The sequence below is a fragment of the Callospermophilus lateralis genome, chromosome 1 (genome assembly GCF_048772815.1).
Source record: "Callospermophilus lateralis isolate mCalLat2 chromosome 1, mCalLat2.hap1, whole genome shotgun sequence".
In the NCBI taxonomy this organism is placed as follows: Eukaryota; Metazoa; Chordata; class Mammalia; order Rodentia; family Sciuridae; genus Callospermophilus; species Callospermophilus lateralis.
This window is the reverse complement of record NC_135305.1, coordinates 16,989,206-17,115,357: the sequence shown is the minus strand read 5'-3', so window position 1 is coordinate 17,115,357 and position 126,152 is coordinate 16,989,206. Positions and strand designations below refer to the sequence as shown.

General features: G+C 44.3%; 1 protein-coding gene across 1 annotated transcript; it reads right to left on the bottom strand.

The window, feature by feature from the left end:
* Positions 1–8,613: 8,613 nt before the first annotated feature.
* Positions 8,614–118,348, bottom strand: Creb3l2 (cAMP responsive element binding protein 3 like 2). Its single transcript, XM_076832807.2, has 12 exons — positions 117,893–118,348; positions 55,967–56,189; positions 41,815–41,990; positions 40,157–40,244; positions 36,593–36,777; positions 34,650–34,796; positions 33,824–33,882; positions 32,454–32,522; positions 18,480–18,579; positions 18,060–18,186; positions 15,810–16,023; positions 8,614–13,900 (listed from the first exon to the last, which is right to left on the bottom strand). Exons 1-12 carry the CDS (start codon positions 117,992–117,994, stop codon positions 13,825–13,827), a joined length of 1,566 nt encoding a protein of 521 aa, XP_076688922.1. The 5' UTR covers positions 117,995–118,348; the 3' UTR covers positions 8,614–13,824.
* Between the last annotated feature and the right edge of the window lie 7,804 nt (positions 118,349–126,152).

The window sequence follows — 126,152 nt, the reverse complement described above, 5'->3', positions numbered from 1 at the left end:
GCCTTCACCAATCCAGCAGGATTGTGGCTCAGCGGTAGAGCGCTCGCCTAGCATGCATGAGGCCCTGGGTTCAATCCTCAGCACCACACAAAAATAAAATAAAGGTTTAAAAAAAAAAATCCTCTTAAAAAAAAAAAAAGTAGTCAGAACTCCAAACGATTTGGTAGAAGGAAAGGGGAAGAGGCAATATTTGAGAAGATAGTGGAAGATAATTTCAAAAAAAAAATCAAGAACATGAACCGATCCTTACATAAAAGAAACACAATGAATCTCAAGTGAGGTTAATAAACATATCATTGAACTTGTTATTAGCCCAAGAAAAGATGCCAAAATAGCCAGAAGGAAAAAAGCCAGATTATCCTCAGATAATCAAGTCATACAAAAACTGATTTTTCAACAGGAAAATCAGAACACTGAGGACAGTGGTATCAAAACAAACTGTCAACCTAAAATTATATACCCAGCAAAACTACAAACTAAGAATTAGAATAAAATGCAATCACAGAAAAACTAAAGCTTTGTGGGTTTCATCTTGCTTGTGTTTCAGTGCTGGGGATCAAACCGTGGGTCTTCTGCATGCCAGGCAAGCACTCCACTACTAAGCAATGTCTGCAGCCTGACAAATCAAAGCTTGGAACCAGATCCTCCAGTTAACCCTTCCCTGTATGACACTTAGTATGTTAAAATTGTTATGCAGCCTCCAGAGCTGCAGTTCTTTCTTCGCCTGCAAGTTTAACATTTTTTATGCCTTACCACCTTTTGAAATGTGTGAGACAGTCAGGCAGCTGAGAAGGCTGTAACATTTTTCTGACCCTGGGTAATACCATAAGTTTCCTTGCCTTTCTGTTCCACAACAATGCTGTCCACTATGCATTTCAAAACTCAGTCAATATCTCATAATTCACAAACTTACCTGCTTTTCTATCTTTTTCATCATTCACTATAGATGTTATTCTAACACTTTCTAGAGTGGCCTCACATACAGACTGGCATTTCCTCTTCCTTTTTTCTCTCTGTGCACTGCATTCTTGATTCACTGGCATTGAACTCAGGGCCAACAGCACCATAATTCAGGTTAAAATTGTTTAAAATTTTGTCAAAAGTTCTAACTCTGAATTGTTAATAATGTCTATTTGTTTAGACATAAAGAGCTACTTCACCCTTGTCTGTGCCAAAACTCAAGAACCTCTAGAGCAATGCAAAAAAAAAAAAAAAAAAAAAAAAAACAAACCATTGGAGACCAAAGAAGGAAGCATATCCAAGGGAAAAGAAGTTTGAGCAGGGAAAAGAGATTCCCTGACTGTTGATCCTCAGTGTCAGCCCCAAATGGTTGCCTTAGTTTATACTCCCACCTGCAACGTGTGTTTCCCAGTATGCACACCAGTACTTGTTTTTATTGGATGTTTATTTTTGCTAGTTTGATGGAATAAAATGACACCTTGTGGTTGTTATTGTTTGCAATACAAAGAATTCTTTTTATTCTTTTGAAACATGTGGTTTTTTTTTCACTCTTCAACGCATGTTTAACTTAACTAAAATTAGTATACTACTCTCCTCCTGAACAACATAAGGACTTCAGAATGCCATAATTTTGAGCCTCTTTTCTATCTTTGTGCAATTTCATCCAGTATTTTAGTTGTAGAGTGGATCCTCATTAGTCACAGGTACCTGATTTACTATCTTGCCTACGCATTAAAATGTATTTGCAACAGTTTAAAACCCCAGAATTGGGCAATGATGAGGTGAGAAAAAGAACTGAGTCATCTTAAATATTCTTGGAGGTTCTCTGAGCAGGTAAATAAAGCAGAACACACACAGTTAAAGCCACCAGAGACAAAAGTAGGCAGCAGTGAGGCACAGGACCAGAACAGAAGGATGAGGTAAGCTGCACACTGAATGACTCTCCTGCCCACTCTGATTCCAGAATATCAGCATACAATTACATTCCCTCATTGGTATTTTTGCTTTTATTCTGTGAAATTCCATTCCACCCTTTCCCATTTCATTTTGCTTCTCTTTTTAAAATTGCTGGTCAAAACATACTACTTGATTTTTCCACCTTTGGCTCTGTTTGAAAAATACTAAAGGAAAATGAACATCCTGACTTACCCAGACACACAAACAGAAGACAACAAATCACTGTAATCATTAATGCACTTTGATGCATGCAAATGGGAATGGACAGCACTATCCACTCAGATCTTTGAGGATGGCTGGCAATATAAAAAAGAGAGGCCAAAACAAACCAAGAAACACAATTAAAACAAAGCAGGAACCAGAAAATAAGTCTTAAAATATTATCATTAACAGAAGATATTACTTCTAAAACCAGCACAGAATGCAATGAGCAAGAAAAAAATTATAGAACTTTGACATAAAAAAATGAGTTGCAAAATTTTAGTGGAAGAAGTGGGAAGTAGAAGAAATTAAAATTTATAAAAGAAAATGGATAGATGGAAATCAGTAAAAAAATTATTTAAAAATTAAGAGTTCCATCCCACAATTACAATAATTCAGGAGTGGAAATTAATCAGATAAGCTATTCAAAAATATTCTCAGAACTTAAGGACATGATTGTTCAGAAGAAAAGATTTAATACATTAAACAAAAGGTCATCATTTGGGGGCAATAAATACAGAGGGAAAAAAGAATCTGTGGGACTGGGGATGTGGCTCAATGGTAGAACATTTGCCTGGAATGCATGAGGCCCTGGGTTCAAACCTCAGCACCACCAAAAAAAAATCAGAAATTAAAATAACATTGGATGTTTCAACAATAGCACTGAAAGCTAGAAAATGATAGAATAATTCCTTAAAAATTCTGAGGGAAGATTTTTTCCCAGGTGATTTTTCTCAGCTATGTTAAAAAAGTAGATTCTGTTATGATGAGACTTGTAAGAATCAAGCAATTTACCCTCAATCCCCCTTCTTAGGCCCACTAGAGTGTGAGCTCCAAGAAAAGAAGGGAATAAACCAAGAAAAAAGAGGCTTGTGGTCCAGAAAACAGGATTTCCAAGAGGGCAAAATGGGAAAGGGTTTTCCCAGCACCATGGTGAAGAGCACTCCTGGGATGATGCTGTAAAACAGAACAGAAGAGGAGGTGAGTAATTAGAGGTTTTTCAGAGGAGTGTATTAAAAAAAAAAAAAAAAAAAGACAGATTAACCCATTCATTTGAATATTGAGAACATAATATTTTTGGCAGTAAAACTGATGAAGCAGCTGGTATATATTTAGGGCGTTGTCTATGTTAATATCATAAATGAGTACACATAATAAATAATCATAATTATCTCTCTCTATTAAATATTATATGTAGGTATACAACCCCCACACAGAGATGAACCAAATAATAAAATGAGGCAATTACTAATCCAAGGAAGGAGGACAATTGATAAGGAAATAGTTGAAAATGGAGAAAATGATGCTAAGTGACATTCACCAAACTCAGAAACTCAGAGGTCAAATGTTTCCTCTCATATGTGGAAATGAGGGTAAAATAAAAGAAAGGAGGAGGGAAGGATAAGATTACATAAGGAACCAATCAAATGTAAATTAACGATGAGTGAAAGGAAGTCTAGTAGAGGAAGGAGAAGGGGGGAGGATGGGAGGGAAAAGGGGAGGGAACAGGGGGGATCTTGAACTGAAATGGACTTCCATATATATGTGAGTTTGTCAGGATGAACCCACTACTATATATAACCATAAAGCTCTATTAAAAAAGAAATTTATAAAAGGAAAGAACCCTAATCCTGAAGTGACTCAGCAGAAAACAACCTCTAATGTAAACACTCTGATAGGAAAAACAAGGAGAGACATGTGTGAGTTAGTCAGCCTTTTCACTGTTGTGATTAAAAGACCTGACAAGAACGACTTTAGAGGAGGAAAAGTTTATTTGAGGGGCTCACAGTTTCAGAGATCTTAGTCCACGGAAGGCTGGCTCCAGTCCTGGGGCTCAAGGTGAAACAGGACAACATGGCGGAAGACTGTGGTGGAGGGAAGAAGCTCACATGATGATCAGGAAGCAGAGAGAGACTCCACTTTCCAGATACAAATCATATACCCCAAAGACGCACCCCCAGGACCCACCTCCTCCAGCCTCACCCCACCTGCCTTTAATTACCACTCAGTTAATCCCTATCAGGGGAGTAATTCACCGATTGGGTTAAGGCTCTCGTAACCCAATCATTTCCCCTCTAAACTTCTGGCACTGCCTCTCACGTGAACACTTGGGAGACACCGCACATCCAAACCAGAACAGTGTGCATTAGAAATTTTACAATTCTCCTACATCATAAGAAGCTAATGCTAGATTTCAAAATTGATTATCAAGTATTTGCAGCATAAGTACATTATTCAGATGTATGAGAAGAAATTGAAATTGGTTACTTCCAAGATGTAGAAACTGTGAATGGAAAGAGAACAATGGGCCACCACATTTCAACAAAAGCTTATTAGTACTCTAACTTTTCAAAGCTACGTATGATGTCACTGCAATAATGTTTTTTTTTTTTTTTAATTGAATTGCAGGAAAATTTCACCAGAGGTTTGAGCAGCATTCTCCCGAGCTCCTTCCCTTCCCTGGCTGTGCTCTTCCCAGCTTGACTAGATTCTTGGAAGTCCCTCCCATGTCTCCTCACATCTCTGGACAAGTACTGCCCTTGGAATCCTACCTCATGGGATTATTTTTGTGATACTTCAAATACCACCTCAACTGTATTTTCTTTTCTGCATCCATATGCGTTTAAACTACCACGAACCATGAGGAAAAGCTGCGAGTCAGAGCATGTAAACTCTCAGGTGACTGCGACAAGAAAGGAACACTATGGGGACTGAGGGCACCTTTTCTGTCCCAGAGGCTCTAAGTGTAGGTGGCTCCACATTTACAATCTGTCTTTTCAGGGAAGTTTTTTCGTTGTTGTTTGTTTTCCCTTTGAACCAGCTCAGGCTTGTGGAAGCTTCTAGACCCACTAGGAAATGAACTTACCATCTGTTTTGCAGAGGAGCTGGGAAGGCCATTAGTTGTGAAGGCTCTGGCTGCCCAGTTCCCAGATACTTCTCATTTAAGAAACATTCAACATTTTGAAACAGGCTTCTCAGAGAACAGCACGGCAGCCTCTCTGGCAGCTCTCATGGTATTCCTCGGTGGGTATTTTTGTCCCTTCATCTAAAAACAACAGCAGAGAGGGAGGAGGAGAACACATGCCCTCCTCCCCGGGCCAGAACTCTGCTTTAAAATTGCCGAGAGATGGAGCCACAGCTGGTGCCCGTTGGGAGATGACATCAACTCATGCCACCTGCCTGTGACCATCCAGTGATGAGGGACCAAGGGCAATCATCCTCTCCAATGGTGGAACCAAGTATTGCTGGAAATCACTTCCTTCTTTTTCCCTTTCAAGAGAGATGACTTTGGGAGTGTCCCCAATCCTGCACTGCAACCAAGACACTAAGAAAAAAATGCAAGGCAATGGCATCTTGGATATATGTAATTCCACTGAAGGCTCATGGGACAAGGACAGCTAGAGTGTCCCCTGCCCAGATGAAGCATGGCTTATGGAAATGGTGCTAGGAGGGACATCAGAGCAGCTGGTTTGTGGTTCTTCCCTGCACTTACTTACCACGTAACCAAATGTGGAGGTGGACATGTCTCTATGGGCCCTATATCCTGAGCTGAGCATCAGGGACAATGATGATTGTCCCACCCTCCTTTTGATGATTAACAGGTGCATAAGGGGACATGAGAAAGAGCTCCGGGTAGAGCACCAGGTCTTATGCAAATGAGATCATTCAGATTTTTTAAAAATACTTTTTAGTTGTCAATGGATCTTTTATTTATTTATATGCAGTGTTGAGGATTGAACCCAGGGTCTCACACATGCCAGGTAAGCACCCTGCCACTGAGTCACAACTCCAGCTCCCTCACTCAGATATTTTTACTACAATTTTTTTAGATTAATGAAGATTTATCTCCAAGAGCAAAAACAGACCTCCGGCTGCAAGAATTTGGACTATCATGAAAAGAGAGTCAACTGATGTGCAGATGCCTCTACAACTCACAGCCTGCCTTCCCCCCTGCCCGGGATTCCTATTTCCTGTCCCTTGGTAAAACTAACCACCCTCTGCACCTCCTAGTTCACCACCTATTTTTTCCTTTATTGTAACCTCCAAAGAGTCAGCCACCATAAAGTCCAGAAGCTGTGAATCCAGGTGACAGAGGGTCCAGGGAAGTATCAGAATGAGTGAACCAGCCTAGGTGTGGGTGAACATACCCACCCAGAGATGGCCTGCTTCTCAAGTTCTACTCAGCTCCTGAAGTTGCTGTCACTCAAAGAGTTTAAGACAGAAATCTGGTATCTTATTTTTCTTAAATATTTGAATCTTGAAAGATTAACCAATGATTTTAAAATGTTTGAAACAGCCCAGGGTTAAACCATAAACAACTGTGTATGAGCTGAGGGTTTTCAACCTCTGATGTAGGCTAACTCCTTTATCTCTATGGGTAAAAATCTTTAAGCTCCAGCTATATCCTATATCCAGCATAGGATATAGTTCAGACTACAGACTTAAAGAAGACTAGACTCACACCTTTCATCTGTACCTAGTTTCCTATATGACCTTGGTGGATTTATGACTTTTTCTGAACCAGTTTCTGCAGCTGTGAAAGGGGGCAATTATATATCCTCCATAAAATTTTTGGAGAAATTAAGAACACAGATAATATACAAAGACCCCCTGGTGCAGAACAGATACTCAGTAAGCATCTCCTTCCCCCAAGGCCAGCAAGTTAATCGTACAACTAGTTCAAGAGGCCACAGGTGTCCATCTCCTGGGTCCCACTCAGATCCCACACCCTGCATGTCAGTGTTTCCCTGCTTCTGTTGCCTCAATTGCAGAAAAGTCGAGCATGGTCTGTGCTGGAACCTAAGCACAGGATTAGGAATTTAGACACCTGATTTCTTTTCCCAGCAACAAGCGCACAGTTCCCCATAGGTCTCACTTCTCTTCTCTGGAACAGAAGTGACAACCAGCATGAATTGTACAATAAATGTGTGTTACGCAATCTAAGTCACAACAGACCCATGTGTGAAGCACCAGATGCCCGAGAGTCTGGGATCTGCCTCTAATGTGACATATTAATGCCCAAGGAATGTGTTTTAGAATGTAGGTTTTATTATAGTTCAGGTTTGGTGAGGCCAACAGATTGGGAGACAACTTCCATTGCAAAGAGAACTTGTTACTCATGATTTCCAAGATGAGGGTCAGTTTACCTTACACGGAGTCACATGGAGGAGTCCCAGAGTCAGCTAGCAAGCAGACAGAGAGAGGGCAAAATGTGGGCAAAAGCTTTTATTGTGGTTTATCCAAGAACAAGCAAGGCAAGATAAGCAGGTTTAGAATTGGCTAATTTGAGTAATTTCATCAAGGTCTGGGATATAGGGACTGTGTCCACTTGTGTTGGTACCTGGCTCTGGGGTGATTAGAGCAGGGTATAGTGGCCCAGAGCATCAGAAGTGTGTAAGAGCCCATAACGGAGGTGGTTGGGGTGTGGCCTCTGTGTGGTTGGTTTGTGGATGAAAGGCCTGCTCACAGGCCAGGAACTGGGAGCAAAGGGCAGGCCCTCCAGGCCCAGGAAGGCGCTAGATGTTAAAGCATTAGCAATATAGTAAATAAAAAGGTACGATTAACACCCAGTGTTCTTAAATCCATGTTTATTCCCTCCACCCCCAACTGGGAAGATCATGTCCAGCAAGGGGCTTCCATAACAGGCTCTTCTGCAGGGATATACCACACATGTAGGAATAGAAGAGAAGGTCAAGTTGCTCAGAGGGAAAGGCCATGGGCATTAATACACCCCCAAGACCAAAGAAGCCTAGGAATGCTGCAAAGAGGTAAGGGGAAGTCTTCTCCCCCACCTCCAGGTGGACATGGTCCGTACCCTTGGATTTTAACATCCTGGAGCCCTCGCTCTGAGATTAAACGAAGCCCCTACTTTCTCTGAGTAGAGAAAATTACATTGGGATCCAGAGAGTGCAATGGAGTGACGATTATTCTGCTCGAGTGCACTGACCTTTATCAACTATTTCATCCGAGTTTTTGGAGCATGAACGTGTGTTAGGCCTCCTCCTCAACGGTTCACGTGAAGAAGGAGCATTCCTTTCTGGCTGAGTTCAAAGTCTCATTCTCAGGCATCCAGAGACCAGGAAAGCAAAATCAAAGCCAGAGACCTTTGAGTCTAGTTAGGGGACAGTTGGAGGAGGCAACGCAAATAGCAGTAAGGCTAGTGAAATCTCTGGAGAAAATGATTTCTCTTCCTGTCACTGACTGAAAAAAAAAATTACATTTCTTGGCTTGGATGTAGCACTACATAATATACAAATTGCTAGTTTGAGCTGCTGCTTTCACTTTGTCTACATAATCAGGAGAGATTGGTTAGACGTACATACATAAGTCCATGTTTTGGAAAAGGGCAAAATGCTTTTAAAACCACATTACCAGGATTTTAAAGACTGGACAACATTTTACTATTTAAGAAAAATATTTATTTGCAAGAAATGGAAATACAAATGCATTACAATTTCAATTTATTTTTTTCAAACTAAATACAAAGCTTTTTAAAAAATTTTTTGATATTTACTTAGTAGAATAGGGAATAAAAGACCATAAAAATAATGCAACAGGACCGATAATAGACTTACAATGTGTTTAGACTTAAACACTGCTGATCTATATAACCTGCTACAAGAGAGAGGAAAGCCTGCTGTGAGAACAGACATTAAAGCTCACTGATGATGACAGCCCAGGGTCTGCTCACCATTGTTCAAAAAGGGTCACTCACAGTTTGCAGAGAGTGCTGGTGTTTTCCATAGACTCATAAAGCACTTTATCTAAAAGAGAGATTTTCTAAGCAGTGTAGACCACGAGTGCAAAAAGTTCATTTTTCCACGCAGCTGGTGAGCGAGGGATGAGAGCAGAGAAATAGAGCTGAAACCCCTGGGTTCCCTTTTCCCAAATGCAAAGGCTGCTAGCTGGAACTCACAGAGGATGGGATGTGAAAGAGAGGAGACAGACATCTGGAGCACACTCTGCAGGAGAGGGAGAGCTGAGCAGGCGCAGCAGGGCCACCACATTGGCAGAAACTCTTCCCTGCCACAGCCTGAAACATCGACAGTGCCCTCCAAAAGGAATGTGCTCAACTTACTCCATCTCACTGGGTTCTCTCCCACCTCACCGTGATTAACTAGTTGCCTTTGTTTTCTGTATCTATAAAAGATGCAAACTTATTTAGCACAACATCCAACACCTCAGCCAACAACCACCAAATATTATTTCCCTCCACTATGGAAACCACACCACAACAAACAAAACATTCCTGAATTTTGTTGCCCCAAATAATAAAACTCCTAGGCTTTCTCTCTCTCTCTCTGGTGAGTTCTGACCCTCTGACCACAGAAGCATGGAGCATTAATCCTCAGATGGACCAGGTTCCTCTGCACTCAGAAAATGCTTTGCTGTGAGGATTTATAATATCTTTAATCTTGGCTGTCCATTTATTTTGATGTGATTGCACCTCTATAAAATGGATTTTCCTGATGGATATAACCCTATTTCTTTCTCCTGATGGGTGAACCTAAAAACAGTGGCTTACTTTTAGGAAACCATTTTTGAGCTTCTGGAAAAAGTTATTTTCCCCACATTCACTTCAATCTCATAAGTCTACATGTAACATCTCCCGGGACAAGGGGTTCCTGTCGTCCTGGGCTCATACATAAGGCACATTTAAGGCACAAGTAAGTATCAAAGATAAGGGAGGTGTGTGTGTGTGTGTGTGTGTGTGTGTGTGTGTGTGTGTGTGTGAGAGAGACACACAGAGGGAAAAAGAGACAGAGGGACACCTAGCACTTGAATAGCTACTGATTAAATAAAGCTTCTTCGGTCTCTCTTATGCCCCAACATTCCCTGCGGCGTCAGGCAGCACTCTTAGCAAACTGAAGTCTGAGGGGTAGCTGAATAAATGGATGAATGATTGATCTGGAATCCATCTCTGGCTCCTTCTCAGTCCCCGTCTCACAGCCCGCTCCTCTCTCCTGTCCTCTCAGGCAGGCTCAGCCTATCACATGTGCAAATTGTCTCAGCTGAAAACCTTCAATTGGGAGGTCCCTCACTCTGGGACTCTTCTGTGGCAAATGGCTTCCTAGGTCCTTCCAGTCCTGCAAGCAGGAATGCCAAGGTCTCTCATCCAGGTTTCTCAAAGATTAGGTTCAACAGAAGCAAAATAGTGACCTGCGGTGGACAAAGGGGGCGGACGAAGCCTGTCTCCCTCCTCCAGGTCCCCATTTTGGCCAGGTGGCAGGGATAGACACTCCTCACATGGGGAGGGGGTGTCTCCATTTCTGGGTGGTGCTCACATGCACACCTCAGATGACGTGTGTGTTCAGAGGAGCTGGCCCAGAGGGGCCTCTGATTCTGCTCTTCTGCTTTTGCTTGGTGTCTGAACAGGGAAAGGAGGGGACATGAAATGCTGAAAAAGAATTTTAATAAAGCACGTGTGACAAAACTACTGGACACTGACTCAGTGCCCAAATAGAGAAGCAGCAAGTCAACACCCCTGCTCCATATAAGGCTCAGACCACCTTTTGGTATCCAACCTGAACCTAGAGATTAATAAGGAAAAAAATCTGAATTTATTATAGTTGACTTGTTAAATAAGTTGAACTGGCAGCTGCTTTCCCAGTCTATAAACTAGATCTGCAAATCAAAATTATTTATGTTACCCAAAGGTTATCTAATCTTGCCTGCATTGATATCAAATCCCACCCCCATCTCTTGCTGACCTGGAGCAACTTAGTTCAGCTGTCAAGACTTTTCTAGAACGCTCTTTCTGTGAGCGAGACTCCAGTGTCCTAACACTTCCCAGAAATTCTTTCTTAAAGCTGGGGCTGAGCCTTTTCATTTGCAATGTCCATTTCTAAGTGCAAAGTTGAGAGCTGTAGAAAGAACCACACGGGGTGGGGTGGGGGGCCTGGGTCACTCACTTCTCATCCAGTAAAAAATTACTTGTTCTCTTGAGTCTTTGCAGGATATTTCTTTCACTCATGTAATCAATGAAAGAGAAGAGGGAAAACCTGTTTACATGATGGAAAATACAATGAGATTTATTGTTATGGTTTCTGGTTGCTCTAACAGTCTCAGATTTGTCAAAACTAAAGTTCAGGTGCCAATGTCTGCCACTATTTGAAATCCTTGGAGCTAACCACAAATTATTGACTGATTTATGGGCCTACTTGCTTGCTATGGAAAACAAATCCACTAATATTCTGAGCTCAACCCTTGAACAGGACTTGTGCAAAAATCCATTAAGCATTTGGAACCAATTTGGTGTGATCCCACTCTTCTGTGTCCTTTCAACCCCATTCTGACCTCCTGAAGGGACCACCGTTTAGTTCGCCCAAGCCAACCGTGGTGGACAGAGGCTTTCTCACACAAGCAGCAAGGCTGGCTCTTGGAAGCCTCTTTAAGAGGCCATTTGAACTCTCTGGTTGATGTCCCCTGTTCTGGAAAGACAGTTTCCCACAGCAAAAGCCCTGTTGTTTGGAGAGAGCAATGTCCAGCAAGGATAGACAGGGAGAAAATAAAATCCTCAAAGCACTAAGGGCTACAAGTTTCCTTCCTCTTCTTGCTTCTATTCAGAAGAGTGGGGTTTTCTACCCTGGCTACCTATAAACCCCCTCGGGTTCAGATGCAGCACATATCATATGCGCTGGCCCATATCTCTCTTCTGCCCTTACATTTGAGTACCTTTCTCAGCACCTAATAAGCACTCTAATAAGAGTTAATTCTGTGATTTTGCTGTTAGGGCCCAAAGGTGTCCCTACATGTGATAAGTAAGTACCTGGCATTTAAAGAAAGGGATGGTGTGTGTTGTGGCCTGTGGTTTCCAGGCACCAGCCAGGCCCTAAGAGGGTGGAGCCAAGGAAGGCAGAAGTAGAAGTCGCTAGCTGCCCCTCCTCCTCACAGCCCAGATGTCTGAACCAGCAGCCAGCACCCTAGAGGGACAGCCAGCACCCTACAGACAGCAGGGCCACTATGCAGCTCTGACACACTATGAGGTAAGCCCAGCTAACTCCCATCACAAACCTCTGCTCACAGCAGGGAGACAGAGGGGTCACTCTCCTTGGTGACCCCAAGTGGACCCAGGCAGAGAAAGCAGAGAGCTGTTTATGGAATATGATGGCAGATGCCGATGACGCCACATCCTACATCTGATATGTAATGGGAGGCCCAAGTGGACATGATCCCTCTTAGGTACAGGCTCCATTGGCCATGTAGATAATGAGAGTGAGAGAGACCGAGGGAGAGGGAGAGGGAGAGGGAGGGCAGCCAGCGATAAAGGCCCTCAGCGGCTACTAAAACTAAAGCACACAATGCAAGCACATTTCCTGCACAAAATCTTTTACAAGCTGGGGGCGGGGGAAGAACATCAAAATATTTAAAGGGAGTCTTCTACCTTGTACAATAGAAAGGCAATTTCCATTTCTTATATGTATGAAAGAGAAAAAAAAATTTTAAACTACAAAAGTTACTTTTAATCATTAAAAAATAATAATAAAAGTGGGTTGGGGCTTAGGTTATATCTCTTTGGGTGAGCTGCGAAGTAGCCAAACCTGACCATAAAAGATAAGAATGTGCACACCAGACACCATCCGCCCCCACCCTCAGCTGAGGTGGCTAAGGGAGGGCAAAGTGGGACTGAGGGAGGGGGAGGCAGGTGTGGAGGGCAGGAGCAGGGTCCTCGGAAATGCCTGCCGTGGGGGCAGGGCTTCCCTTCTCAGGTGTGGGAACCGGAGATAGCATTTGGCCACAGGGCCACATTCCTTCTGAGTTCATCCAACAGGGGGACACACATTATTCCTCCATAGTCATTATTTTACAGACCTCCAATTTAAAAGAAAAAAGGAAGCAAATAAAACATCATATTGAAAATGGGGATCCCAGTGCCCTCTTAGGTCTGAAGGCCCACAGAAGATATTGCTAGCTTCGAGGGAGGCCCTGAATCTCTTCAGCATGGTTGCCAGTGGGAAGCCTTGGCAAGCTAATAAATACTATTTACAAACGGGGAGGAGAAGCTGGGAAGGCAGAACTATGGGGGAGGGAGAGAGGCTGTGGGGAGGTTCTACAAGCAATGGGGTGGGCAGGTTTGCCTGGAGGAGAAAAGCCTGATGCCTCAGGCATTGCACTTGCGGCCTGAGAATATGATGGGGGCCCTAGTCTGCCTGCACCAGAGTGGGGGGCAGTCCAGCAGGGCTCCAAGGGCAGAGTGGAGAGAGGGTACTGTCAGGATGCCCAGGAGCTCCCAGGGCTGATGGGGCTTTCACACTGGAGGCCCAGGTGTGAGCAAGGGAGGACAAGAGTCAGTGCTTTCCAAATCCCAACAGGCCTCATGCTGTTTTTGGGGCTAGAGTCTGGGTCTCAACTGAAACCGTCATCTCTTTTTGGGTGGGGCGGGGGTCACACCTTACAGGGGCGAATCAGGCAGTATCTTTTTGGCACTAAAGGTGGAAACAAGCCTGCTTGTCCCACCCCCACCCCACCCCTGAAACAATTTCCTATGGCAGTAAGAGAAATGGAGGAGAGATGCCAGCTCCCTCGGGCTCGGGAGCAGCAGGGCAAGAAGACGGAAAACCCAGGCTGGTCTCCCATCCCAACCATTAATGCCTATCCATGTCTCCATCATGACCCAGCGGCACAGAGGGAACCTTGTGAAGGTGGAGTGGGGATAGAGAAGCAGAGTTAGGGGAAGCAGGGTGGGTGGGGGTGGAGGCGGCCTCATTAGAAGGTGGTGTTCACTCTTCTGTCGAGTTCTACAACTTTTAGTGTTTCGTTCCCCTCCAGTTGAGTGCTGACCCTGTAAAGGCATCAAAAGAAAAAATATTATTTGCCACTACCTTTAACTACAAATCCCATGCTTCGCAGTGTCACATGATCCCTGGGGGGAAGGGGGGAGGACACCCAGGCTTATCTTTTTCACTCCCTAGTTAATTCTCTGCTCTCAATGTCCCCTGCTATCCACTTATCCACATTCCTACCTTTATCCCCACCCAAGACCAGGCATCCCAGCCCAGAGGATAAGCATGGTGGCTGTACACTGGTTATTATAAATTGCTTTAGATGACTGTATTTACTAAGGATATTGAGCCCTGTGCTAAATTTTGGGAAGGAGAAATAAAAGGATAATGGCTAATTCCTGGTCTTGAAGACCTAATAATCCAGATAAGGATTTTTTAAAGTGCCTTAATTTGAAACAATACTAAAACAGAAAATAAAGATATTATCAAATTATGTAACAGCCTAGAAGTCTCTAGGCATTCGGATGGGAGCTAAGAAGGCTTCACTATCCAGGAGATACCACAAAACAAGGGGAATTTGAATGGGACTTTCAAAGGCTTAGTAAAGAGGAGAGAAGGCTTGATGTCCTCTCTTTTGGAGTTATGAGCCAAATAATCCAGTAGCTCTATCCAACAGAGCTTCAGGGTGGCTCCGGATTTTCTCTACAATGGAAATAAAGATAATGTCTTACCTCTTCAGGTAGTTAAAGGGATTTATATGACAGCACACTTGTAATGTGCTTGACACATTCGGCACTAATAAATGTTAAATGTACATGTATAATGATACATATAAAATATTTGTAATTGTGAACCTTCCCTCAATGGGTCTAGGGAAGAAGGCTGAAGAATGTGAAATGCAATCTTTCCCACTGATACCGTAACAGCCTGAGTGCTGGGAAGCCCAGGAGCAGAGCTCAGCTGAATCACCAACTATACTACCCAGGTATGCTGATGGGCATGCCCAGGTACCTCCCCCAGGAACAATATCTGTGGTCCTATCAGCCTTTATGTTTTCAAAAGGATGTTTTCCCCATAACTATCTAAGAGGAACAACTCAGGGAGAATCAGAGCCCAATACAAGGTATTTGCAATATGGGAAAATATACACACACAGGGCCTCTAAACACTTATTATTTCCAATGTAAATATGTAATTATAAGTTTATATAAGTTGAACATCCCTAAACCAAAAATCCAAATTCTGAATGCTCCATGATCTAAAACTTTCAGGGCCAAAAGGATGCCACAAGTGGAAAATCCCTCACCTGACCTCATGTGAAAGGTTGTAGTCAACACTATAGTGCAGGCAGCACTACAAATATTGTATAAAATTACCCTTGGGTTATGTGTCTACAATATATGTGAAACAGATGAATTTCACCTTTAGACTTGGGTTCCAGCAGCAAGATATCTCATTAAGCATATGCAAATATATTCCAAAATAAAAAATAATTCTCAATTCAAAGCATGTCTAGCCCCAAGCATTGCAGGTAAATCATACTGAATCCACAGTTATAGTTAATACATCTGAATTGACACAGAAACTATAAATGTATATTGATATACAACAAAACATTTATTTTCCCTCTGGTTGGAAGGAAGCTAGAGAACAGTCTGAGGGATTGCATAGCCAACACTGCTGTTATGCAGCTTTGAGGGGGATTCAGACCTTCCCTCACTCTGGTGCCACTACTACCTGCTCCCAACTGATGCTGGGGACATCAGGGAGTTCCACTGGGCCTTTTCCCCGCTCTGGGAAACCACTGCTGAGAGGCAGACACTCCCTACTGCCAGTGGTCATGGAAACAGGTGCAGGAGAGCCAAGGAACCACCCCAGGTCTCTAGGAGAGTCCTTAGCCCCCTGACAGGTGGCTCCCCCGACCCCATCCTCAGCACACCATGGGGCTAGAGCCGTCCTAGGACTCACAGGTGCTGCTGCAGCTCCAACAGCACAGACTTCTCCAGGCCGCTCTCATTCGAGATAATGAAATGGGGGAGATCCACATCTGGCAGGGACTCCAGCCCTGAGGCCCTGAGCAGGGAGGATCTTTCCCAGCCCCCAAGCTCCCCAGGCGAGGCTGGACTGGAGGACTCCTCCAGGGGAGATTGTTCCTCATAGATCAGCAGGTTCCTGGATCTCACTAAGGACAGAGAAAAACAATAAGGTGTTAAAAAAAAATAAAACTGGAGTCCTACACATTTCCTCCCTCCCAATGCCCAGGGCCAGTGGCAGATGAAAATTGATGTGCTGTTCTTGTCCAAGACTTAGGATGCCAACTGGATTCGGCTTTCTATAAAGGCTTCAGGGCTTCAGAGTTTGTGCACTGAAAAATTATACCAATTATACAGTGCTGGAAGAACAATAGAAAACAAACACAAAGCCACTACCACCCCCAGTGCTTTGAAAATAAAACTCCCCTCCTTACCCACCCATGACTATCGAGGGAAAACATTCACGCAAGTAGGAGTCAAATACTTGGAGATGTCCAGACTCAGCTAAAACAAGCAGCGTCCCCATTGAGCAGGTCTTGTAGGGAGGGAAGACAGATAGGCATTTTCATCAAGAATATGGGGAGAGGATATGAAGCCAAAGCCATAAACCAGAGGCTGCAGACAATATCCTTTGTTTTATGGGACAGCCACATAGCTAGATGGCTCTGCAGCAATTTTCCTCGACATAGAAACTATGCTCCCATTGGCTCCCAAAATTTTAAGAAATATTCCTTTGGGGAAAACAAACTTCCCAATAGGTCACTAAACTCATTTGGAAAGGCTCGTGCTTCTGTCCTATACCTCGAAGAGATACACCTATCTGGTAATTACCACAAATATTTTTTAATTTTATTTATTTTAATTTGTTATATATGACAGCAGAATGCAATTCAATTCACATTACACAAATAGGGCACAATTTTTCATGTATCTGGTTGTACAAAAAGTAGAGTCACACAATTCGTGTTTTCATACATGTACTTAGGGTAATGAGGTCTGTCTCATTCCACTGTCTTTCCTACCCTCATGCTCCCTCCCATTCCCTCCCACCCCTTTGCCCTATCTAAAGTTCATTTAGTGCCCCCATGCTGCCCCACCATCTCCATAATGAATCACATCCTTAGAGAAAACATTCAGCATTTGGTTCTTTGGGATTGGCTTACTTCACTTAGCATGATATTCTCCAACCCCATCCATTTACTGCAAATGCCATGATTTTATTTTCTTTTATTGCTGAGTAATATTCCATTGTGTATACATACCACATTTTCTTTATCCATTCATCTACTGAAGGATATCTAGTTGGTTCCATAGTTTAGCTATTATGAACTGAGCTGCTATAAACATATATCATGGGCACGCCCAGGTACTTCCTGTAGAATGCTGTTTTTAAGTCCTTGGGTATAAACCAAGGAGTGGGATAGCTGGGTCAAATGGTGGTTCCATTCCCAGTTTTTCAAGGAATCTCCATACTGCTTTCCATATTGGCTGAACCAATTTGCAGTCCCACCAGCAGTGTATGAGTGTGCCTTTTCCCCCCAAATTGTCCCTATACCAAATTCAGTACCTTCTAACTGCATACTTGTTTTTACTAGCACAGGTATGCATTCATATATGTGTTTCTTACTCATTATCCCTTTATCTCCTGCATATTTACAAGAGTTCATGGATTTATATCCTCTTATCTAACACCTGAGCTCCACAATCTGTAAATCTTGGGCATAATACTTGGAAAAGCAGACTGATTCTTCAACTTTGCTTCACAAACTCTGACTATGATAACATGTAATTCCACTCAGTGGAGGCAGAATCACAGGAGTTCTCTTAAAATGTCAGAGAAAGCTTACTTTGCCCCCTCTCAAAGTCCACATCCTACTCTCTCATCAGAACTCAAGAAGAGGATGCTAGAACACATCAAGGAACACAGTCTGGAGCAGCATTTTGCACGCTGAACTTTCCCAAGCTTTAGAGAATTTCCAGTGCTGCCTGCGCCCAGTGGGTGAGGGGCACAAGGGGAACCAGCACTCTGAGCCCCAGAGCCCCCTGTGTGCAAATGGAGAAGTTCCACTTTTAGTACCTCTTTTTAAAAATTGGAGTTTACATAAGGTTCCTTTCAAAAAGCTGAGAAATCCAGTTCCACAGAAGCAAAATAAGATACTTCCCAAGTGGCTGAGTGCTATCTTACCAACGGAGGCTGTGTACGGCTCTGGCATGGAATGCTGGCTGGGCAGCGCCATCTTGGTGGCAGAAGGATAGGGTCCATAGCCCTGAAAGAAGCTGCCAAACGCAACAGCAAAGCACAACACAACGACCTGGAAGGGGAAGAGAGAACACAGTAGCTGTCGATTTCAGACTCCACAGAGCAAACCTGTAGATCTGTAATGCCTGGGACAGTAGGAAGATGGACTGTCCTCTCCATCAAGGGGCAGTCTGCCAAACTATACCCTCAGGTCACATTGCTGTAATGACATGCAGAGGAACATGCTTGGAGCAGGCTTCAAGGTCTCTCCAGCTGCATAGCACTTGGCCTTGACAAGGTGGGAGACACTGGGGACAGAGCACGGGGCCAGGGGTCGTTCCTGCACTGTCCCTTTGGGAAACTCACCATGAGGCAGGTGCCAGTCTGCGTTCCAGCTAACTTGCATGTCCGAGAAACCTTGCCCATCACCAGAGTCTGAAGCTTCTGGAGCTGCTGAAGAAGAGTTCTGCCAATGGCAACAAACAAGAGCCAGGAAGGGACGTGAGAGATGAGAGATGAATTTTGGTGGCCCCTCCACCCAGGTTCCAGGGAAGTTGCTGCAGCCTTGGGTCTATATTTAACCAGAGTTCTGAGGGACAGATTCTTCTGGGAGAAGATATGGATGCCAGTACCTGCTAGCACCACTGTCCCAGAACTTGCTGGAGCTCAGAACCAACCTCAACACCTTAACCACTTGTTCCGTTCTGAACAAGAGAAAGCCCTCAAGTGATCCCTGCTAAGATGTGACTTGCTTGCCAGATGCTGAGAACAAAGGAAAGCGAACACTGCTGTTGGATGGTCACTATGGTTTCAATGTTTGTCGCCCACCCCCACTGCCCACTGCAAAAAAATTATATGGCAAATATGGGCACGAGGGTGGAGCCCTCGAGCAGGATTACTGCCTCTATGAGGGATGGACAGACTGGCATTCTTCCCTTGGCACCACGTGTGGACACAACTAGAAGACAGCTTTTAGAACCAGGAAGCCCATCCTCACCAGAAACCAAGTCAGCACCTTGACCTGGGTTTCCAGCCTCCAGGGCTGTGAGCAATAAATATCTGTGTTTATAAGCCGCTCAGCTTCTAGTGTGTTCACAGCGCTTTAATGGCCTAGTGCGGCGGTGATTTCGAGGAGCACCCTCTTCACTGAGAGATAAGAAACACTGATGAAAACATAAGAAAGGAGAACAGCTAGAGAGGACAAGGACCAGCAGAGAAAACCAGAAGGGCTGGCCTGAGGTGGCGCCTGTGACTTAAAATGGTCACAGTGTCGCTGAGCAGCAGGCATCCGGATGGCATACTGAAGGGGAAAGAGAAGGATGAAAACCAGGAAGGTCAGGGAGGCAAAGGGCCTTTGCACCTCAGACCTGAAGTGGTTCTCAAAGGCTCACAGCAGCTCCACACTAGAAACGAAGCCAAAATACCAAAGAGCAGAGCGGCCTGCTCAGCCAGACCCCCAGGCTCAGAACCAGGGATCTGAGAAATCAGCCTCCAATACACACTCCTCTTCCTCCTGGGAAAGGCAGAACGGGGGCAGAGAAATAAAAAGCGGACAACTGCACATTCCCTCAAAGAGGTCTGGGGATGAGAGAGCAGTCTGTGCTCCAGGTTGTGTGACATCGGGACTCAGAAAGAGCAGATGGCGAAACTCTCTGCAAATCCTGAACACGACAAGGCACAGACAGGGAGCTGAGTGCACACCCTTCTGAATTAGACGATCTGTGTGAATTCTGCATGAGAGTAAGGAAAGAGCTGAAGCCCCTCCTCGCCCTCGTCACTTTCCCCAACTCCATGCACATAGCAAAGCGGAAACATTTTTATATGCAGATGTGTTTTCTTGAGTCTTGAAGATTTTCAGAAAATTCATGCAGTGATGTAATGTTGGAGCCACACAATTTCCCTGGAAAACATCAGCAAACCACTTGTTTGCAAAATTCTGGGCTTTCATAGCCACCTTGCTTCTCATCTCAGTCTATCATCTGAAGAGCTTTCAGGTGCTGGACATACAAGCAAGGTTTTCCATGGTCTACAACTTCTCCCATTAAGCAAATCCAGGGCAGGCTGGCCAAGAATGGTTTTGCTTCAGCAATTTAAATGGATAATGGAAGAAAGAATTTGAGGAGCATATGTATCTGAAGTTTTCTGAACTCAAAAAGCCCTGTGTGGCTTGGAGCAGTGGCACATGCCTGTAAATACCAGCAGCTCGGGAGGCTGAGACAGGAGAATTGCGAGTTCAAAGCCAGTTTCAGTGCTAAGAAACTCAGGGAGACCCTGTCTCTAAATAAAATACAAAATAGGGCTGGGGATGTGCTTCAGTGGTTGAGTGTCACTGAGTTCAATCCCCAATATCCCTCCCACCCAAAAAGCCTGTGTGATCCTACATGCACATTACAAAGCAGAAGTAATGTGTAATTTTAATAAGTCAAGGAAAATCATTCATCCCATTAAGTGATATCATTAATTTAACTTCTATTTAATGTGGAGGTCTTTTTTTTTAACTAAATCATGCAATTGTACTTTTTTTGTTTCTGGTTATGTAAAAGTACAATCAGTTTAGACGTGATTTATGTTTATATATATTCTTTAAAAGCATTCTGCATGTTGAGAAATACTGACACATGATTATTTTAAATTGCACTTAAAGGGTTGGGTATCTAGCAAGATGGCAGAATGGTTCCCTACCATGTGTAAGGCTCTGAGCTTGATTCCCAACAGTGCAAAAAATAAATTAAAATTAAGCAAATTCCACTTAGAGAAAAAGTTTATAACTAAGTGATCCTTTGCTGCGGCATCTTTTTTCCCTCATCAAACCTCTTCTCTCTTCTCGCAGGCCTTCCCCAGAATACCTCCCTTGTGGCCATCAGCACAGCTGCCTTTTCAAAACCACGAGCTGAGTAATCCACTGCCCAGCCGCTTCCTGAGCGAGCATTCATTCTCACAGAGCTGAGATTCTGCTGGTCACAGCACATGTTGGATTAGCTACCACCTATAAAGCCAGCCCCGAAGTCCCTGTTAGGTTCTCCTGGCTGGTGTTTCTGGATATTTGCAGGCAGATGTACTAGTGAGCCCTCGGACAAGACCACATAGCCCAAACCCCTTCCTCTTGGATGCTGGCTACCTTCTATGATACCAATTTATAAGGTCATCGCTGCCTGCTGAACTACAGCAAAGACCCCCGCCTCCCTGGTCTTCTTGAGTGATGCCTGACACTTTTGCTGGGCACCTCAGCTGTGCCCTGGGCACTCCTGGTGCCTGTGTGCTGGTTGGCACTGAGGTGCTGAGGCTTAGTGGAGCACTGTGCGGGGGTGGGTGAGTTCTCTCCTTCCGGCCTTCTGTGACATAGACCTTTCCAGACGGAAACAGAGCCCCAATACTTCTGCTCCAGAATCTTACGGTGTTTTGAAAGTAAAACTACCATTTCTATTTTTGACCAATGTCCCTCTTGACTGGCAAACACTCCTCGCTTCCTCTTTGCCCATCCCTTGCTCCTTGTCAGGTCTTAAGAGTGTGAATAGCTAAGAAAACAAATCTCACACAGGGCTCTGAATCTGTCCTCCCCTCTGATTTCTGGTTGGGAAGAGTCTTGTAGGAGGCACCCTGGTCCTTCCTAAAACAGACATCCAGCAGGCAGATCCACCTAAAGCCCACAGATAGAAAGCTAAGGTTCAAGGTGGTCCCACCCAGTTACAGGTGCAAAATGCTACAAGTTTGGAAGAAGGACCATTGAAGTCTGGCTGGAGGAAGTGGGAAGCTCTGTGCTTACCAACTGTAGGGCCCTTCACTTGACATTCATACTGCATCCGTTCCAAACTCAAAGATGATTATCTGCTGAATCCACTGCAGATGAAAATGGTTGTTCAACGATCCCTGATTTCTAACAGTTTATAATTCAGCTCTTTAAGATGAGCAAACATGCCGTTTAAAATGCATATTTTTATAGTCTGGAATTTTGGTGGAAGGCCATAGGGATGGGTTCTGTGCTGTGTGCTGCTGTCCCCTGCTCAGTGGGTGAAGGTAGGTAAAAATAAACTTAGTGGCTATCCTCATATGGTCTGAGGATAGAAATGACAACCCAGCAAAGGAACCAAGAATTGGCAGATTTTAATCAGAGCAAAGTGGATTAACTCATCCAACTCAGACAGCTACATAGGTTCCTAGGATCCAATAAACTTTGGGAAATTCGTATACACTCATACCAAACAACAAAAACCACCCTGATTTTCATCCTAAGAAAATAACAGTGACTGGGTCTAGGAATTGCTTATAGGAATTGCTTATACTAAAATACTAAGTAGTTGTCTTAAATTCATATAAACTAGTAAGTAGAAGATTAAAATGTTGAGAATAGTCTGACCCCACTGCTTGAGTACTTCCTAATATGGTAGAGCACAATGCCTAATCAGTCACCTAATAAAATCAACTATGATACACTGCTTAGTTAAGCAGATTTTTCTTAAATTCAATCACAGTAACATCATATTGACAACAGCCCAATGAAGAGATTTGTCCATCACTGGACATGAAAATGTTATTAAAAAGGACCAAGCCACACAGAGGGGACAACCACAATAAAACCCAGGCCAATGGCAATGAAGTGCACACTAGCAAAAACTTCAGTGATAACAGCACAAATAAAAACCACAAAGGCAAATAAACATTCTGTGGTACACTGTTAGATGTAACCAAAGATAAAATGCAGGTGAAAAAAAATCTAAGGTATTCCTCACCCTGCTTTAGGTCCCAGGAAGTCCCAGGAAATCAAGGCTTTATTTAGACAATGGAAAAGATAGGACCTGTCCCTTTATCAGAAACCCAACAAGTAGATGGCATGGCTTTAGGATTGCTCAACGGTACATACAGAGCAGAAGAGGAAGGTGGGCTCTGAAAGGAGGGAGACGTGAGCATACGCCTCAGAACTACAGGTAGAGTTTCAGTAGGTGCCTCTCATCCAGTTATGTAGTCCTGAGACGATGCAGCTAATCAAAGATAATTTCCTTGACCACATCAGCTAATAGGACAATGGGAGAATCACCCCTCCTGGAGCACTCTGGGTTTGCTGAACTCCTTTGAAAAGCACTTGCTGTCTCTGTTCACAGAGGACAGATGAAGCATGTCCTTTTTACTGGAAAGCCTGTGTGACCTTTTAACTGATATGCTGATCTGCACTGATGTGGTACTTTCTCTGGTGCCACCAGGACAGATGCCTGTTGCACTGAGGACTTGGATGACAGCTGCTACCCTGATTACCGAAGGGCTGGGTGGAGAAAAGGCAGCCTTCAGATGAAATGGAAAAATTATTTTAACACTAAAGCTATAAAAAGTCACCCATAGGGCAGACCCAATGGTGCCTTCAAAGCTCAATATAAACTTCCCCTTTCTTTTTGTTTTTTAAATCATCAGTGATCGTGGCTAATTATGGCTTAATGAATTCTTGGGCTTCTGGGAGCAAGGTCTTAATTTAGAGAAAGGAATACTCTTAGCATACATTTATCTGGGCCAACAGATTTTTCACGACTTGTTAAACTGGAGTGTCCAACACTTGATTGGAAATGTGGATTTTGTCCTATGGCGAGATGTAAAAATAAACTTAGTGGCTATCCTCATATAGTTCCTTCCAAAAGAGCAGTCGAAAGCAGCTGGCAGACTTGCCCAAAATAAAGCATCCCCTGTATTTTGTGAGGCATATCAGAGGAAATTGGGCAAAATATTTAAAAGTACCCAAGAGTGCGAGACACAATCTTACAATAACCGGGAAACGAATCAGCAGCCTCATGTGTTATCTTTGTATTTGATTTAATTTGTTTCCTTCTATTTCCTTTATTTACAAGAGAGAGCAAAAGACAGTGAGAATAACCATACAGTTATTGCAGGTGGGACTTTGGACACTCAGGTATCTAATTTCCCACTGGAGTCAGAACTCGGACCCAGGAAGAAGAATGAACTGGTGGTTCCCAATTACTCGCTGTGTTGGGAGCTTCCACCTGCGCTTCTCTGCAGACACACTTCCCATCAATCTTGGAACACATCTTACTTAGGAATGGAATTCAATGGGCAATGGCGTGTGTGCACATACATGTGTATCTAAAACACTCTCTGGGTTAATCAGCCCCCTTCAGAGATGAAGAAAATTTATCACATCCTTCTGGGAGCACCTAGAACAGTAATTTCCAAATTCCCAATTATGAACCACTACTGAGTGGCAAAATTACTTGGGTTGTGACTTGTGTATCTTTTTAATGAAATGGAACTAAACAGGATACACAGAATCAGAGGACATCGTAGGCAGTATGTAAATATTAATTGGTGAAATATACACATTAATTAACTGTGCAATTATGTATTTATATGTTAGTCACATGTATATATCTCTATATAATGTTAGTTATATCATTAGTTGGCTATATGATGTGTATGTGTGTTCGTATGGTGTGACTGGTATGTTATTATATGAAACGTAAAATTATTACATAATCAAAAAACTCTTGTCATTAATCTAGAGTACATGCACATGCACAAAATATACCAGTGAATCTCAGGTGGCCTCAGGATGGGATAAAGCATGATGTCCTTCTGAGGCAAAATCCAACCATAATCCCCTTCCTGGCCCAGCCTCGTCATGGAGAGCTAGTGTCCAGCAAGTTCAAGGGCTGGAGGGAGTGTCCAAAAGCTGAAACATCTATACCAAGGGGGAGGAGGAGGAGGGATGTGATGTTGGCAAGTAGCCGTCTACACATTCCGTGAAGATACTTAAGGACAATCAAGAGCTATCTCAAAACCTCCGAACACTAAGTGTGACATAATAAAAGACAACTATAGAAGCTAAAACTCCTGAACTTTGAATTAATGCCTATTTGTATAACCATCTCTGGCTTAAATTTGACGAGTGTTCATGAGGTTCTGGCCAAAATTAAAGAGAAAAAAAAAACAGAATACAAAACGTCTCTTTTTTCTATCCGAGTGATTTCTACATTATGGGAAGTTTTTTTTTTCCCCAGGGACCAGAAAGCATTTCTTTTCTTTTCTTTTCTTTTCTTTTTTTTATGTTTTTACATTTTTATTGGTGCATTATAATTATATATAGTAGTGAGATTCATTATGCCAAATGCATACATGTATGTTTGTTAATTTTTGATAATGACAAAAGCTAAGCCTTAATAATTGGTTTGAACTTAAACATGCTTCAATTTATGTAGCCAATCAATTTCCAACATTCAAGTGAACATCAGAAGACAACTGTGACATTAGTTTGATGCTGGAACCCTACATTTCCATGAAATCATAGAACATGCATAAATGACACTGGCCATATTTAGAAGCTACAGTAGTTTAGTTTTGTTGTTTTATTTCCCCCATCAGAAAGAAAATCCAGACACCAGTTCCAAATTACGTATTACTCCTGGGCCAGGAACATAAAAAAATAGATTCTAGAATATCTCCTGGTTGGTGGAATTTCTAACTTTACACTAAATTACACTAAAATGTCCCTCTAATTCCTCTGGGGAACTTGGTTTAGTCCCCAACAGCTCTGAAGTTTGAAATATTTCCACTTGAGAAGAAAAAGAATACTCTCCGCACAACAAGAACTTGGAGACAGTGAAGAAATGAAAAGTGAATTCGACCAAGATAAAAGTCTGTAGAAAAATAACTCGGGCCGTTCATCTGACTGTGTGGCTTCTCTGTGAGTGGCAGGGAGCTACCGTGAGTCTAAAGGAAGTGCAAAGATCTCACATACAGAAGAAGGCAAGAGCGTGACCAGTGCAAAGAAACAAGCTGTGCAGACCAACTGCCCGGGAGGGCCAGGGGGCAGTGGGAGCCCAGACTTGGCTGGAGAGACCGTATCCAGGAATCTCATAGTGATCTTAAAGAATTAAGAAATGGGGTGTTGGGGAGAACTCTAGCTACAAGGAAGGTCAAAGAACAAAATCAAGAAATTCTTAATTCTGATCACAATATAGATGGCTGCCAAGACCGGCATGTTCCGCCTTCTGTGGAGTCTAGGGAAAGAGAAGAGCAGAAGCCACAGGCCACACATCCTGAGGCTCCTCCTCACCCAGCTCCACGCCAGGCCAACTGTCCATGAGGCGTTCTCAGCATCTGCTGCTCGCAGCACAGGAGCTGTTCTGCTGGGGATGGCCGGACCAGAGGCCCTGTCTTATATGGGCCAGTTCTCAGGAATGATTATCAAGACGGTAACCTGGAGAAAAGAAGTACTGTTTCCTCTGGGCACAAAGGCAGGCTTATTTAGTACTTGCTATAAAAGCAGGAGATTCTCCAAGCTCAGGCCACAAACCCATTGAGAGCACAGCACCCACCTGGATCTCCCCTAGAACTCAAGGGCAAGGAGAAAAGAGGCAAATACGCTGGTGCTCACACTGCCTCCTGCGCTGGGTGACACGGCCCTTTGTCTTGGAATCAGGAATCTCATGACTTCTATAAGTAAGGTCAAACTGAATCCCAGACCTGACACGCTGGGGAGGATTTCATGGGTGCACCTGCCTAAGTTCAAATTCCATGCACAGCCTCCACAAAGAACTGTTTATGGCCACGCCACTGGCCTCAGGGGTACCCACTGGTCACCTGGTTTGTTCTTCAAAGAGCAGACTCAGAGTACAAAACCACACAGACCCTGGAAATGGGTAGAGGCCCTTTGGTCAGAGAATTCTAGGACCCCAGCTACCAGGCCATGGTCTAGAAGAGGCAGGACAGAGTTCTGGTAGATACATCCCTTTGTCCTGCTGACTGCTCATCCCAGGGAGAAGGAATGGGTGGAAGATAGCCAGAGCAGGGCTCTCTAAAACACTGGACCCCCACGCAGGGGCTCTCTTGTCCAGATCTAAAACTGGTCCCATCTGGATGAAGAAAGAGAGGCCCAGCAGCAGGAGAAAACAAGGCAAGAACCTGGTTAAAAGTTAAGTAGTTGAGTCCTGTACCCTACTCCACTCCTAAATGTTTGGATGGTGTTAACCTCACAGGACCTCAGCCTCTCCTCCTATAAAATAAAGTGATCAGCGGTTAAAAAAGATGATATCTAAAGTGTATTTCTAAGCCCCTATGCTCCCATAGATTACAGCTAGAGGAGAGGGATGGTAGCTCACAGTCCTATGGAAGGATAAGAATAAAATGAGTCCAGATGGAGCAAACCGAGCCACACGCACACCTAAAACCGATGTGCTGGGTAGGAAATGTGCATCACTTATGTGGAAGAAGAGAATGTAAGCAGAAGTGAGAGTATGCGTCAAGAAGGAGAGAAGGTGGGGCCATCCAGAGAGCTAGCAGGTCAGAGAGAACAAGGACAAGCTTAGGGAAGCAGAGAGGATTCTCTAGCAGACACACATGGGCACCGCCTGGTAAGTGAAAATGTATTTCCTGATGAGCGCAGGAAGAAGAGCCCTGGGGAAACCATCTCACTTCCATCTCACACATTTCTTGATGGCGTGCAATTAGTGAATCGTCTCAGCAAAGAAAGTGCCAAGGTGCTTCCACAGCATGTCAGCTCTGCCCCAAGAGGCTCCTGGAGAAGGGTGAAGAGAGTGTCCTTCTCTCTTGGCTGACCCTGCCCCCTTTCAGTGTCCTGGGCTCAGATAAAAGGGTCTTTCCCCCTGGAAACCAACCCCAAGCTAGGAGGTTACTGCTTAGTTCAGTTTAAACAAAAAGATTCACAAGTGATTTATAATCCAAGCACTAAGGTTCATCTGGAGAGATGGAAAAGTCCCTGTAGCCTAAAACCAGGAAAATGTAATAAAGAATCCTTTTCCTTCCATTTGGTTAATGATGAGACACATGCGCATTCTCCTGCCACGTCATGCCTCACCGTGAGAGGTGGCGCAATGGCACCAGGGTCTCCCACTCACTTCTGGTGGCCCAGGATCCTGTCCATGTATTGCAGTTATTTCTACCTCTGTCCTGCTGCCTCCAGACGATAATAATGAAAGAAGCATCAACAGGAGTATAAACACAGCTGTGCATTCAGTCAGCCCAGCCCTGGGCTTAGGTCAAGCACTGGATCACTCACAAGGTATAATGTGACTAAGTCTTCTCTTACCATGTGCCCCAAATGGCAGCTCCCTGCATTCAACCTGGGGCAGGGGATTGCTGGGGCTTGCACTGTAGTCATTTTGGCTAATTTGAAGTCCTCTGAGCAAGGGAAGGTCCTGGGTGGGGAACAGGAGCAGGCGGCACTGTAGGTCATGGGCCCCGTTTCAACAGCAGCTCTGCTTTTGTTTATTTGCCTCTCAAGTTGAAATACACTAAAACCCACTGGTCTTAGACATCACGGCCCTAGCAGCTCCCTCATAAAATTATCTGTGAAAGGATTACGGGGAGGAATTGATTGTCAGCCACAACCGCCACACAAAGGCTGTTCACCAGGAGAAAATTTGAAGAGGAAGAAAAGTGAGGAGAACACACAGGGCCACTGGTGGGAACCATGACAGAGGCTCACAGCTGTCAAGGGACATGGTGACAAGTATTCCCAGATAGAGAAAGATAAATACTGCACCATGTCACTTATGTGTAGAACATTTTTTTAAAAGTCAAACCCAGAAAGAGGAGAGCGGCACGGTGGCTGCCAGGGGCCAGGAGGTCAGTGAGAGGGGATGCTGGTCACCGTGTAGAGACTTCCGTTTATAGAATGGGCAAGTTCTGGGGACCTGACATTCAGCAGGTGACTACAGCATGACCCTGCGTGTGCTAACAGGGTAGGCCTTCGGCGTCTGCACAGAAGAAAAGGAGAAAGAAGAAAGAAAGAAAAAGGAAGAAAGAGAACAAAAAGAGGGGAAAAAAGAATTTAAAAAATGTGGTAACTGAGGCGCCGAGTGTGTTAATTCACTGGATTGCGGTCATTTCTCAGTGGACACACATGTCAACCCATGACACCACAGCCTTTAAAAATGAAGAATTGTACCTCAGGAAAGCTAAAAATAAACAAAACCACAAAGAAATTTTCCTTCTCTAATGAGTGTCCTACACTAGCCCTGGTCATATTCAGATACCCACGTCATGACAAAGATTCTTTAAATGGAGTTTCAAATAAGGATTCTGTAGAAATATAGTGATAGAAACATATGTCCAGTAAATTTTTGTTAAATGAAAACAGTTTCCAATACAGGAGTATACCCAGTAAAAATACATACAAAATATCCTTGAATGTAACAATTTAAGTAAAGGGACCAGGATTTTAAAAAATATATATTATATTCAAAAATTATTTTGCAATGGGCATATAATACATGTATATCTTCTTCTAAGTTTAAAAAATATGAAAAACAAGAGGGACTCTTAAACTAAAAAGTGTGCACATAGCAAAAGAACAACTGAAAAGAAGAAGTGGCAGCCTATGGTATGGTAGAAAACATTCACAAACCTGTGAAGTGTTAGGGCTAATGTCCAAAATATATAAGGAACTCGTACAACTCAAAAAAAAAGGGCAACCCAAGTTAAAGGAGGGCAAAGGTCCTCAAAGACATTTTGGGGGAGGGGGTACTGGGAAATGAATCCAGGGGTATTTAACAACTGAGCCACATACCCAGCCCTTTTTGGGGGGTTGGGGGTACCAGGGGTTGAACTCAGGGGCACTCAACCACTGAGCCACATCCCCAGCCCTTTTTTAGGAGGTGGGGGCACCAAGGATTGAACTCAAGGGCATATGGCCACTGAGCCACATCCCCAGCCCTAATTTGTATTTTATTTAGAGACAGGGTCTCACTGAGTTGCTTAGTGCCTCACCAATGCTGAGGCTGGCTTTGAACTCATGATCCTCCTGTCTTAGCCTCTGGAGCTGCTGGGATTATAGGCATGCACCACCACACCTGGCTATTCCAGCCCTTTAAAAAAAAAAATTCTTATTTTTTTTCAGACTAACTCTCACTGAGTTGCTGAGTTGCCTTGAACTTGTGATCCTCCTGCCTCAGTCTCCCAAGGTTTGAAAAGCTACTTGACATCACTAGGTATCAAAAAAATGCAAATCAGTGCCACAAGATGTCACCTTACACCTGTGAGGACGATTATTGTCAAAAAGATAAGACATAACACATGTTGAGGAGGATAAAGAGGAAAGGGAACCCTCGTGCACTATTGATTAGAATAGAAACTAATACAACCATTATGGAAAATGTGACTGAAGTTTCCCCCAAAAGGGATATGACCCAGCAATGCCCCTGCTGGGTACGAACCCAAAGGAAATGAAGTCAGCACCTCGCAGAGGTGTCTGCACTCTCACGATCATTAGTGATGAAAAGTTTTACTTTAGCAAGCATTCTGCTAATATCGGGAAAAATGACTGAATTTAATAGAACTATTTCCAAACCCCTAATAGAGACAGTTACTAGAAATTGTTCATAAGCAGAAAAGCAGGGGGGATGATGTACCCGCTTATGGAAGAATGAGAAGAAACTATGAAGAATTTGCACCAAAACAATGAAAAACAAAACCAAGTATGGTCTATAGTGAACACAGGACCATGTTAAATGGCGACAAAGGACACTGAGCCAGTGGAGATGACAGGATGACAGACTTAGTTCCTTACTGCAAAACAAGCAAAGGGAGGTAGAGCCTATAGATGAAAGGTAAATTGGTATGTAACAGGCATATCAACCAGTTTGAACATAAGGAATCTGGATATCTGATTAAAACCAATGAGCAAAAATGATGGTTGAGATGATCAAAGAATAAATAAATACTCAAGACACAGCACCATCAGCTGCAGAGGGGAAGAGAGACCCTTCCCCAGGCCAGGTGGCCTTTAGGTTCTTCTCCCTCACAGACATCCAGGTGGCCTCAGTCCCAGCCCAGCTGTGCCTCTGCTGCCCCCATGTGGCCAAAGGCAGGCATGGCACCAGAGTCGCTAGAGAAGATGAATTTCCAAAGTCATCTTTGATAAATTCCTCTTCCCCTTCACTCAAATGGTCAGAATCTGTCCCACTTGTGGACATGCTGCTTACACAGCAGCAAGTGCCAGGATAGGTGCCGGGAACTCCCATCTGCACAGGATGCTAAAGGGATGGCTGTGGACTCTGGATGGGGGAGCAGGAAGCAGAGAACCAGCCGACTCAGGAAATACCCCCTGGGGAGTGCAGATAGACAAGGGAGACATGAAGCCTAGAGAGACTGGCAAAACTGTGGCATCTGAAACCATCAGATCAGCACAGTGTCACCCTGAGCTGGTGCTTCCCCCCAGGGGGCAGTCTGCTGCAGAGCACTGAAGGTGAACTGTTCTTGACCTGCTCTATGGGCACACATTCCCTGAAAGGCAGAGGGAAAGTCAGTGGCCTCCCAACATCCAATACTACCACTTACAGAGTTTTAACTTCCTGCTGTTTGAACAACAAACGATGGAGATTCAGGAAATGTAATGTTATTTCCAAAATATACAAGATTTAACCTGATATCCTTAACCTTTGCAAAATTGTTTTTAGACATTAATGCTGAGCCCTAAAATGGGCTTACCTCCCCCAAACCCATTTTTCTCTGTTTGACATGGTAAGAATGTACTGTGCATGCATATGAACACACACTCTGGATGAAAAGCCCCCATAGCCAGTTTCTCACCCCTATCCATAAACACCCTACATATGACCTAGAGTTCAATCTTAATGTGGTCTTCCTATATTGAGACTTCAGAGCCACACTCTAGCTGCAAATGCAGGTCTAGCACCAGTGCTGCATGACCTTGAGAAAGTTGCCTAACTTTTTTGAGTATCAGTTACCTCCTCTGCCTAAGGAAGAAAATAATAGCACCATCTCCTCAAAGGGTTAAGTGAGTTAATATGTGGGAAGTGCTTACATGTGTGCCTGGCACAAATGCCAAAAAGAATTCATTAACTCAGTCCCATAGTTAGCTTTTCAAAATGGGTTTGAGACGTAATTCATGGACTGATTTTAAAAAACATAATTTTCTGTATTTTTTAAAACTAATGAACACGTGTTACCAAAATCAGGTGGCCAGTGCCTCCCTGTCTACCTCTCAAGTTTGGTGTCATTTTTCTGGAGAATTAGACCTTTGGACTTTATTTTCTCTGAGTCTCTAACTTCCTTATAATAGCTTGTCAGGATCAGCCTCCCCATGGATTCTGTAATTTTTAGGAAAAAGGAAAGAACATGTGGGTTTTTCTGTGTGCCTGAAAGTACTCATGTGTATGCATGTTTTATGTGTGCATGTCTATGCGTGTGCACGTATGAGTGTGTGCATATGTAGCAGGAAGGGGCAGGTGGAGTGGCTATCCTGCACATCCTGGATGCACACACGTTCACTGGACCCTCCTCCACGTTATGGTCCTGGATTCTGCGAGGTCTTCCCCGCCTTCTGCCCAGCAGCCCATCAGTTCCCACTTGGGGAACACTCACCTGTTGGTGTTCTCCAGAACTTCCACCTTCTTCCGAAGTTCCAAGTTCTCAGTTGAACAGGATTCCACTCTACAGAGGAGAGAAAGAAGAAACTCAGTTATTCTGTGCAGAGCAAACTCAGCCAGGAGCTTGGGTGAAGGCGGGTGGGATCAGAAAAAGAAGAGGGGGCTCTGCTACACCAGTGAGGCAAGGGAAAGAGCTGAGGCAGCTGGGGTTGGGAGGAGGGAGGAGGCAACGAGAAATGGAGGGACTGAGGAAGGAGGGCCTCAGGACCGGGAGGTGGACACCACCCTGCCTCCTCACCATCCTCCCCTACATCCTCACACTTCTCTTCTGTCCTACAGAGATGTGGGGCCACTGGCTCTTCTTCTGGCCAGAAGGACTGGGATGAAACCCTGGGGCTTGGGTAGGGGGCAAAAGAAGGGGAGAACCCAGGACTAGGAATCTGGGTGTTGGGGCCTGCCTGCCCGTAAGGGACAGTGAAGAAATTCCATGAAATATCTTGACCCTGGATGCTTTAGGAAACAATGGAATGGAATGGGACCCCTTAATGCTAAATCAGATGATAGACAGGTGATAACTTTTAATGGAACCTTCTAGAACCAGTCAACATCCCCACCCATTCTTGCCTCCAGATGTATAGGAAGACTCATCTCTAGGTCTAGGATCCCTTTCCTATATTAAAATTGGCATTAGCTTGTCAGCTAGAGAACATTTTCTAGGGCTAATACAAACTGAATTTAATTTATACTTTTTCTTTTTCTTTTTTTGGTACTGAGGATTGAACCCAAGGGCACTCAACCGCTGAGCCACATCCCCAACACATTTTATATTTTATTTAGAGACAGGGTCTCGCTGAGTTGCTTAGGGCCTCGTTAAATTGCTGAGGCTGGATTTCAACTTGTGATTCTCCTGCCTCAGCCTCCTGAGCAACTGGGATTACAGGTGTGCACTGCCATGCCCAGCTAATTCATACTTTTTAAAAGCCCTCCTGATATTCTAGGCTTTTCAGAAGAAAGTGTGGCTTCAAGTGACAAAAAGCCAGTCACCCACAGCACGAGTTACAGTGCCTCCTCTGGGGAGATCTGGGAATGTGCAGGAAGGTGAACAATGCTTCTTGTTTGTAAGGAGGCTTCTGAGGAAGGACTCAGGGATCCTTGGCTGGAAACCAAGGGGTTCAGGACTGAGCATGCTTTTCCCTCTTGGGCATTATAAACGCCCCTCCAATAACCACTAGGTGGCAGGCAAGACGCAGGCAACAGCCCAGAGGCCCAGGGCTGTGCAAAGGCAGCCTGCCTTCCAGGGATCAGCAGGCTCCCCCTTCTCTGTGACCATTGCCCAATAAACGTAACCAGCAGACAGCAGCTTACTTCTTCTCCAGGCTGTCCATATATTCTTTCTTCTTTCTCCTACTTTCCTGGGCAGAAATCTGAGAAATAGGAAGGAGAGAAAAGATGAATTTCCAGCTCTATAACCAACCCATTTATGCATGAGTGGAAGACAGGAGGTGCTAAGGTGCGAAGCCCTGCTTCCCCTGGGGGCCACCTGCCCCGTCTAACCTGCAGCTCACCTGCTGGCCACCTTTGTCCCCTGCTTCAGCTGAGCTTGCACCACCTGAATGAAGATAATGCCCACCTCTCTCGCTCCTGCCTTCCTCCTCCTCTCCACCTCCCTCCTGCTGTCTCTGCCTTGGTCATGGCCCTGGGCCTCACCAGCCTTTCCCAGCTCTGGAGGGGCCCAATACTGGGAGAAGGCTGAGCCCAGACAGAGACCAAACCACTGCAAGATTCTCTATCACAAACCTCTATCAAGAAAAAAATAAGTAAACCCAGTGAATTCTATTTATTTATTTATAAATGATACACTTGTCTACTAGAGAAAAAATGTGGCATACATCATAAAAGTGAAATTAAAGGGCTGATATTTTTTAAAGTATAAATTTACGTGGAAGTTATAATATTCTTCCCTGATGCTGGATGTGCTGCTGGATACCGAGGAGCACGCACATGGCATTGAGAGTCCACGGCCCAGAGCGGATGGAGAGGGATGAAGGAAGACGGGGTGGGTGCTAAGGGAAGGGCTGACCCTGGGTCCCCACCATGGTGCAGGCCAGCACTGGCCCTGGGGAAGGGGGAAGGGCTGAGGGTTTCTGCTCCCTCTCTCTGTTCACGAAGGACCTAGGTCTGAAGGGCTCACCTTGTTCTTGATCTTCCTCCGGATCTTCTTCAGGGCCTTCTCCTCTGATTTGGTTAGGGGCAGTTTGGTGGGAATGGGGTAGCCCTCAGCCATCAGGGTCCTCTTCTCCTCCTCGGTCAGGACCAGGGGACCCGATCCCTGCAGCTTCTGTGCAGACCAAGGAGCAGGAAAGGTCAAGGAAGAAAGCGGGACATGCTGACGAGACCCTCCTGATGGGGCAAGGAGGAAAGGGACCCGTGAGCTCTGGGTGGGAAGCAGATCCTTTAAATGGAAGCACGGGTGGAGAAGAGATGCTGGTGTGCGGCGTTAGCCCAAGGAGGACCATGCAAGGCGAGGATGAGAGGCCTCCACCCATCGTTTCCCAGGAAGGGTCCCAGGAGCTACCACACAGGAAGTCAAGGTACAGAATTCATTGCCCATGTCCCTGGGGACTTCCAGGCCTCGGAGTGAGGATAGATTCACTTTGTGCAAGAGTTTTGTTCTCCTTCTGAAAATGTCCTTTTGCCACTTGCTCTCTACACACCAGGGCTGCTCCTGGCCTCCACCTACAGCTCAGGGGCCTGAGGTCCCAGAGGTACACCTGCAGGCACCCCCCAAGGGCATCTGGCTTCAACACTCCTAGACTCCATCAGCAATGAAGATGCAAATGCAGTTCATCTCATTTGGCCCAGAACAGAACGGCATGTGAACATTAGTCACAGAGTCACCCGTGCATAGAGCTGCAGGCACAGAGCCACGGAGGACTCACACCCTCTCTCAGGTAGCTTATGATCAAGGCTATGAGACAGAGTTGGTGCCCGTGGAAGGATGAAAGTAATCGAATGCTGAACTGTAATATTAACTGTGGATGCATTAAAAATTCGGAGAAAGATAGTACCTATGTGATCATGTGACAAGAGAAGGCTCAGGGTAAGTCAGGGGACTTGAGCTGAGCCTCCTGCCCAGGGGGATGATCTACATGAGAGAAAGAAGGGCATTCCTAGAAAAAGGCGTGTTCTGGGACCCAACCCAGACGCCTGCTCCTGGAGGGGGTTAGGGAGCTCGAGAAGCAATGGAGGCCAGCCACCTCCTATGCAGCAGGATGTCGGGGCCTCGTGCCTACAGGTGGTGACAGGGAAACAGTATGGCTGCCTGGCAAGTGTGTGGCAGGGGGAGACGTCCTACATAAAGGTGGAGGATGGACTGTGGGGAGGCCCATGGTGATCTAGGAGGAGGCTACTCAGGTGATCCAGAGTGAAGACTCAGGTGCAAGTGGAGAAGGGAAAGGAAGGGTGGACAGGGTTGACCCTCTCTCAGTGATTCCGTAATGGTGACAAGGACATATGTTACTATAGATCTAGAACTTGTGGGAGAAAATTATGTGAATGGATAGGTGGTTTGTGAAGACATTTTAAATATTTCACTTTGTTTAAATTTGTGTCATGATATTATAAAATTTTAAAAGTTGACTATAAAGACTTCATAGATACCAATTCACTCTCTAGAAAAACAAAGTCCTTTTACCTCCTTTTTATTTGGAAAACAGTGTCTTTATGTTTGTGAGGCACAAATGATGATTTGGGACTTCTAAGTAAATATTTATGGTATAATTTTGAGGATAAAAGAACAAGATTCTTATTCCTCATGCTTACAGGTCTGTACCACAAACACATGAATTAAAAACTGGAACTGTGCCCATAGAAAGGTAGACAAGTGTGGTAGCGAGGTGAGATTTATGGGTTGTTTTTTAAAAATGTTCTTTAAGGTTGTTAACATCCTACTTTACAGCTGGTTATAAGCCAAAATAAACCTCTTTCTTTATAACCTATCCAGTCTTGGGTATTTTGTTATAACAACACAGAACAGACTAAGACAATTAGCCACTGAACAGAAACTTCGTTACAAGAGCAAAAATCAAACTGAGAGGGTTCATATCTACCCAGAAAGGCCTACCAAATACTTACATGAGGAGCCGTGAGAAGAGGGGAACTGGAAAGTGCAGAGGGGCCCCGGGGCACGGCCCTGGCAGGACTGTGGGTCTGAGGCAGGCCGAAGGGGTGCAGGCATGGGTTGGGACTCAGGCTGCCCTCCGAGTCACTGCTGTGGCTGCTGGGAGGGGTTGGGGGTAAGTGCAGATGGTCCACGGAGGCTGGAGGAAAGAAAGCACATTTAATCTCCCACAGAGCAGCTGCAGAGCAGGCCTGGAGGTTTGGGCCCACCACATACATGCACACGGCGGAACCTGGGACGAGGACTTTCCATGAGCTGACCTGAAGACATCTCCTAGGTATGTTCAGAAGAGAACTGTGTGTACAGTGGTCTTCCTTTTGTACAAAGAAGAGAAGACAGACTCATATTTGCTTGCATTGGCACAAAGAAACAAACACTGGCAGTACACACAAGATGGCCCAGAGCAGGCAAACTTAGGGTAGACGGTGACAGGGTGCTGACAAGACTTCCCACTGTATCCTTTCCAGATGGTTTAGAGTGTTTGATTTGTACACTGTGATAGTGCATCACATACTTTAAACCATAGTATTTTTAACAGCAAAACCTAGGCACCATCATGGGGTGCTTAGAGAAAAACACATTCGTTTCTGGAAGGCTGTGCATGGCGGGGCCCATAGGAAGATGCCTGGCATTATTCATTCAGAAAACACCAAATCCACTTTCAGAAAAATGAGCAGGCTCAGGAAAAACAAACGGGTGTAGGGGCACCGTCTCCCACAAAGCCCTCCCTCAGGAGGTGTGCCACACTCTGCCAGGGCCCACGGAGCCTAATGGTGTCAGGTAGTACCTCCTGCGTGGCTGGCAAGCACTCTGGGGTGGTCCTCCCTCTTTTTCTGAACAGCAGATATTTCTGTTGTGCCAGCCACTGTTCCTGGGCCAAGCGAGATAACCTCCATGAGCCCTGCACCCCAAGCAGCTGGGCCCCAGACAACACAGCCCTTGGTGCAGCAGCTGGGGACTGGGCGGGGAGCCTGGGGCTTTCCACACACCTGGGCCTGCTCAGCCTGGGCGGGGGGTGCCGAGGCCGGGCAAGGCCTGGGCCCTTCAGCTCCTGTTCCTGTCCTCAAATGCTGATGCCCGAGGCCCCAGGGACAGGAGAGTCTTTCTGAGCCACAACTACTGACCTGAGGAAATGGGCCCCACCAGAGCTGCCTGGGACTGCCGGCTGTCCTACCCAAAGTCGTGAACGCCAGGTCACAGTGGATGATGCTCCTCTCGGCCCCGCTGCCTCCCCCACAGGCCCAGCCCACTTCTCTTTCTTCCCTCTCTCGTTTACAACCTCTCTCCCTCTCCAACATCCTGCAGGGGCACCTAGGTGCTGCTTCTGTCTATTTTTCTCTTCCAAAGTCTTACTAGAAGCTCCCTGGTCATCTTAGTGCCTGTGGGTATTCTTAAAGCTAAAGAATATTCCCAAATAATCCTACAGACTCTGTTCCCAACCAGCCTGCTAAAATCTGCTGGCAGTCAGGGGGACAGGTTGTGCCAAACATGCATGAGCTTGGCTGGAAAGAAGGAGTCCCATGAATGTTCACCAAGTGTTCCCAATGAGCACTACAGCACTTTATGATAAACAAACAAACAAATAAGTAAGAGAGAAAGGAAAACAGGAAACAGACTAACCTATTGGAGGCTCCACACTGTGCGATTACATTCCCAAGTGCTAGCCAGAGAGCCTAGAGCAACCCCATCCCTCTCACTTGGCACAGTTTATTCTAATGGTTTTCTCCTTTCCAAGCAGTGGGTATCCCCCAGAAGACAGAAACAGGATGACAGGAAGATCCAGTGAAGCGGACTCCAATCTCATCTTTCCCACCCACGGAGAGCTGCTGGCCTGGCCACAGGTGCCCCAATATCCGATTTCTAAATCCCATTTGAAATGCCGCTCTTGGGTTACTGAAAGATCTGGGGACAACAAGCGACTCTGCCCAGAAACTGTGATGCATTCAAGGATATTGAATTTCCTGATCTTTCCACCCAGGATAATGAGGAAGGGCTGCTATTTCCTTGGGTCTTGAAATATTTCTCCTCCAGTGACCTGCATTCTGAAACCACTATGGGATCCATTGTTCCTGCCATGACACTCGCTGAACCATATTACAACACAAATGAAAAGAGCAGAGTAACAACCGGAGCCATAAAAACTAAAGGAACCACCTTCAAACTGCATATAAAGTGGAAAAGCGTTATGTGTATCATTCATCGCCAAAGAGGAATGTCTCCATATAGATTCTAGTCAATATCACTTAAGAACTTTAACCCTTTCTTTCCGAGAGTGGAGGTAAAGAAAGGGCCAATGCTGATTCAGTGGTCACAGTACAATTCCTGAGTCAGTTCCTCATGCAATGAGCTGATTATACGTCCATGAGAAAGACTCAGGTGTAACGTTCACACATTTATATACTGCAGTGCAAACACATTTCTATGACCATTATATACTGATCTCTTGCTTGTTGTATTTTAAAACACATATTGATCAAATTACATTATGTGCTCTGGCAATTATATCACAATGTCGTTATTATGTATCATTATTATGCGCTACTGAAAATTTTTAAAAAATAGATTAAAAAGGGAGGTGAGAGCATGAACACAGCCTGGAACTGAGAGGAGCAGGATCTGCACAGAGGCATCTATATAAACGAGACACAGATTGTCCCTAGGCTTCCTGAGGCACAGAGGTCACATCCAGGATCCCAGCTATGGGCTTTGCAGGAGAAACCAAGAGAGAGCAGGGAAAGAAGGAAGCAAGCAAAGCCACCTCAAGGATGACATTACTTAGCTCTACACAGATGGCAAGAAGGGGTACACTGCTAGAGGCCACAAATGCCCTGAAGCAATGGGGCTCCTTGCAACTGCTGTTAAATGTCATCTGAACACTGCATGGTGCCAAGCATGGTGGCACATGCATGCAATCCCAATGGCTGGGGAGGCTGAGGAAGGAGGATCACAAGTTCAAGGACAGCCTCAGCAACTTATCAAGGCCCTAAACAACTCAGCCAGACTCTGTCTCTAAATAAAATATAAAAATGGAGTGGGGATGTGGCTCAGTGATTAAGCACCACGGGGGTTCAATCCCCAGCACCAAAAACCAAAACAAAGCCTGCATTGCCAGGCGGCTAAGTGATGAGTTCACTTTCCAGAGGGTGGAATCACTTGTTTTGACTAAGCAAGTGCCTGTGTGGACGGCTGTGCCCTTGTGGGGCTACAGAAGGTCCACACCAAGAGGGCACAGGACAGCGGGTCTGGTCACCTGTGACCACATTGTAATAGTCTATAAGGTGTTTGAAAAATCATCCTGGTTTGGAGTAAAAGGGAAGTTAACACTTGGCTGGAAATTGAGGCATGTGCCTTTGGGGAAAAGAATATTTAGCTTTCAAAATATTTCTGTGGAATCCAGATTCTTTAAGAAGCGAGCTATTCCCCAGAACCAACTAAATCAGCACTCTTGCTGTTCCTCCTTCTCTTTAGGCCGTTTGAACCCACAGGGGCACTGAAGGAATGCAGGACAAGGGACACACCTTCTTTAGAAGAGAAGTTTAGGAACTGATCCACTTCATGAGGCTCCAGCTTAATCTTGGGAATAATTGTCTGGCATGAGGAATCGACCTGGAAGAAGAATTTCAAACACAATTTTTAAAATAATTTTTTTTAAATATTAAAAAATAGTTGGACACAATACCTTTATTTTATTTATTTTTATGTGGTGCTGAGGCTCAAACCCAGTGCCTTGCACGTGCTTGGAGAGCGCTCTACCGCTGAGCCACACCCCCAGCCCCTCAAACACGATTTTTCAAAACGAATGCCAGCCTTGAAGAACTAGAGAGAGAGCTATCTGTCCTCTGAGTCTTCCTGGGGGGCCGACCCCCATCTCTGGAGCACAGCAGGGCAAGGCTGCTTCTCTGACAGTCCCCTTCGTCGCACCTCCTCCCTGCCAAACCTGGCGTTACAGCCCATGGGCTCTTAGAACTCTAACAGGAAAAGCCCCAGGCTCCCTTACCAGTGCATATTTCTATTATTTTGTGGTAACCTAAAGGTATTTTATCACAAAACATTCTGGTAAATTTTTAAAGGGCTACAGGCTTCCTGTCTGTCCCACAGCAGGGACTGTGAGCATCAGATCCTTCCTTCCCAGGCTTCCTAATGTCTGACGACATCTGACCACCAAATACCCAGCAGGGAAGAGAAGAGTTATGTGGCCCATTCTCGGGGAGCATAAAGATGGCCTGAGCAATGTTATTCTTAAATCAACCGAACAAAAACCTCATGAATGAGGAGATGTCTGCATATCTCAGGAGCCCCGCCTGGCAGAGGCTCAGGAAGCTACTGAGGAAGGGATCCTAGCCTGCAGCTGCACAGGGCTTTCCTACAGCAGGAGGAGGCAGCTGTGTGTCGGTGGCTCTCCTGATCATGACCTTTTCCAGGACACAGAGACACTAAATCCTGATCCCAGGAGATCTTACTTAGTGAATACTAAGGGAGTCATTTTTTTGCTTATAACCTAACCTGTAGAACTTAGGAAAGTCAAGACTGGTTCCAACATCTGTAAGAAGATACATGAACATGATGCTGGTCCATTATCGGACCCTGGAAATACCCAGAGAGAAGGCAGAGCAGAATTAAACTCTACTTGCTGTAGACCTGGACTCAAGCAGGAAAATATTCCTGGTTTCTTACACTTGCCACAGGTAACAACAGGAATCAGTAGTCAGGAGATTCATGAAGTGGGGAAGAGCAACTCAGCACTGTACTGGGGAAGTAAAATATTACCCAGGGGCTGGCATTCCCTCCCAACAGCCATGGCCCTGTCAGGTGTGGGTTAGACATCCTCTAAACCTCTCCCTTTCCACTGGCTTCAAAGTCAATGTCATAGGGACTTTTACTTACTTATTTACTTTACCATGGGTACTCTGGATTTTTTTATTTTTTTATAGCAATCAAAGGGAAAAAAATGAAATCCACTTTAGTATTAATTTTTGTGGACAATTCCTTTAAAGTTGTGATATGATCCATGCTTGATACCAAATCAACATATTCTTGGTATTTTCCTGCACATATGCATAAATACACAGTTATATGCCCTTAAGTCGATATAGCCACTAGAATAAAGGCCTTATTGAAGAATGAAGGTCCGTATCTTTTGATCCAACGTATTTATATGTAAAAAAATTGAATATACCCCTGTGTTCATCTCCAGAGGGGGTTCCTCCTTTTTGAAAGGGGTGGAAATGGCTGTGATGGTCAGGGTGACAGAAGGAACAAGACCCGGGGGTGGCTCCTCCGTAATCGGCTCTGTCTTGATGGTGGTGGAAGGCAAGTCTGTCGACAGGTACCACTTCTCACTCTCCACCTCGTCTGTGGGAAGGAGACAAGCAACAGGGAACTTGTTAGAGCATCAGGTATGCACACAACCGCATCCTTCCTGACGGAACAAAGCTCCTGCCAGGGGTTCCTGGGAGGGGAACGAAGGGGAAGGGAAGAGCGTGGGAGAGCAGAGAACTGGGTGAAGAGATTAATGGCAAAGTAAGACAGTCCTTGTGCATGCCCACCTGTGCGTCCGCCTGGAGAAACCCTGGGAGAGCCGCACACAAAGAAAGAACCAGGCAGAGCGAGTGAGGAAGAGGACAGGTCGGGCAGTGGAAGTGAAGGTGATATCTATTCAAAATTAATACACAAGCACAGCTGAAAATAAGGGGGAAAGAAGCCAATGGTTGGCACCGGAGGTCTCAGGGTGACATGCCTCTCCTTCTCCCCAGGGGCAGTCACTGTTCTCCTGGCTCCTTTTTTCCTTCCGACTCCCTAGTCTGTGTCTCCTTCTGCTCTCCCTGTGGTTCTGCACGTGCCTTGGATCTAAACTCAACCCCCAGAACCTCTGTTCAGTTCTTAGAGATGCAACAAACATCTGCCCTTTGCTAAAACGTAAGTGGCAAGTCTGGGTCTTGTCTCATGACAGAGGCCATGGTGATTATCTCCAGGCCTGGGGACAGGTAACAGCCCAGCAGAAGACAGAGGGGACAGAGCACCTTAGCCGCAAGTTTAGGAAAGGAAAGCCCCTGTCTGCAAACAGGCACAGAACAAGAAAAAACAAGCCAGGGCTTCCCCAAGTCCACACCCCTCACGACGCCACCAGTACTAAAACAAGGTGGAAATAAAGCAAAGATAAGTGTCTGCTTTATGGACACGTTTAAAGCCACATGCTTGGTGACCTGCTACTGTTTCGGGGAACAGAGTTGTTCATATATTGAAACTGGATTCCTGACTCCAGTTTTCTTACGAAAAGGTACGTGAACGTCATTCACAACTGCCAGGGCTGGAGGGGAGGGTGGAAGCAGCAGCTGAGAGCCAAAGTTCACAACGATTAAAACTGTACTGCAGAAGCAGCTTCCTTCAACTCCAGAAAAAGTTAGGTTCCCATTCACAATATGATCCCTTGCTCTCAGAGAGAGGGCTATGTGCCGCTGAGTGCCGAGGTGCCATGGGGGACTTCCGTCATTCGTAGGGTGTGGGCGACATCCTGGCGAAGGAGGAGGCGGGAGGGGATAAAGGGCCTTTTGATGGCAGCCAGAGGAAGGAGACCACACTGTAGTTTACACAGAATTCTGCTGGCCAGATAGGCATCCCAACTCAGCTTAGAGAAGCCGCTGGACCACAGGCCAAAAGAAGACCAACCCCTCTCCCAAAAGAGCTTAGGAACTAGAAGATTGTGTTCCGCAAGAGGACACCCTTGGGACAGAGTTGGGGAAGGCCTGGAGGGGCGGGGAGAACAGACTGCGCTTTCTTCACTGTGCTTTTTTCTCAACAGACATTGAGGCCTCTGCTTCCTGAAATCAACACTAGAAATCCACCCAAACCAAGCAACGCTGGTGCCTGGCAGAGGCTGGAAGAGACAGTAAGACAAGAAGCAGCCCTGGGTGCACACTGAAAAGAACAGTCAGGAAGCAGCCCTGGGAAAACCATCTCACGCAATCACCAGGAAACTGAGAGAGAAGGCCAGGGAAGGGGACTACGATCCAGCTGAATTCACCAGGCAACAGAAGGCAAAAATAAATGCAAAAAAAGTAAATGCAAAATTGTAAGACAAAATGAAGACGGGTGACGAAGTCAGTTATTCCAATCCAGGGAAGCCATTCTCAAAGTGTGCACGTGGCCATAAACTAAGCCAGCTCAGTTGATGGGTTTTTTTGGTACCGGGGATTAAACTCAGAGGCACTCAACCACTGAGCCACATCCCCAGCCCTATTTTGTGTTTTATTTAGAGGCAGGGTCTCACTGAGTTGCTTAGCCCCTTGCTTTGCCGAGGCTGGCTTTGAACTCATGATTCTCCTGCCTCAGCCTCCCAAGTCGCTGGGATTACAGGCGTGCAACATGGTGCCTGGCCAGTTTATATTCTTAATGCTCATGTCCCATAGCCCTATTTAAAAACATAAATATAATCGCTGCTCTCTCAGGGAGAGGAGACTGCAGAGTGAGCAATGACATCTGAGCTGCAAAAAGAAACCTCTTCTCTCAAAGGGCACAGAGCTCTTCCAAGTGAGGAGTCCCAGGAAGCCGCCTCTACTCCCCCAAGCTTTGCTGAGGACAGTTGGTGTTTGCTTCATGGTTTCACTCCAATACAGCAATCTTGAAAGTTTTAGAGTTAGAAGTTTAAGTCCACCAATATAGCACAAGGATGTCATTTTATAGAAGAGGAAACTGACATTCCAGTCCCGATCATACTGCAAATTAGTGGCAGAGCCCAGATTGCTGTATTTGGCCAGGATTCTCTCCATTAAGGAAACAATTCAACATGTGGGTAAAGATTCATGCATAAATACACTTGTTGCGTCATTGCTTATAATCACAAAGCACTGGGAATAACCAGAACGCTAAAGACTAAGGGAAAGGTTACGTTAATTACGGGGCATCTGTTCAATGGAATATTCATTCAGACATTAATGTTGCATTTAAAAGCCTTGTTAATGACTAAGGAAAGGTTTATAATGTAATGTTAAGGGGGAAAAAAATCTGGGTATAATAATATACTATTAATGAAGGAACTAAGAGAAAAGAGACAAAGGAAATACCCCAATAGTAAACATACGTCTGGCTCATCATTCGGAACTCGGGTGATTTTCTTCTCACCCGTTACACGTCATGCATTTCTAAACTGCCTGTGTTAGGAAACTGCTGCCCCTGGGTGATCACAACTGGACATGGCCTCTACTGCCTGCTCTACTGTGTGCTGAAGGATGGCAATTATTGCAGAGAAGCCCACAAGGCTCAAGGGACCCTGACAGGCCCTTGACTCATACAGGTTGACGGCCACCTTAATATTTGTAAAGAACTGCATTAGGGGCATCAGGTCTTCATTCTTTCTCTCTATCCATGTCTTTCGTCATGTAGTTTTCAGTACCCTGCACTTGGCCATGTGACATCACTTAGCCAATGGCACATTAGCTCTGAACTGCACTTTATTCTTGGTGTTTTACCACCACCATGAAAAGGATGTGGCAGGAAAACCGACTGATCCTAGGAGAAAGGTGACAGACACATAGATGAGAGCGGTCTCCACATGAGCTTATCCAAGAGCAGCCAACTCCTTGCTGGCCTTAGAGATGAGAGAGAAACTAGCTGTCACTCATCAACCCCCACAAACATCAGCCAAGCCCCCTGCAAGGAACAGACATATGAGCTATAATAGCAAAATAATTTTTTAAAGTACTAAAGTTTGTGATGATTTCTTAGCTGATACAATATGGCTGAATGTTTGAAGAAAAAAATCAATCTATTACTTCAAAGTATATTACAAAATAGCTGCACTGATTTCCCAAATAATTCTTCTAAATCATTAACTGTGAATCAAATCAATAAAATTTATAAATTGGCTGATTAGACTTCCAGTTACATCATAAAAATAAACCATTTCAGACTAAGAAAGTCAGCTAGAAAGTAGTAAGAACTGCATCCCAGTTTTCTTGAAACTAAAGAAGAGCTTTCATTCTGAACCACTGGGTGTAGAATTATACTGCCCCCAAAAGAAATAAGTATCAACTCAGAGAAAACAAAATGACAAATATAACCTTGAGGGAGGGGGTTAACAAAGGACGGAGTGAAGGAGACAAAGGAACAATGACTTTCCCTACGACCTTTTTTTGGACTCTAATTTTATTGGCAAAAACATCAGTAGGGCCACCGAGGCTTAGAACTAGAACTTCCCTTGGCTATTTGAGTAGATGGCTAAACTATAAAAGCAAGAGTCAGTGGACACACTGTATTCCATAATTTCTAAATCCTGAAGTTCAGATACAAATAGGAAAAAGGATTTTTCCTGAACTGTGTTGACAACACATTTTAAGCTTCATTTCAGATGGAAAACGCCCCTGGTAAATTCAGTAGTGCATCCCATGGAGCATAAGAAAAAAAACCCCGTATCATCTGCTTTTATTCCAGCAGCCTTCTGCCAAAGGTCAAACTCAAATGGCACATCTCTTTAGCATTGCCCTGATCTGTCAGCACGGAAAGGAAGCAAGCCACTGTCTACAGTGGGGAACAGGCCTTCACATCAAGGGCAAGACTGCAGCCACATGCAACAGGGCTGGACGCCAAGACTCCCAAAGCATTGAGTGGGCAGGAAGCTTAAAAAAGGCAGAAACTTGAAGGCAACACAATGGTAACAAAATGGGGATCCTCAATCATTTCCACTTCCCCTGCCAAGATAACTGCACCAAATGGGCTCTGATCCCTGCAGAACCAACCAAAAGATCAAATCCTCAAGTGAGAACACACACACACACACACACACACACACACACACACACCATGTAGAAACAGAATGGCCATACATCCTTAAAATGAGAACTCACAGGAGGCAAATACCATTTATATGATGAAAATGCATATATAATCCATTTATTATTTACATAACATCTGTAAAGCAAAGAGGAAATTTCATAAATTAAACTTGCATGTCCCATCTAAATCCTCCAATTACTTTGTTTGCCCTTTGAGTATTTGCAAAGGAGCTGAAAAATCTTCAACAATTTTTTACACAAAAATATCATAAAGAAAAAAAAAACAGGTTCTAGAAGCTTAGGGAGGGCAGGTCAGGACTTCAGTAGAAAATATCAGAATTATATTGAAACGACAGGCCACTCTGTAGAAGTTAAGCGGCCCGTATGCTCAAGGTTCCCTTCTTAAGCACCTTAACCTTGAAATCACTTTGCGCTTGAATATTGTTAAGAAATATAGATAATAATAAAACTAGCAGATACTTACTGGTAACTATGTATTTACTATGTGCTGGAAATTATTCTAAGTGCTTTGCAGATACTAATTAATTTAGTCCTAAGAGTAATTACATGGAGTAAGTAACACCATTACTCGCTTCTTACAGACAAGAAAACTAACAGACTAAATCCAATGTTTCTGAAGGAATCCCAGTTTAAAACCACCTAATAACAACTAAAATAGGCTGAATGGTTATTATACGGCAGGCACCCATCATGACCTGTGGTCAGCACAGTTGCACAGTTTCTGAGAGAAACTCTTCCCATGTTCTTTCTGTGCTGTGGATACAGAAGCCCTTTCCCGGGGTGATTATGGCCTTTGGTAAATTATGTATTTAATTATGCAATAATCCACACAAAGGCCATAACAATAACAGGCCATATTTATTCAGTGCTTACAAATTGCCAGGCACTATGCTCAGTGTTCAGGAAGTATTGACTCCATCCCTACAATAATGTTATGTGTTAAGTATTATTATTATTATTCCCATTTTAAAGCTCGGGAAAGACAGACACAAGAGCTAACTAATCCATCATACATTACACCAGTAGTTAAGTGGCAGAGCACAGATTCAAATCGATTTGACTCTAGAAATCAACACTGTACTTAGTCAGGGTTCTGCATTTAGCATCTCAGGTTCTACTGTAGGATATGTGTCTAAAGTAAAAACAAAATAAGTACCTGTAAGACAAGTGATTGATTTCAAAAGATGTATTTAATACACACACATGCATGAAACTCCCACGTATTTTTTTATTTTTCTTCACTGAAATCAGAGCTCTCATTCAGGAATAACCAAAGTATTTTTAACTGCTAGAGAACTCTAAGCATTGCTTTTTTTTTTTTTTTTTTTTTTTACTGCTGCAGCTTTTCAATGGCTAGGCAGACAAAGGAGTCATTTCACTTTTATTCTTTTCTTGTTTAATAAAGAAAGCACCATTATCTTGTTGTCTATGTTCCTACCCAAGCACAGTCTTCTTCCTTCAGCCCACCCCTGGATGACGAACACACCTTCCTTTCCCACCTGGGTCTACCCCCTCCAACATGACTCAGACTGAGGCTCTTATCACAGCTCATACTGAATGTGATGAAGATACAGCTATTCATCTCATCTCTGTGGCTTACTCTCGGGTCCCACTTCCTGGGAACACGTCAACATCCAGATCCCTCTGACACTGCAAAGCAGAACCTTAGTGTCCTACGACTCATCTCTACCCCTTTTTCCAACATACTCGACCTTGTGCTAATCCTGCTGCCAGCTTGTCTAATCATTTCGAAATCCATGCTTTCTCTGCCATCAGTGTGATAGACCTTCACCTTTAATTAGATCTGTGCACACTTTCCCTGCTCTCACGTTAGCAACCACGAGCCATTATTCTCCTCTTCTTATCTCAAAAAAAGAAAAAAACAGCCACCTTTGCTTAGGTCCTGCTTCCCATCACATAGTGAGCAATCCTGAGCCCTCGCCCTCCCCTGGCTGTCCCATTTACCCCATGTGACTTCGCACCAGCACCATCTGCTCACCTTTAGCTCATAGATGACTGTTTTCACACCCATCTATGAAAACAGCTCTATAAGTTTAGGGTATCCATACTAAGTTGTCCCACCCTGTCATTCCTGGGCCCTGCAAACCCCAGACACCCCAACAGACTCTTCAGAAGGGAGATGGTTATTATTTATGTTCCCAGCCCACGCTCTGTAGACCTGGGACCACTCTAGTTCCAGTTTTTCAACCCATCATATATGAACCTACCTAGATTTGTGTGTGATACAGCTATGGTATTAGATCATTTCTATATTAGCCTATTTGAATGCTAAGATCTGTTGATAATTTACATATATTTCTAACTGGGGTTGCATATCATCTTGGAGGACAGGGATATGCCTAATTCCCTCAGAATGGACTTAGCCCAGCACTATGTTTTTTCTTTAAGAACATTATTGAAATTACAGAAAAAAGAAAATGCTCACTAGTGCTACAGTCTACATCTTAAACAACCCCCAAAGGCCCAAGTGTTAAAGGATTGGTCCCCAGCTCTCAGGAGGTAGTGGAAACTTAGAGAGGCGTGGCTAACGGGAGACTTTAGGTCACTGGGGTGTGCCATTTTCTCTCTCTCCTTCACTTTGTGGCCATCAGGTGAGCAGTTTTGCCCCATTATGAGCTTCCTCCTCACCACAAGCCCAAAGTAATGGAGCCAACTGGTCACGACTAAAACCTCCAAAACTGGGAGCTAAAAAAAACTCTTCTTTGTAGAAGTTGACTATCTCAGATATTCGTTACAGTCCTAGGAAAGCTGAGAAATAAGCCTAGTATTTCAATTTAATCACAAAGGAACACCATTAAAATCTAGTACTAGAAACAATTATCCTCCATATTGTGAGGTACAAACACACACTCAAAAAAAAAAAAAAAATCCAAAAACATTTTACTGGGATAGTTCTGCTTTGATAAAGTGTGATTACCTGCTTTGATAAAGCACTTGAACTTTGACTCTTCTGAGACTCAAAAAAAAAAAAAAAATTAGAAAGGCTTTCACCAGAAATGTTAACAAATGCAGACAGCCCAGGCTTTTATAGACAGTTTTAAGGATCCACAGTTCATCTGAGATCCATGTTATGGTTTAGATCTGAAATGTTCCCCCAAAAGCTCATGTATTGGAAGCCAGGTCCCCACTGCATCAAGATCCAGAGGTTGTGGGAGCTTTTAAGCAATGACTGGATCGTGGGGATGTAACTTCATCAGGGATTAATCCATTTGATTAACAATGCCAAGGGACCACTGGGTGGTAACCATAGGCAGGTGGGCATGGCTGGAGGAAGTGGTTCACTGAGGGCATGCCCTTGAGGGCAATATCTTCCTTTAAATCTTCTCTCTGCTTCCTGGCTGCCACGCACTGAGAAGCTCTCGTTGGCCACACTCTTCCACCATGACGTTACAACCTTGGAGTTGGCCATGATGGACCACATCCTCTGAAACCATGAACTAAAATAAAATTTTCCTCCTCTGAGTTATTCTTGTCAGGTATTTTGATCACAGCACTAAAAGGGGACTAACACAGTCTATGATAGAATGATGGGATAAGAAGGTCTACATTTTCCCTATATGACTTCCTTGGGGTTCATGCAGGGAGAGGGAAGAAGGGAAAGAGAGGAGGAAGAGGGCAAAGAAGGAGGAGTGGGAAAAGAGTAGGGTTACGTTGAGAGGCAGAAGAGGAGAGAGAAATGGGGAGGAAGAGAAAGGAAAACTAATAAACTAAGCCTCTACTAACTGTGTATCTTATCAGGATCAATTACAGAAGAATTGTATTTACATAAACTTGGACACAGAACTAAATCACAGGCTTTCTCAATTATAATGAAAACTTGCTCACTCTTATCTCTAGAGGCAATCACTCCTCGTTTGTCCTAGACTGTTATCAAGAAATAAAGAATATTAGACCCAAATGCAAACAGCTAGCCCTAAATGCTACATATTTACGTGTTACTTAAAGAGAAACTGCACTTCTGCATTAGGCTGATTACCTGCTTTGATAAAGCATTTGAACTAGAGGACGATTATTCTACCTCCCACCCCTGACCCCCGCCAATACACACCCTCTGGCTTAAGTTGTGTGAATAATGAGCTCTGTTCTCAAACATTTGTCCATCCTCAAATCACTGAAGCTAAAACCTGGACAAAGCTAAGCTGGTGAGTTCCCCCTCCAACCACCCATATTGCCTAATTTTGACTTTATATGTCTCAATCAGTTACTAACCATATTTGTTATCTCTTACTTACAAAAAAAAAAGCCTTTGCTAGTATCAGAAAATAGCATCTGCTTAGAGAAAACATTGAAACTTCAACAAAAATAAACTGTAGACCAGAAACTCTGCAAAATCTATCTCACATCCCCTGCCTGTGCTCAGCCAATGATCAGCATAATCTGTTGCAGCACAGGACCTATAAACGGAAGGTGCAAATGGTGTGTGCTTGGGTCTCATGATAAGAAAGGCTTCCTGAAAAACATCCACTAATTATTTATCCCCATTCTAAGTCATTAGCCATAGGTGGCACTCATAATTCCTTTATGTTGTATTTAAATTCATTAAAATAAAAAGTGAAAAAACAAAAACAATGAAAGAGAAAGGAACCCTGAACTTTTGGAAGTCTGCTTATTTTCAGTCTTTCACTAGGGATCTTATTGCAAAAGAATCAGTGCCCTAGCCCTCTACTCCCCATCTGCTTCCTTCCAGCCATCTCCCTGGGATTAAGTCTGGGCAGGGCTCCAAGGCCCAAGTGAAATTTTGCCCCATTCATGCAACTTTTCCTGTAATCTTCAATGGGTGTGATCTCTCTCCTGGGAACTTACACAGAATAATTTCCTCTTGGGACATTGCTCCCTTCTGACTATAAGGTGTTTGTATAACATGGCACTTTCACCAGACTCTGAGATTCTCAGAGGCAGGGTCTAGGTTTCACGGTTATGTCCCACAAGTATCTAGAATGGTGCCTGATACATAGAAGGCATTCAACAAACAGATGTGGAACTGAGTGTCAATAAAGGCACAGTTCGTCTGCCACGTTTGTGTAGGCTGCTTTCAACCCTCACGTTCTAGAACGGCAAGGCTGCTGGATGGCTGACTCCTCCTGAGAGGTTCCTGTCCTAACACGATATGGGTGCTCACATATTCTCTTCACATTCTGATACAGGACCTTTGAGCTTGCTAATTCCTCTGTCTAGAAGCCTCTATGTGAGAGGCTTCTGCTGACCTCTACTCAAATGTCACCTTCAATGTAGAGTATTTCCTGTCTGTCCTAATTCAAATTTTAACACTCTTTCGTCTCCAACTTCCTATCCCTTTTTATGATTTATTTTTCTGTGTATCAGTAACTGTCAGGTAATAAGGTAGATAATTAAAAATAGCTGTGAACATTTAAAAATGAACACAAAGCATTTATAAAACACTTAACTTCTAATTGGCATAACGCAAGGTACCAGAAACACAGAATTGTACTTGACCTCAGTCATCTCAAAATATGGAAGAGAATTGACAGTTCCATGGATGGCTAAAATACAAGAACAAACGGAATCATCTCTGCAGAAATGGCATGAAAGCTTCATGGAAATGTGATGAAAGGGCCACTTGCCTGGGGAGAGTAATGAGTCTTGAAAGGCAGGAGGGTGGGAGCAGAGGGTGGGAGAAGGCCCTGGATTGAGTGTCAATAAAGGCATGCAGTGGAAAAGCTAAGGCTAGAGTCATGTGGACAGGGAGTGGAAGGACATAGCATAGGAAAGGGCAATTGATCCGGCCACAAAGACTCTCAAAAGCCGTGTTATGAGGTCAGCTTCATCCTAGAGAATAATCTGTTCCAAGATTTGAGGGGAAAAAATATGAACAAAAATGAATATCTAACAATCTTCTTGAAATATCTTACATCTTCATTTCACAGAACATGTTCGAGTACTGACTACACACTAACTACTCTCTAAGGAAACATTGCTATTCACGGATCCTAAGGAATCAGCTCCTGCTGGTGTGTAGCTGGCTGTCCTCCAGAGGATTATAAAAAATGACCAATGAAAACAGAATAAGGTGCACTAATAAGGTGGACAGCTCAGTACCCATTGGAGTTCTTTGTAGAACACAGGTTGATGAATTCTGAAATCCTCTACAAAAGCCTTCCAGAATATCCAAGATCCTCTTGACCTCTTCCAGCTTGTTTTAGCATCTTTTGCAGTTGCTATGACCCAAATACCCAACAAGAACAACTTAGAAAAGAATAAGTTAATTTTGGCTCAAGATATCAGAGGTCTCAGTCCATAGATGACCGACTCCATTGCTGTGGGCCCAAGGTGAAGCAGAGCATCATGGGGGACAGGCATGGCGGAGGGAAGCTACTTCCCTCATGGCAGCCAGGAAATGGAAGTGGGGTGCAGGGAAGATGAACCACTCCAGGGTACACACCCAGTGACCCACCTTCTCCAGCCACAACCTACCTACCCTCAGTTAACACCCAATCAGTCCACTCAATCGAGGGTATACAGATAGGTTACACACAGCCCTCACTATCCAGTCATTTCACCTCGGAACATTCCTGCAGTAACGGAGGAGATTTGGGGGAACACCTCATTTCCAAACCATAACACAGCTCTTGGTTTTAAATAATCACAATTGTAACATCAGATGAAAACATTCTCCTTCCCATCAGTCAGGTCCTGAGCTAGGCATTGAAGTATGTCACATAATCTTCACAAGAGTTTGTTATTATCCTGGTTTTACCCATAAGGAAACAGTGGCTTGGAAAAATAAGAAATCTGCCCACCAGTAGCCAGTGGAGAAGTAGGATTGGAAACCAGGTGTAACTACAGAGCACACAACCTTAAACCTGCTGGCGCGTGCTTAACAGCCGTACACTCAGTCCTATATCTTTCTAATCTCCCCACTTGATAAGTTGTGTGAGAGCAAAGAACGATTTTTTTTTTCTTTGTTTGTCCTCCAGTGTCGTACAGTACATCAGATCTTAAGAACTTCTTGGTGAATGAATGGTAACAATGTAAGGCACGGATAACATGGGGTCAAAGAGTTCAGACAGGGAAGAAGGTCACTTTCCAGACGTCACAGTGAGGAGAGGTGTGGCAGTCAGCTGCCAAGATGGCTCCAGGGATCCTGGCCTCCTGGTGGTCACATTCTTTTACAATCCCCTACCACCACTTGAATCAGCCCTGCCTGTGCGACCAACAGAACAACTTCCCTGGCGATGTTAGAAAAGGCATTGCGATGGATGCCTCCAAGCAGCCCCATGGAGAGACCCACACAAAGAGCAACCAATTCACCCCACTGACTCGCCAGCTGTGTAGTGAGGGAGCCATCTTGGAGGCAGACCTCTACCCTGGGAAGGTTTTCAGTTGAATGTAGCCTTAGTCTGCCTCTGATTTAAGCCTCGAGAAAGATTCTAAACCCAAACCACACTGGAAAGTCAATGCTGAAACTTACCACAGAAATCACAAGATGTAATAAATGATTATTATTGTTCTAAGCTATTAATTTGGGGAATATTTGTTACCCAGCAATAGATAACCAAGATAAGAGAAATGGAATGAATTCCCCAAAGGAAGCAGGACTGGAATTACAGGCAGCAGAGAAAGTGTAGAATAAGGTAGGCAAAGCAGTGAAGGAAGCATGGGGGAAACTTTAAGCCAAGGTGGGTACAACTGTTATAAAGAACCATCTCAAAAAAAAAAAAAAAAAAAAAAAAAAACCTATCTCCACAGAGGCCCTAAAGATTGAAAGAAATTGGAATGGTCATGTAGTCTGACCACTCATCAAAAGCTAACATCCACTTATAAAATAACAAAACTAAGATTGTTTGAATTTATCTAAGCTGAAACCCTGAAGGGCTGACCTCCTACAGCTCTCCTACACACAGTGACAAATGAGGAACATGGTAGTCCCCCCTTACCCATGGTTTTCTTTTCCACATTTCAGTTACCAACGGTCAATCATGGTCTGACAACACTAAATGGAAAATTCTAGAAATAAACAATGCATAAGTTTAAAATAACTTGCTATGGTGTATTGTTATAGTAACGGACTATGCTATGAGGATAAGGGGGCAACAGTACTTAATTATGACAGATGGCAGGAACCGAAATCATTCCTGAAAGCAATTTAAATAAGAAAGCAAGGGATCAGCAAGAGAGTGAGAAGAAGGGGAGAAGAAAGAGGAAAAGGAGGAGGCCTCCCCTTCCCCTGTTCTCCTGATCTGAAGTTAAAAAAAAAAATTGACAAACTATAGAGAAAAAAAGATTAAAGAATCATGCATCTAATCTCTTACAGGGAGTCGGGGGCAGATCTGAGCTTTTACTTAAGCCTCCAGCAGGGTCCAGCAAGAGAGAACCCACGAACAGATCTGCCGTCCCTTTCACTGAGAACATAAACCCACACTTCCTGGCCTGATGGTCAGCATAGCTGTCTTCAAAGGAAGAATGCATCTGAGATGGAAAGTTTTACCACCCGCAACATTCTCTGTTCTAAGATACGATGTTTTATTGGTACCAGGGTTGGTTCTTAGCAGATCTATGAACGGCACTGGAGAAGGAGTTCCCCCTCCTTCTGCCTTATTCAAGAGGTGGATACAGCATCTGCCTTTAAACACAGGGGGGCACGAGGAAACTAGTTCTGGAGGTAGCCACATGTAAAAAGTGCTGCTATGCACACAGCGGCACAGAAAGTGGGAGGACAATGCTCAGGCCAAACTGAAGAAGGTCAACTTAGTGACTCCCCTGTCCCTGCCACCCCAAGTCACCCTCCTCTGAGGAAGACATCATATGCTGAGCTGAGAACAGAGAATAACTTTTTAAAACTTACTCCAAATACTAAAATAGCTGGTGATTCCTCTAGGAAAACAAAACACAGTATAATAAGAAAGGTGCACATGCCCTGGAGAGTTTAAAAGATATAACATATACCAATGAAAGGCCCATAAAGTAATGGTCAAAATATCTTAGCACCTCTAAATCCATAAAAACTAGACTTTCAACAAATACTGTATTTATGGTACTGCTGATTGGCGTGATCGATTGGTCTAGTAATCCCATATCAATAGGAAAGTCTGGGGATACTCACCAAGATCCCAGACAAGTGGGGGTCAATGGAACATGCTGGAAATGGGTTAAGAGATGCCTAAGAAGCTTCTAAGAAGAAGAGTAGTGATAAAAATTCTTTCTCAGAAAAACAACACCATTTATTGACACAATGAACTTACTGGATGGGAGGGAATGATCAACCAGAGGGCCAATCTGATTTACAAATGGCGGCGCAGCTGCCCAGGCAAGCCGCAGGCAGACACACTAATAATAACGTGCGATTATTCAGTTATAGCAAGTTCTCAGGGACACAGTCATGTAGAGGAACATGCCCTGTGCCTCTTGGTGTTTTCCCACAGCCCAAGCATTAGGCCCTGCCCACAGCAGCTGTTTGGCTAAAGTGGGTGCTAAGGGTGACATGGCTCACACCCACCCCCTTAAGGAGCTCAGGATCAAAGGTGCCAGCATCCCAGGTGCTTCCCTGGGCTGGGTTCTTACCATCGTTGAAGCTGTCACTGGTGGCCACGTGGGTGAAGGGTGACTGGGCCCGGGGCTCCTCGCTCAGGGAGTAGCTGTGCTCAGCCTGGATGAGGGGCGCAGGTGACGTCGGGGATGGCTCCACCTCCATGGACGACGACGAGCTCTTCTCTGTGAGGAAAGGGTCGTTCAGGAGCTGACCCAAGACGTTCTGGGAAAACTCATCCAGAAGTTCTGAGAAGTGCTGCAAGAAACAAAGAAGGTATTTACACACACTCGAAGGCAAACACATGGACCAGAGCTTCATGTGAAGCCACTTACCTACAACGTCCAGTTGTCTGTTTCTGTCTAGCAAACCACCCCAATACTTAGTAGCTTAAAATAACCATGATTTAGTATTTCTCACTGCTGGGTGGGTTTGGGGTGGGAGTGAGCTGATTTCACTGTGTTCCCCGGTAACACTCTCAGTGACTGGAGCATTGGCAGAGGCTTTGCTGGGCTGGGTCCTTTCCAAAGAGGCGAATCAGGCAGGCTGAGCTTCTTCACATGAGGGAGAAGATGAATGGCCTTGGAAGTCACACAGTATCCCTCTCCCCACATTGTTCTGGCTGAGGCAAGTGACAAAGCCAGCCCAGACTCAGAGGATGGGAAAGTAGACTCCACTTCTTGAGGAAAGGAATGGCACAATACCACTGCAGATGATGGGCTGGAAGATGGCACGATTCACTGGGCACAACTGCCATTTTCCACCTCCCATGCCATGATCTTTGTGGCCTCCACCATGCCATGGTCATGACATAGGAATAGTCTGTTGACAATCCAGGGGACTCCCATATCCCTTGTTCTACTGCCCACCTTAAATGAATGAGATGAAACAACTTCACCCTAAGATTAGAACCAGATCTCTTCATTATACAATAACCTGAAGCCAACCTCTGGTTCCCTATGCCTCAGTGGTGGGGGTTTATTCATAGCATGGGGACCTGTAGAGCAGGATGTCTCAACCTTGGCATTACTGACACATTTGACAGGATAATTCTTTGCAGGGGAGGATGGGGGAGGCAGATCTGTGTACTGCAGGATTCATTGGCCTTCACTTCATCCCCCAAGGGTGAAACCCAAAAGGTCTCCAGACACTGCCAAATGACCATCCTAAGGGGCAGAAAATCACCCCTATTTAGAATCACCACAATAATGTATATTAAAAATAATAATAATTTAAAAGTCCACTTGGACACCAGCGGGTTTAGACACTTCTGCCTTCCTTAACATTTCCTGAGTCACAGACTAGCATGCGACATTCTTAATGATTAAACTTTAGGAACACTCCTGGTATGGAAAGAAAGTCAAGAAAGCAATCCAGCAGTACGAGAACTAACTGCTAACAGTGACACTGGGGGTGAGCAATGAAAATCCTTGGGGTTCACATGAACAACGAAGTCCCACCATGGAACGGAACAAGAGAAGATGTGAAAATGAATGCAGGAAGGGAAGGTGGGACTTGACCCTGGACTTCATGCTCTAAGGGCAGGACACAGCCTCTTACTAAAGGAGAGAGTGGACCGCAGACAGGAGGCCCTTGCGGTGGGTGGGGTCCCTCCAGGGTCTCAAGGGTGGGCTTCCTTGCAGCTCGAGTGCAGCAAAGGCTGCATCTCATCAGGACAGAACGCAGAGGTGCTGCAGGCCCTGGGCAGGGTGTCTGTGAAGATGAGATGGGGGGGGGGGGGACTCGTGGGCACACACACGTTCAGAAATGGGAGGTCATTAGGAGTGTCTCAGGCAACCATTCCAACTGCCTGCCTCCCAATTCCTAGGGGAGTTGAGTGCTGTCATTCTATAATGAAACACCTTGAGCATTCAGAAAAATTACAGGTAGCAGTATCCCCAACAAGTATGTACTCATTCCTTTAAAAGAATCTTACTTTCCATGTTTGCTTCTGCAACCTTTTCTTCTCTGCTCTTTCCTCCCTTCTTCCTTTCTCCCTCCCTCACACCTTCATTTTTAAGAGACAGAATACATGAAAGGACTGCAGAAGCTCCCACCCACTTCATTTCCTCGTTCTCAGAACTAACTACTAACTTGACCTTGTGTGTATCATCCCTATACAGGTTTTTATATGTTATCTTTAAGCTTTAAATGAATAGTGCCTGCTTCAAACATCTCCCTGCAACTTTTTTCCTTCAAAAACAGTGTTTAGATTTAGCCACATTTATACATCTAGCTCTACTTCATTCATCAAACTTCCAGATTATATTCCATTGCATTTACTCATTCCTCTTGAGGAACATTTAAAGGTATTTTTATTATGTGCAACATTGTAATAAATATGCTTGAACATCAAGGGAATTTTTTAAAGATATTCACATTCTATGAGCCACCCTCGGAGATTTTAAATTAGATGTCAAAGGTATCTGCATATTGAAACCACCATGACCACCTGTGATTCTGCAGTCACTTCATTTTTGACCACTGAAGGCTGACTTTGCTTCCACTCACCACCCTTCTTCCTATACAAGCAGGAAGTTCCCAGAAGTTCAGATATGCCCAAGGTCAAAGGAAAATTCATAGATTTTTCAGCTGCCAAACGCTGTCCCTGAGCTTTACCGTTCAGGACAGTGCATATGAGTTACCTGGACATCTTAAGACACAGATTCTGACACAGGTCTAGGCAGGGCCCTAGTCCTTCATTCTAAAAGCTCCAGGTCACTCTGCAAATCCAGACCCCTCTGTGAGTCACAAGGAGCAGAACCACAGCAAGGCTAAGATTAGGACCAGATCTCTTGATTATACAATAACCTGAAGCCAGCCTCTGGTTCCTAAGGAGCTCCCCAAAGACATTTACTGCTTGACTGATGGTGAATATTCTGCCAGTGTTTGACGAAGTTTCTTTTAAGAGCCAAATTAAAATAACAAAAAGAGAAATACATAACATAGAACAGAAAATGAAAAAGCAAAAGATGAACTCACAGGGTCCCCATGTCTGAGCCACAATTCTGTCCCCTGAAAAGAACGTCAACCCTGGCCAATTACGCTGACTCTGCTAAACTTCTGGAATCCCATTCTACCCGGAGGGAAGGCGAAGCTGCCCAGGTTGGGTTACTCTGCTGACATTCTTTTTTCTTTGTCCTGAGCAGCCCTAATGAATGTTTTCATGAACATCCCCTGGATAACCAATAATAAACCTTCTCTAGCTCTGCTAACTTTCCCAGAGTCTCCCCTACTTTGGATGATACAGTAATTATCAGGTTATGAAACAATTTAGTCCTAATGATAGACGGTCCTGAAACATCCATAGTTGTTATCAAACTTTCCTCTCTGGAGAAAAGAACCTCCCAGAAGCAAGGACCAACTGCACCTAACCAGCCACCCACACGAAGGAACTCAGCAAAGGTAAGCAACTGAATCTGTTCAGGGGAAAGACTCGTGAATTAAAAGATAAACCCAGCAAGTGCCAACCAGACGCTGTGACTCAGGCCAGCCAAATGGTACCACTTGGGTCTCCTTGGCAGCTGTGGGCTCCAGGTCTCAGCAGACATGTCAACATCTCACTGCTGGTACAGGGCTCAGGCCAGAGTCAGCCCATGATTGATGCCAGCCTATGGCATTAATAGAGAGGGGTATCACTTGTCAACACAGAGAAAGGAACAAAGCAAGCCTCAAAGAGGATCCCTTCTGGATCCTGCTAGCACTTTCACAAAGTACTCAAGGGCTATAAAAATTCAGTGTCATTCCTTCAAAGACAATGACACGGTAACATTTTGCTGTCCTGCCTAAGTACTTTAATCAAGCTTCATAGGTTCACAGAGGATTTGAATAGTCTTTTCCTTGCTCTGTGATTACAAGAATTCTGTGGGGTTGGGACTACACTGTTGATGAAAGGTGCAAGTGATATTCCAGCCAAGAGCAGGGCATTCCAGATCCCAGGTGCTTTCTATTACAGCATGCTACCTTCATGGAGTTGGTCCCCAAAGCCAGAAAAAGGCAAACTCACAGTCTTCCCAATACACATGCAATCTGCTTGCTATAAACGCACCCACGTGGTCCAGCCACTACGGATAAGTGATCTTCCACATTTGTGGCGTGGAAACGTGCCAGGGGGTGTGAGGTGGAGAGATTCCTGGCATCACTTTCTGTGGTCCATCAGCAGTAAGGATGGAGATACTTATTTGCTCTTAATGCAAGTTTCTGCCAAAGAGTTCAAAGTGACATCACAGAAGCTCTCGGTTGGAAGAAATCTGCTGACAGGATTGAACCCTCTACCTCACATCATGAATGTTCTTCGCCAACTCTGAAGACATTGGGCAACCTCCTCTAAGAATTTAAGAATTATCTTCCCATTACCTAAAGACCCTGCATTTAATGTCCTCCAATCCAGCCCCCAACAAACTGTAAAGTCTAGTCTCCTTTTATTCTTATGGATGATACTTTCATTCCAAACTGAATGGTCTCTTAGCAATATAGCTACAAGCCAGAGAGTTCTCAATTTGAATCCTGATTCCCAGTTGTGCAAAGATGAGCAGAACACTTGCACATTCTAAGTTTGGTTTCTTCTCCTTGTAACATGAGGTTCATAATTCTACCAGCCTACTGTCATGAAGGTTCAATGAATAATGCATATAATATACCTCACTCTTCACTGGCTAGCAATCTTTGAAGTTCTTTTTTAAAAGTAACACAATTAAAACAGTAAGAGTTAGGCACATTCTGCTTGCATACAGACTTCTCACACTATTTTTAGGGTATTCTTTCATTTTCCTCTTTACCCATCAGGAAACTACCTAAAATGAAAAAAAAAAAAAAAAAACCAACTATTTCTTTTTTAAAGTCATTGTAGACAGACACAGCTTGGATTGGTCTTTCCCTGAACATCCTCTGTCCTGAGAACAAGCATCTCATAGTTGGACACATTATGACTTTTCTTTGACCTTCCTTTTGTCTCTCTACCTATCTTAAATACTTTACCATCCCTATGACCCAGATGCAAGCCTTTCCACCCTCCCCTCTGAGCAGTCAACACCTGTCTCAACTGGATCCACTGATCATTCTACAATACTTAAGTGAAACAGAGAAGAGATCTGAATTAAAGCCTAGGCATCTCCAGCAACTAAAGTTTAGGGCTGTTAAATGTTTAAAACGTATATCCAAGTTTAAAAGTCAGATAAACTAGTAGAAATTGCTAACTGTAATAATTGCTTATTGTATTGAAAAAATTACCAAGGCCTGAAAACATGTATGTTTGTGTCTGCAGGTCACTAATGAGCTCTCAAGGTAGCCTTAGAGGGGGAGTGTTTTACGATCTGCTGCTACTAAACTGACCCAAGACTGAGAGTCATGGCGTGAGGAAAGGGGAACAAAGTAAGAAGAAAATGAAGGATTCGTAACTCTGAGTTCAACTAACTGGCCTACAGAGCTACTTGGCTGCTTCCTTATAGTCCACACCCTGATGGCCACTCATCAGGGCAAGGCTCTGTGCTGGGTGAGGGGTGGCAGAAAAATGGAAAAAGGCCAAACAAAGAGAGGGCCATCTTGAGCCAAAAAATGAGTAATCTGGACCACATGTCCTGGGTCCCCATGGGAAGCACTCATCAAGCACATTCTAATGTTCCAGGGCAGGATTGATAGCATGTGGTCAGTCCGAAAGGCCTCTCTGGTGGAAGAAGCAGGACCGGACTAAGGAAGAATGCAAATTCTAGTCCCAGCAGTGGCCTCTTCTGGACTCTGTTTCCTTTTGTGTGTGTGTGTGTGTACACGCATGCACATGGATGTGTACGCATGCACATGCACATGCAAATGTAGTGTTAACTGCTGAAGAGGCCGTGAAGTGGATTTGAGACTTGATCACCTTTCTTTGATTCATGGTCCCTTTGGAGAACCTCACGATGCTCTGGACTGGCCTGCCCCAAACCCACAGCCACAAACACACAGGCCCTGCTCCCAGGCCGCCCACCCCTCAGATCTGCTGCAGATTTGGAAGTTGGGGGTGTATTCTATGGATTAGAGGTTAAGCACCACCAGCAAAGATAGTAGTAATCACACAGGAATATTTATAGGTCATTGCTAACAACTATTCAGTTACAACACCCTATAATTTTCTAAAACGTTTCAGGCAACCTAAAATGGAGCTACAAATCTTTCCCACTTAGGAGAAGGAGGGAAAATGCCGTCTTTCTCCTTCATGGGTTGTTTCCATTTGCCCGTGTGGCCCCTGCCCTGGGATAGTGAAGGAGGTGCTGTGGATGGTGGGGTTCAGGGGTGGGAACTCAGCAGCCAGCAGCAAGCCCCATCTGCCCTCCCCAACGTCCTGTTTTCCTTCCTGCTGTCTGGAAAATGGGAATGGCAAGGCCCATGCTGTGCGCCTGTGGCTGAGGAGATTGCCCCCAGTCAGTCAGGGGAAGAAGACTTAATGTAAAAAAATCAAAAGTCACAGTGAGGAGTCTCCAAGGAGCACAGAAAGCCCCAAAGACTGGAGCCACAGAAGCAGGGAATGCGGTGGGGCAAGTTGACAAGGAACAATTTAGGACACGCCTCAACTTCACCCTGGAAACCAAGGCCTCCCTCCAGGGAAACCGGGTGGAGGAGCTGCCGCCAGGCTCTGGAGGCCACCAGGGAGAGAGGTGGGCCCCCAGGACTTGGGGCCTCAGAGGCTGACACTCAGGGCCCTGCACACAGCCAGCGGCAAACAGGAGGAATAAGGAGACCTGGTCAGAGTCACCAGGAAAAAACCAGCCCGTGGGTCAAACCTGTTAGGAGGAAACTTGAAGCAGGCCTGATTTAGGTACGCTGTGTATTTCCCTAAATTAAAATTATTGAAAGCTGAGCCTTGGGGCTCTTTTTATTACGAAAGAGCTTCTTTGGTGGGAGGGGTTGTTTCCTAGATTTTGTTAGTTTTGGTAAAGTTATAGTTCATTTTATTGAAATTTCACAAGCAGCAATAAAAACTGTTTGTTTTTTTTTTTTTTTTTTTTTTTTTTTTTAAAGAGTTCATTCCCAAAACACACACACCTTAGTTGGCAGTAAACAGATATGTCTTTCTTTGTATAATAAAAAAAAAAAAAAAAAGAAAAAGAAAAAAATAATCAAATTATAAAGGCATTGGGGGGTACTATTTAAAAGAATCCTGTTATAAACCCACTGGGAGGGTATATTCTATGTTTTGTAAAAGGAGTGGGGAGGGAAGGGGAGGTATAAATAGGTGTAGCACACAGGGGTTTTTTGTTTGGGTTTTTTTTTTAGTACTGAGGATTAAACTCAGGGGCCCTCTACCACTGATTTACACCACCAGCCATTTTTAACTTTTTTGTTTTGAGACAGGGTCTCTCTAAATTGTTGAGGCTGGCCTTGAACTCATAACCCTCTAGCCTCAGTATCCTGAGTAGCTGGGATTACAGACGTGCACGACCATCTCTGGCAGCACAGAGAATTTTTAGGGCAGTGAAACTCTTCGATGTGACTCTAAAATGGTGAAAATGTGTTAATACATATCTGCTTCAACCCACAGAAGGTAAACACCAAGAGTGAAACCTAAAGGGAACTATGGACTTTGGGTCATACTGATGTGACAATCTCTATCAGTTTCTGCTGTGAACCTCAAATTGCTCTAAAAAATTTGTTTAAAATGAACCTCAATTTATTTATCATGTAAATATGAATTTTTACATATGATATTTGCTTCAAGGATCATGCACCAATACTAAATCTTCTCATCATTAAAACAAGCGATGATGCACTTTCTCCAAATGCAATTACATCCTGAATGGCTTGTAATGGTTCTTAGAATTGGAAGTGAAAAGGAAAAAATAAACAGAAAAACCCTATTTTTTTTTTTTTAAAGAATGTCTACTTGCAATATAAACAGCTCAGTTAATGAGATTAAGGGAAAGATTCCCCATAGGTGGCTCCTGCTGGCCAAGGTGCCAAGAGATTCATTTAGCTAACACAAACACATCCATCTGCCTGCTTCTTGGCTCATTTATACCTATGGCTGCAGATATCTCCAAAATGGGCTTCATAGTTCTTTCTGAACCCAAACTAGCCTCTAGCTGCGGAGAGGGCCTCTCCTTCCATGGCCCAAGGGTATCCAACCAGCCTCCTCAGAAATAAAAATAATGATAAGAAAATAGAGTGATATATCGTCTTCTGTGGTCAACACAGAGTGCTTCACAGAGGACAAACACTTCAACACTATGGCTGTCACTGGTCTTCACAGACTGAGAATTATCCAGAGGATATCCCAGGGTTGTGGGATAGAGAAGAATAGGGCAGGATTCCTGGTTTATGGTCCCCCTTTCCATGTACACATCCCTCTCTGCCAATCATCATAGAGCGCTCAGGGCTCAGATTCCTAATGGTTGAAAAGAAATGCCTTGTGGATTTTATGTTAGGACCAAGAGCGAGGCAAGCTCCTCAAACAGATGGAGAAACTTCCTAGGATCCTTTTAGAGTGGGCAGAGCTGGCCAGAAACCCTGGAGTCCTCTTTAATCTGTTCTGAGAAACCCAAACCATCCCTTGGGTCCTTCTCTTGCTTCTTCCTTGTGCCACAACAGGTAATTGAACTCACAAACAAATGAAAAGCCCTTCAAACCTCATGACTGGGCCAGCCACTCAACAGAATCTGCCATTCCATCCTCTCTGTCCCCAGTGAGGGAGCAACAGAGACCTAGACCTGGAATGGGGAGCAGCAGCCACCTTCACAAATGCCCCGTCCCCTTTCATGGCCCTGTCTAGCTATATCTGCAGACTCTCAGATGGGTGTTCCGGCAACACAGCAGGACTGTTCACCTGTTCACCCTACACCCCACTATCCTACACACCCAACAGCACGTCTGCTTTTAGCCCTCCCACACTTAAGAGCCTCCAACTTAATTAAATCTAAATCCAAACACCCCACAGTAGGAGTAAAATTAATTTAAATTTCTTATTTACTCTCTTCCAGTTTAATTCCTTAAAGCAGATCTTTCTGGTTGGTGTTTTAGCCCATGTAGATATCCCTTCTGTCTTTTATCCTTCAATTTGTAGTTTTTGCCCTTGTACGTTCTCACTATATAAGTAAATATGGAAGCTTTGGGGTGAATCTCTTCTAACAAGATCTCCCACGCTCTCTGCAGCTTTCTGATTTTTCTCTGAACTTTTCTGATTCATTCCACCCTCTTAAACATAAAGTGTCCCCATTCCCTCTCCCAAAGCACACGCCTTGCATTATCAGCATTTGGTCTTTACCCCACCAGGCCAGGACACTCCCTCACATCCTTCAGGGAAGACACAATCTAAGACATTCCCTACTTGCAACTCTTAGCTCCTACCCTTGAATAACTGAAATCTAGTGTTTGCCATTCCAGAAACACTTTGAATTATGGCAACAGCCACTAACTAACTAACTAACTAACTAACTAGGGAAGCCTGACAAAATTTAGAAATCATCTGGGCTGACCTGGATATTTTAATTTGAAAAAAAAACTGAGAATCCAAAGAGGTACATGAAATCCAAGAGTTGAGGGCTGAACTCTTCACCCTACAGATTCGGCAACAGAGAAATAGCGACTAAACATGAGGCTCCCCAAATGAGTGACTCAACGGGCTTCCCCTGACAACCCCATGGACTTTTCTGAATAAGTACATTTTATGAGAGAAATTCTGCCTCCTAGTTAAGACCCAGTGCCAAAGATGCCAGGTACCAGAAACCAGAGAGGTCGTAACATTTGAAGGGGAAAAAAAATGGCACACACGCATCCTAGAAACCTATGCTTTAATCATGAGTCAAATAAGTGAGAAGCATTACTGAAATAGTCTCATCCTGGGTGGGGGTTGGGGAGGAGACTGCCAAAGTACAAGGTACCACGCACGGGAGTGACTCACAGCCAGGAGTGCCCTTCACCCCAGATAAGAGCAACAGGAATCCCACAGGTCACTGGACCAGGAGACCCAAGCAGGTTCTGGCTTACAGGGCTTGCTGTGGGACCTCACGTGTGTGTCCCACCTCTCCAGAATGAGAGTATGCTGCAACATATCAGGGACTTTGGCCAAGTGACGCAGTGTTCTACTGACTGGATGCATGAATCAGACAATACGATTGGTCGTGAGGTTCTATACTGAACAGATATGGACTTTTTTCCTTGTCATCATTCCTAAACAATGGAGTAGAACAACTATTCACATAGTATTTATATTGTAAATTATCTAGAAAAGGTTTAGGGTATATGGGGAAGATTCTGTGGTTTACATGCAAATATTAAGCCATTTTATATAAGGGATTTAAGCATCTGCAGATTTTGGTGATCATGGGGCATCCTGGTACCAGGCTCCTGTGAATGTTATTGGATGACTGTATTCTAAATCAGCTCTACTCATTAGCAATAGCCTTGATCAAATCATTCATGCTTTCTACCCCATCTGAAAATCAGAAATACAATATGCCTTTCAAAACTGTAGTGAAGATAAAATGAATTCATAGATCGTCTACTCCAGATATGATGTGCTGTTATGATAAATTAAAATTTGGCTGAGAAACCCATGTGGGCTAAGAACATGAAAGCTACTTCATGGTCATCCATAAGGTTGTTACCTGAATCTTGGCCTGCCTTAGTGATGGCCACTGTCTGTCCACTCCTCCATGTTCCTACTTAAGAATCTCAACCAGCTGAGGTCAGGAACTCTCTTCAACCTCCAAATGCTCCCAGAACCCAAAAGCTGAATAGCCTGTTCAGGACAGAATATCCTGAAGCAATGGGTAGTTTAGAGCCACCTGTTTGCTCTATTACCCTGCACTGCCTGTCTCAAGCTAAGCCATTATCCAGTCCAGAATGAGAGAGATGGGAAAGGCAAACTCCATCATTTTAAATGAAGAAGCCAAAGTTAGGTAGCCTACCAACACTCTCCAAAAGAAGCAGACTTTGATTTATTCATATAGAGGATTTCCTTTTACATAATATAAGTGTTTCATAAATGTTAGTTGTTTTGTTGTTTTTACTAAAACAAATGCTAAAATTGGCACAAGATAGTAGCATTTCTCTGATCTCTCAGTCTGTCAACACTATAAAAAAATTATAAAACTCATCAAATACCATTGTTTTCATAGCAAACTCACACCAGCTTCTAGTTTGCCCATTTCCTTCCCAAGGGTCTCAGTGTTCAGTCCATCCATTTATAACTGATAAATCTTCTTTTCCCCTTTTGTAAACCAGGCTCTTATCTGCAATCTCAAAGCGTCTCTCTCATGATTCCTCCACAAATCATTGACTTTAATTATATCCATATGATTCTTTGAGTGCTTTTGTTTTAACCAGCAATTATAATTTTTATGCAAACCTCTCACCCAAACTTTATGAGGGAACTGTCTGGAGCTAAACTGTATTACTAAGTTCCTCCTTTGGTGGAACTACTGACAAAACTGGCCCAGAAGACCCAAAGTAACCAGAATGAAGAATGAGATCATCGGCCTCTGGGTACTGAGAGTCCCAACAGAGACCAGCACAAGCGAGTCAGACAGAGGAAGGAGGCTGAGAAAGACCTTGGACGAGCTCGGAAGCTCTTTATCCGGAGTCTGGGCAGCAGTAGCCACATCTTTCCCAATGGATGGATATTTTCCGGTTCTTAACTTTTTCTCTGGAATTATAGCCCAAGTACTCTGAAAGGTATCCTTTAAGCACTTTTGCTGTTAGGTAGAAATTCCCTACCATCTAACTACAGTCCCACCATTCCTCTTGGTATGACCTTGAGAGAGTGGAGAATGTCTAAGGAAAGTGAAAAAAAGAGGCCATGACATTCTCTAAGAAAGACCATAAATGGAATCTAGTGATCTGAGGAGGTTGTTCTGAGAAGGTGGCAGAAGAAGATGCTGAGCAGAGTCTCTCTAGAAAACACAACTACCACATGTTAAAACTTGTTATCAAACAGCTTTTTTTGAGTATTTTTCTGCCAAAAGACAATTTAAAGCAATGCTTCTAATTTTTCTTTTCATGATTGAATAATGGTGAAGATTTGCTTTATGGTCATAAAAAAAATTATTTTCCCTCATCCAAGAAGCCGACAGTCTTAGAATGTACATAAGATTCAAATGTTAAAAGGGCACAATGCCTTGGTGGGAATGGGAGAATATTTTGGAAAGAAAGCCGGCAAAGTCGCTCTAACACACAACCTAAGGAGTCTTCCAGTGCTGCGGGAAGGATGCCCCACTGGGAATGGAAAGGGCTGGCTTCCACACCTAGTTCTGTCACTACCTGGTTCAGTGACCCCAGCCAATGGCTCCCTTTGGGCCTCTTTTCTTAGAATATAATACAAAAGGGTGAGACTGACTAGTCTCCCAACCCCCTGCAGCTCTTACATTCAGAGGACAGTGGCCTCTGGGGCCACTCACATCCAAGGGGAATAACATGGCCTGAAAGAATAACTTAAGCCTGAGTCAGTGTTTCCCCACAACGCCCTCGTTGGCCTCTTCCAAGACACTTTTGGCAAAGCATGGGTTCCCCTGAGCATGGCTGAGCCAACAGCTGGATAGTACTGGATGTTTTCCACACTTCCCACAGCTGGTCCAAGAGACAAATAACCCGACAGCCTTTATCAGGAAAAAAATGACTCAACTGGGGCAGGCCAAGTATATCCTGTACTGCTGTCCCCTTAAACTCATCCCCAAAGGTGGACCAAGATCCTTCCCACCTCAGCTAGGCAGAACCTCTATGGAAAATTAGGAGACAGGACTCGACAATTTCTAGAAAGCCCCAGAAAACTTTAGGGCCATGTAGTCATGGTGTCTGCTCCATTCCTTAGAAGAAACCAAAACACCCTGAAGTGACTAGAGATGTTCAACCACACCAGGTGGGTATTTTAGGTAAGATGATTCTTCACCAATCAGGATTGACCTATACAGTACTAAACCCTGAGCACGAAATGCTAACAGCATTTCCTTCTGCATCATGATAACAACCCACAATGCCACCATACACTTCCAAAAGCCAAAAAAAAGAGAACTTTCAAAATGCAGACCAAGGTGGGATCACAAGGGATGGATATGTTAATCTGAGTTCTTTCTCCTTGTGGATCCTGACACTGGACTCTTCACATTTGCAGAGTTGGTTTCTAATAAGTCAAACCTCACACTAATTTCCAGAGTTTAGGCTTTAAATTGATTCTGTGCTCACCTTTGTTTAAACAGATTTTTGTCAGCAGCAGCCCATTTAGAAGGGAAAGGGAAAGAAAAACAGCACTTCACAAAGCTTCACACAGAGTCTGTGTAGAGCTAAGGTGCAGCTGGGCCACCTCGCAGTAAAACTGGGAAACTGTGCCATGCTAATACTCCCAGTCTCAACAAAGTGGTTTGTTTATTGGGGCTGCTAGCTCACAAAAGAGGTATTTAAAAACTCTACAAGTAACCTTGGGAACCGACCAAGGAAAAAGTAAACATAAAGCACAAGTTTGGCCTTTGCAAGCAGCAAGCACTGGATCAATGAGCATTGGATGAAGGCACAGCATCACAATCAGGAAGAGCTGAGTACCGGTCAAAGGCAGAGGGATAACCCTGAAATGTTACCCATCCACCTATGTGAAATCTGAAATGGTCTATAAAAGACTGTTGGAATAAACTGCGGAGCAGCTAAGCAGCTATTAAAAAAGATACTGCAGAAAGTCGTTTGTTAAATATAATAAAAATATTCACATTATATACCTAAATTGCAAAAACTGAATTCACTACAGTTTCAATGATAAAATAGAAAGTGTCTATAAAATGCTGAAGTGTGGAAAGGTATAGACAGATACAAGGTAAAAATGTGGGCAGGACTTCTTCACGGCATAACAATTATGTATTTTTATTCTTCTTATTTATGTTTTCTACCATGAAAACCAATGAGCTTATAATAGGATTTTAAAAAGCATTTGTTCTTTAAAACAGACTTCATTTAATCAAATATAAGTGAGACCTGGTTTAAAAAGTCTTCAGGGAACAAAGGACAGTGAGGGCAACTTTCTAGAGGCAACATTTTCTGCCCAGAAGAGAGATATTCGATACTCCTTTCCTGCTATTTAAATAAATACTCACTGGAAGGCACAGGCTGAATACTCAGACCATTCTACAGGACAATAATACCCCAAGTCACCAGTGGTTTTTTGTTTTTTCTCTCTCTCTGGCACTTTAAATATTACTTGGACAGAAATCTCTCTAATTTTTTTCCTGCATGTTAAAGGGGATTAGGATTTATAACAACTGGGCCTTTTCCAACAAGTATGGCTCCTACAGGTGAAGGTGTGGAAACTGTATACAATAGGAACTCCAGCCCTGGAAATGAGCTCCTCTTCCTTCACCCCCTCATCAACCTCCTGACTAGGACAGGCTCTGAAATAGCTGGAACAACTGCCCTATGGTAACCCATTTCTTACATAAATCTAAATTTCCACTTTGAGCTGCTGCATTTGAACTTTTCTCTTTGGACTATATTGAGTGGTAGTTTCTGTTGTCATCTGACTTGTGGCCACCAGCCATAAATACTTACAATAATATTTTTGATCCTGCTATCTAAACACCCTCTCACTGTTACAGCCTGCCAAAATCCATCTGCTCTTTGGCAGAGAAGAGATACACACTGGCCACTGACTCTCTCTTACCTGTATAGCAGGCTGAATTTTAGGATGACCCTGAGATTCCTGTCCCCTGCTATACATGCCTGGGGCAGTCCCCTGCCCTTGAAATGGCCTGTGCAACATATGAGTATGGCAGATGGTGCCCCTGTGAGAGGGCCAGGTTACACTATGGTGAAGGCGTAAATGGAGATGTGAGGCCTCAGTCCAGTTGACCTTGAGTTCATCAAAAGGGAGATTATCCTGAGTGGGACTGACCTAAGCAGGAGACCCTTTTAAAAGTAGGTTCAGAACTCAGTTCTGCTGATGACCCTGTGAGCCAGAAAGAGGACCTTGAGCCTCAGACAAGATTGTAGCCCCAGCTGACACCTGAACTGCAGGCTGGTGAGACCTGTGACCTGAACAGAGAGCCTAGACTTTTGGCCCATGGGAAATTCAATAGGAAATGGTGTTTTAAGCCACTGTGTCTGTGCTGCTTTGTTACGCAGTGCCAAAAAATATGTATTTTGAAATCCTAGCCTCCCACTGTGTTTTGGATGGTATCTTAGACAATGGCCTTCGGGAGGTAATTAGGTTGAGATGAGGTCACAAGGGTAGGGACCTCATTATGGGATTGGTGCTCTCAAGAGGAGAAATACTTCTGTCCCTGTCTGTCTGTCTCTGATGACATATGAGAAGGCAGCCATCTAAAAGCCAGGAAGAGGGCCTTCTCCCTCCTGGACAGGTTTCTCAAATCTGATGTCTGCCTCCTCTCCCACTGCCTATCTTTTGAGAAGCTGGGTACGATATGAGATGGCAGGTGTGACTCCATCCCTGGCCTCCAAGACCACAGATCTGACGTGCCCCTGCTGGCCTAGGTTTGGGAAAATCTTTTTTCCTAATGGTCTAGGCCAAGAACAAGTTGATTTTTTTTTTTTAAAGAAAATTGAGGGAAGGAAGGAGGAGAAAGTTTTTGAAATAGTAAAAGTTGATATGTTTATATAAGATGCATTTTGTGCTGTAACTTGGGACAACTCACATCCTGGTTTGGCTGGAAGATTCTTCTAGAATATTCATCTCCACATCCGCTTCCTCTCTCTGCCCTGTCTTTGCAGGAGGTTTATAAGTGTGCCAGTCTCCCTGTGGCCAGTTTGAGTTGGCTCCCTTACCAGTCCTAAGGCCTCCCAGCCCTTCCTCCCCACAGCCACCCCTCCAGAATCTTCCGCTCTGGCTCTGGCTCCGTGGCAGAGCAAGGTGCTTCCCTGCCTGACCTCAACACTACCTCTTCCACACCTACTCTCTTGCTCTACTCATGGTCATTAGCCCTCCATGCTGTGTGTCTCACCTTGTTCTCTAACCACTCTGGTTTCAATTCAGCTAGGCCGCATTGAGAATTTACTACGCGTCAGGCAACCATGTTAAGTTCTAGAGGTCTGGGATGCTGTCTTGCCGCTCAAGGCCCACAAGAACTATCTAAAACATCCCTGCTCATCCAATATGGAGGCTGGTGCTTCATTTTTTCAAAACAAGATTCAGGATCCCATTATTTTTCTTAGCTAGTGCCTAAGTTTTAGCTTTCTAACAGCTAGAGAGATATCAAGGCAAGGACCCAAACTTACCTGTAGCTTCTCTATCTCTGACTTGAAAGATGGAAAAAGACTAATTCATTAGAATTTCAGTATCTAAGTTTGATCTCTCCACTAGACTTCTCACTATGAGAATGTTCACTTACAACATCATTGAAAATAACAGAAGGAAACAGGATACCAATTCAATTTAACCTTTAATAAGACGTTTCTCTTGGTGATTCCAAAGTATGCTGGGCTCAACACAAGAACTCCCTAGTTTGACTCTTCCTACTGCACTGACAATGTGAATAGTATAACCCCACTGAAAACACCTGATGAAAATAACCTGGCCATCCCTACCCATGAATTGTCTTAGATTGCAAGCTTCCAAATCAGATGCATTTTGTCATCTTTATTCTGTGGCCTGTACAACATAATGAGCAAATAGCCATTCACTCAGGTTTTAGAGTTGACTATGAAAACCAGCAACATCGCTGGGCATGGCTGGCATTAAGTGCCTCTGTCCCATGCTTAGGGACGGCTGTATGTTGCTGAATCACACCTATGAGTGTGAAATATAATGGGACACACAATAAAATGATAACTGTAATGAGACATTCACACAAGAATGGAAAATAGTCCCAAACACACTACACATGAAGGTGACCCTCTCCCTAGTTGAGAAACAATGAGTCTATAGCTCATATCAGGGTCCAGAGATCATGAACTCAGGGTAATCTCAAAGGCCAAGCCAGCACAAATATCCTTTTCTCTCAGGTAGAGTCCAGCTATCAAAGTTCAGAGAGAAGTAGCCACTTGGACCTGGAGTTTAGCATCAAGATTGCTGATCCCATCATCTTTGCCACTGTGAGTTTTACAGTGACCATATCAACAGCACTCCAATGGTTAGGTTTCACCTGCTAACCTCACAAGAAGTTTGAAAAAAAAAAAAAAAATTCTGGAGTTCATGTCATTGTTAGGTGTAAGCTAAATCTCAAATGGACATTTTACAAAAGACCATATATTCTCTTTTAAATGCACAATTATCAAGAGAGAGGGAATCCATTTGTGCCTCTATTTCAGCATGTCAAAGACCTAGGAAAGCTTTTTCAGGTTTCAGGATGCTTCTGTGCCAATCCCTTTAGTCCACTTTGCCCACTGATGAGATGGGCACTGATGTTACACCAGCTTTTCTCATAGTTCTTACTGATCCGGTAAGGTGTGCTACACCCAGCATACCTCTTCCCCCACCTCATTCAACAGCTAATACAGCCACAAAGCTGCACAGCATCCAACTCAAGGTCAGAAAACAAATCTAAAGGAGTTTTCATTAAAGTTTACTTTGGAGCATTTGTGTTTCTCACACCAGGGACAAACAATGTGTATTAGAAGGAAGAGTTATAGTAACCAGTGACATTAGCTTAGATACTCACTCATGCAAATGCCAAAGTATACTGGTTACTCAGTATTGTGCTGCTGGGAGTTAACTGCTGGGAAACAAGATTGCTTGCTAATTTTCTCTAAAAATCCATCAATAAGCTCGTGTCAACATAGGTCTTATCATCAGAGGTACGATGAGCACAGTGGCTAAATATACTATTTCGTGAAATCCTTACAAGAGATGTATGAGTTAGGTAATTATTACACTCATTTTACCAATGAGAAAATGCAAGTCCAGAGAGGTTCTACAACTTATCTGAAGTTGCATAGCTAAGCGAGAAGCAGAACCAGGAAATCAAAACCAGTTCCCCTGACTGGAAAAGCTACCTGCTTCCCACTACACAGGGATCCTCCACGGTGAAAATGTGGGTGGACACTGTCATATGGGGTGAGATATCTCGTCTCACACCAAGCAGGCACTGGCCAAAACAACAATCGGACTCACTCTCTGGGCTTCTTGGCAGAGCAAAGCACCTGAGAGTCACTTAAAGTGAAGTCAGATATAGTTATCATAAATTCACTTTTGTTTCTTTTACTAGGAAAATTAAACCACCTCAAAGAAGTTCACAAATACTAAAGTGATGAGCATCATCCTCCTTGGAGACACAGAGGGCAGGTTCTCGCCCACCCTGCTTCCGGGCTCCTGCCCTGGAAGTGCTTTCTTCGAGATGTGGTTTGTTTGTAAGCAACTGAGGAAGAACAGTGACCAATCCACAAATAGCAGAATTTGACTCTTATCTGTGTACACTTCCAGAGTGAGCTCTGGATGACTCATTTGGGTATAGCCAGCCTTCAGGAAAGTATAATGATCCTTGGTATTTACAGATTCCATATTTGTTAACTCATCGCTAAAATCTATTTGTAACCACGTTTGAATCAAAGCTGTGGCACTTTCACAGACATCCGTGAATCTGCAGAAAGCAGTGAGAAATCTGAGTCATGTGGTGTGCACATTCCAGTCTCTCTGTCTTGTTCCAGTGCTCATACTGTAAACAAGTGTTCTTTTCATGGTCTATTTAGTGTCACGTTTTTCACATCTTTTGTGCTTTTCACTGGTGATTTTACTGTTCAGAAAAGCCCCCTGGGCACAATCCTGAAGTATTGTGTCTGAGAACATAAGAAGACTGCAATGTGCTCAGAGAAAACCTCCAAGTGTTAGATAACTCTGTCCAGGCAGGAGCTATGGTGCTCCTGGCCACAGTTCAATGTCAATAAATGGACAATATGTATTAAATAACCAAGCTTCATATATGTTTGAACTGAGTCACCCATAGATGAAGGTTATGTATTGACTAATGGATAAACATGCTATAATCACAGGCTCCCAGGAATCTAACTCTGTACTTTCCCTCATCCATTATTTGCTGATTCAGTGCTTGCAGTGACATTCTAGAGCATGACCACTGAGAATACCAAGAATCGACTGCACTTAGCGAATAAGTCTGCAAGCATGGATTATAACTGAGAAAGTACGGGGAAGGCCCGTCATCCATTTAACAGGCTACGTATCATCTAATATCATATAATGAAAAGGACTGAAAAACATACACATACAACATTGCTGTTAGGATAATGGGACCACAGGAGATTTTTCTTTACTCATTCCTCTAACTTTGGTAATATGTTATTTTCATAGTTTAAAAATAAAGTTCCAAATAGCAAAATAGCTCCCATCCACTAATCACTGTGAGAAAAACCTAAACATCCTTCATTGTCATTTCTATGACTAATTCCATGTTAGCCACACACAACCCCCCACCCCAGAAAAGGCAATTAAAACCATCTGAGAAACTTGGAAAGGATCTTCCTAATATGGAGCTGATTTGTCATCTAAGAATACCAACGTCTCTCTTGGTGCATTGATTTCCACTAACCAACTCGACCACCAACTCGGCCTGCTTCCCGGCCTGCTTCCCAACCTCCTGGCTGCTGATCTGACCTCCCTCCCAGGCCCTCAGATTCCCAGCCTCCCAACTGAAATGCCCGCTCAGAAACGTGGAGCCCAGCCTCCCACTGTCCTCAAGGACCTATTCTACTGTCTTCATTGTTTTGGCCATTATCTGAAACTAGCTTATTTATTACCTGTTCTGTCTTTTATTACCTGACCCTGCCCTACCCCCACTCGGCTATCTAGAGGCTGTCCTGTGTTGCTGTTTGATAGCCTCCTCTCCACCCAGCACAGCTGGAAGGGCAACCATGCACGTGCACGTAGGAGGTGCTCCGCAAATATTTGCTGAGTACCCAACTCTCTGGTTTTCCTTTTTCCTTTCAGCACAAGTCCAGCCATAATCATTTATTCATCTATCTTATTCCAAGAGTTTAAGAATACTTCATTTAATGAGACCTTTGAATGTGTGCTTCTTAAGGTCTCTCGACTCCATCCAGATTTATTTCTTGCGAGACAGTAGGGCTCGGGGTCAGAGTCTGTTCCCTCTGAGTGGCTGTGGTTGATTTAGAATGGGATTCGCTGCTGGTGGTATTCTGCTGACCACCTACTTATCACTTAGCTGATGAGTGGCCACTCCACATCACACATTCCTTCTTCGTGACCAAACTACAGCAACAACCTTTCGCTGCCCTGCACACCCTCCAGTCTGGCTAAGGTCCGAGGAATTGATGGATGAATAATAGTGTTTGGGATTTCCACTCATTTATGTTAATGTTCTTACAAAGGGACAATGATCCCAACATGGGACCTTCCAGAAAAGGAAGGTGACACAGGGGTAGGGAGAAGATGGGATTGGCTCAGCCATGACCATTTCAGAATGCAACTATAGAAAAATCCCTTCATCTCTGTCGAACAATCCTTGCTTCACTTCCATGAAGAGTCTCTAAAGACGGAGGGGTCTGCATAAGCTATTTCTAGTGAAGGGCCTTAATCAGAAAGCAGAAATAGAAAAAAATGCTCTGCCTAATCCTGTTTTCAAGCCAGTTTCTAGGCAATAGTTGATGCAAACAGCTGGCAGTTAGATTAGATAACTAAGCCAAGGAGGGACTCCAAAAGAGGCAGCCAAACAAAGAGGACTTTCTACAGGGACAGATATCATGGAAGGGGTTTCACACCAGCCAGTAATATCACACAGGTGTGCAACCTCACCAGCAGGACAAAGAACAGTGGGTTTGTGAGCTGCAGACCCAGAAAAGTAAACAGCACCTTTCTGATGAGTCACAGGGAGAGAGAAACCCTGTCCCTGTCCTATAGAGATCAGAATCTTGAGAGGCCTCTGCATGGGCTTCTGCCGGGTATTTTGAAGGTCCATGGCCTACCTGGAGGTCTGCCACTTGTCCCCGGGATAAAGATTGTATCTCTTCTACTTGTGCATGAAGGAGAACCAAACTAGCGATTCAAATTGTGAAATGACCCCCCGCAGTTAGTGACCACTGGGAAAGTAAGTGTAGGACTGAGGGGCTTCCTTAAATTTTCTTCCAACTGAATATTATTTTTTCTGGTAAGACTCGTTAGGTGTCTATGGGACATAATCTACAGCTTATAAATACCCCTGTCCTTTCCAAATGGGCACAGTAAACAGCTACTCAGAAGTGGGAGTGGAACCAGGAAGGGGCTGCAGGCGTGGGGTCATCTCCCTCATGCCTGTTTCCTCCCTGGCCCTAACTAACTGCAATGGCCTCGGCATTCTAATGCCAGAAAACTTTCAGCCAAAGGAAAAGTGGGGGCACATTCCTATAATCCCAGCAACTTGGGAGGCTGAAGGAGGGAGATCACAAGTTCAAGGCCAATCTGGGCAACTTAGTAAGACCCTGTCTCAAAATAAAAAATTTTTTAAAAAAATTTGAAGGCCAGCAGTGTAGCTCAGTGGTAGAGCATCCCTGGGTTAAGTCCCCAGTACAACAACAACAACAAGATTTTAAAGAATAAATTAAGAGGGCTATAAAAGGGGCTGGGGATGTGGCTCAAGCGGTAGCGCGCTGGCCTGGTATGTGTGCGGCCCGGGTTTGATCCTCAGCACCACATAAAAACAAAGATGTTGTATCCGCCAAAAACTGAAAAATAAATATCAAAAAAGTTCTCTCTCTCTCTCTCTCTCTCTCTCTCTCTCTCTCTCTCACCTCTCTCTTTAAAAAAAAAAAAAAGAGGGCTATAAAAAAATAGTCTGCAGAACTGCAAGATGCTCACCCTCTCCAAAGGCAGCTCACAATTCTGTTCATACTACCAACGAGCAGCCCTATTCTTTTTTTAAATATCATTTTGCTCTGCCAAGCCATGGGTGAAGTTTATCTGTAATGGTGAACAAAGGAGCTTGGGATTCTCCCTGTCTTGCTTGACCAGGAGAGAAAGGAGAGAGACAGGAAAACTAGAAAGCAGGGCAACCAACTGCCCCAGTTTGCCCCAGACTTTCCTGGTTCCAAGCACTGGAAGTCCCAGATCCGGGGATACCCTGCATCAAAGACAAAGGGCACAACTCAACAAAGGAGGAGAAAGAAGACTGCAGACGTTGCCTCAGCACAGGAATCATTAGTCACTCAGCACTCCACGTCCAAGGAGGGCCCAGACCCATGACACCCTGCTGCAGGGTGTCCCTGCCCCTCAGCTGCTGCCTGGCAGTGCCTGTGGCAACGTGCCGTGGCTCCACCTGGTCCCTCCACTGGGAGTCTGAGTTCTTATTTAGCGTCAAATAAAATTCTAAAGGGCAGCAGTCTCCTGACCTTCCAAATTTATAATGAAAGGTAGATAATCAATGGCCAGAACAAACCAATGCTCTCCCGACCTCTCATTCCCACCAGCCTTTTGTAAGTGGGGACTACACACAATGGCTCCATCATCAGACTCCCTCTAGAAGGTCCTGTCCCTTTTCTATCTTCACAGAGCAAGAAGCCATCAAGCAGGCACAGAAAAAGCATATGTCCATATTTACTTTAAGCAGCCAAGGCCAGGTGGCTGGAAGACAGTGGCATCCTGATTTGCTGAGTGTCAAAGGACAGGGAGAGTGTGATTAGTTCCTCAGCACTGCCACCTCCTTCGTGTCCCCTTGAGCCCTGCCGGTCAAACAGACACAAGGTTCAAAAGCACTCATGGAGCCTGGAAATAAGAGTGGGTGCACCTGGCACTTTTACTTCTGATATGTGATTAAAATTTTGTTCTAATTGGGAAATAATGTGAAATAAAGAGTGATTCTTTCCAGTAACACCCCTGAAACCCACAACTCAGACTTATGAAAGGAATATCTGCTACCTTGGCCTCACATTTCTAAAAAAGAACTTAGTATAACTGATGAAACTAGAACCCCCTCAGAGAGGCAGGTCAGAAAGATTAAATGGCTTCCTCCAGGACCCTGGGGACCTCCACTGGACATTCAAATCCTTATCTTCCTTATCGCAGGTAGAATTTCTCTTCTCTCACTGGATGCTTTTAATTCACTTGAAATAACTCCTAATTCGATGCTTAAAACGTTAAGCAAGGCACTAGATTTCGGGACTCAGATTTTGCTGCCACTCTACGCCAGGTATTTGGTGGCAAGACAAAGAGTCTGAATGGGAGAAGCCCAAGAGGCATTATAATGATTTTTAAACAGCTGTTTCCCACTGATACGTGGAAATGAAGTTAGAAAGCAATGACTGTGTGAAATGAGGAAGACCCGACTGGTGGAGTACAATCTCAACACAACTGAATGTTTGTTTTCATTATAAAACATCTTTCAAATAATCGTCATCCCCTCCACTTCCGGTGTCAACTGTGTCCTGCTGAGACTCCCTCCCCCTCCCAGTGCAGGCCTCCTGTGATGGACCTGGCTTCACAGAAGATGTCCTCTAAATCCCAACCTGGCTCTCTCTCATTCTCATCCACCCTCCCTCAGCCACCCTATGCCTCCCCACTTTCTGCTCCCCATCTCTGTTTTCCACACTTCTGGCCCTGCCAAACCACACACAGAAACCAGGGCCCAGATACACCATATTCAAACAGCACAAAATAACCATTTCATTTCCATTCGTATTTCATGACCCAGGTCCGGGATCCCTTGAGTTGGATGAAGCCCTGTGATCACTGACATACAGCACAACTATGCCTCTCGCATAGTTCCACCATTCACACACTGGAATACTTCCCATGGGGCTAGATGAATCTGGGAGAAAAGATGTTCCCCTTTCAGGGAAGTGGCACAATTCAGTGAAGCCAGGGTGGAAGAGCTGCACTTAGAGATGAAAAGCGTTTCATTTTTGTCAAACACGGGCTGTTCTAAAAGCAGGGTGCTTGGCTTTTACCCCCTTTCCCTCCTGACGTACATCACAATCCCCTCAACTGTTTTGTCTGCATTTCTTCCTGCCCCTCCACTCTACTCTGGTCCAACCAGATGTAAAGCCTGGAGTTCTCAGAACAGACAGTGCTAACCACATTTCCCTCCTTGGACACAAGATCCCTACAGCCTGGAACCATTTCCCTCACCCCTACCCCACTCCGATGTCACAACCCATTCTCTCCACTCACTGAGGCAATCATGTCCCAGTGCACCCAAAGTCCACCTACAGACTCTTACCTTCAGTTCTCTTACTACAGCTGTTACTCGGTACATTTTTTAAACCTATTTCCCTCTTTTTAAAGCTGTGACCACAGGAGATCTAACACAATGCTTAGACATGGCAGAAACCACATAAATGATAAGTTGACTAGTGACACGAGCCTATTGCTCTCTCCCTGCCTAACCATCAACAGAGCTGCTGAGTAATGCAATCTTGGAGTCACCTGTCAAATCTGTCACTTGTCTCTATTTGGCCCTGACGACTTACCCCCAGAAAATAAAAAAGGACCGTAACCCAAACAACCAGACCAGTCCCTTAATAGTAAGGAACCCTTAAGCTCAAGAGAAGATGGACAAGGTTTCTTTATCTTAAGAAAATGAAGACTAGTTTGATAACCCAACTCATTCCTACTCCCTCCATTCGGTTTAGGTGCTGTAAAAGTTGTTTTCAAAGGACACACCTGTAAGAAAGATGTCTGGTTATATGACACGGCAAATGCAAAGCTGTTGATCTCTTTCCTCCACCAAGGGATTAATTGATCAATGAGCAAGAACACTTCGGATGAGTTCTTCCTAATTCTTGCCGCAACACAGGGTAGAAGACGGTTTGGTCCTAAGGGAATGGGGCTCGTACAACAGAACCCCCTCCCAGAAGGCAGGAAGAACATGTCTGGCACAGCTAACCCACTGAAGGCTGGAAAAGCCCTTAAACTGAATTAGTCACTTCAGAGTTTTCTCTTAAATCTAGGTCATCACTACACCTGAACTCCATGTCCTTGGGGGAAACAGGCAGATTCCTGACCTCTGCTCTCCCTTCTTTGTTCAAGCACTTCCCTGGGGTGAAGCCTCAATAGGAACAGGCCCAAGGATAACCAGGGAGTTTCCCGTTACCAGAGGTGTATGAGTAACAGACTTAATGGTCTTACACAAATTAGCACTCTGAGATACAATTCATGTTAAAAATAAACCCTGTTGAGTTTGAGACTTAAAGAAAGCTCACTGAGATCCTAAATCCAGTGTCTGGAGGAACTGATGGAATTTCTATTCCCTCAAAATGATCAGAAAATAAACCCTTAGCTCCTTCCAACATGCCCAGTAGCTTGAGATCATCTGATGGATAAAAAAAGAGTTTAAAATAGCCATATTTGAGGGACTCAGGATCTGCTGCAACGCAAGGTGCAAATGTCCCAAGAGCCAGATGAGTGAGGGAGGACCCCTTATGCTTATGTCAGTCCTTCTGAATCAAAGGCAATGAATAAGCTGCCCCTCGGTCAGAGCCAACTGAGCCACCTTCAGCGGGGTCTCCAAGCTGACATTCCCCCACGCTGCCTGGCCGCTGCCCGGAGAAGGGTGAGTGAATTTGGTCAGGGATGGAATCCAAGGGAGGTCAGTGGGCTCAGAGTCAATCCTCTGGCATCAGCACTTTACAAACTTGAGATCTGGCTGCAGCAGAAGGGATGTGAGAACCTAAGCATCTTTTTTGGCCTTCAGGATGCCAAGTGTGTTAGTCAGCCTTCCCTGGCTGTGAGAAAGAAAAAAAAAATCCTGTAATAACTTATGAGGAGGAAGGTTCATTTCAGCTTATGGTTTCAGAGATATCCATCCATGGCTACTTGGCCCTGTGGCTTTGGGACCTGTGACAAAGCAGGACACCATGGCAGAAGCATGTGGCAGAGGAAACACTCACCTTACGACGGCCAGGAAGCAAAAGGAGGGATATAAAGGGTGCAAGGTCCCAATACACCCAGCAGGGATGTCCCGGTGACCTAACTTCTTTCCACTGGCCCCCACCTCCCAGTTGCTCCACAGGCTGGCGACTAAGCCTTTTTGCACATGTCATTTAAGATCTAAACCACAACACCAAGTCTTGGGGAAAAAAAAAAATGTGGAAAAGACTACTGTGGACTTGAGGGACAAACAAATTATGGATACTAAAGGGCCAGAAGTTGACTTGTCATTGCAGGCTGTAGAATCCCATATGGGAAGGATTGCAAAAATGGCCCTAATGCTTTGCAGTTCCTCCCATTAAGAGGTCTACTCTTCTCCTTGATTCTGGGATGGGCTTGAGTTCCTCTGGCTAAAAGAACGGTAGAAGTGACACCATTCAAGTTCTAAAATGGACCTCAAAAGTCCCCAGCATTTCCAATCTCTCCTGGAAGCCTGAGCTGCCACCTGAACTAGCCAGGGCTACTCTGTTCAATGGTGAAAACCCAAGGGGTGAGCTCCCCATCTTCCTTCCTCTGTCACCCCAGCTGACCACTAGCAGTCCCCTAGAAGTGGAGCAGACTGCTTCCTGGCAGCTGACCACAGATGCATGTGTAAGCCTAAGTGAGACGAGCAGAGGCTGTCCACCTGGGCCCTGTCCAAACTGTCGGTCCACAGAATTGTGGGCTGAATGAACTGCTGTTATTTTAAGCCACTTAGTTCTATTATAATATGTTACACAGCAAAAAAAGTCACGTGGTACCTTCCAAAATTTTTTCAGAAGAAAAGAGATGGTCAGGGCTGTACACAGCAAAAAAAGTCACATGGTACCTTCCAAAATTTTTTCAGAAGAAAAGAGATGGTCAGGGGCTGGGGTTGTGGCTCAGCGGTAGAGCACTCGTCTAGCACATGCGAGGCCCTGGGTTCGATCCTCAGCACCACTTAAAAATAAATAAAATAAAGGTACTGTGTTCAACTACTTCTAAAAAATAAATATTAAAAAAAAAAAAAAGACGTGGTCATACGGCCTTCAACTCTTTGAAGACAGGGAACCTGATCAATAATTTCTCAAATAGTCCACAAACTGTGGTGAAGGAAATGAGGATGAAAAGCAAAGTGATAGAGACCAAAAAATGATCCTAGATAAACTGAATTCTCTGCCATCCAGTGAGGAAAGTAGGTACAACAGTCGGAAAATTTAAAGTACTTTTACTACTGGTTACTAGTAAAATAGAAAAGTGAATGATTAAATACTCACCCATATAACTTATCATGTTCACTCTCCTTCGATTTCCCTCCCACATATACCTTCCCTAGTTTTTATAGTTCTCATTACTTCCTGTTCCCATTGCAATTCTCTAACAAAAACAACAGTATCCACAGTAACTTCCACTTGTGGGAGCATTTTACTAGATGCTTTTAACATCTACTAAAATGTATAGTTCAAATTACATCATGAATTCTCACAGCTGCCCCATTAGGTAAATATGATTAGACCCATTTTATAGGGCAGTAAACTGAGAAGCACAGAGGTTAAGTATCTTTCCAAGGTCATGTGGTTTGAATGTGCTAGAGCCAGAATTTAAACCACCATCTGTCTGCTTACACAGTTCATGAATTGTCCATTATGTAACACTGCCTCTAAGGAACAATAAGTGCTGAGCTCATAACATAGACTTTTCATGAGAACGCAAGCTGAAAATAGGGTGACTACAAATAAATGCAAAAACAGACACACATATGTGTGTGTGTGTGTGTGTAAGTACATGTGGGTGGGAAGAGAAGAAACTGCAAACTGAGATTCTGCCAAGCGTTGGAATTTTATTGACTCTGGCTAAAGACTTTCCAAGACTTAGCAACAAAGACAAAGAGAACCAGGAATCTACAAGTCAGGATTGAAGATACATTAGCCTGGAAGTATCTATTAAGAGACATCATTGGATCAATTACCTTTGGACCTAAAGTTCACACCTGTGAAGGCATCAAGAGAGGAAACATCTGAATTCAGCCCAAGCGTCATATTTGTGAACAGCTTCACTATAATACAACCACTGCTAGGAAAAGCATCTGTTTTATTTAAATTAATAAATATGATATTTATAAGTACTCCTTAATTTTTTAAAATTAAAAGGCAATTACTTCTTTTACTCCAAAAGAAGGATGGGCTTCAAAAATAAATCTATTGTTTGGTAAGAAACATATTGTTAATTAAATGTTTGTATTCTGCACCAAATTCATTTCCTTCCTCTAAATGATAAATTGGAGAAGATAGATGAGAATTTTAAATGTTTTCATTTGGCCCTCATCTTCTCCATTTAAATTAAATTAGTTCAGTTCCTTGAGATCAGGCCAGCACATAATTATGCAGCATGTGGGGGAAAGTACGTAAGTACTTTGAATTAGAACCAGGGAAGAAACACCATGGGGACCCACACCTGCCAAAGCCCAAGCCCAGGCTGAGTCAGACCCTTGAGCTTGAGCCAGCCATCACTCCTGCACCCGAGGGACCTGGAAGGACCCTTCTTCCCCCCTTCCCAGAACACACTCGGAACTCTCCAGGCTCTTGCTGCACGTCTGGGGCTCTGCTTCCCATGGCGTCACTACCCTGTCCACCCTTGGCGGTCCTCTCCCTTTCTCTCAGGAGCCTGTTGTCCCTGGGAAGTGAAGCCTCATTTTGGGTTTCTGGTTCTTCTTTTTGGAGACAAGGTCTTGCATTTTGCCCAGGCTGGTCTGGAATTCCTGGTCTCAGGGGAGACTTCCTGCCTCAGCCCCTCAGGAGCTAAGACTATAGGCGTTCCCCTGTGTCCAGTTTGAATCTTTGGGAGATTTTCTATTTGTTTCTTTTGGGGGGTGCTGGGAATGGAACCCAGGGCCTTGCACAAGTGCTTAACCACTGTGTGACACCCCCCGGGCCCCTTGAAGCTTTTTCTTCTCTTTCCCAAGACCACACCTCAGCCTCTGGTCCATCACCTTGGCTACTTGGCCCTCTCTATGCTCTGTCCGTGGAAATTCTCAGGCTCATCTTCTGTTGCCTCCTGAAAGACCTCCAGACCCCCAGCACACTGGCAGGTGTCTCTCTCCTGACCTTGTGAGCCAGCCCTCCTCTGTTCAGTGTCCCTGTGGCTTACTTTCATCTTGTCTGAACCACGGGGTTCCCCTCCTAGGAACCCTGTTTCCCTGGGACTCCATCAACTGGAAAACCCGGGCACTCCAGGCCTCCCTTACCCTGCTTGCCCACTCTCCCCCGCCCCTCCCAAAGTCAGGCCCAGAGTGAGAGGGCCTTGAGGCTTCTAAACACCAAACAGGAACAGGAACAGCAATCCAGAGGCTCACACCTGCCATCTCAGCAACTCTGGAGACTAAGGCAGGAGGACTGTAAATTCCAGGGCAGAGTCAGCAACTCAGCAAGACCCTCTCAAAACAAAACAAAAACAAAAAACCAGGAACATAAACTCACGAAGTAGCTTAGAACACTGCTGAGCAACTTGAATTCTACAGCCCTTGTCCCTTAGAGATCAGGCCTGCCTCATTTCTTGCTGGATGGTCATGCAGCTCTGACTTCCTTTATATATTTAAAGAGAGTCACACAGAAGGACTCTGAATGCTTCTTCTCGGATCCTGTCCCTCCTTGACTTAAAATCCCGAGGTGCTGTGGGGTGAACAGTTGATTTCTGGGTTCTCCTGCCTCTGCCTTTGCACCCTGGAGTCTTCTCCCAGCCCCAGCTCCCTGCCCCACCCCTGCTCCCCCTGCTCCGCGGTGCTGTGCCCCTTGGCCTCCACAGGCCCTCATACCCACCCTCCTTCAGGAACACTCTGCCAGCCTCCAGCATGACGGCATCTCCACCAGCCTCAACACCGGAGGCCATCCCACATCCTCCACCTGTGTAAACACACCACCCCACGATGCCAGCCTTCTCCCACCTGGTCCCGATTCACTGTCCTCCGTGCTATGAACACCTCCTAAGTCCCTCTAGATAGTTTCCTAGCTCCCTCACGACATGTTGGCTCCGTGGGGGCCGAAGCTTTGTCTGTTTGATTCATTGCCCTAACCCCAGCACTCAGCATAGAGAACCTGGCAGAAAGCAGGTCCTGCATAAATATTTACCCAAGAGATGAATTCCTACCTCTTCCACCCTCACCGGCCCCCATCTCTCTCTCTCTCTCTCTCTCTCTCTCTCTCTCTCACACACACACACACACACACACACACACACACACACGCGCGCGCGCGCGCGCCTCCTCCCTCTGGCTAGCACACCAGGTTTCCTACCAGCAAGGCGATTCTGAATACGGATTCTGGCCTCTGGCAGTGCCTCTCAGCACCTGGTCCTCTGCTCCTCTTAAAGACATGTCCTTCCTCCTCTAACCCACACACACCAGCTCGCAACCTCATTTCCCTTTCTGATCCCAACCTACCCCTATAACAGACTGGTTTCTAACAATCCATACTACGTTCATAGTTGCACTGAGAGAGACATCAATCCTCCCGCCTTCTGGATACACTATTTTGAATCCTGATCTTATCAGAAATCCCTCCAGTTAATTCCTGGTGTCATTACCACCACCACCACCACCCGCCACCGTCTTTGTTTTATTGTTCATGTATTTTTTTTAATAGGCTGAAATTAAATGTTCTTCTAACTTCATCCTTCATGAACTATGTTTATAATATGGAGTTTGTCCAATTTCTCCCCCGATCCTCTTGAAATCCTCCTCCTTAAATTTCTGGCACAGAGCAACTGTGTCCAGGCACTACTTGATTTGTTTTTATAAACTTAAAGCAGAAATGGTCATTAACCCTTTGTTTTGGTGGTTTTTTTTTTTTTTTTTATAAAACCTTACTTTTTGTTCACTGTTGAGGAAACATTTGGCCAATCCATTCAACAAAGAAAGAAAAAGTAAGAATCACTAAGTGATGGTCATATCAAAGCAAAAATGCAGGGCAATCTGTTTTCAGCAGAAGTAAATCCACAGAGGGCCTAGACAGGACCTCCTATCCCTAAAATCTCCATGGTAAAGAAGTCCTCACGTAATCCACCAGGAACCTCCTGCTCCCAGAACACTCTCACTCGCCAGACTTGTAAATCATAAGTCGACAGGGGAAGGTGTGTCCTGCACACTCATCACACACCCTGAGGCCACCAACTCAGCAAATCCAAGAGTTTTAAGCTGGAAAAACCAGGGCATTCAGGTAAAAGCTGTCTTTTTACCCTCTGAAGCCCAACAAAAGGCAGGTGGGGAGAAGCAGGTGCCATATGCAAGGAAGTCAGATACTGAATTATCAGGACACTGCTTCCAAATTCCTCAAACTCTACCTTTTTTCAGGTTATGGCAGTGACTACAATAACCTAGCTTTACACAGAGATGATCCAGTCGGAAAATAAGACAGAGGAGGCAAGTGCCAGCATGATGGTGCTGGAGTGTACCTCCAAATTAGAGTGAGATCCAGGGACGTGACTGTGAATGGGCCCCACAACTGGTCACTATTCCTGCAGCTGACAATTTTCCAATAAACAGAAATCCAATCGGTATTTGTCTTTCAAACCCACAGGATATGTAGGAAGGCGGTGGGGAGCCAAAAATAAAATATATGGAATTTTGCTAATTTAGGCATTTGATTTTTTTTCACCCTCAAATAAGTAAAGCAAATCAATGGCAAAAACTCCTTGATTTGGAGGCTCTGGAACCTACATCTATAATATAGAATACTAATATTAAAATGTTAAGAGAGCCCAGCGGTGATTAGGCCAATGCTATTAGTTCTCCTGGGGTATTTCCTTGTTCCACCTTACCTGCAGAAAGCAGTGATTAAGCTATTTTAGAGAAGTGACAGGACCCACCTTCCCCCTTCATGAACAGGGAGCCAGGACAAGGAAGTCCTGAATATCCTAACTATTCACAAAGTTTTGGTGCATATCACAAGCTCTAATCTAATGTTAAGTGAATTGACCAGGGTGATTTCCACTTAAAATCTCACTCCACTTAAAGTGGGTTCATGCTATATCTAAGGGAGGAACAAAACATTTTTTTTTAATTTATAACAAAATGGACAACAGGGAGATAAATGCATGGAGTCTAGCCTCCTCATCTGGTATGGAAATTCTTAAACCAGGTTATGTCAGAATCACTAGGAAAGTTTCACAGAAGTTGTATCTCACCCCTAGAGTTCCTAATTTTTGTCTGTCTTGGGGCCCAGGAAAAGGTCTTCCTAACAAGCCCTCAGATGACAGTGCTGGTTCATGGAGCACCTGTGAAGACCCACTGGTCACCAACAAGGGAGTGTGGTGTTCATTGGCGGGATTGGGAACTTAGGGAAGCAGGGTTTGGGAGGGGTACCAAGAGAGGTGAGCCCAAGACAGAGACCAGAGGAAAGAAGCATAAATGTGAATAGTCATGAAATTCTTCTAGAAAGTGAGAGGATAAGGCTGGTCTGCATCTTCGCACATCCCAATGCATGTGACTATATAATTTGTAAAATAGATTAGATGTTATTATGCAGCATGCTTAAATACCTAAAAGCAATGCCCTCATAAGGGTGGATGGTAATGTGATGTCTTTCAGAAAGCAGGTAAAAGAAAAGGAAATTCAGTCAACAACGGAAACTGGAAACACATCAGGCACACTAGGGCTCAGGGCAAAGGCAGGGCTGCCTCCTTGATGTTGAATGTGAATATTTAAGAAGCACATGTTGACAGTAGTCAGGGGTCAGAGAGAAGAAGGAACAAGTGAATCTTTTGGAGAGAACGAGAAAGCGACCTCACTTTGGGCTACGGAAAATTTTATTTGCAGACATAAACAATAACATATTTTGCCTCCATTTTATCCCTCTAGAATAAAAATTAACAAATAATAAGGAAATTATAAATAGAGACAGTGAGTCAAGCACAGTGGCACATGCCTGTAATCCCAGCGATTTGGGAGGCTGCCAGAGCAGGATCCCAAGTCAAGGCCAAACTGAGCAACTTAGTAAAACCCTGTGTCTCAAGACTAAAAATAAAAATGGCTGGAGGTACAGTTCAGTAGCAGAGCACCTGTGGGTTCAAACTCAGCACCACAAAATAAAAACAAAGTTAGAGGGAGACAGGAAAGGCATGTGTCACAGGGGAACTGGGAACTCGTGAGAGTCCTCTGAAAAGTCTTATCGACAAGTTGCTAGGAAGTGGGGTCCAGATCGTGTCTCTACCTCCACTAACGCATGGAAGCAGGACACACCTCAAGGGAACATCTGCATCACACGGATTCCCAGCATCTGGGGGTGAGGGCACAGAAGGAGGAGGCTATGGACTGGGAGTCTGTGGAGACTCAGAACCAGAACCCATGTACTGAAGCCCTAACCACCAAAGTGAGGGTACCTTTGAGCAGCCAGAACCCTGCCTCGCTAGCATCGGGACCTCTACCCTTCAGCCTCCGGCTGCTGTTCGAGCCACCTGGTCCATGGTACTTTGTTACGGCAGCCTGAGCACACAGAGACAGAAGGGGAGGGAGTGAGATCAGCACAGCTTGGGCTCTGAGTTCATAGTGAAGGTACCATCACCCACCTAGTGACAACTATCCTAACTTCAGGAAAGAAGAGCGCCTCTGGTGTCTGTATGATCATGGTCTTCACACCACAGATCTAAAATGGGAAGGCATGCCAGGCTTATTTTGAGCCCCAGCTCTCCCCCCACAGCTGCTCCCTCACCCCAGGTCCTCCCTAATATGAACTCAAAACAAGATACGTTGCTGGTGGCTCAGCAGCGATTCACCCGTGCTGTTCACTTGAACCTGATGGGACAGTTGGTTCTGGCTCTTGGATTCTGTTCCAGGTGCTGAACCCCATGCCTTCTAACAGTTTTGCCTCAGCCTCTCCTGATTGCTGGACCTAACAGGAATCCTATCCTGAGCTCCAACCCCCCAAAACAGCCTCAAGTTGGCTGCCTGCATGAACTTCCAATTGTCGCCTACCTGGGATCCTCCATCTGTGATGCTCCACACACTTGATGGGACACTAGGACCAATTATATGCCAGCATCTTTGTTTTAATATGCATTCTCCCTAATCCTCAACCCAAGGCTGCATGGTTGCTATTACTCTTTCATCTGCGGGTGAAGAGCACAAGAGTTAGAGAGCTAAGTCACTTTCCCAAGATCACACCAGACAGCCAGTTGATAAACCACCTGCCTGACCTGAGAGCCCATAGTCTTTCCAAGACACCACAGTGCCATTTCTACTCCATGCTGGTGCATCCCATGTCCCTTCCTGTCCTTCTCTGCTAACGTTTCCCAGGAAGGGAGCTGGCTCTTCTTACACCCTCTCAGCCTGGTGTCGTACAAAGCCGCCGGAGTCTCCTCCAACAGGGTCTACAGCTAGATCAGTCCCCCACACCACCCCCCACCCTGGGTTTCTGTTGCAACCTGCATGTGAATACAGTCTGGTGAATCCTACCTGCTCCTCTATCCAATTTGTGGCCTCAAGCAGTGACAGACAGCACGTAAGAACACACAAGTCACACGTAAGTCTCACATGTGTCATGATGGATCAGAGAAAGGGAGTAAGAAAGGGGAGGACCCGAAAATAAGAAAATGGTCAAGAAAAAAAGTAAAGCAGAAGAGAGAGAGGAAAGAAGACGTGAAACAACAGGTGTCAAGTAAGGATACCGTGGCGCTGCTCAGCGGGGAGGGACAAGATCCACAGTCTTAGTTCAGCCAAAGCAAACTGTTCCTAGTCTGGAAAGACAGTGCATGATATCTAGATTGCACAGCATGAAAGCAATGTTTGATCTTTGGATATGTGATCAAAAAAAGTGGGAGCTCTAAAGGACATTTTAGGGACAACTGGAGAAATCTGAACACAGATATATAAGAGCAGTGTATCAATATAAAAATTTTTAAGCATTATAACTTTCATTGAGGTTATTGGGGAATATTTCTCTGTTCTTCAAAGATTCCTGCTGAAGCATTTAGATGTGAAATGTCATAATGTGTCAACTTTCCAAGGGTCATCAAGGAAAAACAGAGTGCTGGGGATGTGGCTCAAGCAGGCCTGGCATGCGTGCGGCCCGGGTTCGATCCTCAGCACCACATACAAACAAAGATGTTGTATCCTCCAAGAACTAAAGAATAAATATTAAAAAATTCTCTCTCTCTCTCTTTAAAAAAAAAAAGAAAAAGAAAGAAAGAACCTTACATGCATTCAGGATGACAGAAAGACAAGCCAATATGATATAAGATTAGCTACGGGTGGATTTAAAGGACACATGTCTTCAATATACTATTCTAATGACTTTTCTCAGATTTGAAATTTTTCAAAATAAAGAGCTGAAAGAAAAAATTACAAATTGACTCCAAAGAAGCCGGTGCTTCCACAGAGCTCAAGGTATTTTCATTTGCCCAATCAGTTCCTCATCTTGACCTTGAAGGCACTGCTCTGGGTGCATTAGGACACCACCCAAGGAACAAACTACTTACCTGCTTCAAGCCTCAGTCTCCACGTCTATGAAATGAGGCCAAAAACGGTACTTAATTCAAAGGGCTGATTGTGCATGAAATAATTCACAAAAGTTACTATTTAATGAAATAGAAAAGAATATATAATAGAACCCCTCCTTAAATTGCCCAAATATAATCCTAAAGAAGAAACTGGCTTTTGTTTTAGAAAATTCTTTTTCTATCTTCTCCTAAATAAAACATAGAGAAGCAATTTCAGAAAGAGAATATGTGCCCCAAACCACAGAAACCGGAGTTGATCCATACATCTTTTCTTTTCAGGGGAGAGCAGCTTCTTATAAACTGTTTCTTGACTTGACATGCAGGGGGAAGCACTTTCAGTGAAGAAACAGCAACTATAAGATAGAAAAACGAGCCTCCCTCTCAAACAGGACAGTTGTGCAATGAAGGGCAGGGACTAGGTGGGAAACCCAGAGTCTTCAAAACAGATTCCTTCTTTGGCAGGAGACACTCAGGCCAAGGGTCTGGGGAGGGCCTCTGCCCTCCCCGCAGTAAGTGTCTGGAGGCCTGGGGAGCAGCCCAGACGAGCACATTCCACAGGGCTGGAGGGTGGGCGAGGGGCCAGCAGCCGTTAAACACCACTTCTGTGTCCTCCAGCAAGAAAGAATGTCTGGAACCAACAGCACGGGCCTTGTTCTAAGAAGAGCTTTCTCCGCAGCTACTCCTCCAGTGCGCACAGAACCGTTAGCACAGCAGACACACGCCTGTCCTAGTCACCCGGTGCCTGTGGGCCTCCCTGTGAGGGCTGAGAATGGCCACACTTGCTCGAAAGCCTGCAGGATGGCATGCTGCCAACCTCAGATGAACCCAGTCCCTAGATTAGGTCAGTGTGAATTCTGAAAGCGAGACTCCAATTTAAAAGAAAATAATGAAATCTACAGAGAGTTTAAAGCTGCCCACTCACAGTTTGAGTGACACTAAAAAAAAAAAAAAATTTGGAGGACAGGTAAGTGACTAGGTAGGACCCGCTGTGTGACAGTACTGTGATACGTCAGTGTCAAGTCCTCACTGTCCTAACCCCTTGATGCTTTTCATGTCCTTACCTTCATCCCAGACCTCTCCAGATAGTCACGAAAGCCACAGAATGTTCCAACGGATAATCTCTTTTCACCTTATTATTATTACAATAATAATAATAAAATTATTAAATAGATTATTAATCAAAAAGTAAAACAACATAGTTGAAAGGGGAAAAAATGGAAAATCTAAAATTAAACTTATTGAATATGAGTTAAGAAACTCTAAAATATATTCACAATCACTAACAAACAGCTATTAAAAAGTGATGGATGAGAACTGAAATAGGAAAAATGTCCATTGCTGAATACAAAGGAGTACGACATAATAGCTACATGAAGATTATAAATCACAGCTATGTCCAAGAAAGAATCCTGGAAAAATGTCTACCTACTAATGCAACAGAAATTAATAGCAGCTGGGAGAAGCACGTAATGAGTTTTTGAGAGATGCATTTTTTTTTCAGTTTTGTAATGAGGTAATACTATTTTTGTGAGGAACAATAATAACACGATCATGTCTTGATAAGAAAAAGGCAACAACAAACCTAGAAAAAGAATAGATTTTTCAAATTTGAATTCTATACACATCTAAAGTAACAAACACCAAGGATTGTGTAAAATTTGCAGATGAATACATTGTGGATTAACACGGAGAGGGGTTTTCGTATCAGCAAGTACCCAGATGGACACCCTGGTAAGGGAATCCTCCTGTCTGTTTTGGAAATCACAAAGTGGGGAGGGAGCTTCTGCATATATAGCATATATTTATACATGACAGAAAACTTTTTCTTTCTCCAAAAGTCACACCGGAAAATTTTTAAAAACTAGGCTAGTATGAAAAACTAAAAGGGGTTGAATCCCTCAATTAATGACAGCCTGAGGACTGGAGATCCTATTCCAGCTCATTTGCCTCATCCAGAACACTTGCATCCTACAGGAAATCCAGGTTCAGGACGGGAGCAAGGCACGCAGAGCTTCCTGGAGGACGATTCACTGGACCTACGCTGTTTGAACACAGTGGAAGTCCACATGCCCTTGGGAGCCAGAAGAAAGCTGCCTAAAAAAAGTTAGAGTCAGCTGTAGTCCTCAGAGGGAGCAGTCAGCAAAAGATAACCAGAGATGCCCAGAAGTCGGGAGAGTAGCAGCAAAGGACCCATCTGCACCAGATAAATAAATTATGTCCAGATACTATAATAGATCTGAGACCCCAGAGCCTAACAGGAAGGCAAAGAGGGATCTTAGCCATCCCTGCATGACTAGAACTTCAAACACTCCTCTTAAAAACCTGCTTGCGTTATTTAATTATCTATACACAGCTTCTAATTAATGACTCCTCCATCCATATTCATAATTAAATTCTCCAAGAGATTACTATGGAAGTTTTCATCAGACTTATAGCAATCTGAAAACATTTTATGAGTTGGAATTGCACATTCTGAAGAGCAGCTCCAACCTACTGATTGGTATCACTAACTTGTGCTGGGGTAAAGCAGGGACCAGCTGGGAATGAGAAATGATGGAAAAAACTTATTAGAGGAAGAAATATCTATACTATAAAATTAGACATAAAAAGAAACAATGCTAGACATCTGCTTTTAAAAAATCTTCTTGTGAAAAAAAAATTTTTTTTAAATAAAAATATTTGTCCTGCCTACCTGTCAATTATTCAACAAAATTTCTGAGAGATGGGATAAAATGACCATGCAAAGCAAACAAATCCTTGCTCTGTTGAAACCTAAACCAATGTGAGAAATGATGTCAGTCAGATCATCAAAATAATGAGCCAGAAACTGCATGGACTCTCTCTCGTCCAGCGAGGAGGTCCATGGAACAGGGTAGAGGAGAGTGTGGCTGCAGAGTCACTAATCAAGACTTCCAGAAATCAAGCAAGAAGCAGGTCTGATTTTATTGCACACTTACCATGTATATATACTCAGGCAGTAGCTAAGCAGATTACAGGCAGCCACTAATGCAATTTGTACTAACTGTCCTTGCAGCGACCAATTGAGGCCATGGAGCAAGCGCAGCGACTGCAACACATGGCCTCACGCCCAGGGCCATGCCTACAGGAAAAGGAGCCTGCTACTCACATGCCTAGTACAAGGGGAGGGGCCTGCCCCTCAGACACCCTTCACGTATGCCGTATATGCAGTACTCCATGCACTTTCCCCACAAGAAACATGGCATGTTATAACCCCTCTGAAATAAAGGAACCCAGATCCCTAAGAGCAGAGAGTCTGCTTATGGGTTGAGCTGGCTCTGCAGGCTAAGCGTCAGTTAAATGAGGAAAGGGAAGAGGGGAGAAAGAGAATTCCAGAAAAGGAATGGTGTGTGCAAAGGTTCTGTGGCAGGAAGAAATATATTTAAGGGGGCTCTTGTGGCTGGAGTACAGATTGCCAGGATGAGCTATAAAGAGATCACACCATAGAGGGAGCTGTAGTCCTTCTTAGGGACTGCTTTTTTATTATAACAATATAATGCCATTGAAGGGTCTAGGGATGACTATGACATAATCAGATCTATATTTTGGAAAGATTTATTCTACATTTGAGGGAGACAGGAAAGAGAGAGATGACGGAATACATGTGAAGATAACTGTTAACAGGCTATTCCAGTCCTGGTAAAAGATAGGGATAACTTGGCTCTAATGGGGTGGGCCAAGGAGATTGGGAAGAAATGAATGGACTTCAGGCATTTGGGAGGAAGATCCTTAAGACTGAGCAACAGACTGGATACGAGATGATATGGACAGGCCAGCGTCGAGGATGTGTGCTGGGCTCACGGCTTGCTCACGGCCTGCCTGAGTGGATGGACAAGATGGAAACAGGTGTGGGACACAGCCTGGGTGGCAGAAACACAAATCCAGGCTCAGCAGACTTGGATGAGGAGCCTTAGTGATAGCCCTGTGGAGAGACAGCTGGCATCTGGATAATCAGATCTTAGCGATCCAGGTTAAAGATACACATTAGGTGCCCATCATAATACACTTGGCAACTGAAGCCACAGAAGTTGCCCCAGGAAGGTTACAGAAAGACAAGAGGCGACAGGTTAGCATGGAGCTTTGAGATACTCGACCTTTTAGAAGGTTGTATGAATCCAAAGAGAAATGTCCACGAATGTGTTTTATAAACTGTAAAGCATTATGGGCTGGGGTTGTGGCTCAGTGGTAGAGTGCTTGCCTAGCACCTGTGAGGCACTGGGTTCAATCCTCGGCACCACATAAAAATAAAATAAAGGTTATTGTGCCCACTACAATTAAAAAAACAAATATTAAAAAAACTGTAAGGCATTAAAAAAATATCAGTTATATCAAAAGCTGAAAGGCTTAGAGATTAATATTTTTCAGAATCTTACAAGAGTAGACACTGATAAAGAAAGGTATAGATCAAGCTCAACAAGGCCATCACTTGTAGAGAACTTAGTAAGAGTTTAATTCATATTTAAGCTCCAAAAAGTACAGGAGAACAAACTGTCGGAGTTCTCTGTGCGCTCCCAAGAGGCTCTTGGAAGGGGGCTTAGAATTACTCATAATCAGCAGGCTATTTCTTTTCCAGAACCCACAAATGAGCCCCATACTTAGCCTCTGCAGCAAGTTGGCTGCAGCTCCTGGGCCGGGCTCACACACTGTAACCTCACATCTGCAGGACTCTGGCCCCTTCTCCCTCCCTTAAAGAGCCTTTGTCACTTGTTCCCCAGTCTCCCAGGCAGGACAGAAGGGCCTTTACTTCTGTACTCTGTAAAAGCAGAACCAAGTCTGGGGAGCCAGAAAGTTGGAAGGAAACTTTATTCGTCACATTTCAGGGAGGGCCAGGACCCTGAACATAAGGAAATGGCCTCCACATGCTTCTGCTGGAGACGCTGTTCCTCTCCCAGCGCCTGGACACACAATTTTAAAAAGCAGGAAAGAGGGAGGCAATCAAGCTTTGTATAAGACAGCTTGCATTTTTTTCTCTTAGGAAAACTGTTTTAAACAGTATTCATTTGCTGGAGTTAAAAGTGGTTTCTCAACAGTGACCTTAGAATCATCCTGCCCAGCTGCATGAATCAAGTGCAATTCAGCTCAGACCCCTGGGAGGGACACTGAGGAGCAGGCTGGGCCAGATGACCCTCAGTGGTTTCTCCTGCTCTGTGATTCTACTCCCACATGGCAGAACCAGATGTTCTCCAGCCACATTCTCTAATTAAGGACTCAGCATCTTTCAAAAACATCCACTTTCTCTACACTACTAAGTGAATTGACAGCACTATAGAACTCCCGCTGACCCAGTGTGGGGTTCAATGTGGATATTTTATGAGCCAAGAGTTTGCTCTTACCCATTTTCTCTCCAGGGTCTATTTTGCTAAGTATATGGCCACCACTGGTCATATGCTGAGGCCTGCTGACCTTGCCCCACAGGACAGATGTGGTCTCTTCTCACTCATCTTACCCTGCTTGCCATCAGCCCCACATTTCCTGCCCTAAGCGACTACTTGCAAGGGTCACTCAGGATTTTATCCTCGAGTCCAGTGTTCTCAAACCTGGCTGCATACTACAGTCCCTCGGAAAGGTCCCCAACAGTCTCTCAGGAAACATGTAAATCACAGCAAAGGTGTTTTAAAACAGGTACTGTATGCCTGCCACCTAAATGCCACAGCAGCATCTCACCACACTTGCTGATCATAAACCTACCCACTGATAGATTCACCACTCCACTCCATGTGTAAGGCTTCTCATGTCCTGCAGACCTCAGTTTATATACATAGCCAATCTGGAGATTTGTGAAAAAATTCTTCTCTCTAGCTCCTGAAATCTGGAGTTAGTCTTGGGTAGGATTCAGGCCCTAGTATTTTTAAAAACTTTCTCAAGTAATTCAAATTTTCAGCCAAAGAGGTAAGAAGGGCTCTGCTTCCCACGAGGCCTTCCTGGGAGTAGGAGAGGGCGGGTGCTGGGGACTTCTGCAGCTGGACAGTTGAGCAGCCTGCAATGCCTGGGCATCTTGGCTGCACCACCAACACACACAGCCAGCCACCTACAAAGAGACGGGAATGTGGGGCTGGAGCAGCAGAGGGAGGCGTCCCTTAATTCTGGAAGATCAAGTCTATAGACAGACACTTCCTGAGCTTCCAGCCTTGAACCTAGTCCCTGCCTTGCCACCTCCTTTGCTCCCTGTCAGTTTAATTCCACCCCTACACAGCCTGCCCCCCTCAGAGGAAGGCTGCAGGGAGTGGGGATGCAGGGCTCGAAATGCATCCAGAAGGAGAAGCTGAATCTGCAACGAGGATCCAAAACCAAAAACTCAGGCAGCAGAATTACGGAAGCAGTCACATCCCTGTTCCTGCCCTCTTGGAGACCCAGAGACCCGGAGCACACACATGAAATGTGATACAATGACATAGGGATTACGGGTGACACTGTAGAGACTGGAAACACTTGTGGGGTGTCAGAAAAAGGGTAGAAAAATAGTGATTCTGTAAGAATCTTCTAGAAGCCAGTGGGCATTTATCCAAATAGTAAGCAGCAGTTTCAGGAAGAATGGAAAACTAATTTCACATTGAAGATATTAAATGGTAGAAGAGATAGATGGATAGACAGGATAGAATGATAGGTAGCCATATAGACAGTAGATAGGTAATCATCAGATAAAGCAATATGGAACCTTGTTTTGTTTTTTATACTCAGAAGCTGTTTCTAGCAATGCCTTATGATTTGAACTTGACAACTGGGGGCGCATCCCATAACCTTTTCTGAAGTGACTCCACCTAAGTAGCCTCAGTCTCCACACCAACTTCATGAAACCAAAATCAAAATTATAATTTCATATTAGAAATGAAGCAAATGAAGCCAAGTTAAATAAAATTGAACCAGAAACTCTTTCAACAACCCCCAAAATGAAAATTTCCTGAGTCTGGCTACCTTCTACTAACCTCAAAGCACTTTATAGGAAAACTGAAGTCAAGGTCAGATACTGCAGCCACTCTAAAAAGACTTGACAACAGGAAAAAAGAAAGCCTGAAAAGCAAATAAAAATATCCTGATTTCATTTCTGGTTCTAATTCCAGAAGTATTTCAGATAATTGCACAAACCTGTCTTTTTATGAACACAGATAAAACTACAGTTCAGGTCTAGCCTAGGTGATCTCAACTTAAGCATTCGTTACATTTCAGTGATTTTCTTGAGAATCCACTATTTGTCTCTGAGCGCCTATATCTACTTCACGTTGTTTGTTTTTCCTTTAGTTTGTGGCAGAGGATTAGGAGGGCAGCTTTTAAAAGCAAGAGATTTTACACCCTGAAAAACAATTCTTCTGGTTTCTTTAGAACCCAGATCATCTGGCAACACTGGATCCAAAAACCTGGATGGTCCTGGTCTTCGGGCTGCTGCTTTCTTTAAACAGGTCCCAAGCTCTCTGTCCCTCTGAGCTCCTGGCCAGCTTCACTCTTCAACTGTGTCCAGGAAGATGGTAACAGTCAATGCTACTGCAATATAACAGCAAGTCTAATCATTTTGTTTTCAAAAAATGGTGCATAGAAAACAAATGGTCAGGGAGTGCCACTGGGGGTCAAGAAGCTGTGTGACCCATACACTGTTATTCACACTGAGGGGTGAGGAACGGAGGGACTGAGACCCACTGCAGCTGGGTAGCTGGTGATACAGATGAAGCAGGTGGCTGGGTCCCCACCAACGTGGTGTTCCATGGCACCATGTGCTGCTCAAGGATATTTGTGGAAGAGTCAGGAAAGAAAATCTCCAAGGAAAAAGCAACTGCCCAGGAGGGCCTAGAGATATAGGATGGATGGATGGATGGATGGATGGATGGATGGATGGATGGATGGACGTGAGAGGAAAAGGTTGGAAGGCAGCTCAGAGGTAACTGAGAACTCAAAGAAGTGCCACCAAACCCAAGCGTCACACTGTGAGCAATGAATGACGCTCCTCTGAGAAAACAAGAACTCAAAATAGTTGTATCTTCAGTGCGAAATCCAAACAACTGGCCATGTCTCCCTGCAGAGCCCTATGGAGTGAGAACCTAGAGGAATGAGAGTCAAGTCTGAGCTCAGTGGGAGGAGCTGTGTTCACAGGGGCATCTGCAGGAGGGGAGGAGACATGCCAGTGTCATGCACCTGTCAGCACCATGTGCTTCCCTCCCAGCACTAGCACACTTTACTCATTTTCTCTCCTGAAGCTTCTTTCTGGCCTTAGATTCCTGCTTCCACCTCCCAGGTCAGGGCAGGGCAAACTGAACCACGCTGACCCAGCAAAACACAGCCAGGTCAACATATCAAAAAGCACAGTCTATAAACAACCCAGCCACACCCTAATCTCAAAATAAGAGCACTGACCATATCCATGTCTTGAAACTTCTGAGTGGACGGGTATACAAGAAATTTGTCAGGAATGGAGGGGACAGGGAGCCCAATCCAGATGTGACCCCAAAGTGGGTTCCTGGGAGCCCAGTCACTTCCTTTGGCTCCATCCAGTTTGAGGGGACCTCAGTACTTAGCACACTTCAAAGGGTTGGGTGTCCAACTGTCCTCATGTGAGGGAATGCAAGACACTCTGGACAATGGTTCTCCAATTTAACAGGCAAAGGAATCATCTGGGCACCTGATGATACTCAGAGTATGACTCGGAATGTTGGGAATGGGGCCTGAGAGTCTGCACTGGTGATAAATTCCCAGGGATGTAGATGCTATCTGTCCGTAGACCACTCCTTGAGCAGCAGCAATGTTTCAGGCCATCGATTGGATCTTCACCTTGGTTTCACTTTACAAGTACAAGAATGCTTTCAAAATTCCCTAAGCCTGGACCTCATTCCCGAATCAATAGAATCAGAATCTCAGGCTGGGACTCAAGCATCAAGACTTTTTAAGCTCCCAGGTAAGTGTGACATGTAGCCAAGACTGAGAATCACTGCTGTATACAGTGGGGATGACCAGAGGTTCCAGAGGGTTCCTTTGGCTGAAGCAGCTTGGAGGTGGAGCTGCCAAGGAAGTGACCAGAGGCCCCATCTGAGAAGGTCCTATACCAGTAGAAAGCACCCCTCTGCCTGGACAAACACAACTAGGGGCCAGGAGGGAAGAGCTGCTGGTGCCCGGGGCTTACCCAGGAGTTACAGGCACTTATAAATAGCAAGGTTAGTTTCCCATTTCCCCAAACTGCAAGCCAGGTTGCTAAAATGCAGGGCTTGTAGGTTCCAAAACAGGAACAGCTACAGGCTCAGGATCTCGACTCTGGGCAATGGGGACCAGGAAAGGCTAAATAAGAAACAGATTTTCCACTGCCACCAATGAAAGCCCTCATTGACCACTCAAAGAGACGAGCTCCTCTCTTCACCGCTCTTACTTAAAGGTCAGCCCCTGGATCTCACAACGTGAACCCTCCTTTGTCGCCAGCTATTGCATACATCTGGAAAGTCAATTCTACAGTTTCCAAATGCTGTAGAACCCCCCCACCCACCCACCCACACACACACACACACACACACACACACTCACACCCTCAATGATGCACACCATTTAGGTGACACCCTTTAGGATGCCATCAGCTGCTGAGGACCTCACTTGCAATGAGGCAGGACAATCTGAGAACAGGTTTTAAACCCTGAATTCACGGCTGCATCAAGCACTAGGAACAGCTGCAAAGTCAGAACCCTGAGAAGAAGGGAAAGGCCTTAGGGGAAGAGAGAGGAGAGCAAAGGATACAAAGATGCAAAGACAAGGACAGAAAGAGGAGGCCACCAGGAAGGCCAGGTGGGGGAGGGGGCAGGACAGGGGCAAATGCCTTCAGCCTCCTCCAACACAGGGGCCGGCATGAGGAGCACAGCCCTCAGGTAAACCCAGACTCTAAGGCATTGCGCTCTTTAAATTTATTCACGTTTTCCAGGTTTCAAAAAAGGAAAATGTAAGTGACTCAAGGGAAACATATAACACAAGGTCAAATAAAACCCAAAATGGATTCAGAAGGATTATCCATGTGGAAGGACCAGGAAGTAGAAAAGGAGGAAAAAGAAGCAGCAGCAAGATTGGGGCTGGAAAGTACTAGTCTCCACAGAAATCAATTAGGAAGACAAACATCATAGACCAAGAAGGGGTACCCAGAAGCCCCACCCTTGCCTTCCAATCAGTTAGCCTAGAAGAGCCACCCAGCCAGGTTGTCCGGGACAGCAATGGGTGAGCTCAGGAAGGTAAGAATGAACATGTGGTGAGAGCCCCTGTGGTCAGATTTCAACCCCTGTCTTCTCTGAGTTAGAATCTTGAGAATACTATGAAATGTAAAAGCAATTGATTTTTCTGGCTTATGATGTATGATGGCCACTCATTTCATTTATTCTCCAAAAAACAATGTTTTCTCCAAAAAATGTGATGGGCTGAGGTTAGGTTTCAGGTACTGCTGTATAGACACATAGCGCAGCTTGCTGGTGAAGGGCTCTCTTTAGTTCTTGGGTGGTAAGCTTACTTGCCAGCCATGAGGGTCTAATCAGGGCCTAGCAGTAAGTGTGTTCCCTCTTCTCTGAAATGGGTTTCTCTGGAATGCTCTGCAGGAGCATTAAATATCCTGCACATCCAACATCCTGGAGAGCAATTCCAGAGTGTCCCAGTCCCACATGAGTTCAGGAACTTAGTTCAAGAACTCCACAGGAAACATTTTCAACCTTCATGGGTTTCTTCCAGTAGCGGGCACACTGCCCTGGTTACCAGCACCGTGATACTTGGGAGTATCACGAAACTCCAGTGAGTCCCCAGTGCCATGGACTGAACTGTGTCCCCTATAAATTCACATACTGAACTCTCGCCCCCAATGTGAGGGTATCTGGAGATGACACCTGAGGAAGGTAATTAGGGTTCAATGAGATCATGAGGGTCTCACCCTCCTGATAGCTTTATAAGAGGAGGACACAGCAGGAAGGAAGAGAAATCACCTTCTATCATGTGAGGACATAGAAGGCAGCCACCTACAAGCCAGGAAGAGTCCTCACCAGGAAGAGAATTGGTTGGCATCTTGATCCTGGATTTCACAGTGTCTGGAACTCTGAGTAAATGTCTTGTTTAAGCTGCCCATTCTCTGGTGTTTTGTCACAGTAGCGTGAGCAGATGAATACATCTTGATGACAAGCACTGTCCACCTGGTCCACTGAGGAGCACAGGAGCTCCGAGATGCTAGGGCCCTCATTTTTGCATTGTCTACCATGAGACCCTAAAGCAAGGTCAGAGAATGTCCCCCAGAGCATTGTCCAGCACCTGGGTGCAGGACCCAGGAGAGGGAAGGGTAAACAGGAGAAGCCAGGGCAGAAACAAAATGCCAGGACTACTGTTCCTACCACAGGAGGGGAAGGAAGAAAAGGACTGAAATTGAAAACGTGCAGAGAATGCTGGTGCTGAGCCGGTGCTCCTTTCGACCTGTCCCAAACAAATCTGGCCACCTTACCACCCCTCTGGGTGGCACGAGGAATCCCTCAGCACAGCTGGCTCTTGGTGCTATTCTAAAAATCACACCCACCTGCAGGTCTGTTATTAAGCTGCTCCAACCCGGCAAAGCTGCTCACTCCCCAGGCAGTACTTATAAATTCTGGGTCAAGCCAGCTCCTGCAAGCCACCTTCCTGGCACTCAGATAGCCATGGATGTCCTTCACTGCTGGCTTTCACCTCTGCTTTGTCTCTCCCGTGCCACTGTCGGCCCTCCAGGGCAGGCCAAGTCTACCGTGGCCTTTGTGATCATTCCAGGGGGCCGGATTCCAGGCTCTGCACTCAAAGGCAGCCCAGTGATTATTGTTGGCCAGTTGCTTTTCCTGAGAAAGCATAATCGGGTCTTTTGATTCCCATACACACACTGCCTGTTCCCTGCCACTCTCCTCTCCAGTGAAAGGGACTTCACAGCCCACTCACATTCCGGCCACGGTTTACAGATCAGGGCATGAGCATCCTGGCTCAGGAGTGCTAAGAAATGCAATGGAGGGGTTTTGGCCCATGGTGCAGAAGCCAAAAAAAAAGAGAAAGAAAGTAGTTCCCTTATCTGTGAGCTGAAGGGGCTGTGCTCAGGCAGCTCACAAGTCCCCACCAGATCAACGACCATGTAAGTCTGGGGACATGTCATCCTGTGATGTGGCAGACCCTGCTGTCTGGCTACTCAATACCCACCCTGCCCCTCCTTCTTCCTATCAGGCCAATTTTGTTCGGGGTAGGAAAATAACCAGCTATAAAACATGCACCTTCCTGGCCTCTCTTGCAGGTAGGGGTGGCCAGTGAAATTTAAGAGGAATTCTGCTGGAGATCTCAAGAGGAAGCCATGACTTTTCAGATACAGGTACTACCCCTTCCTGCTTCATCCTCCACTTCCCTCCACCATGGAGGCTGGAGGTGCAGCTGCCATCTTGTAGTCACGAGGACAAAAGTCTATCTGCTAAAGAATGGGTGGGAAAATTCTGGACCCCATTGGAGTTGGCCAACTACTACAGCAGCCTGGTAGGCTTACCCCGGGACTTTTTGGTTCATGACATAAGTAGGTCCCTACATGTTTAAATTACTGTATTTTCCAGCCAAGGAACACATATGCTTGTGATTTTTGTACTTTTTTTTTTCTTGTTTTTGATGCTATTGTTGCTTTTTGTCTCGTTTTTCTAAAAGCAAATTTGGCTCCGATGATAGTTTCTAAAAAGAGCAATGAGGGGGGAAAAAATACCTACCAGGATATTTTTCTTTCAGTTGGCAAATCCAAAGAACAGACTTTTCCATGAAAGGCGTCTGCATTTCACAAAAGACCAAAGACATCAAAAAGTCTCCAAACTGCCAACTGTTTTGAAGTAATGAAGCTCAGGAGAGAAGAACCATCAGGTAATTTGTTAAAACCTGTCAGTCTCCGAAACCAAGCCTTTGCTTTCTTTCACATTCAACCCCATTATCAGCAACAATATTTTTGCTTTAATGACGTTTAAGGCACAGATCCTTCCTTTCAGAATACTACTGAAATTGCCAAAGTAACAAGATACGATGGAAAGAGATCCATTCATGTGCTAGGATCTCCAAGGGACTTCTGTTAGATAAAAGGCTGATTTGGTCCAGAAAGAAAGGCTCAGAGGACCAGCTGAGAATCCTGCTTCCCAAGAAAGCTCTGCTTCTCTGGACTGCTTTGGAAATCCCAAGGCCAGAAGCAGTCAGGCCACAGGCCAGAGGGAGAGCGTGTGGCTCAGGATAGCAATCCAGAGTTGCTCTGCTGGGAAGCTGCAGGGGTCAGCAGTGTCACTCAGATGAAGCAGCCACTAGCTTCTCCCCGAGGCGGTGGGCAGCAGCCCTGCTTGGGCTGCTCAAGGCCACACTTCTAGTTCCTTGTCTATCTCCTCGTGTTTACAGATTTCTAAATTTATCACAATTAGCCCCTGAAAAGTTATTTATATTAGAAAAAGCAATGCAGATGATCTCAATGTCCGGGAACAGATGGTTGTTTCAGGAGACAGAGACACAGCCTGGCATTCTCGTCTCCCCTCTTAGAGCAAAGAATACCAACACCTGCTGCCAACCCTTCCCCCACCCAAAACCTACAGAGAATTTCAGTTCTTCAGAAGCAGATGCTGAAATATCACCAAAGTGGGAATTCAGTCGTGCAAATCAATACCAGGCCTTGAGCCTTCAGGGATTCAGGTAGGAGCCAAAAGAACATGTAGGTTCTTTTTCCCTATATGTCTTTCCACAAGTAGGACCCAATACAAAGGCCATATTTTATGTACTAATTTTTCCCATAAAGTTCAGATTTTAGCTGAAGTTTTCTTCCTGAGCTTCTCTGAAATCATTGAAAAGTGGAGAAAAACAAATTAATGCTCCTAAGTGCCAGGGTCACTGGGTACCTATAGGTAGAACATGATGCCCTCCAACCCAAGGGGGGCAGGTCTTTCTCCATCTACGTTTGGTCTTGGCCTCAGCCCATAGTCCCAGACTTTCTGGAAGCTCCCAAATGTGGGCCATTGGCTACAGGGAAGACCTGGAAAGAAAACTTGCAAACCCACAGCAGAACCAGAAAAACCACCCCCGGCAACACCTCAGAACTGAGTGCCATCTCAGGGCAGGAAGTTAAAAGTCACACCTTCAAAGACCAGCCTCAGGGTCTTTGGTTACAAAAAATTCCCCACTGGCTCCTTGTCCCTTTGCAAAGTACAGTGTCTAATGACCAAGTCATCTGTAAATAGAAAGAGGGATGAAAACAGTTTTTCAATTGTATTCTACTGAAACTGAAATCTATAGCTCTGCACCTGGGTGTTTGACTATGTTTTTGTTAACACAAAATAAAAACAGCGCACACACATATTTATGTTTGAGGCTCTCAATAGGCCAAATTGTCTTCTTACTGGGTACAAAGGAAAGATTATCTGCAGCTAATGTTAAAAAACAAAGTTAAAATCAAAAGCTGCCACAGGTAACCCCAGCCCAGGAATCCACATTCCACAGGTCTGTCACAGCAGGATGTTGATGGTAGTCCAGGCTGCAGGTGCTGGGGGGCAGGGTCTCTTGGAACACTTTGTATATTTTTGTTCAGTTTTGCTATGTACCTATAAGTGCTCTAAAAGCCAAATCTAAAAAACAAACCTGTTTCTTATAAAAGGTGTTTAGCATGGGTGCTTCAAACTCAAGGCATTTTCTCATGGAAAGAATGTGACAGTCATCTCATCACCCCATCTCCACCGGGTCCCCAGGCTACTGGACCAGGGAATGAACCCTAAACTCCTTGAAGAAGCCTGTGCTGCTCCAACTGGTGGAAGCAGAACTTTCCTTATTGCCCAGCTCTCTTGTGCCTGCCCTCAGACCCAAAGGAAGAGCTTGTCCTCCCATCCCTGTCTCTCATGTCCCCAGGCGGCCTGAGAGCCAGGGAAGGAACACGGTTGGATACCTGGATACAGGGCAGAATCCAGAAGCAGCACAAAGAGGGCTCAGGAGGGGAGCAGGGATGTGCCTTGCCACAGCTCCCTGGAGGTCCTGGAACGAGAGCTTGCTTATAGCTTGACATGTTCTTTGAAGCCACTATTGTTTATTTTAAGGTCCTTTCTACAGGTTCCAATTCTAACTGCAAAGTATTTTGTCATCACCTGCTCTTGTTATTATTTCATACAAAAACGGCACCAGTTCGTTTGGGGGTGGGGGTCGTCTCTGTTTGTCTACCACCTCAATACTGCCAATGCCTCTGGGCTAAACTCATCCTCAGTCTTCAGTGGATCCCATACTTTCTCAGTGAAAGAGTCAGAAGAAATACAGAAAGGAAAAGTCTCCCACTTAGTAATTGTCAGGTAACTCAGGCCACCTTTTCACACACCCTGAAGCCTGAGGAAAACAGATGACACACACACACACAAGGACAAACACCTCCTTGCCAACTGGAAGGACATCCAGAAATAGATGGACTCAATCTGGAGAGAAGGAGGAAGAAAAGACCCTAATAAAATCACAGAGGCACCAGTGATGTCTACGGGGTCAGATTTGAAGCGTGACATTAATTTTGGTCTGAAAGCAAAGCAGTGCTCTGTGTTGTGCAGCGCATTGACTCTCAGTGGCTACCTTTCTCAGTCTGTGCTGTGGCCTGGACATGCGTCTTCCTCCTAGGCAGACACTGCAGGCCATGCCCAGGGTCTGACTCCAGCGAAGACCTATGGCTGCTGACACACAGATACCAATCTGGGCTACCCGCAAAGCAGTCCTCAGGGTTCTTGGCAGTCAACTGAAGAGCACCGGCAGTGTCTTTATCTTGACTTCTCTCTAGCAACTCCCTCTCCTTTGGATGCTGTGATGGAATTTTCCTATCTTTCTCTTTGTCTGCCAATTGCTTCTGCCTTTCACCTGCAGACCTGCTTCACTTGCCAAGGTGTCAGGTGCCCGCCCCCCCCAGAGTTCCATGTTCCACTCCTTCCTCTCACTCTGGTCTCTGAATTATTTGATATGGACTCTTGGCTTCGCCACCACCCCACTATGAGACGCATAACACCCAAATCTACATCTCCAGTCCAGGCCTCTCTCCAGAAGTCTACTAGTTTCCAAATGCCTCCTAGGCTCCTGGGTATTCTGCAACACATTAGTCACCACATCTGAAACTGGACTCGTCATCTTCCCCACCAAACTCATTTGCTCTCCAAATATTGCCATTCTCTGCGAAGCCATAAATCAGGATGTCTCCTGCACCCACTCTCCCTCCCTCCCCCACCATCAAATCTCCTAATCTAGTTCCTAGTCCCCCACATTCATTTGCTCCTCTCTGGAAAAGCCACCCAGCAGATTATCTTGGCACCATCCCTTCTTCCTTCCAATGCATCCTTTATACCACTAGGGTTTCTTTCTGTTTCTCTCTGGTTAAAAGCCTCCCGCCCTCCTGCATACAAAAGAATACCCAATTGGCCACCAAAGCATGCAAACCTTCTATGATCTTGACATATTGTCCAACACTCTCCACAGAGCACTCTATTCTCAAACCAAAAAAAAAAAAAAAAAACCTACTTGGGATTCCCAGGATCAACCATGACTAAGTATACATTTCTACCTGTTGTTCCCAAAGCCTGGAGAACTCCTATTTATATCTCAACATCCACTGCAAACATCACCTGTACTGTGAAGTGTTCCTCAGCTCTTCATCCCCTTCAGACTTATCATTCCATCCTCTCTGTTACAGAAATACTCTGAGCACAGCTCTAATGCAATACCTACATCAGGTATTTTATTGACTTGTAATCCCAAGACTGGCTTAATTCCAACCTTCCTTCCTATGCTACTGGGAGAGGCCCTTGCCTACAACATGTGCGGACTTAGAAAAGCAGTTCATAAAGTTCTTCAATCAGCACAACAACCCGCTGTGAGAGATGTTTCCCCAGGATGTGCAGACAGGAAGCAAAGGGAAGCAAGGAGTTAATGGCGGAACCTTTAAACACACCCCCACTGGTAACCTTGGGTTACATTTCTGTTTAACACAATTGGCCAGTGAAAAAGAATTTTCATCACAAATCCTATTTCCTCCAAGTTTTCTAAAAGCATGGCCCTATCAGTTTGAATCCTGCAAGCTCTTTCTCAGCCAAAAGGAATTTCCCTTCACACAAAAACTATTCAGTCATTTCCAAGATATGAAATATTAAAAACCAGGACTTTCCACTCAGACAACTGGGAAACTATTTGTGGATTTTTTTTTCCCCAGACTCCTCTTATATATGCCAAGAAGTCTAAGGAAGACTTCTTTTTAATGTTAAAAAAGTGTCTCCTACCTCTGTGCTTTTTTTCCATTCTTTATTTTGTCTGGGTTTTACTGAAGCAAGGTTTTAAGTCAGAAAGCAGAGACTATAAAATGCAAAACTACCCTTGCCAATTGAGTTGCCCAAGTGAAATATGCTATCAAATGAACGTTGCTATTGTGTTAATAGCCCATTTTTTTTAGACAGGAGACATTCAATGGTAGAAGTGCAATACATGAAATACAAACAGGACTTCAGGACCATGTAACACAAATGCAGCATTTAACAGGGTGTGAAGCAAAATACACTACAATGCATTCACAGGTCAAAATGCTTTATTTCCCAAAGAAAAACTGTCTTCTAAGAGCTAACATTGATATGTTTAACAAAAAACAGACATGAATATTTGGGGGGTTCAGTATAACCTACCTCAACTGAAAAAAAAATCAACATTCTTCAGTAAACATCAGCAAAGGTCAGATAAACAAATGATACCAGTAGAGAACAATATAAAACTCTAACATGAGTGGACTATAACTGAGCCTAACTACTGCTTACAAACCAGAGGACATGATCTGAGAGGCTCTGTCTCTCCTTTGCATTAATATTCCAAGCAGTAGAAAAATATTATATGCCCACCAAAATCCAAAAGGTTTAATAAGCCAGAGTGTAAACAAAAGTCTAATCAAAACAGCCTGCACCTAATGGGTGACATGGATTCTAGAAGCATCTGTGACTCCGCAATGACTCCTGAGCTCCTCCTGGGCTTACACTGCAGGAGAGCTGGGTCACTAAACCTTCCCTGACATAAACAGAGTGCTGTGATAAGGGAGATCAAAGTGTCCCCAGCTCTTCTTAGTCAGAAGAAGATTCAAGGGTTAGCCAGAGTTGTTCTGTAGCCAAAGTGAACCCAGAAGACTCCTGGGTCATACTCCAAAGATCCCCTGCTTTCCATCAGCAAACAACAGACACGAAGATCTAAGAGCCATCTGCACTGAAGACGACAGAGGGGACAGACAGGGAAGCGACTGAGAGAAGAGAAGGCTAAACACTAAATGCTCATATCTGACAGGCGAGAAGGAGAGGAGGAAAAACTAAGCCCCCCAGAGTGCCATGAAACCCAAGCAAAAATGAGTTAGAAGATGGCCCTGTGGTCGATACTGCCAGATTTTTCCATGAAGCCCAGCAGATAAGGACAGAGAAGAGATTCTTGGACTCTGCAGTTACGGGAAGGTCGAAGGACCTGTGATCATCATCAGAACTAGAGCCCAGGTCTGCACAGGATTGGCAAGTGAGGAAATGGGGGCCGCAGCTGTTGACCGCTTGTTTGAGAAAACCTAGCCATAAACAAGACAGGAAGAATGAGTAAGAAGGGGCATCTGGCAAGCATGTGTGCAAGGCAGAGACCTGTGTTTACAGCAGAAGGTAGGAGATGGGAAGAGAGAAAATACAGATGCACAAAAAAGAATAATTACAGACCCCATCTGCTTCTGAATGATGTCAGACTCCTAAGGTTGGGACATTTCGTCCTCAAAGAAAAGACATTTGACTCAGATGGCAAGGTGGAAAAATGCATCTACTGCAAGCCAGGAAATGACATGAAGAGAAATCCAGATCCAAATAATTTGCCTAAAGCCACCAGGGAACCAATGGCTGTCCACACCAAATCTGCCTGGATGCAAGCCCCACCCTTTTCCACAACACTGCCTTCACCTCCACTCCCAGGGAAACTGGGGCTGTTAGTCACTCTACCCTTATTACCTTCTCCAAACAAAACAAAAATAGATGCTGACACTGAATTACCCAGGTTACTGACATAATAAATGTCTACATTTGCAGAAACATTCAGAAGAATTCAGAGTTTAAAAAAAAAAAAATACACTAACAAAAGAGGCCCAGGGCACTCGGCTTATCCTTTCTCCAGGATGCCCTGCTCCACTGTGTCAAGAACAAGCAGTTATTATGTAACTTTGCGCACCCTGCTCTTGACTTAAGCATCCTGGGGGCATCGAGAAGACATAACTATGTCTCCTGTCCTCAAGGAGCTTCTGTTTCATCTGGGCAAATCTCTACTGCTCCAAGTTTCAGATTATCCATAGGAAAAATGGCCTGTAACCTTCTATGCTCCTTATACATGTCCTAAACAATTCAATGCAGGGGAGAAAAATCAAGGTCACTTAGAAATTTATTTTGTAGAGCCAGCAAGCAACTGATGAGCAGGAAGAAGGAATAAGCTCAAAGAAGGGGAGTATCATAACTTCCTTTCAATTCTGATCTTGCAGGAGCAGGGAACATAAACACTACCCCTTCACTTATGGGATCACATGTGGATATTTCAAATGACCTGCAGTTATAGGCCTCAACCATATCGAATGCCTGGCAAAAGACTAGGGCCATTTGTCCCAAGAGAGTCAGAAGACAGGTTAGAGCCATACCAGGCTGTGGCAGTCCGTTCAAACTGCAAACACTCACACGCAGCATCACCCGTATTTGAACAGCCATATGCAACAGGAAAAGTTGCTCCTTTGAAAGACGGCATTCAGCTTTCCACCCGCTGAGGACCTTGAACAGAGCAAGTCATTCTTGTCTTACATGTCAAGCAAGATTACAGGCTCAGCTAGATACCTCCAGCCCTGGCATGACCCTGCTGCTGGGAGTCCAGATAATATAGTTAATTCTATGTGTCCTAGTTAAGTGAGCCAGGACATAGCACCCCCACCCCCACCATGAACAGCCTTTGCATGCACTCCAGAGTGGCCCAATCTGCCTCTTAGTTTTTCTTCATTGGGCAATAGGGGCACAGCTAAATAATGTTCTCAGAATTTTGCAAGTATCATGGTTTTGCTCTTTTGCTCTCAAGGCAAATTACTGTGAATTTTTAAAGCATTTTCTAGTTACCAGCCCACCTTTCTGAGCAAACAAGCACACCTTTTTTAAACAAATACACCTTTTGGCTAAGGAAAGAACTGTCAACTCAGATTATTGCACTAAGGGTCAAGCCAGCCCCCGATATCTCTTTCTTCTCTAAATGATTAATCTAAATCCATCATATAAATCCCATGCTTCTTTCTGTACATTGGTTTAGAAATTATCTTGTGGCCCAATCCTTACCAAGAAAGCTCTAAGAAAAATCAGGTGGTGGACTACTAAGAAAAATCTCTTCCATTCTAAAAAAGGGACATAAGGAAGTGATGACATTTCTTCCTCTCCATACCGTCTGAATGCAACATCTGCAGCTCCTATATCCATCATGTCTCCAACATGATGGATGGAACCAAGGTCCATGGGAACACAGAGGAGCTACTGAATCATCAAAAAAGGAAGCTATGTTCCCAGGCCTCTTGCACTAAGAGATAATAATTTGCTTGTAGAAGCCAAATTGAATGGCTTTTGGAATACTTGCAGCAGCAAGCATTGTGATTAATTCAACTATTAATCAAGATGCAGTGCCTCATTTCTCCTGCAAGAACAACAGCACAGCAGAGCTGTTTCCACAGAACATTATAACTCAGAGACCTTTTAAGAAGGAGGCAAATGCAAAACTATACTTCCCACTCAACTTTCAGGGTCTCGCCCATGTCTACCTTCCCTCAACCAATAGTAATACCATAAGAACAATTTCAGAGATACTAAAATAGTGGGTTAAAGATTTTTTTGCTGAGCCAATGGAAATCCTTTAAAACGTAGGTAAATTAGCAACACATGAACCAAAGGCTGCCTATGGGTTCATGTATGGAACAATGGGGAAGTTCACCTCCCATTTCCCAAGTATCCCTCCCCTACCATCTGCCTACTGTCCTAAGTTCTCCACTTAGAGATTCACCCTCTTGACCCAAAGTAATTCTAGTTGAATGTAAATGTCCATTTAGGGGTAATATATTTAGCCTTACTAACATTTAAAATTTTAGCTTGATTCTATCAAATTGTTCCTGTACATAAAATTAGAAAAGAGAGGACTAAAAAGAGAACACTTTCCAATGAGCCCTGATGACCTAAGAAGAGAGGGAAAGATAAGAGGCAAAGGTATAGAAAGTTTTAAAGAGGGCCTTGAAGACAGATTATACTCACTTCACAATTTTGTGTCCTGCTAGAACTCTATGCCTATTCAGCTGGTAGAAGGCAGGTGACCAGAAGTGACAGCATTCTGATCCAAGCAGTACCCAGATCCCCTTGAGATTCTGGGTCCCCTTAAGAATTTGGCCAGGAGTCAATAGTAGGAGATGAGCCCAAGCTGGATCAGAAACCCAAAACTTCAATATCCCATTGGAACCGTATCAGTCTCTGGGCCCAGTGGCAGGAAGAGGAAACCACCCAGCCTGTGAGATCAGCCAACTTCTTCTCAGCAACCAATGCACAATGAGGGAGCTGGATGCTTTCCACATGGACGCCAGCAGCAGGTTGAACATTCACTACCTACTACTGTCTGGGTTCAGGCCTTTTACTTTACAAACTGGCCAGCTATAAAACGTGAGTAGCCTAACCACCAAATAATTTTACAAATAACTGGCTTTAATATGTTTTGCATTTGAAACAAGCAGAACTTCTGTTGTTATCTTTGCAAAGACTCAGTATTTTCTATTACATACTTTTCAAGAAGTATGTAATATAATCATTACAAAAAATGATAAAATCTTTATTTTCCTGATGCATAAATAGTAATATAAAAAAGAAAGTTGCCAAGTGTTATGCTTTAGATATGAGGTGTCCTCTAAATGCTCATGTGTGCAATAATGCAAGAAAGTTTAGAGAAATGAGTGGGTTATGAGAGCCTTAACCCAGTCACTGATTTAATCCTCTGATAGGGATTAATGTATAGTGTTAACTGTAGGCAGGTGGGGTGTGGCTGGAGGAGGTGGGTCATTGGGGACATGCCTTTAGGCTATATATTTTGTATCTGGCAAGTGAAGTCTTTCTCCCTCTCTCTGCTTCTTGGTGTCTATGTCCTGACTTGCTTCCCTCTGCCATACCCTTCCACCAGGATCTTCTGCCTCACCTTGAGCCCCAAGGAATGGAGCCAGCCTTCTATGGACTCAGACCTCTGAAACTGTGAGCCTCAAAATAAAGTTTTCCTCCTCTCATCATTCTTGTCAGGTCTTTTGGTCACGGCAGCAAAAAGCTGACTAAAACATCAAGTTAATGAGATTTATCCAACACAAGCCCCCTGTCAACTACCACCCAGAGGGCCTCTTTCTACCAAGCATTCCCACTTCCCCTACTCTCTATCCAAGGGCTCCAGAAACTTGAGTAGCATTGAGTTTTAATATAGCACTAAAGTCCCTTTTCCCCCAAGAGAGTCAGATTAAAATTTTCTCTAGTCCAGTTTCAGCCTGTAAATTGTAATTTCTTCACTTTCTAAACACATCTGGGAGATCAAGATTGAACAGTATCAAAGGGCATAATGTATAGCTGAGCCCCCTCCCTCCCTCCCTCTCCTGACCTCCAGTTCCCCAAATCACCTTCCCAGAAACAATCAGTTATCCACTTCTTGAGCATCCTTCCAGACATAGTCTGTGCATATATAATATACACAGATAATGGGGCTGGGGTTGTGGCTCAGCGGTGGAGCACTCGCCTAGGGCATGAGAGGCCCTGAGTTCGATCCTCAGCACCACGTATAAATAAATAAATTAAATAAAGGTATTGTGTCCAACTACAACCAAAAAATAAATATAAAAATTATATACACACAGATAAAATGTACAGATTATATTGCTTTTTAAACTGCAAAGGTCCACATAGAATTCCCAGAAATGAAATTTGCACAGATCTTACAGGAACACAACATGAATGTTAAAAATTCCCAACATCCTTGGGAAAAGAGGCAAGGTATCTCACAATGATATCAAATCTTAAGATGCTCCTCGTTTTCAAATCTCTTCTGAATCTGCTGTGTGTATGTGTGTGTGTGTGTTGCTAGAGACTGAACCTGGGCCTCCAGGTTGCTAAGCACATGCCCTATCACCAAGCTACTCCAGCCCTGAGAACTTCTTTAAGCTTTAAGAAGTAGCCCAGCTTTAGAAATTCAGGGTCTGGTGAGCAAGTCCATTTTTACCCCATTCGTGTGCTTTGTTATTTTGTAGACTTTCAATCTGTTTCCTCTAAGCCTTTGTCCTTGTGAACCAAAAGACTTCATAACTAATCAAATGAGAAAAACATTGCTCTTGATGGCTCACAGAAGGCACCTGAGAAACGTTATAATCCCAGCCTTGGGCGACTTGAACATTTTTGAAATCAGGTATGTGACAGGTTTGCTAAAACAGAGCTTTAGCAATCATGCATGTGGTAACCAAATCCCTCTTTAGAACAGTGAGAGGGATCATGCTAAGGTTTGGTGGCTGCCATCGTCAGCCCTGGTTAAACATTAGCTGCTTTCGAGCTCAGCAGTTTGTGTATCCCAGTCATTCTCTCCCAATCTCTTATTCAGACACTTATCTTTACGTCAGGATTCCTCATTCCTACAGCATGATGGGCAAGAACTTGGGCTTTGGAGGCAGGGAAACCTGGTTTTGAATCCTGGTTGTGTCACTGATTAGCTGGGGGGCCTGAGCCAAGTTGCTTAAACTCATTAAACCTTGGTTTTCTTATATGTAAAATGAGAATAAAGATGGCTCTCTCGTTGAGTCATGAAGAGGGATAAATTACATAAAGCACTAAACATAATGTCTTTTAGCAGGACCAGCAACATAATTTAGGGAACCAGAGCAAAATGAAAACGTGGATCCCCTGTTCAAAACTGAGTCAGAATTTCAAGATGGCAAAATAAATCAGAGCATCCAACCAAGAGTGGAGACCTGGGAGGCTGGAGAGTGAGCAGGTGTGTGCAGGCATCCCTCCCTCTAGGGAGAGTGGCACTCCACAGATGGTGGCCATCACCACCTCTGAACACTTTCCCAGCTTACACCTGTCTGCTCACTGCAGGCTCTCCTCTCCCTGTACCAGGCCCAATCCATTGAATTTGGAAAGTTTCACTGGGTCATTGCCAAAACAGGCACTGGTGTCTTAGAAGAAATCTGTATTTTCAAGGAAAAGAACTCACCAAAATGGGGAAATCTAAAACATCAGAGGATGTTGCTATCAGCTCACACCAGATGTGCTTTCACCTTCTGGCCTTTGCCTGGTTTTTCATCCTGTCCAGCTAACACTCTTACCTGTCTCAAATCTTTGTGCAAAAGGCTCATTATGCTAACTTATTTCCTTACCATGTTTTGCCATTCCTCTCTCTTGAACTCTCTATCCCCATTATCCTGTTCTACTTTTACTTTTTCCATAGCACTTATATTGTTTAACATACTTGATGCTTCTCTGTTTACCATTTATTATTTGTTCTTTCCTAAGTTTGCACACATGAGCATGCACACACGTGTGCACACCCACATATGCACATGCACGTGCGCACATGCACACACACACTAGAATGTAAACTCCTCAAGGACAGGAATTTTTGTCTGCTTTTGTTCACTGATGTATCCCAGGTGCTTAGAATAGTGTCTGGCACATAGAAGATATTCAATAAATATTAAATGAAAGAATAAATATACCTGTGAATACACACGTAATCACATCAGGCCATCTTTTTTCCACATGTAGATTCAGCTGGAGGTAAGGTCACCCCATGTTACAGATAAATGGCAATAATAACTGGTTACTCAAAAAGAGTTCAAGAAACAAATGGGAACGTATTCTACTTTCAAATCTCTACCAAAACTCTCCTTAGTTCAAAGGACTGTAATCCAATGGTCTGTGCTACTAAATCCAATGCCTCTTTCAACACTGACTCACGTACACACAGCTAGTTGCAATCACTTGCTGCAATGAGCAGCATGTCATGTGTGAGCTGTTCAGAAGGGAGACACTTGTCTAAGTAGAGAACATAAAGAGTCATTTTAAAAAGGATTAGTAGAAAAATCATCCCACATTACTGCTTTACCACCAAGACAGAGAAAACCTGAGCTATTCATATCAAAATGAATGTAAGCTGTCTATCCCCGAAACTGTGCAGAAAGATGTTAGAGTCAGTCCAATCTGTTTGTCCTGGTCCTGAAATTAATGCCACAGTCACAGGCACCATCTTGAACCCTGACCTGTGATCTCACAATGCAAGACACAGGGTCCCACCAGCTAAAAAACAACCCCAAATCTGTGCATTATAACAGCTAGATGAGACATTTTCCTGGTAATAGAACAGTATGTTTGAGAACAAAAGAGAATAACTTCCATTCCATACATGGTTAAAATGTAGCTCATGTCAGTATAAACATCTGGAGCACCCAAGTCTCAGAAGATAGTTGAGGGCCAAAATCTAAGTTCTTTATGGAGGGCAGGAAACATGTCTGAGCTCCATTCCAAATACAGCTCACATGGTCTCCTTGGGACAGGCTCAATGAGCAAAGCCCAGATCACACTGAACATCTGGCTTTTGCCCCAGCATGAACTACCACTCCCTCTCAGCACTACATTCTGGGTTTTTAAAACAAGCCCTTCTCAGCTACCTCAACCACTTTGGTGGGAATCAACAGGGAGGCCCTCAATTCTATTCCCAAAATAACGTCAGTCAGAGGCAAAGGCCAAAGAGGTGGAGCCTGCAGGCCATTCTACAAAAGTTTCAAATATCGTGGCACTGACCCCATTAAAAGAACCGTAGAGGGAAAGCAGCCAAGTCTCTCCTTTTCTCATTAGTGTTTGCTTTCCCTCTCTCATTACAAACTTCTACATGTCTACAAAAGAAACAAAGAGATAAAGGTATCTCCAACAAAGGCATATGATCAGTGCTCGCTATCAGAAACAAAATTCCAATTCGCAAATTTAATATCAAAAAAGCTGAAATTGGAACATTAAAAGAAATGTGCTTGCTCTGTGACAGCTTAGTCTCTGAGGCATAGAGGGAAGGTGAGCTATCCCACCTTCCTCAAAGTCCTTCTGAAATATGTAACTGCCTCAGATTTTCCATACTGATCTTTCCTCTAAAGAGGGAGGAAGCAGATTTCTTGGCAGTACAGTCTAAAAAGCCAAATAAAGCAGGCAGCTTTCCTCCTAATGGAGAGGAGGCTTTCCAACACATACATGTGCACACGTGTACTTTTTAAAATGCAAATAAAGGATGAGAGGGAGGGAGAATATGAGACAGATGGAAAGAAAATGCTACTTTAGCTTTTCCCGTTTAAAAAAAGAAAGAAAGAAAGAAAATAAAAACCTTCCCACAAAAATCAATAGCAAACTAGGCGGTGGCATATTATTCTCCAAACACATCCCCCTCCTCCCACAGTATCGTTAGCAATAGGAAATAGTATTACGGATATGAAAAGGCCGCAGGAGAAAAGTACAAATAGCTAACGGAATACAAAGCGTCATTATTCTTAGGAGAGTTTTAAAGGGCCCTGTGTGCACCTTTAGCTGTAAGAACAGAAAAACTACTCCTCTCTCCAGACTTCTTTATTCTGGCCATGCCCTTTCCCAGACATTGTTTTCCCACTTCTCAGGTCTCCAGCTGTTCCTCTGATAACATCACCTCCCCCTTGAAAAGCCACCCTGCCCCCGCCGCGAGTCCTCACCGTGTGGTACATGAGGGCCTCGGTCTCCCCGGGCTCTGACAGCTCGCTCAGCTTGCGGTCCCACTGCAGGACGCTCTGCTCCCCGCTCTCCAGCACCTCCATGGTAGTCGGATCCGCGCTGGGCCGGCCGAGGATGCTGAGGGCAGGAGGGGACCGGGCGGAGCCGCCTGGAAGCAGCGAGATTCCTTTCTCGCGTGTGGTGCGTGTGCGCGTGTACGAGTAGTTTGTGTTCTTAGACAGGAAAACGTCTGCTTCCCTGCCTGAGAGAGAACCGCCACGGGCTCCCGTCCAGTGTTCTCGGAGATCCGAGAATCCCCAGAGGACGCCAGCCGTCCACGGCTCGGACCGGAGGCTGCAGGGGTTAAAGTGGGATGTGCATTCAAAATGAAGTCAGCTCACTTCCCAAGAAAATCCCTTCGCAGTAAGCCCACTTCCCACTACCGCTCCAGACACAAACTTTCAGAGTCCCCTGGGATTCTCAGCTTAGCTCCGGGATCCAGCTGCGACCCCACCTCCTTCCAGGCCACGGACCAATAGGATGTTCGGCTCACCGCTGGGCCCAATCAGAAGTCTTTCTCTCCGCCTTGTACCGCCCACAAAGGCAGAGCCATGAGAAGTCTCCGCCCATGCCTTGGAATGTGGGCGGGGAGCGCCCTTGACGTCACCGGGGAACTCCTCCTGCCTGAGCGGAGCCAGCTGCCGGCGGTCTGCAATAGCGGACCAATAGAGGGCTTGGATCCGGAAGTGATGGACAGGGAGACGGACCAATAACAGAGAGGAATCAGGGAGGCACAGCCAGTCAAATAGCGACAAGAATACATTTTTATAAAAAAGGGGGGCCGAACCCTGTCCCCTTCCTGAGGATCCCCAGAAATTAGCCGTCTCACTGAGAAATGAGAGTTGCTGCGCGACAGAATTAGAAAAATGGGGCAGACTTAAGTGCTGTCCAAAATGTTGCAAATACGTTAGCTCATTTGAGTCGGGATTTTTTTTTAAATTCTTTACGCACAAATATAAATATTCCCTTAAGCAAAGATTGTATTGGTACATTTCTATCAAACTGTCATTGTTCTTCACATTTTCTCCCATTCTCTGTTACTGTTTATCTATCTATCTATAGATAGATTTAGATATAGATAGTTTTGTGTTTTTTTTTTTTTTTCCTTTTTTATGGGCTTCACTGTTTTTGCTTTCACTCAACAGACATTGATAAGAATCAGTGACTGTTTTTCCAGGTCCCACAGCTGTGAGCTAAAGTTCTCCAATTCTTTGAGCTTTACTCCCGGTGGAGTCAGATTAATAAAAAGCTAAAGAAATGAAGGCATGTTATAATTTTGGAATTTGATACTTGCTATAAAGAAAAATTAAAACAGGGTAAGAGGGTGGGGTAAGTGGATGTTATTTCAGATGTTGGTCAGGGAAGTCTTTCTGGGTGGGGTGACATTTGAGTAGCATCTGAATGAAATTAATTTAGGGAGGAGTAGGTGCACCTAGCCGCCAGTGGGGGGAGAAAGACCTGAAAGATGGATAGGAGCCAGATCACCCCACCTGTCTAGATTAGAGATGGTTTTTCCTAAAGAAATTACCCCCAGCATTGTGATTTTTCTTCCTCCTTTTGATTCCTCCTTTTAAAGAAACAGTCCTTGAAAATATAATTTGCCCATCTAAAATATAAAGGAGCCTTGCAATAGTGTTTCTTGGTAGGTATTTCTTGCAATAGTACATTCAGACATCAGGTATTGCTTTGTCCCCTTGACAAATATTTATTGGTGGGTGGAGACAGTCAAATGTCTTAGAACTTTATGTTGTCTTTAAGCAACAGTTTATCTACTCTATTTTTCTGGTACTATCTCTTGGAGTCTTTTGAAATCATTCAAATGTTTAAATAAAAGGTGTAGTTTATGGGCACAGACCTTCCTTATATAATTGTTTTCTCTTAGGTCCTCGTTTTTTCTTTTCCAACCTATTAGCCTCCTTCACCATGTCTTTTTCATAGATCACCTTTTCAACTTTTAAAGACCTGTGTTTTTAACGTAGTGTTCAACATGAACAAGTGAAATTAGAAACATACATTCTCTTTATGCAGGTGTTTTATCTGCCAGACATTTCTTTTTTGACAAAGTCTGATCCTGGTTATGCCCCTTATGGCAGGCAGCTTTTCAGATGGCTTCCAGTGATCCCAAGTCCTGGAATCAGCACCGATGCATAAGCACCCCCACTTGAGTGTGAGCTAGACCTAGAGACTTCCTTCTAACAGAAAATGGCAAAAGTGAGGAGACATCTCAAAGATTCTGACTCCTGACATGCTTGTTCTCTCTTCTCTCTTTCTTGCTTGCTCTGGAGAAAGCCAGCCGCCATGTTGTAAGCTCTCTATACAGAGGCCACAGTAGCAAAGAACTGAGGAAGGGTTCCACCATGAGTCAGCAAGGAACTGAAATCCTTGGTCCAGCAAACCCTGAGCAACCAAACTTAGCTAATAACCACACAAGTGGATGTAGAAGTAGAGCCAGGGTGAGTCTTGAGATGCCTGCAGCCTTGTCAAAGACCCGGAACCAGAGCACCAAACTAAGCTTCGCACAGATTCTTCCCCTGCAGGCACTGAAATAATCGACGTATGGTGTCTTATGCCACTGAGGTCTTCCTTTGTACAGTAGGTGACATAATCACTGTCACTCTAAGTGACATGGTTAAGTACTTCTGTCCTCTAGTAACATCATGATCTCTAACAGTATTTTCAGCCTCCTTTGTCTTGTGTATCCTTCACCTGCTAAATGTGCTCAAGACTTCTAGCCAGACCATTTTCCTGCTTTCCCCCTCCCCTCTTTTTAGTAGGACTTAGCAATTTAGTGGACTCTTTCTCCAGTCTGTCTGGCAACCTTTAAGGGATACTGACAGCTGGGCACCATGGCTTGTGAGGCAGAGACAGGAGGATGGCAAGTCCAAAGCTACCTGGGCAACTTAGCATGACTTTGTTTCAAAATAAAAAGTCAAAAGGGCTAGGGATATAGCTCAGTGGTAAAGCACCCCTGGGTTCAAGCCCTAGTACAGGAACGGGGGGAAGGGAGGGAGGGAGTAACTACATTTGTTCCCTTCTCTATTATTAACGAATGGCATCTGCATGATTAGACGTCATACTTTCCCAAATCAAAATCTGATATATGAACTGACAAGATATATTTCTTCTTATTTTGTTTCCTAATATCATTTCCTTTCTTTTCATACACCAACTTTTTTTTTTTTTTTACAAATTTGTTCTTCTTGCTTTCTATACCTTTATCTCAATTATAAAGATAAATTGTGTTCAGAATTGGGCCCTTGGCCAACCTCTCTGTCATGAAAACAGAAACCACTTTCCAAACTGATGTGGCCCCATTCATCAGCAGGCTTTGCATTTGACTAGTCAACAGCTATCAAACCATTGAAATTTCCCTTTTAATAGCCCAGTTTTCATTTTATCCACAAAGTTTAGTAAGTACCTGGGAAATTCCAGACATCATTTTAGTCACATTTTTTTTTCTGTAAAAAGACTCTTAAAAAATAAATGGGGCTCTTTCATTCATCTTTTTACTAGACTGGTGCTTTAGGGAGAAAAAAGACCATGTTCAGTTCAAGTGTGGAATAGGGGACCCCACTGCATGAAGATGGCTTTCCTGGAATTGGATCTGACCTTTAACCTCAAGACCTAGCCAAACGAATGTCACAGCAGCCAGAGAAACTGAAGTTGGTGATGGCCCCAGAGATGTTGTTTCTTCTTTTTCTTCTCCTGGACTCTCTGCAGGAGATTCAGCAGAGCTCGCCCATTCATTGGAGAGAGGTCGGTGGCAAGCCTGCTCTTTGTTGGTGAGAGGATCAATTGACCTGAGGGGACAGGAAAAAACTGTGCAAAACAAAAAGCAGCAAAAACATCCCAGAAGCAATACCTGGACACTGATTCTCGCCTTGAGCATTGAAGACTTGCCCTTCCTGAGTGAAGTTGTGAGGAATGTGCGAGAAACGGTTAAAGGTCTCTCTCCCTGAACAACTGTGGGCAAGGACAAGCAAGAGAGGGTGTTGTCATGGTGACAGGTGCCTGTTCTGTTGCTTTACTGGGGTTGCTGCTTGCAAATGCCACAAACCAGGTGGATTAAAACTGCAGAAATTTACTTGTCTCATGGGTCCCGTGTCTAAAGGTTCAGGTCAAGGTGTGAGCAAGCTGGGCTCCTTCTGAGAAAGTCTGGGTAGAATCCTTCCTTGACCCTTTCTGGCATCTGGTGAAGGCTGTCAATCTTGGCATCCCCTGGCTTATAGCTACATGGCTCTCATTTCTGTCTCATCCCCATAAGATGTGCTAAGCTCCTCCTCTGGAGTGCTAAACTCTTTCCTGTGTCTTTCCCACCTATCAAGTATGGCCTGATCTTAACTAATTTCATGTGATGACTCTATTTAAAAATAAAGTCCATTCTGGGAAGCTGAGGATTAGAACTTCAACCTCCCTTTTGGGGGTACATAATTCAAACAAGTCACCATCAACCTCACCGCATGAGTTCCTAGCGCAAGCTCATCCTTTCTTGATGATTTTATACTCTCAGATATCTGCCTTTGGCACTTTGCTAAAACTCCCATAGCCAAAAGAAAGAAAACAGTGCCCCTTATGCTTAGGATCAACCCTTTAACTGAGTTTCCAGGCTCGCGTCTGCCTGATACCTAACACTTTAAGGCCCATCCCCTTCTTCTTTCCTTTCTTTGTATGTGTGCACTCGAGAGCTCATTTCAGCACTCCACCTGCAAAGGGGTTCTCCAAGGACAGCCCTTTGTCTTCCTTATTTGAATCATTTGGGATCATATGGTCACTTTTGCATTTGTGAGAACTTCTCTTCCCTCTTGAGCAGTTTTTTTGTTTTTTGTTTTCCCCTTTTGGTATAAAGCACCATGAAATCCTGCTGGTCTCACGGCTGAAGATTGTTTAATGAATTCTGAAGACTGTATCAATTGATGGCATCGATGAGAACATCAACACTCTTGCCTTCTATCATCTTTTGAGAGTTTCTCTGTTTAGCATGAGCTATGGTTGCGGTAGGAGATGACCCCCTGGTTACAGAGGTCAGGTGATACCTGAGGCCTTACTGGCCATTACGTTCTCTTCTTGGCGCTGGTGCTCTTGAGTGAGAGGATTTCAAGCAAGACATGAGGCTTGGTAAGAGTATAGCAAAGTTTATTAGAAGAGAAAGAAGAAAGGGGAAAGACACTCAAGGGAGAGAGTGGGTCCTCCCAGGACAGCAACAACTCACTTCTTTGGGAGCTGAGTTTTATGGGGGTAGGAGGGGGTCTGGGGGAAATCCCACCCAAACACTGTCCCTTAACTTCTGACTGACAGTAGGATTGTATCCGATGTTTAAGTCCCGATTGCACACATTTCTACCTAAAGGTAGCTCTGAGTTATTTTGGTTTGTGTGAAGGTCACAAGGCCCTCTTTCATCTGGGTCTGGCCTGGAACAGGGTAACTTGTGTTCTTTGTACTGGAGGAGGAGTCTTTGGACCTGCACTCCTCAGCCCCGAGAAGGAAGAACAGCCCTGGAAATAACAAGCTCGTTGGTCCAGGGTGGTCACATGCTGTTATCTCTTCAACCCAAGCTGGCTCCGAGTGGCCTTGTGTGAGCTGCTCCAGAGAAAACAGGCCAAGAGCAAGTAGGCTCAGTGGACAGAATTAACCCTTTAACTACGTTTCCATGCTCCTGTCCGCCTGATACCTAACTCCCCCAAAAGCTCATGTGACAAATGCTAGAATGTTCAGAGGGGGGATGATTGGATTATGAGAGTTGTAATTTCATCAGTGGATTAATCCATTTGTTGGTTTAATCCATTGAAAGGACTATGATACTGGGTGGTGACTATAGGCAGGTGGAGCATGGCTGGAGAAAGTAGGTCACTTGGGGTGTGCCCTTGGGGATTATACCTTGTTCTCCTGGCTCCTGGCTTCCTCTCTGCTTCTCCCAGCCATGAGCTTCTGCTTCTCTGCCATGAACTGAACAGCTTTCCTCTGTCATGCCATTCCACCGTGATATTCTGCCTTACCTGAGCCCAGAGAAATGGAGTTGCCCAAGCACAAACTGAACTTCTGAAACCGTGAGCCAGAATAAGCTTTTCTTCCTCTAAATTGTTTTCGTCAGGTATCTTGGTTCAGCAACAAAAAACCGACTACCACACTATGTTCTGGCACTCTCTCTGGCTTAGAGTGGGATCAAATTTTGAGTTCCCCTTCACCTTTCTTCTTTCATTCTTCCCGTTCTAGAAATCTTGTTTTGTTTTGTTTTTTGGAAACCATGTCTCTGTGTGGATTAGGCTGGATTAGGATTCCTGGTCTGAAGGCCTCCACCTCAGCCAGGTCGCTGGTACTAGAGGTGTATACCACCACAAGCCTCAGAAAACAGTCTTCACTGTAACACATATTTCAGCTTTGAGGAATTTCTTTCAACTAAGATGATATAATCATAAATAATATCTTTCCCTTCACAGTTATCATTCTTTCTTGAACATAGATCAGAAGGGAGAGATGTCTGGGAGAATCTACAGTCTCTCTGGAGGAAATCTGAGCTATTGCTGTAGGCCTCAGGAGCCTAAAGAAATGATAATGAGGACTTTGAGCACTAAGGTAGTTAAACAGAAGGATGGGGATCTATTTATTTATTTATTTATTTATTTTAAAGAGAGAGTAAGAATTTTTATATTTATTTATTTTTTTAGTTTTCGGCGGACACAACATCTTTGTTCATATGTGGTGCTGAGGATCGAACCCCGGGCTGCACACATGCCAGGCGAGCACGCTACTGCTTGAGCCACATCCCCAGCCCGGGATGGGGATTTAGATCAGTGTTCAATCCCCACCACACACCAACCCACCCCCAAAAAAGGGAAGGAAAGAAAAAAGTCAGATAAAAGTCTTTTTTTTTTTTTTTTTTTTTTTTTATGCCTTGGAGTATGAGGTATTGAACACAGAGATCTGTACACTGAGCTACATCCCCAGAACCTGTTCTAAAAACTTGTTTTGAGACAGGGCCTTGCTAAGGTACCCAAGCTGGCCTCTAACTTGAGATCCTCTAGCCTCAGTCTCCCAAATAGCTGGGATTACAGATATGTGTCACTGCCCCTAGAACAAAAGTCTTATTTTTAAGACTATGATAGTTTTAATCAAAAAAAATTAGAGAAATATGTTTGATTAAAAGAGAGAGAAATATGTTTGATTAAAAGAAATATCTTTGATTAAAATTAGAGAAATATGTTTGATTAATTTGTGTGGTAATGTTATGGTGACCTATTAGTGTTATGGTTGAATTATGTCCTGCAAAAAGGTGTGTTGAAGTCCTCAGGAAAAGACCAGGGAGTTGCTGACCACTATAGAGTGCGTGCTGGGAAATGGTAAGCTGCCAGTAACTGCAGGCCTTGGCTTAGCCCAGATTGCTTTTTGGTAGACAGTAGCCCCTGACGGCCCCTAGGTGGAGCCACTCTGCCTTGAAACCAAGGAAACAGGTCTCTCTGTCTCTCAATTTCTGGAGCAGGGACCATGAAAACTTAGAAAGCAGAGAAATCTTTTCCCATCTGAACAAGATCAGAGATGACAGAAGTCACCAGGACAACAGAGAGAGCTCAGGTAGGAGTAGCAGCAGCCACATGGCATGGGCCCTTCTCCTCCTCTCGTTGGTGGAAGACCTGAACTCCACCCTCCTAGTACCAGCCTCTAGCTCCACAGTTACATTCTGAATTCTCACTCACACCAGCTTTTCCCTGAGATGAAGACTGCTAGTGCAGTAAGCTTCTTTTAAAATCTTAGTAAATTAACTAAAATAAAATTGTATCTTATCAAGATGCAAGTGTCAAATAAAGCAAAACTATTGGGGCAACTAGAAATAAAATAATTTTATAATTTTGATGTGGCCAAGTCTAGGCATACTGTAAAAGAAAACATAAATGAAAAGATAGATTCACATATACATAGCTATTTGGGTGTATTTGTATATGTGTACACACCGATATGCTCTACATGTTATAAATAATTTAAACCAATGAGATTAAATTGTCACACATGCTGTTAAGTTGAATCTTTTTAGCAAAGATCTGTTTCATTGCTCATTCCTTTGCCCCTGTCCCATTCCAAGTTATCAATGTTAACTGCTGGGGGTGTAGTTTTCCATACTTTTCTTTATGCTCATGGAATAACATACAAACATAGGGAAGTTTGGTCACTGTTTTATTATGCACACTTTTGAGTGTTTTTGCTTTACTCACT

Bases quoted from the DNA above. Each gene is read 5' to 3' on its own strand.
- Creb3l2 (XM_076832807.2), bottom strand. From the start codon at position 117,994: ATGGAGGTGCTGGAGAGCGGGGAGCAGAGCGTCCTGCAGTGGGACCGC. The intron at 34,797-36,592 runs GTAAGTATTTGG...TGGTCTGCACAG, and splicing joins CTCTTCTCACGGCTCCTCAT to AAGCTGCAGGGATCGGGTCC. The intron at 33,883-34,649 runs GTGAGCCCTTCA...CCTATTTCTCAG, and splicing joins GGAGGAAGATCAAGAACAAG to ATTTCTGCCCAGGAAAGTAG.